At 44.7% G+C, this 144,179-nt stretch overlaps 2 protein-coding genes across 2 annotated transcripts; one reads left to right on the forward strand and one right to left on the reverse strand.

The window, feature by feature from the left end:
* The first annotated feature begins 35,472 nt into the window (after positions 1 to 35,472).
* On the forward strand, positions 35,473 to 105,726 carry LOC141155018 (gap junction delta-2 protein-like). Its single transcript, XM_073641615.1, has 2 exons — positions 35,473 to 36,735; positions 97,347 to 105,726. The coding sequence occupies exons 1-2, from the start codon at positions 36,665 to 36,667 to the stop codon at positions 98,176 to 98,178; spliced, it is 903 nt and encodes a 300-aa protein (XP_073497716.1). The 5' UTR covers positions 35,473 to 36,664; the 3' UTR covers positions 98,179 to 105,726.
* A 4,128-nt stretch (positions 105,727 to 109,854) lies between these two features.
* On the reverse strand, positions 109,855 to 125,850 carry NOP53 (NOP53 ribosome biogenesis factor). The gene is made up of 13 exons (XM_073641616.1): positions 125,596 to 125,850; positions 123,239 to 123,303; positions 122,049 to 122,145; positions 121,193 to 121,389; positions 121,049 to 121,119; positions 120,069 to 120,164; positions 119,602 to 119,706; positions 118,911 to 119,075; positions 115,096 to 115,271; positions 114,691 to 114,757; positions 114,464 to 114,540; positions 113,549 to 113,605; positions 109,855 to 110,311 (listed from the first exon to the last, which is right to left on the reverse strand). The coding sequence occupies exons 1-13, from the start codon at positions 125,802 to 125,804 to the stop codon at positions 110,305 to 110,307; spliced, it is 1,389 nt and encodes a 462-aa protein (XP_073497717.1). The 5' UTR covers positions 125,805 to 125,850; the 3' UTR covers positions 109,855 to 110,304.
* Positions 125,851 to 144,179: the final 18,329 nt, after the last annotated feature.

The following is a 144,179-nucleotide window of genomic DNA, read 5'->3' on the forward strand; positions in this document are numbered from 1 at the left end:
TTTACTGTCATATTTCTCTCTTCTCAGCTTCTAACTAAGATTGGAAAATCCTGAAAAGAAAGATCACCCAATAAAACGAAGAATCAGAGCCAGACCTTGACATATGGGGGTCCTAGGCTGTGTGATGTCCAGTCCGAAGGCAGCTTAGATGATTTATATCTTGTGCATGTTATGTTCCATTTTCGTTTAAAATAAGAAAATTGGACTTAAATGTATCGATGTGGTCTTACTACTTGTTCTTCCATCTTTTTTATATTAAGCATCAGCATACTCTGTAACGATGTACATAGTGTAGGGCAGGAACTGGTAAAGTCGTGTAGTATGACATCAGGTGGGGCAGGCACAAGCAGTGTGGCCTTGGCTGTGTAAAGTGCGCGAGAGCGGAAGTCATGACCGAGCTGCTGTCCGGTTACGTTCTGGCACTTTACAGACAATGGGTGTCCCAGTCCCAGTGTGCTGTGTGGGGTCCATCACACTTACTTGTAGGCCACAGGCCTTCGCTGCCTCCAGGCTTCCATCCTCAGGAGCCGCCGCACACAACTCTGGGGACACCCAGTACTTTATAGCAGGCAAATGTTTACTAGTCAGTTCAAGTTCATCAGGTGGTGACATGTGGGACAATAACAGTAATTTTGACCAGGGGTGCCAAAATTTTTACATGTCACTGTATGCAACAGGTCATTATGTGGTGCAGTAAATTGACCATCTGATTTTGTTTTTTAGAAGCCGCCATCGTGTTCAGAATAACTGAGACCAGAAAGGCTGAGAGAAAACTTTCTAAACACATCTTACAAAAAGTGCTGCTGGCACTCGTAAATTGAATTCACAGGAAAACCCGAGATCCAGCTCTCGGCTGCCTGACCTCCTTTGTTTTGCCTTGACCGCTTCTTCCTTCCCTACCCATGCTATACTGTATGTCAGTGAATATGTATATATGTTACATATATATATATATATCACATGTTTTGTAAGTTACAGTGGGTACAGGAAGTATTCAGACCCCTTTAAATTTTTCACTCTTTGTTTCATTGCAGCCATTTGGTAAACTCTAAAAAGTTCATTTTTTTTCTCATTAATGTACACTCTGCACCGTATCTTGACTGAAAAAAACAGAAATGTAGAAATTTTTTGCAAATTTATTAAAAAGAAAAACTGAAATATCTCATGGTCATAAGTATTCAGACCCTTTGCTCAGACACTCATATTTAAGTCACAAGCTGTCCATTTCCTTGTGATCCTCCTTGAGATGGTTCTACTCCTTTATTGGAGTCCAGATGTGTTTAATTAAACTGATAGGACTTGATTTGGAAAGGCACACACCTGTCTATATAAGACCTCACAGCTCACAGTGCATGTCAGACGAAATGAGAATCATGAGCTCAAAGGAACTGCCCAAGGAGCTCAGAGACAGAATTGTGGAAAGGCACAGATCTGGCCAAGGTTCCAAAAGAATTTCTGCATTACTCAAGGTTCCTAAGAGCACAGTGACCTCCATAATCCTTAAATGGAAGAAGTTTGGTGCCACCAGAAGTCTTCCTAGACCTGGCCATCCAGCCAAACTGAGCAATCATGGGATAAGAGCCTTGGTGAGAGAGGTAAAGAAGAACCCCAAGATCACTGTGACTGAAGCCCTCCACCAGTTGGGCCTTTATGGCAGAGTGGCCCGACGGAAGCCTCTCCCTCAGTGCAAGCCTTAATAGAGTTTGCTCAAAAACACATGAAGGACTCCCAGACTATGAGAAATAAGATTCTCTGGTCTGATGAGACGAAGATAGAACTTTTTGGTGATAATTCTATGCAGTATGTGTGGAGAAAACCAGGCACTGCTCATCACCTGTCCAATACAATCCCAACTGAGAAACATGGTGGTGGCAGCATCATGCTATGGGGGTGTTTTTAAGCTGCAGGGACAGGCTGACTGGTTGCAATTGAAGGAAACATGAATGCGGCCAAGTACAGAGATATCCTGGATGAAAACCTCTTCCAGAGTGCTCAGGACCTCAGACTTGGCTGAAGGTTCACCTTCCAACAAGACAATGACCATAAGCACACAGCTAAAATAACAAAGGAGTGGCTTCAGAACAACTCTGTGACCATTCTTGACTGGCCCAGCCAGAGCCCTGACCTAAACCCAATTGAGCATCTCTGGAGAGACCTAAAAATGGCTGTCCACCAACGTTCACCATCCAACCTGACGGAACTGGAGAGGATCTGCAAGGAAGAATGGTAGAGGATCCCCAAATCCAGGTGTGAAAAACTTGTTGCATCATTCCCAAGAAGACTCATGGCTGTACTAGCTCAAAAGGGTGCTTCTACTCAATACTGAGCAAAGGGTCTGAATACTTAAGACCATGGGATATTTCAGTTTTTCTATTTTAATAAATTTGCAAAAATGACTACATTTCTGTTTTTTTTTCAGTCAAGATGGGGTGCCGAATGTACTTTAACGAGAAAAAAAATGAACTTTTTAGAATTTACCAAATGGCTGCAATCAGTAGCGTAGCTACCGGGAGGGGGGCAAAGGGGGCCCCCACCAGGAGTTATGCCAGTGTAACTGTATCCGGCGTGTGCAGCACACCGATAGAGTTACAGTCCAGGCAGAGCAGGGAGACTCTGTCCCTGCACTGCCCGGCGGCCGCTATGGGGCCCTTGAGCAGGAGTGGGGCCCCCGGTGCCAGCATCAGGCCCCCCCGCCCGTCACCGTCACAAGTTTACTGATGAGAGAGAGAGCACGACACACCTGATGAAGGCTCTATGAGCAGAAACGCGTTGTGATCCTTTTTAAAGACCCCCTTCTCCCTTCCCTTTTTTGTACATCCATGTCCCTCATGTGTATTCACGGTTTTATGATTTTTTAATAAACCTACAAATATTAATCCCTTGTGGAATATCCTCCATGTGATTGCACCACATTTGGAAGATTCAACAATTTTTTGGTTACTCTTTCTTCCACAGGAGCGCCTCCGGAATCCATTTGTCTCAATTTGAAGATGGACTTGTAGCCTTGAGATTGTTGATATTTTTCAACAATTTTGGTTCTCAAGTCCTCAGACAGTTCTCTTCTCTTTTTGTTCCCCATGCTTAGTGTGGCACACACAGACACACAATGCAGAAATTACGCCTTATCCCCCTTTAATCTGGTTTTATGTGTGATTTTCATATTGTCCACACCTGTTACTTGCCACAGATGAGTTTGAATGAGCATCACATGCTTGAAACAAAGTTGTTAACCACAATTTTGGAAGAGTGCAACCGATTTTGTCCTGCCCATATATATATATATATATATATATATATATATATATATATATATATATATATATGTGTGTGTACTGTTCAAAAAATAAAGGGAACACTCAAATAACACATCTGAATGAATGAAATATTCCCATTGAATACTTTGTTCTGTACAAAGTTGAATGTGCTGACAACAAAATCACACAAAAATCATCAATGGAAATCAGATTTATTAACCAATGGAGCCTGGATTTGGAGTCACCCCCAAAATTAAAGAGGAAAAACACACTACAGGCTGATCCAACTTTGATGTAATGTTCTTAAACAAGTCAAAATGAGTCTCAGTATTGTGTGTGGCCTCCACGTGCCTGTATGACCTCCCTACAATGCCTGGGCATGCTCCTGATGAGGTTGCGGATGGTCTCCTGTGGGATCTCCTCCCAGACCTGGACTAAAGCATCCGCCAACTCCTGGACAGTCTGTGGTGCAACATGACGTTGGTGGATGGAGCGAGACATGATGTCCCAAATGTGCTCAATCGGATTCAGGTCTGGGGAACGGGCGGGCCAGTCCATAGCTTCAATGCCTTCATCTTGCAGGAACTGCTGACACACTCCAGCCACATGAGGTCTGGCATTGTCCTGCATTAGGAGGAACCCAGGGCCAACCGCACCAGCATTCACTACCGTTCAAAAGTTTGGGTCATTTAGAAATTTCATTATTTTTGAAAGAAAAGCATATTTTTTTCAATGAAGCTAGCATTAAATGAATCAGAAATACACTTTATACTGTACATTGTTAATGTGGTAAATGACTATTCTAGCTGCAAACGTCTTGTTTTTATTGCAATATCTACATAGTTGTATAGAGGCCTATTTCCAACAACCACCACTCCAGTGTTTTAATGGTCATTGTGTTTGCTAACTGTGTAACAAGGCTAATGGATGTTTAGAAAACCCTTGCACAAGTATGTTAGCCCAGCTGAAAAAGGTTTGGCTGATTTGAGAAGCTATAAAATTGACCTTCCTTTGAGCTAGTTGAGAATCTGGAGCATTACATTTGTTTGTTCTATGAAACTCTCAAAATGGCCAGAAAAAGAGAACTTTCATGTGAAACTCGACAGTCTATTCTTGTTCTTAAAAATGAAGGCTATTCCATGTGAGAAATTGCCAAGAAACTGAAGATTTCCTACAACGGTGTGTACTACTCCCTTGAGAGGAGAGCACAAACAGGCTCTAACCAGAGTAGAAAGAGAAGTGGGAGGCCCCGCTGCACAACTGAGCAACAAGACTAGTACATTAGAGTCTCTAGTTTGAGAAATCGACGCCTCACAGCTTCTCAACTGGCAGCTTCATTAAATAGTACACGCAAAATGCCAGTGTCAACGTCTACAGTGAGAGGCGACTCCGGGATGCTGGCCTTCAGGGCAAAGTGGCAAAAAAAAGCCATATCTGAGACTGGCTAACTGAAAAGATGCTGGAAGAGTGCCTGACGCCATCTGTCAAGCATGGTGGAGGTAATGTGATGGTCTGGGGTTGCTTTGGTGCTGGTAAAGTAGGAGATTTGTACAAGGTAAATGGGATTTTGAATAAGGAAGGCTATCACTCCATTTTGCAACGCCATGCCATACACTGTGGACAGCGCTTGTTTGGAGCCAATTTCATCCTATAACAGGACAATGACCCAAAGCACACCTCCAATTTATGCAAGAACTATTTAGGGAAGAAGCAGGCAGATGGTATTCTATCTCCAGTGCAGTCACCAGATGTCAACCCCATTGAGCTGTTGTGGGAGCAGCTTGACCGTATGGTACGCCAAAATTGCCCATCAAGCCAATCCAACTTGTGGAGGGGCTTCAGGAAGCATGGGGGGAAATTTCTCAAGATTACCTCAGCAAATTAACAGCTAGAATGCCAAAGGTCTGCAATGCTGGAATTGCTGCAAAGGAGCATTCTTTGACGAAAGCAAAGTTTGAAGGAGAAAATTATTCTTTCTAATAAAAATCATTATTTCTAACCTTGTCAATGTCTGGACTATAATTTTCTAATCATTTGCAACTCATTTGATAAATAAAAGTATCAGTTTTCATGGAAAACACAAAATTGTCTGGGTGACCCAAACTTTTGAACGGTAGTGTATGGTCTCACAAGGGGTCTGAGGATCTCATCTCGGTACCTAATGGCAGTCAGGCTACCTCTGGCGAGCACATGGAGGGTTGTGCGGCCCTCCAAAGAAATGCCACCCCACACCATTACTGACCCACTGCCAAACCGGTCATGCTGAAGGATGTTGCAGGCAGCAGATCGCTCTCCACGGCGTCTCCAGACTCTGTCACATCTGTCACATGTGCTCAGTGTGAACCTGCTTTCATCTGTGAAGAGCATAGGGCAACAGTGGCGACTTTGCCAATCCTGATGTTCTGTGGCAAATGCCAAGCGTCCTGCACGGTGTTGGGCTGTGAGCACAACCCCCATCTGTGGACGTCGGGCCCTCATACCACCCTCATGGAGTCGATTTCTAACCGTTTGTGCAGACACATGCACATTTTTGGCCTGCTGGAGGTCATTTTGCAGGGCTCTGGCAGTGCTCCTCCTGTTCCTCCTTGCACAAAGGCGGAGGTTGCGGTCCTGCTGCTGGGTTGTTGCCCTCTACGGCCCCTCCACGTCTCCTGGTGTACTGGCCTGTCTCCTGGTAGCGCCTCCAGCCTCTGGACAGTACGCTGACAGACACAGCAAACCTTCTTGCCACAGCTCGCATTGATGCGCCATCCTGGATGAGCTGCATTACCTGAGCAACTTCTGTGGGTTGTAGAGTCTATCTCATGCTACCATGAGTGTGAAAGCACAACCAACATTCAAAAGTGACCAAAACATCAGCCAGAAAGCATTGGTACTGAGATGTGGTCTGTGGTCCCCACCTGCAGAACCACTCCTTATTGAGTGTGTCTTGATAATTGCCAATAATTTCCATCTATTGTCTATTCCATTTGCACAACAGCATGTGAAATTGATTGTCAATCAGTGTTGCTTCCTAATTGGACAGTTTGATTTCACAGAAGTTTGATTTACTTGGCGTTATATTCTGTTGTTTAAGTGTTCCCTTCTTTTTTTGAGCAGTGTATATATATATATATATATATATATATATATATATATATATATGTACACAAACACACTCACACTATATTGCAGAGTGAATACTTCATGGGCTCTCCTCCTCACAGATGGAGCACGCCTTAGTGATGATGTCATACATTCCCATACTGATATTTGTGACACCGGGTCAGTATATACTGTATACTCGAGTATATATACTTAATTTACTAATGTTGTGTTAAGCTCCTTAGCAACTGAGCTGGAGCACGACCATTCACAATGGGTGGATAGAACAGAGATGAGAGAGAACTGAGACTGCACAAACAGGTTATGGCTTCGACCACGTATAACAGCGAGGCGCCAAACATTGTCATGGAAACACCGAAAGCACTAGAGGAGATGGGGATATAGAGCATAACTAGGCTGCACCCGGTATGGGTGCGGGAGAGGGGATGGAATGGGTAAGAAATGGGCACAGAAAGTGACGTTAAGCCATTCAACAGCTCCCAAGTGTACTCAGCCCCGCTGAAACAATCAGAAAATGTATTGATTTCATTTTGTTTTGGAGTAATCAAATAGATTTCTGATAATCGGGTCACAATACAATGCCAAAATCTGATTTGGGTTGGAAACATACTGTAACTTCCAGTGACATCTATGGATCCAACTATGTTGTGGCAGGGACCCAGGAGTTTTAACATGTACTTCTAGGTTGGATTCTATTCTATTTTCATGAAAAAAAAAATGTATATAAATAAATATATTTTTTAAGACTTGTTTTATATATCTAATTTTTTTTCTATTATGCTATAGCATACTATGTAGCAAAGAACATAGTTTAGGGCAGGAACTGGTAAAGTAATGTGGCATGACAGTAATAATGAAGTCAAACGCCTTCACGGAGGCTTTCCCATGTGTGTATACATATTTTTCTTTTTTTTTTACATGTTAGTCATTGTGGTTTGGGGTTTACAGATGTTTTTGGCTTTTGAAAAAGTTGCAAAAGTTTTCACAATGGTACTCCAGTCACCACCTGAGTGATTTCAAGTATGATTTCGCCAGAAAATTTGGAATATCTTAGCAGAACGTGATTTTCTTTTTTTTTTTTCGCTTAAAAGTCGCAAAACAAGTTAAAAACAACATTAAAGAGTATTTTTTTTATTATTAGTTTACATAATTTTTATGAATGTTTGTGCACCATTTTGAAAGATTTTTCCCCAAAAACATCAACGAATACCATTGTGTTTGTCTTCGCACTGCTCCGCTATTTCATATATAGAGTATATATATAATATATATATATATATTATATATATAAAATATAGCTGCTTTTTTCCATCTCCACCTTCAGAGATACATAATTTTTTTTTCCCACAGCTTTATAAGGGATTATTTTTTTTCTGGGTCGAGTAGTATAGCCCACTAACTTCGGGCCTAATTCATTATTGAATTTTCTCCTTTTTTTGTACTGTTTTCTACCTGTTTTTTTCTCTTAATTTGAGCCTTTTTAAAGGCTACGTTATATGTGTTTGCCTGTTTTTTTGTTTGATAATGTTTTTTATTGTGACGAGGTTTGGGGTCTGCAGATGTTTTCAGCCGATTCATCAATTGCGACTTTTTAAAAAGGTGGCAACATTTTTGCACACCCCCACCCCCCACCCCGGGGTAATTTTATGTACGCCAATTTTTGTTTTTTAATGTTAGTCGAAAGCATTATATGGATAAACGCTAACCACAATGACCGATTCATCAATTGCAACTTTTTTTTTTTTTTTAAGTTGCAAACTTTTGCTCAACTTTTTCGCAGAATGTGCAACTTTTTGGCTAAAAAGTCACAAAACAGGTTAAAGACAAAAAGAGAAGTATTTTTTTTTATTTTGCACAAAATTTGTGAAGCACCTGTACCATTTTAAAGGATTAGTGTCAACCAAAAGTGTCAACCAGTACCACAAGACAAAAAATAAAAAAACTGAAACTGAAAAAAAAAATGTAGATGATGAAACAGGCCCTTAATATTTATGTTTTCGGACCCATGACCACAAGCTAACGACGTGCATCAGTGCAACAACCCCCTTAAATGTATGAAACTGAATGCATCTGCTGCTAAAGGGAAAAAATGATATGTGAGTTATGAAATTGCTATTTAAGCCAATTAACCATCGTGTGTAGGAAGCTACACCTTAAAATAGTGTTGCAATGTTTGATCACTAGATGGCGCTGAGCGTCAGAGCGTTTTTTTCGGCTGCAGTCTGATCTGCTTCTTTTGTGAATCAGTAGAATTATGAGAATATAATGTCATGGTGGATTGAGGGCCCTGTTGCAGTTTTTTTGGGGGGAGCTGAGGGGCAGAAATCTTCCCTAAGTTGTTTGCCTCAATTTATACATAACATGTCCTAGAGGCCTCATTTATTATAACTGTGAAAAAAAAATTGTTGCCCATAGCAACCAATCCCAGTACAGTGTTTGGCTTTCATTTTACCAGAATGAAATGAAAGCCGCTCTGTGATTGGTTGTTATGGTGAACAAGGACAGATTGTCTTTCAGAAAGTTTTGATAAATCTATTATGAGGGGCGCAATGTGGCTGCTACATATACACAGAGACACTAGGGGAAGATTTAGAAAACTGTCCAAACTAAAAATGGTCTTGGTTCCCCATAGCGACCAATCACAGCACAGCTTTCATTTCCTGTAGTGATTTTGTAAAATGGAAGCTGCACTGTGATTGGTTGCCATGAGCATTGATTGCTTTTTAAGAACAATCTTCCTAAAATTGCACCTTTGTTATGGAAATAGTGAAGTGACCGCGGGCAAGGCCGCACATTGGTATCTATGATCTGGCCCAGCAAGATCCCCACACACAGACTCTATCTTGATAACCGTATCTTTACTTGTTATACATTTTTAACACAGCAGAGAAAAACAATAAATGACAACCGTAAATATGCACAGTAATAACGTGTACTGATAAGCTGACCCTCACTGTCCCTACTCACACGTTACCAGTCCTTTACTCCAGAAGGATGTGTCCCCCGTCGCAGGCCTGTCTGTTTTTGCAGGAGGGCGTCCCAGCCGGAAAAAAAAACAGGAACAGCAGAATTCGCGGAAAGAAAGGAAGGGATACTTCGGCCTCTCGCCAGAGGTCCCGCTTACAGTCTCTCTGATCCGGATAGCAGCTTTGGTGGATCCCTTATGTAGTCCACACTCCAGTAGCAGGGAGTGTAACAGCTGAATCCTTCAGCAGTGCAGGAGCTGGGGAAGGCTCCGAGGATATGGTGTCAGATAGAAGAAATCACGTTGAGAGTCTCTCCTGCGCCACGCACGAGGGCCTGCACACCGTCCTGGCTCTTTTCACAGACCACAGCAGACTCTTTGCGCGCTTTTTCCTGCTTCCCACTTTGGTCACGTGACTCTCTAGGGCGGGACACAGGAGGCTCAGTCTTTTTCTCTGTCATCACACCCTGCGCAGGTGCAACCTCTGGCCACAAGGTGGCAACATCATCCTGTGTAATCACTTCTGTAACAGGCTCTATATCAATTATCACAGAAGAGCCAGAGCCGGCCAGCTCACTACACGCCCCCCCACTCAAAGGTTGGCAGTCCCTGCCAACGACCGGCTCCAGGGCGGCAATGGCTGTGGATGTGACAGGGGGCGGCTGGGAAGAGGGCCACACATATTGGTCTCTGTAGGACTGTCCTGGAGGTACCCCTGCAGTGCTCCTCGTTGTCCGTCTAACGGGTTGGATCCCCTCTCTCCTATCAGTCACCCCACTCTCTTTCCCAGTCGACATGTCAGTAGAGGAGGTAATCGGTTCAAGTGCGTCAGTCGGACGAACAGGGGTAGGCATGCATTCAGTCTCTACATCCCCGGGGTCAGTGTCTCCGACAGTATTAGTGATATCCATCTCTCTAGGTATCACAGTAGGGGAGTCAGGCTGGGAACGGCAGGGGCGCAACATATTACGGTGTAAAGTTCGGATGCTGCCGCTGTCTTTGCCCTGCACTCGATAGACGGGGCCATCGGGGTACGGCTGTCCAATTACTCGATAGACTTCGGTCTCCCACTTGGGCCGGAGTTTCCCTTGCGGCTTCTTTATTCGGACTAGGACCAGTTGACCTACATTCAGTGGGTCTTCTTGTACCGGAAGTGGGTCAGCGTGCACTTGATCCTGAATTTGTCAGCCTACTAGCCGGTAGACAGTCTCCATTCTCTGGCGGTGTGTTTGTAGCCAGGAAGGATAGGTACCACAGGTATCTTCTTCGGAGCTAGACAGTTGCAACTCATGGATGTCTTTGCCTGGACGGCCAAAGAGAAGGGTGTATGGGGTGTATCCGGTGACGGAATGGACCTGATTATTATAGGCCCACAGCAGTTCCGGGAGAAATTGAGGCCAGTCGGGCTTTTTGTCTTCAATCAAAGTCCGGATCAGTTGTAAGAGGGTCCGGTTAAAGCGTTCACGCGCGCCATTCCCTTGTGGATGGTAAGGGGTGGTCCTGGACTTCTTGATTCCATACATCCGTTGGAGTTCTTCAATGACTCGCCCTTCGAAACAAGCCCCCTGATCAGAGTGTAGTCACTCCGGACACCCATAGACCCGAACAAATTGCTGACAGATAGCCTGTGCAGCTGATTCAGCAGTCTGATCCTTGGTAGCAACAGCGACAGCGAATTTCGTGAAGTGGTCCACCATCACCAGACAGTACTGGTAGCCACTATTCGCCGTTCCGATCAACAGATAGTCCACCATCAACAGCTCGAGGGGCCTCGACGTCTTAATAGTCTGGACGGGGGCACGCTGCTCCGCGGACTTGTGGAATTCACAGGTATGGCATGCTTGACAGACGTTTTCAACCAACTTACGGAGCCCCGGGCAAAAAATGAACTGCTGGGTCCACCGGAGGGTCTTGTCTATGCCGAAGTGGCCGTTCCTCCTGTGAGCTTCGCCCACCATCTCATGGGCCAACTGCACCGGGACGACAATCTGCAAACACTCCTCCAGCATATGGGATAAAAGGGCCCTGTGACACAGGACTCCATCTTTCACGATCAGCCGATCCCACTGGGCAAGCAGAGCCAAGGCTCCGGTCGATAGTCGGGCTCTCACTTCGAAGGGCGGTTTCTCTTGTTTACTCACATACTGTTTCAGTAAGACGTGCTCGGGATCTCGACCTTGAAGCTTGGCCCATTCTTGCTGGGACAGGGGAGATCCCACTACGGCTTCAATCCCTCCTACCGCATACTGGCGGCTATCTTCTATTTGCTTTGCGAGCCGGGCAAAGTCAGGCATCTCATCTTCCTCCAACTCTTTATCCCGGTCCCCCACTGGCGGGGATGATGTCACTCTAGACAGGCTGTCAGCATTCTGATTCTCGTTCCCCGCTCTGTATTTAATTTTGTACTGGAATCTAGAGAGCCTGGCCATCCAGCGCTGTTCCATTGCCCCTAGTTTGGCATTCTCTAGGTGGGCAAGAGGATTGTTGTCCGTCATGACCAGCACCTCGGCTCCTGTCAGATAGCCGGCAAATTTCTCCGTCATAGCCCAGGTCAGAGCCAAGAGTTCCAAGCGGAAGGAGCTGTAGTTGATGGGATTATTTTCGGTGTCACGGAGAGACCTACTGGCATAGGCTATCACGCGTTCTTTATTATCTTGAACTTGAGAGAGGACCGCCCCTAGACCTTGAAGGCTGGCGTCGGTGTGCAACTGAAACGGTAATGTGTAGTCTGCATATGCCAGAACAGGGGGTGATGTTAGAGCAGCCTTAAGTGCCTGAAAGGATTTTTCTCGGTCAGGCCCCCAACTGATGCGTCGTCCTCTGGGGCTGTTCGCGGTCCCTCGGAGAACCTCATGCAGTGGTTCAGCAAGCCGAGCAAAGTCCTTGACAAACCGACGGTAGTAGCCTGCTAGCCCCAGAAAAGCCCGGACTTCTCTGACGGTAGTTGGCTGCGGCCACTCTTGAACGGCTGCTATCTTTTCCGGAGAGGGCTGGACGCCTTCGGCCGAGATCCGCCGAGATCCGGTGACCCAAGTAGTCGATTTCCTGCTGGAACAGACGGCACTTGCTGGGCTTCAACTTCAAGCCGTGTCGCCTCAAGCGCTGGAACACTTGGCCAAGCTTGTGAAGATGATCTTCAAAGGTGGCGGAGTATACCACGATGTCGTCAAGGTATATCAGCGTAAACTCAAAGTTGAAGTCCCCCAGACAGCGTTCCATTAGTCTCTGAAAGGTCCCCGGTGCGTTATTCAAGCCGAACGGCATCTGGTCGAACTCATACAGGCCCATGGGAAGGATGAAGGCGGTCTTTTCCCTGTCCTTCTCACTCATTGGAACCTGCCAATATCCACTGGCCAGGTCTAGGGACGAAAAATATTTGGCCTTCTTCAGGGCGGTCAGTGACTCTTCGATCCGAGGAAGTTGATATGAGTCCCGGATAGTGCAAGCGTTCAGCCTACGGTAGTCCACGCAAAACCTTAGGGAACCATCTTTCTTTTTGACTATCACCACGGGTGCAGCCCACGGGCTCTGGCTTTCACGTACCACTCCGGCGTGTAGCATAGATTCTAACAGGCTTTTCACCTCCTGGTATTGCTGAGGTGGTATCTGCCGGTACCTCTCGCGGATAGGGGGGGTATCGCCCGTGGGTATTTCGTGCTGGATACTGGTGGTACACCCAAAGTCTGTGTCATGCTTTGCAAAGGAGTCTTGGTGCTCCTGCAGGAGTTCCTCCACTTGAGACACTTCTTGTTTGGTGTATTGGGACGTGTCTAGCTGTACTTTTTCCCTTAGTTTTATCCCAATGTCTTCATCTTCTACTTGAGCGTTTATGGCTGAGACGGTTACCGTCCAGTCGCCTTCTGTAGACGGGGTGAATTCTAGGGGTCCAATGGGATTCACTTCCGTGGGTAGAGCATATACCCGGGCAAGTTGAGTGCCGGCTTCAAGGGCTAGGCCTACAGCTGCGGTGTTGTTTAGCCTGACAGGGACTCTCCCGTTCTTCATGACGGCTAGAGTGCGAGCAACTAGTGGATTTAGCTTTCCCCCACTTGGGGTCCTCGGCTCGATCAACACTTCAACCCCCTCAAGTTGTCGGTGGGTGTTAAGGGGTAAGGAAATGACTGTCTCTTTTTCAGCGGGCAAAGTAATCCGGGTACGGCGTGGCACCGTAATGGCGGCTAGGGGTAGTTGCTCCTCTGCCATCTGTTGAAGTCGAACGGTCCGGATTACGCGCTGGAACGCCAGACGAGTCGGCTTATGTTTGGTGACTTTCTGCCAGTATTTGGGTCCTTTTCTTGTCAACAGCATAAGATCTAGGTCTTTCAAGATGTTCATTCCAACTATCACTGGGGTTTCGGAGCCGAAACCTTCCTTGACGATGACGATCCCTCGTTTCCCTAAGTCCTGTCCGCAGGCCTTTGTGTCCATCCAAGCAACTCCGGTCACTGGAATGGGTAGATTATTAGCCGCAATAATCTTAATGGCGGTGTCTGGGTCACGAGCAGTTCTTGGTTTGAGGTAATTTTCGTAAAACTGTTCAGAGATCGTGGTCACTTGTGACCCGGTGTCCATCAGTCCCTGTACGGCAATTCCTTCCAGGACAACTTCAAGTGTCGGGCTATTCGCGGCAAGAGCACTCCGCCATCGGCTCTGTTTTTCCACACCCCTCTCCTTGGCCTCCCCTGCTGCGCGAGCCTCAGCTGCAGGGGTGTCTAGTTTAACGGCGGCCATTGTGGTGAGGCCCGGCGTGGTAGCTCCGCTTGTGGATATGGCTGGGGTTCCATTCGCTGGTCTGATCGAAATTCCCTTCGCTGGGGTGACTGAGGGTTTGTTCGTTGGTGCGACGGAGGTTGTTGCGGAGGGAAGTGTTGAGGACAACGATTTGCCCTATGGCGAGGATCACCGCATGACCAACACTGTCCCACGGGACGACTAGGCTGTCTTCGCTGGTCTCCCTGTCGGTCTAACGTTAACTGTAATATCTGTCTCTGTAAGTCTGCTACCATCTGTTTCAGGTCTTCCGTGTCACTGTTCGGATTTTTAATGTCAGATATGGAGCTGCACGCAGCACCTTGAATCCCCACATCCATGACGGGTCCCCTTGAACGTTCTATGGCTTCCTGTTTGACTTCAGCAAAAGTAAGAGCCGGCATCATCCGGATCAAGTCCTGTAACGTGCGGTTAAGATACTGGTCTCTCAATCCTATTACAAATTGGTCTCTCAGTACCAGGTCACGAGAAGCCATACCAGCTAGTTGCTCCCCTTTTCCACAGGTTTGTTCAAGGAGTACCTGAAGGGCGTTCGCATATTGGGGAATATCCTCCCATTCAAGCTGCGTCCGTCTAAAGAACATGAGTCGCAGTGTTCCCTGGTATGTGGTCGGCCCATAGGTGTTCACCAGCACCCGCACCAAATCATCTACTGTACGCTAGCCCCTGACCGTCTCCAGTCTGACTGTCGTCCATGCCTCCCCCTCTAGCTTCAGTACCGCCATTTCTGCCAAGGTCTTAGGGTCAATATTATACATTTCCCCCAGTATCCGGACTTGTTCCGCCCACTCTGGTACAGGGTAGTTTCGTCCGCCAAATTTCCTGACCTGATTCACAATAGACACCGGCGGGGGTTTCTGACTGTACACGTGGCCTGGGTGGGAATCTTGTTGGTCACAGATCCTGCCGACTACGCCAGATGAAGTGACCGCGGGCAAGGCCGCGCATTGGTATCTATGATCTGGCCCAGCAAGATCCCCACACACAGACTCTATCTTGATAACCGTATCTTTACTCGTATACATTTTTAACACAGCAAAGAAAAACAATAAATGACAACCGTAAATATGCACAGTAATAACGTGTACTGATAGTACTGATAAGCTGACCCTCACTGTCCCTACTCACACGTTACCAGTCCTTTACTCCAGAAAGATGTGTCCCCCGTCGCAGGCCTGTCTGTCTTTGCAGGAGGGCGTCCCAGCTGGAAAAAAAACAGGAACAGCAGAATTTGCGGAAAGAAAGGAAGGGATACTTTGGCCTCTCGCCAGAGGTCCCGCTTACAGTCTCTCTGATCCGGATAGAAGCTCTGGTGGGTCCCCTTATGTAGTCCACACTCCAGTAGCAGGGAGTGTAACAGCTGAATCCTTCAGCTGTGCAGGAGCTGGGGAAGGCTCCGAGGATATGGTGTCAGATAGAAGAAATCACGTTGAGAGTCTCTCCTGCGCCACACACGAGGGCCTGCACACCGTCCTGGCTCTTTTCACAGACCACAGCAGACTCTTCGCGCGCTTTTTCCTGCTTCCCACTTTGGTCACGTGACTCTCTAGGGCGGGACACAGGAGGCTCAGTCTTTTTCTCTGTCATCACACCCTGCGCAGGTGCAACCTCTGGCCACAAGGTGGCAACATCATCCTGTGCAATCACTTCTGTAACAGGCTCTATATCAATTATCACAGAACAGCCAGAGCCGGCCAGCTCACTACAATAGTGTGGTTGGACCTGATGTGTAGCTGTGGTTGGGCTACTCAGCCCTGTATACAGTGCATGTATGAGGTGGGCTCAGGAGCTGGCTGTGATTGGAGCTGGCTCTGGTGACACACCGTAAGTGCCGTTGACAAATGTGACAGCGGCATTTAAGATGATGTAAATGGTGTTGTCATGGCCGCCACGACCCTGTGTCTGCCATGTTTGTATAACTATGAAGCCCAGCCTGAGTGATTCTGTGACTAGGCTTCATAACAATAATTTTACAGTAGGTACAATATTGCAGGTCCAAGTTTCCTGAGAGGACTTCTAAAAAAAAATATATAAAAACAAATAAAAAATGTCACATATTTGGTTTTCGCATGTAAGTAATTATTACCACAAAGAATTTTTTTACCAGGATGTATTATAATAACCCAGTAAAACATGAAGTACCAAAATAATTTTAAAATAAATATTTTATTTTAGACACGTTAAAATCCAGAATTAAACCATAAAAAGAGAAAGGTACCAAACATGAGGAGGCAGGAGAAACAATATTAAAATCTTTAGGAAAGCTTGAGTAGTCTTATAATGATTTAATTATGCTGTGGATGAAGCACTCATCATAAAGAAAGAGGTATAGTAGTGTTATATGTAACAGCATGGAGTGTCAAAAAGGAATCAATTTATGCCACACATTGGACCGAATCAACAGGGCAGCAGTGCTATAGCATACTGGTGTTCTCGTGCACAAAGGTGCATAGATCAGCACTATTTATTAATTGCATGACCAGCACCTGCGGCCGAAGTGATCGATCCAGTGCATATAAATATATAGAGATCTCCTGCAGTCACCAACACCTAATACTAAATGAGTACATTCAATACATAGGCATATCTAAACAGTAAAGTGTAAAGTACTTATTCCATACCAATGTAGATACTCCTGCTTCCTGCCCCGACGCGCACGTTTCGCATTAGCTTCTTCGGGAGGCATGTAAGTAATTGTCAGAACAAATATATTTATCCCATACAATGAACACAAAGATGAATATTAAAATATCCAAAAATGCCAGAATCAATGTTTTTTTTGGTCACTTCACCTTCCCCAAAAATTGGAGTGAAAGATGTAAGAAAGTCGTATGTGTTACAACTCTCCTGTTAGTTTTTTTTTAGTTTGCTGGTCACATGACCATTTTGCCTATTTAATCCGGCTCCGCCCTCCTGGCTTTGCTGGACTTCATTTGTATTTACTACTGTTGAGCTAGCTTGTTGCTCTATTGCCGTTCTCTGTTAGTTTTGCTAGGTCTTCGGACCTCTATGCTTTTTGTTGTGTGTTTGTCTTTGACTGCTACTATTTCTGCTAGGAGGTGTCCAACTTGTCCCAGTCCCTAGATCTTGTAGGGATCCCTCCCCCACATCTATAGGTCTGCGTTCAGACTAGCCGAGGACTTTAGCGGGTCTGATCGCAGGATGAGGTTCCCCGTTACATCGTAGGGATCTAGTTTAGTTCTATTGTAGGGACAGATCTCCTGCCTTTCCTTAGTCTCTGTAGCAGATCATAACAGTAAGTCCAGCCATAAAAAAAAAATAAATAAAAAGGAAAGGATTTTCTCTGGGGAAAGACCTCCAGTTTTCCATCATGATCTCGGTGCAAGATTTGGCTCAACGCTTGCAGGGACTCTCTCTGGAGGTGACCAAGCTCCAACAACACGTGAGTAGCTGTTCTGGAGCGCATTTTGTGGAACCAAAGGTACGTCTGCCTGATTTATTTTTTGGCGAACAACAAGATTTTTTTTCTTTTAAAAATGCTTGTCTATTATATTTTCGTTTGAGACCCGGATCCTCTGGTGATGAATCACAGCGCATAGGGTTCATAATGTCACTTTTGCGCAAAGATCCTCAGGGATGGGCCTTCTCTCTCCAACCTAGTGATCCGTGCTTCAGTTCAGTGGATAGTTTTTTTTCTGCTTTGGGTTTGTTGTACGATGATCCTGATCATGTCTCATTTGCTGAGTCTGAATTAAGACGTTTGAGGCAGGGATCAGGTAATGTGGAAAAATATTGTTCTCACTTCCGTCGGTGGTCTGCCCAGGTAGGGTGGAACGATTCAGCTTTGAAAAGCTTGTTTCTGGCAGGGCTAGGTGAAAGGGTTAAGGATTTACTGATTGCTTATCCCACACCTGGAAACTTGCAGGAGGCAATGCAATTAGCTATACGGGTGGACAGGAGACTGCGTGCAAGGGTTAATGAGAGCAAATCCTCTGCTATGTCAGCTTCGAGTCCTGAGAGGTTCTGTGCTGACAATGGAGAGCCGATGGAAATTGGGGCGATGACACCCCGCTCTCAGGAAAAAGACCGCCGACTTTCTGAAGGCTTGTGTTTCTATTGCGGAAGCTCTGGTCATTTTATTAAGAACTGTGTGCTTCGTAAGAAGAAAGAAAAAAAATGGTCAGTCATGCTCGTATTGCCTGTTTAAATTCTAAGGGGTATTCCTATCTGCCACTACTGCTGCTCAGGATGAATTAATTGAATTTCGGGTATTTGTGGATTGTGGATCTACTCTGAATGTGATTGATGGGGGATTATTGGAAAAACTTAGATTAGAACCTAAAACTTTGTCATCCCCTATTGCTGTGGTTTCTGTCGATGGCTCTCCCTTGAAGAGTGTTACTCACAAGGTTTATGAATTTCCCCTCACTATTAATGGTATTCACCAAGAAAAGTTGGATTTGGTGGTATTGGATAATTTGCCTTCTCCAGTAATATTGGGGTTACCCTGTTTAAAATTGCACAATCCTGTACTGGATTGGTCTACCAATGAAATTAAGTCCTGGAGCCCTAAGTGTTATGACAAGTGTTGTAACGGACGTATTGCTGCTGTGGATAGAGGGGAATTGCCTGTACCTATTCAGGATTTTTGGAGAGTTTTTTCTGAGGAGGAGTCGCAGGTTTTGCCTCCCCATAGAGACTATGATTGTACCATTGAATTTGTCCCTGGAGCGACTCTTCCTAAGAGTCATTTATTTAATATTACTATTCCTGAGAGAAAGGCTTTGGAGGAGTACATACAGACAAGCTTGGCCGCTGGTCACATTAGGCCTTCCAAGTCTCCTGTGGCTGTTGGTTTTTTTTTTGTGAAAAAAAAAGATGGCGGTTTACGTCCTTGTCTGGACTTTCGTGAGATTAATAAAATTACTGTACGCAATCCTTACCCACTGCCATTGATTCCCGATTTATTTAACCAGTTAGTGGGGGCCAAGTGGTTCTCTAAAATTGATCTCCGGGGGGCATACAATTTATTGCGCATGAAGGAGGGTGATGAATGGAAGACTGCTTTTAACACTCCTGTGGGTCATTTTGAGAATCTGGTTATGCCTTTTCGTCTTACCAATGCTCCAGCATTTTTTTCAGAATCTTATTAATGACATCCTTAGACCTTTAATCGGCAAAGATGTGGTTGTGTATTTGGATGACATTTTGATTTATTCGCCGGATCTGGAGTCTCATTGGCGGAGCGTACGTGAGGTATTACAGTTATTAATGGACAATTCGCTTTTTGCTAAGCTGGAGAAATGTGAGTTCGCTGTACAGAGAATTAGTTTTTTGGGCTACATTATCTCCAGTGAAGGTTTTGAGATGGACCCGGTTAAGGTTCAGGCGGTTCAGGAATGACCTAGGCCTATTGGTTTGAAATCGATACAGAGGTTTTTGGGTTTCACCAATTATTACAGAAAATTCATAAAAAAAATTTCTATTATTGTCAAACCGCTGACCGATCTCACCAGGAAAGGTGCTAATGCGGTTCAGTGGACTTCTGAGGCCATTGAAGCTTTTGTGTTTCTAAAGGAGAGGTTCACCTCTGCTCCCATCCTTATGCAGCCTGATATGACTAAGCCGTTTTTGGTTGAGGTTGATGCTTCTTCGGTGGGGGTTGGTGCGGTGTTGTCTCAGGAAAACAAGGATGGAGTATATCCCTGTGCCTTTTTTTCAAAAAAATTTTCCGAGACTGAACTTAATTATCATATTGGTAATCGGGAATTGCTGGCGATTAAACTCGCATTGGACCGAGTCAACAGGGCAGCAGTGCTATAGCATACTGGTGTTCTCGTGCACAAAGGTGCATAGATCAGCACTATTTATTAATTGCATGACCAGCACCTGCGGCCGAAGTGATCGATCCAGTGCATATAAATATATAGAAATCTCCTGCTGTCACCAACACCTAATACTAAATGAGTACATTCAATACATAGGCATATCTAAACAGTAAAGTGTAAAGTACTTATTCCATACCAATGTAGATACTCCTGCTTCCTGCCCCGACGCGCACGTTTCGCATTAGCTTCTTCGGGAGGCATGTAAGTAATTGTCAGAACAAATATATTTATCCCATACAATGAACACAAAGATGAATATTAAAATATCCAAAAATGCCAGAATCAATGTTTTTTTTGGTCACTTCACCTTCCCCAAAAATTGGAGTGAAAGATGTAAGAAAGTCGTATGTGTTACAACTCTCCTGTTAGTTTTTTTTTAGTTTGCTGGTCACATGACCATTTTGCCTATTTAATCCGGCTCCGCCCTTCTGGCTTTGCTGGACTTCATTTGTATTTACTACTGTTGAGCTAGCTTGTTGCTCTATTGCCGTTCTCTGTTAGTTTTGCTAGGTCTTCGGACCTCTATGCTTTTTGTTGTGTGTTTGTCTTTGACTGCTACTATTTCTGCTAGGAGGTGTCCAACTTGTCCCAGTCCCTAGATCTTGTAGGGATTCCTCCCTCACATCTATAGGTCTTCGTACAGACTAGCCGAGGACTTTAGCGGGTCTGATCGCAGGATCAGGTTCCCCGTTACATCGTAGGGATCTAGTTTAGTTCTATTGTAGGGACAGATCTCCTGCCTTTCCTTAGTCTCTGTAGCAGATCATAACAGTATGGACCCCAAAATGGTAGCAATAAAAACTACCGCAAAATCAACTTGGAAAATAAAAAAACTTATAGCTCTTGGAAGGTGATTGAGATGGAAAAAAACAAAAAAAACTAAGAGGGCCCCATACTGAGATGGTGTCGGTGAAGGGCCCACATAAACCTGAATCTAGACCATTGTGCAATCATTTCCAGTAGTTGCTCAGTGTTTGGGATCCATCTTTTAAGGGGACATAAAACTCATCACTGGTCGGCGGCACATCCCTAATGTAAACAGGGTTGTGCTCCCAAAATGACATATGTGTATGTTATTACAGGGTTGCCTGTGCGGGGGTACCAATGGTTCAAAATGGCACCCGGGGGCTCGCAGAAGGCCCCCGTCACTGCCATCTTGAGACTTCTGCGAGGTTCATATACAGACTGAGCTTAATAGGAAACCTTAATTTTCACTTTATATTGAAATCACACACCCAGCTCCTTTTACCTCTAATTAACCCCTTCACGGCATGGCCATTTTTTGTTTTAGTTTTTTCCTCCCCATAACTTTTTTATTTTTCCGTCCACATAATCGTATGAGGGCTTGTTTTTTTGCGGGACGAGTTGTCCTTTTGAATGACACCATTCATTTTACCATGAAGTGTACTGGAATACAGGGAAAAAAAATCCAAGTGCGTTGAAATTGCAAAACAAAAGTGCAATTCCATAATTGTTTTTTGGGGTTTTTATTTTCCATGTTCACTATACTGTAAAATTGACCTGGTAATATGATCCCTCAGGTCAGTACGAGTACGCACATACCAGACATGTATAGTTTAGTTTTTATATAAGTGATGCAAAAAAAATCAGAAATTTGTATGAAAAAACTTTTTGCGTTTGTCGCCATTTTCCGAGACCTGTAGCGTTTTCATTTTTTGGGATCTGGGGTCGGGTGAGGGCTTATTTTTTGCGTCCTGAGCTGACGTTTTTATTGATACCATTTTGGGGTAGATACGATATTTTTTATTGTCTCTTATTGCATTTTATTTATGCCTAAAAACCGTAATTGTGGAGTTTCAATGTTTTGTCTCGTTACGCCGTTTACCGATCTGATTCATTTACTTTATATTTTGATAGATCAGACATTTCTGAACGCAGCGATACCAAATATGCGTATTTTTTTTTAATTGTTTTATTTTCAATGGGGTCAAAAGAGGAGTGATTTGAACTTTTGTATTTTTTTAACATTTTTAAAAACTTTTTTTTTTCACTTTTTACGTTATGTTATAGTCCCCTTAGAAGACTTGAAGCTGCGATCGTCTGATCGCCTGTACTATACATAGCAGGGCTTCAGCACTGGCTTCACGTTGTCCGGTGCATTTTTTATCAGAGAATGAATGCCGTAAAATAAAATCCCCACCCCAAAAAAAGTAGAATTGCATTTTTTTTCTACCATTTTAGAGCATTTGGATTTTTTCCCCATTTTCCCAGTACATTGTATTGTAAAATAAATGGTGTAATTCCAAATTACAATTTCGTCTTGCAAAAATCCAGCTTTCATATGTCACACGATTGTATTATTGACTGGTGTTACACAGATGAGTTTCATGCATTGTAGATCACAGATATGTCATTTTCCCAGCACAACCCCCGATCATCTTAACCCCCTCCCCCACCCCGCGTTGCCAATGAGCTCTTCCACGATGATATCAATGGCATATCTGTCAGAGATTCCCCTCAGGACCCCTGTACCTGTGATCAGAAGGGAGATCACAGGGAATAATATCATCCCACATCCCACCCACCCGCTGACTGCCACCGTTAACTCATACTTGGCTGGGATAGGTACAAGCGGGAGCGAGGATGTACAAGGCTAAGGAGATCCTAAATCTTGTGTGATGTATGGAGCGAGCACGTTTATTATAATAAGTGATATCATGTACAGGAGGAATTATAGCCTATACTGGAATAAAGGAGAGACGCATTATTAGATTAGGAGCCAGTGAGAAAAGAAGATCTATGGCTGGGTGATACAAGAGCTTTATATGAGATGCATGCAGCAGGAATTTATCTCTTACCTTGTGTTAGCTTGGAAATTTCACCAACAACTATAATAACCCAGTAACACAGTTATAGTACCCTTATACCACACCCACAGCACCCCTATAATATTGTTACAGTACCCCTATACCACAGCCACAGCTCCCCTATAATATTGTTACAGTACCCCTATACCACAGCCACAGCACCCCTACAATATAGTTACAGTACCCCTATACCACAGCCAGAGTACCCCTATAATATAGTTACAGTACCCCTGTACCACAGCCACAGCACCCATACAATATAGTCACAGTACCCCTATAATATAATCACAGTACCCCTATACCACAGCACCCCTATAATATAGTCACAGTACCCCTATATCACAGCCTGAGTGCCCCTAAAATGTAGTGACAGTACCGCTATACCACAGCACCCCTATAATATAGTCACAGTACCCTATAACACAGCCACAGTACCCTAATAATGCAGCCACAGTACCCATATAATATAGTCACAGTACCTCTATACCACAGTACCTCTATAATATAGTTATAGTACCCCTATAGCACAGCCACAACACCCCTATAATATAGTCACAGTGCCCTCTATACCACAGCACCCCTATAATATAGTCACAGTGCCCTCTATACCACAGCACCCCTATAATATAGTAACAGTACCCCTATAACACAGCCACAGTACCCTAATAATGCAGCCACAGTAACCCTATAATATAGTCACAGTATCCCTATACCACAGCACCTCTATAATATAGTCATAGTACCCCTATAGCACAGCCACAGCACCCCTATACCACAACACCCCTATAAAATAGTAACAGTACCCCTATAACACAGCTACTGTACCCTAATAGTGCAGCCACAGTACCCCTATAACACAGCCACAGTACCATAATACTGCAGCCACAGTACCCCTATAATATAGTCACAGTACCTCCAAAACACAGCACCCCTATAATATAGTCACAGTTCCCCTATACCACAGCACTCCTATAATATAGTAACAGTACCCCTGTAACACAGCCACAGTACCCTAATAATGCAGCCATAGTACCCCTATAAAACAGCCACAGTACCATAATAATGCAGCCACAGGACCCCTATAATATAGTCACAGTACCTCCAAAACACAGCATCCCTATAATATAGTAACAGTACCCCTATAACACAGCCACAGTACCATAATAATGCAGCCACAGTACCCCTATAATATAGTCACAGTACCCCTAAAACACAGTACTCCTATAATATAGTAACAGTACCCCATAACACAGCCACAGTACCCCTATAATATAGTCACAGTACCCCTAAAACACAGTACTCCTATAATATAGTAACAGTACCCCATAACACAGCCACAGTACCATAATAATGCAGCCACAGTACCCCTATAATATAGTCACAGTACCCCTAAAACACAGTACTCCTATAATATAGTAACAGTACCCCATAACACAGCCACAGTACCATAATAATGCAGCCACAACACCCCTATAATATAGTCAAAGTACCCAAATAATGCATCCACAGTACTCTAATAATGCAGCCACAGTACTCTAATAATGCAGCCACAGTACTCTAATAATGCAGCCACAGTACCCATATAATATAGTCACAGTACCTCTATACCACAGTACCTCTGTAATATAGTTATAGTACCCCTATAGCACAGCCACAACACCCCTATAATATAGTCACAGTGCCCTCTATACCACAGCACCCCTATAATATAGTCACAGTGCCCTCTATACCACAGCACCCCTATAATATAGTAACAGTACCCCTATAACACAGCCACAGTACCCTAATAATGCAGCCACAGTAACCCTATAATATAGTCACAGTATCCCTATACCACAGCACCTCTATAATATAGTCATAGTACCCCTATAGCACAGCCACAGCACCCCTATACCACAACACCCCTATAAAATAGTAACAGTACCCCTATAACACAGCTACTGTACCCTAATAGTGCAGCCACAGTACCCCTATAACACAGCCACAGTACCATAATACTGCAGCCACAGTACCCCTATAATATAGTCACAGTACCTCCAAAACACAGCACCCCTATAATATAGTCACAGTTCCCCTATACCACAGCACTCCTATAATATAGTAACAGTACCCCTGTAACACAGCCACAGTACCCTAATAATGCAGCCATAGTACCCCTATAAAACAGCCACAGTACCATAATAATGCAGCCACAGGACCCCTATAATATAGTCACAGTACCTCCAAAACACAGCATCCCTATAATATAGTAACAGTACCCCTATAACACAGCCACAGTACCATAATAATGCAGCCACAGTACCCCTATAATATAGTCACAGTACCCCTAAAACACAGTACTCCTATAATATAGTAACAGTACCCCATAACACAGCCACAGTACCCCTATAATATAGTCACAGTACCCCTAAAACACAGTACTCCTATAATATAGTAACAGTACCCCATAACACAGCCACAGTACCATAATAATGCAGCCACAGTACCCCTATAATATAGTCACAGTACCCCTAAAACACAGTACTCCTATAATATAGTAACAGTACCCCATAACACAGCCACAGTACCATAATAATGCAGCCACAACACCCCTATAATATAGTCAAAGTACCCAAATAATGCATCCACAGTACTCTAATAATGCAGCCACAGTACTCTAATAATGCAGCCACAGTACTCTAATAATGCAGCCACAGTACTCATATAATATAGTCACGGTACCCCTATATTACAACCACAGTACCCTTATAATATAATCACAGTACTCTTATAACACAGTCAGCCACAGTAACCTCATAACACAGCCATGGTATCCCCAAAAAACATAGACAGCTACAGTACCCCAATATCATAGCCACAATATTCAATAACACTACCAGCCACAGCACCCCCATAACATTTCCAACCACTATACCTTTATAACAGACATAGTACCCCGACAACATTGTCAGTCACTGTATCCCAATTACACAGCCAGCCTCTCTGTCCCTTTAACAGGGACAACTACAGTGCCTTTGTAGTACAGTCAGACTAAGTACGCTCATAACACTGACCTCCATAGTGTTTCCATAATAGGGGCAGGTCCTCCAAAACAGCCAGCCTCAGTACCCTCATAACATTGCAAACTACAGTGTTCCCATAACATATACACTACATGTAATTCTATAATGCAGCGAGAACCAGTACTCCCACATCACTGCCCATTACATAATTCTATAACAGTGTAAATTCTGAAAGTTAAATAAGCATTTGGCACAATTCAAAAACAGGTTAAAAAATCACTAAAAACTAGACAAAAATAAAGAATAAATGCAATAATTAATCGGGCTCTCAGCGTTCAGATCCACCACCTCGGTATCAAAGTTGCTCACGTATTAATATGAAAAGTTTGGCCACTGTGCATAATATTCTGGTATACACTTGGAGGGCAGGTTTCAGTTTGTGAATGGTGACAATCAGTGCAAATTCTGATAAGATGGATTTCAACCAAAAACAGACTTCACTGCTAAAATCCGCCTTTATTAATCTCTCCGGATGCAGCCAAATCAGCTTTGGCTTCGCGACAAGAGAGGAAGAATTGCTAGTTTGCTACTAAAATTAGAAAACGTCTTTTAAACAATCTCCTCTCCTCGACCAATCATCGCCATAATTTATATCCCAGGAAAAGTTTAGCTGGAGAAATAGTTACTTTTAGTACCTAGGGAAAGACATCTGTTGACCTTGGGATGGCAGCGTTGTAAATCATTCCCTAAAAATAGGGAGAAATGTCGCAGGATTTAATCTTTGTAATACATGATAGATTCTACTTGTATCTTTACGTTCTTATTATTCTTGCTTTGTGACTTAATGCAAGCGAAGACAAAAAAAGTACCACAGATGCCACCAATACCCGATGAACCCCCAATAGTGTCCATTGGCTCAGGTCATGACATTTATCTTTTTGATGATAAAAACAGTGCAATTTTTTGCATAAAAAACGCTGACATGAATGTATTTTTGCTGGACTGCAATTGTTAAAGAGGTTGTCCACTACTTTTACATTCATGCTCTATCCTGATTGGCTGAGGCCCAACACCCAGAACCCCCACCGATCAGCTGTTATTGATGGCCGCCGGCCAGAAGTATTTACTTGCGGAGCTGCTCTGTCTACTTGTAGTGGCCACCGCAGGGTACTGAACCTGTGGAATCCATCTTGTTTCCTGTTTGGGCCTACTTAAAGCCGCATGGATCTCTCACTCATTGTTTGAGTATTGTGTCTAGCTGTTTAGTCTAGTTTCAGTCTCCAGTTCCTGGACTGTCTTACCCAGACTGTTCTCACCTATCTACGGATTGTTTCCTACAATTCCTTTGCAAACTGCAAGAACTTCTACTACCACTTGCTGTTCCTGCTTGTGCTCCCTCGGCCACTGGATTCCAGCAATGCTACGCTAGTATCGTAATAGTACTACACATCCGCCTCCTATTGAATTGAATAGGAGGTGGATGTGCTGTACCAATCCCTGTCCACTACAAGTAGACGGCCAAGCTCCGCAAGTAAGTACTTCCACAACGATAACAGCTGATCAGCGGGGGTGCCTGAACCCGGCCGATCAGACATTGATGCCTTATCCTAAGGATAGGGCATCAATGTAAAAGTAGTGGACAAACTCTTTAATTTACAGTGTGGTGAAATGAAAATGTCCCAATTTCTACAAGTCTTACCTATTTAAATGATTTGGAGAATAACACCAATCAACTTCCAGAACACATAGTATGTAATAATCATATATGCAGTAGTCAGTGGCGTACATAAAAATGATGGCCTCCGCGTTATGATGCTCCATTAGGCATACAGTATGTGGCAAAGCAAAAGGTCTCCCCTGCACACCCTGACTCGGGAAGGTGCACAGATGTGTTACACCAAATCCAAAAACAGATCAAACCATGTAGACTGAGATCCATCTCTCCTTGGGCCCCATGGTGTGGCTCTATGGTTCCTATGCCCTTGTTAAAAGTAAAAAGTAATGATGCATTAAAGGGCGTCCTTCTTTTTGGGGAGCGAGGTGCACGTGAAAGACAGTCCGGACCAGCAGCTTAGACTCAATGCTGGCCCAAACAATGAGTTCTCTAATGTTGCAATAAGAGACAGCCTTGACGTTTCAGCTCGGTGGAAACTGACCGGGTCCAATGATTCGGCCAGAACCTCCTCTGCAAAACTTATGGCGGCCAGAACTCTGTTCACTTTCCATATTTCATTCTGGTCATGTTCCCTACAAATATTACTTTGTGTATTGTACAGTGTGTATCATCTGGTGTCAAACAACCTGATAAATCTGGAGACATTCATAAAAGATTCATAAAATGGAGCGTGGGCGATATTCTCAAGACACACATTTACTAATTAATATAAATTTGCCAATTAATATGTAAACCTTGAATAACCACAGAATAAAAAGCAGAACATCAGTTCATGTAAAACAGTTGGAAAACCATATATTTTATAAATATTTAGCAATTTTTGACCAGAATTGGAAAATAACAAGCTTAGAAGAAAAGAGATGTAGTTTAGATCATCTTTAATAGAGGATTATTCCCAAAATAGTAAGATTTTCAGGATGACTTACTGATCACTAGGAGTCTGACCACTGGGATCCTCAGTGATCCCGAGGATGGGGCTCTGAAACCAGGTTCTTCAGAGTTGAGTTGCACATGCTCTACCTTCCCTGTACTCGGCTTTCTCCAGCAGTCCCCAACTCCAGTCCTCAAGGCCCACCAACAGGCCATGTTTTCAGGATTTCCTTAGTATTGCACAGGTGATGGAATTATTGCCTGTGCAGATGATGCAATACTAAGGAAATCCTGAAAACATGGCCTGTTGGTGGGCCTTGAGGACTGGAGTTGGGGAACACTGCCATAGTCAATGAATGGTGCAGAGGTCGACCATGCGTAGCCAATACTTCTTTCCAAAGGGGCATCTCAGAGCTTTGTTCTCAGGATTGGTGGAGGTCCCAGCAGTTCCCCATTACAATCCTGGTCATATAATATGAAAATATTAAAGAGGTTGTCCACTACTTTAGCATTGATGACCTATCCTTAGGATAGGTCATCAATGTTTGATCAGAAGGGGTCTGACACCCAGCACCGCCACCGATCAGCTGTTAACGGTGCTGGCAGTGGCAGCGGCCGCTGGCCAAAATTACTCACTTGCCGAGCTGTTCCGTCTACTTGTAGAGGCCAGGGCTTGATACTGCACGTATGCCTCCTATTCAAATCAATAGGAGGCAGATCTGCAGTATCCTGCGGTGGCAACTACAAGTAGATGTAGCAGCACGGAAAGTGAGTTTTTCCACCCGCTGCCGCCGACAACGATAACAGCTGATCGGAGGGGGTGCCGGGCGTATCCTGAGGATAGGTCATCAATGCTAAAGTAGTAAACACTCTCTTATATATTTTTCTTAAAATTACTGCTTTCTTTATTTACTTAGTAGAAGATTTATAAACCCTACATAAGCATATAAAGGAAAAGGGACCCCATGGTAAAATAATAAAAGGAATAAAATGGGACCTATGTCTGTGGCTTAAAAAAACAAAACAAAACTCCTTTCCATGGTTGACAGGCTCATCCCCTACACCAGGGATGCCAAACTCAAATACACAGGGGGCCAAAATAAAAACTTTGACAAAGTGGCGGGCCAACCTTGATATTTATTAAAAAAATGTATATAATTGAGAACGTTTTTCCTTATCGTCAAATATAATGATGAACCTTTTCATATAGAGACAGACTTTAGAAGAATCATAGAATGGTAGAGTTGGAAGGGACCTCCTGGGTCATCTGGTCCAACCCCCTGCTCAAAGCAGGATTCACTAAATCATAGAATCATAGAATGGTAGAGTTGGTAGAGTTGGTAGAATGGTTAGAGTTGGTAGAGTTGGTAGAATGGGAGAGTTTTCCCACAAACAAAGTATATTTTAACTAATAGATCTTAGAATATAGTATACCATATAATAGACCCCGCATAGTCCCCCATACATTATAATGACCCCACATAGTCCTCTATACAGTATAATGGCCCCATATAGTCCTCCATACAGTATAATGGCCTCACACAGTCCTCCATACAGAATAATGGGCTTCACATAGTCCTCCATACAGAATAATGGCCCCACATAGTCCTCCATACATAATGGCCTTACATAGTCCTCCATACAGAATAAAGGCCCCACATAGTCCTCCACACAGAATAATGGCCCCACATAGTCCTCCATACAGAATAATGGCCTTACATAGTCTCCCATACAGTATAATGGGCCTCACATAGCCCTCCATACAGTATAATTGCCATCACATAGTCCTCCATACAGTATAATGGCCTCACATAGTCCTCTATACAGTATAATGGCCATCACATAGTCCTCCATACAGTATAATGGCCTTACATAGTCCTCCATACAGTATAATGGTCTCACATAGTCCTCCATACAGTATAATGGCCTCACATTGTCCTCCATACAGAATAACTGGCCCACATAGTCCTCCATATAGCATAATGGGCCCCACATAGTCCTCCATACAGAATAATGGGCTCCACATAGTCCTCCATACAGAATAATGGGCCCCACATAGACCTCCATACAGTATAATGGGCCTCACATAGTCCTCCATACAGTATAATGGCCTCACATAGCCCTCCATACAGTATAATGGCTGTCACATAGTCCTCCATACAGTATAATGGCCTCACATAGTCCTCCATACAGTATAATGGTCTCACATAGTCCTCCATACAGTATAATGGCCGTCACATAGTCCTCCATACAGTATAATGCCCTCACATTGTCCTCCATACAGAATAACTGGCCCACATGGTGCTCCATACAGTATAATGGGCCCCTCATAGTCCTTCATACAGAATAATGGCCTCACATAGTCCTCCATACAGAATAATGGGCCTCACATAGTCCTCCATACAGAATAATGGCCCCACATAGTCCTCCATACAGAATAATGGCCGTACATAGTCCTCCATACAGAATAATGGCCCCACATAGTCCTCCATACAGTATAATGGGCCTCACATAGTCCTCCATACAGTATAATGGCATCACATAGCCCTCCATACAGTATAATAGCCGTCAGATAGTCCTCCATACAGTATAATGGCCTCACATAGTCCTCCACACAGTATAATGGTCTCACATAGTCCTCCATACAGTATAATGGCCGTCACATAGTCCTCCATACAGTATAATGGCCTCACATAGTCCTCTATACAGTATAATGGCCATCACATAGTCCTCCATACAGTATAATGGCCTTACATAGTCCTCCATACAGTATAATGGTCTCACATAGTCCTCCATACAGTATAATGGCCGTCACATTGTCCTCCATACAGTATAATGGCCTCACATAGTCCTCCATACAGTATAATGGTCTCACATAGTCCTCCATACAGTATAATGGCCGTCACATAGTCCTCCATACAGTATAATGGCCTCACATTGTCCTCCATACAGAATAACTATCCCACATAGTCCTCCATACAGAATAATGGGCCCCACATAGTCCTCCATACAGAATAATGGGCCTCACATAGTCCTTCATACAGAATAATGGGCCCAACATAGACCTCCATACAGTATAACGGGCCTCACATAGTCCTCCATACAGTATAATGGCCCCACCACATAGTCATCCATGCAGTATAATGGCCCCACATAGTCCTCCATACAGTATAATGGCCGTCACATAGTCCTCCGTACAGAATAATGGGCCCCACATAGTCCTCCATACGGTATAATGGCCCCACATAGTCCTCCATACAGTATAATGGGCCCCACATAGTCATCCATGCAGTATAATGGCCCCACATAGTCCTCCATACAGTATAATGGCCGTCACATAGTCCTCCATACAGAATAATGGGCCCTACATAGTCCTCCATACAATATAATGGGCCCCACATAGTCCTCCATACAGTATAATAGCCTCACATAGTCCTCCATACAGTATAATGGCCTCACATAGTCCTCCATACAGTATTATGGCCTCACATAGTCCTCCATACAGTATAATGGCCTTACATAGTCCTCCATACAGTATAATGGTCTCACATAGTCCTCCATACAGTATAATGGCCCCACATAGTCCTCCATACAGTATAATGGCCCCACATAGTCCTCCATACAGTATAATGGCCTCACATTGTTATGTGTGCCCTACACACTTGTATGCTAATATTTTAGGGTCCTGGATAGGGGTATCTGTGCACCAGATCTAACCACCTATTAAAGCAGAAACCCCATAGCAGCTGCATGCTCTAAGATTTAGGTATTTATACCTCTAATGATGTTATATTCCAACCTTATTCTTCATAGATGAATCACGTTCCAGCCATTGGAACAGACGGGACGGGCCGTACAACATCGGCCAGCTTAGCTCATACACTATAAATCCCATCCACACTGTATATGACCGTGCCTGGGAAGCTAAAATCATATTCTTATCAATAATTAACATGCGATTGTTGCTAATTAAAACACAAAATAGGCTTCCATCCATCGTTGTGTAACTGGTAAGCTTTCTGTATTCCCGTAGTTTATCTACATAATGAATTACGGACTTAATTAACTAATCGGTTCACCTTCTGAGTCCATCAGTCTGAGCATGTAGTCTAAGTGCTGTGTGAACTAACCATCCATGTCAGGGGTGTAGTAAGGGTGGGGGGCTATCATGGGAACCAACCACTTTGCGATGGCCACTCCTCTTCTGCCGTTTTAGTGAATTGATTTATTTTGTGTTGTATAACTGATGCTAGATCTAACATTCCTCTGTTATTCCTCCTGGAAAGGTATGAGTACATTGGCAGATGGATGTTAATAGTTAAGGGGTGTCCCTCCACAGTATGACAGTCCAATCAGTATCAGGCTGTGCAGGAATACGCCTCTTTAACAAGAGGAATAGTAACATCCTGTTGCCAATGGATCCATACCTTTACAAGAGGAATATCAGAGAAACTGCACAATGCAAAGTTGAGGGAAGTATCAGTAAAACTTGCATTTTATTCATTGAAATCCTTGGTGTTTGTATGTATGAGTCCAGTGAGTGGTCCTACTAGTGATTGACAGTGAGTGTCTGACAGAATTCCCTGTATCACTGTGCATGCAGACACTCACTGTCAATCACTAGTAGGACCACCCACTGGACTCATACATACAAACACCAGGGATTTTAGAGTCCATTGGGTGGTCCTATTAATGATTGACAGTGAGAGTCTGCATGCACAGTGATTCAGGGAATCCTGTCAATCACTAGTAGGACCACCCACTGGACTCTGAAACCCCTGGTGTTTGTATGTATGAGTCCAATGGGTGGTTTTACTAGTGATTGACAGGCTTCCTTGTATCACTGTGCATGCAGACACTCACTGTCAATCATTAGTAGGACCACCCAATGGACTCTAAAATCCCTGGTGTTTGTATGTATGAGTCCAGTGGGTGGTCCTACTAGTGATTGACAGTGAGTGTCTGCATGCACAGTGATACAGGGAATTCTGTCAGACACTCACTGTCAATCACTAGTAGGACCACTCACTGGACTCATACATACAAACACCAAGGATTTCAATTAATAAAATGCAAGTTTTACTGATACTTCCCTCAACTTTGCATTGTGCAGTTTCTCTGATATTCCTCTTGTAGGACCACCCAATGGACTCTAAAATCCCTGGTGTTTGTATGCATGAGTCCAGTGGGCGGTCCTAGTGAGTGTCTGCATGCACAGTTATATAAGGAAGCCTGTCAATCACTAGTAGGACCACCCACTGGACTCGTGCATGCAAACACCAGGGATTTCAGAGTCCAATGGGGGGTCCTACTAGTAACTGCATGCACAGTGATATAGCGAATTCTGTCAGTTACTAGTAGGACCGCCCACTGGACTCTGAAATCCCTGGTGTTTGCATGCACGAGTCCAGTGGGTGGTCCTACTAGTGATTGACAGGCTTCCTTATATAACTGTGCATGCAGACACTCACTAGGACCGCCCACTGGACTCATGCATACAAACACCAGGGATTTTAGAGTCCATTGGGTGGTCCTACAAGAGGAATATCAGAGAAACTGCACAATGCAAAGTTGAGGGAAGTATCAGTAAAACTTGCATTTTATTAATTGAAATCCTTGGTGTTTGTATGTATGAGTCCAGTGAGTGGTCCTACTAGTGATTGACAGTGAGTGTCTGACAGAATTCCCTGTATCACTGTGCATGCAGACACTCACTGTCAATCACTAGTAGGACCACCCACTGGACTCATACATACAAACACCAGGGATTTTAGAGTCCATTGGGTGGTCCTACTAATGATTGACAGTGAGTGTCTGCATGCACAGTGATACAAGGAAGCCTGTCAATCACTAGTAAAACCACCCATTGGACTCATACATACAAACACCAGGGGTTTCAGAGTCCAGTGGGTGGTCCTACTAGTGATTGACAGGCTTCCCTGAATCACTGTGCATGCAGACACTCACTGTCAATCACTAGTAGGACCACCCACTGGACTCTGAAATCCCTGGTGTTTGTATGTATGAGTCCAGTGGGCAGTCCTAGTGAGTGTCTGCATGCACAGTGATACAAAGAAGCCTGTAAAACAGTAGTAGGACCACCCACTGGACTTATACATACAAACACAAGGAATTACAGAGTCCAGTGGGCGGTCCTACTAGTGATTGACAGGCTTCCCTGAATCACTGTGCATGCAGACACTCACTGTCAATCACTAGTAGGACCACCCACTGGACTCTGAAATCCCTGGTGTTTGTATGTATGAGTCCAGTGGGCGGTCCTAGTGAGTGTCTGCATGCACAGTGATACAAAGAAGCCTGTAAAACAGTAGTAGGACCACCCACTGGACTTATACATACAAACACAATGAATTAAAGTCCAGTGGGCGGTCCTACTAGTGATTGACAGGCTTCCCTGAATCACTGTGCATGCAGACACTCACTGTCAATCACTAGTAGGACCACCCACTGGACTCTGAAATCCCTGGTGTTTGTATGTATGAGTCCAGTGGGCGGTCCTAGTGAGTGTCTGCATGCACAGTGATACAAGGAAGCCTGTAAAACAGCAGTAGGACCACCCACTTGACTTATACATACAAACACAATGAATTAAAGTCCAGTGGGCGGTCCTACTAGTGATTGACAGTGAGTGTCTGCATCATGGTGCATGCAGACACTCACTGTCAATCACTATTATGACCGCCCACTGGACTTGTATTTTGTTAATTGAAATCCATGATTTGCATGCAGATACGTTATACTGAATCTTTTCCAACAAACCTATATATCATTCTTCTCAGCTCCTCCTTCTCTATACCGTGCTGTACACAGATCAGGCGACACATACAACATGACAGGTTCCCTTTAATACAAGTACTTAGCAAAACAAAAGACATGTCAGGATAGGTGACAAGGACTAAGGAAATTTTTTGCCTTACGTGAAGCAAGTCCTGCACCCCATTTTCCTTCCAGTGACCTCTGGATTTACCTTCATTATTTGCTGCATACTAATAGAATCAGAACAATAGATCTAAACCCATCAGGACAATTCAGCAACGACTTACGGGAAAGGAAAGGGTGCGGATGGCATAGAGTGACTGATAAAATGGAGAAATGAGAGGGTGATGGAAATGCAGGAGAAAGGGTGAGGGGCAGCTACTAAAGCAAGCAAGGAAGGGAACAAAAGGCTGGTTTAATGCAAACTGTAAGACAAAGGAAGGTGCAAGGACCATGGGTGTGAAAGAGACGATCAACCAGAGGGGAGGCTGGCATACGAGACGTCCGGCCAGCCTCACCATATCAGAGACAGCCACAAATCAATCACTCGCCTACATTCCTACACACAAGCCATACCAAAGACTGGGGAAAGATGCAGGATGAAATCAGCTTATAATATGGCAGAAAATCTCCTCCCATCCAATAGAGAAAGAGTCATTTATCCGGATTAAGCGAGACAGCGGCATGTGGGAGAGAGACTGTGAGAGAGAGACAAGACGGGGGCTATAGAGAGAGAGAGTGTGCATGCAGGGGAAAGTGACAGTGAGAGATCACAGGGTGGAAGATTGGGGAGGGGAGGGATCTACGACAAGGAGTGAGGGGGAGACAAAGAGAGAAGAGGCGAAGGGAGGGCAGAGAAAGGTAGAAGACAGAGGGATGCAATGACACAAGGAGAGGAGGGGAAACAGCAGGTAGGATGGTGGGCAGGAGGCGAGAAGGTGAGAGAAGAAGATGAGATGGCAGAGAGGGAGAGATAACCTGGAACTGATGCTGATCGCTGGCCAAAAAAAGAAGAAGAAGCATCTCTTCTGGAGCAACAGCGATTTCAGCACTGGACAGCGACCTGGCTCAGGAAGGTGGAAGGGGGGGATATGTAAGCGGCAGAAGATGCGAATGTAGAGGGGGGTCTCACACAAGAAGAGACGCTACTTCTTTAACTCATTAAACAGGTGCCTGTTAAGCGTTGGCTGCTTACCCAACAGACCATCATTTATTACCATTGGAGAGTTATCGATCCTAGCCGGCGGGGGCATCGATGTAGAAAGAGGCGTGCATTTTCCATGTAGGCGGAATCACCAGCCATCTCCTAGAATAGGTGACCAGTATCAAGGATATGCTACTACCTGCTACGTAAAAGATTTGGGGTAAACTGAGGACAGGACTTTAGCTAGCAAAGGAGGAATGGGGAGCGGTGCCTCTCCTCATCTCCCAACTGAGGATGCTTCCCAAGAGTGATCAGTCAAATTAGAAGGTCCGAAATCCTTGGTGGGAAAAGGTGGTCGGAAAGGGGGGTCAGCTCGTTCCTCCCCGGTGTCCGAGCTGAGCACGGTGGGGCAAGAGGCGGACGTGATGGGCGAGTGGACCATACTGGAGCGCCTGCTGGAGGCTGCAGTACAGCAGCACTCCACCATGATAGGGAGGTAAGCTGATGGACTGCAATGGAGGGGTGGGATGGGGTCCAAAGGCTTGGAAACATGGGAGTATTAAATTCAATGCCGTACATTATATCTTCACCTTCACACCATTGATATTCCATAATTCAGGGCCTATCCTAATTACACCAGGCTAACGAGTGGGTGTGGTGAGGGGTTTGCATGAGAAGAACTTGATATCTTATGCATATTTTGGACATGAAACGGTTATAATGATCTATGTGATCGAGAGGTCTGGGCTGCTACTAAGAGCCCCACACGTTGTATCGCTGACCATACATTTACACAGTGCCTGGCAGCATAAAATAGGCTTAAAAAATGTGAACGCTTTCCATTTAACCCCTAGAAGCTTGGAGCAGAAATCTGAATGTACTAGGTGTGTCTGCCATGATTCTCACTATTTACTATATGTATTGCATGTTGCTAGGTCGCGGTCGGATTGCTAGTGTAACCATGCAAACCTGTCACGGCGTGATGGATGTATGAATGCTCCACCGTATTTCCGTGTACACACATTAATTACTAACTCATAAAGATCACTCGTTCCCCGCAGTCTTTTCTCTTTCCCCCTCCTAAAATGTCACACTCGATTTTCCATTTTCTGTTTCCATTTCGTAGCCTTTCATGGTTTGATTTTCTAAATTTGGAATATTTTATTCTATTTTATATTCTAAATCAGAGGCAGATACATTACTCTTTGGGGTGGGTTTTGGTGCAGAGTTCTCACTTAGTCATTTCATGTCTGGTACGTATGCGGACCTCATTATTTTGGACCTTTGCGTCCATACTGTATGTATGTCTGGTATAATGCTCCTTAGTTGTGTGCTCCATTTTGCTGGATATATAAGGGTCTTGTGAATATACCATACATTCCTATTTTCTCAGCTCTAGGCCTAAGGGTTCTTAAAAATGGCAGCCATTTGGCTGGATTATGATGTAGGCCCTTATGTGCAATCTGACAATGACCGACCATACAAGCATGGAACATTCGGCTACCGATCAGACGTACAAACACCGGCTAAGGCTTTAAATAGAGTAATTGTGATCTATGTGTTTGTTTTGGATATTATACACGCACGTTCAGCTCAGTCTTGTGTGGCTTCCAGTGTAATGTTTCCTACATCCAGGTATGGTGCCCTCAATAGCTGTCGACTGTATGGACGAGGATTTCTCCTAACCTCTCTGTACACATGCAAGGGCAGATCCCCCACACATTAACGGGAAAAGGGCAGTGCCTGGCCAGATATCGCTGGTGGTGGCCTATCTCCCCTGGGAATAAAAGGGTCAGGTGTTGAAATTCAACATGTCCGAACCTTCAAAAACATAGTAAGCATCATGAATAAATCTAAAAGTGGGAAACAGCACACAATAGAGTGATACCCTATGGAAGGAGAGTAGGAGAGTGCTGGTTATGCTCTCCTGATGGGGTTGTGACCGGCACAACTCCTATGTAGGCCTGAAGAAAATCAGCTGTCGCTGCCCCATGGTTGGTGGATAAATCCACCAGGAAATATTGGATCCAGTTGGATGAACATGTAGGTTGGCTGTGCTGCTGGAATAAATCTATTCTTCAGAAATGATGATGAGAATAAGGTTGTTTATTCACAAGGCGTTTCAACGACGTACTGGCGTCTTTATCAAGTGAAAAAAACACATGGGTACATTGGTAGCGCAGCCCACCTACGTGTTCATCCAACTGGATCCAATAGTAAGCATCATGTCACGTTTTTGGTGTTTAACATGCCAGAAGTTTGGAAATCTAATGAGTGCATTTGCTGTGAACTTTTTTTTTCTCTTTTACTTTTGATCTCCCATTCCTCTTATAATATATAATAATAATAATTTTTATTTATATAGCGCCAACATATTCCGCAGCACTTTACAATTAAGTAGGGACATGTACAGACAATATATAACATTTCAACAGTTACAGGAGGAGTGAGGTTCCGGCTGCTCGCAAGCTTACAATCTATATGGAAATGGGGGGACATAATAGGTAGAACATGGTCATCAGCCAGTATCTGTCTTAGAGCAGTTACCGTGTGGTATTTGGAGCATGGAGGAAGTGGAGACAGATGAATACACAGGGGCAGATTAAGATTAACATTTAGGAGGGAACAGGGCAGAGTTAGGTCGGTGAGTTGAGGTGATAGGCTTGTCTAAACAGATGTGTTTTTAAAGCACTTTTGAAGACATGGGGGCTAGATATCAGTCGAATTGTTTGTGGTAGTGCATTCCAGAAAACTGGCACGGCACGAGAGAAGTCTTGGAGACGGAGGTGTGAGGTTCGGATTAAGGAGGATGTTAGTTTTAGATCAGTTGCAGAACGTCGGGCACGGGAGGGGTGATAGACAGATATAAGGGGTGAGATATAGGGCGGTGCAGAACTGTGGAGAGCTTTGTGGGTGAGAGAATGGCAAAGGGTAGAGGCGTCGGTGAAGCAGCCTGATAGACATACGACCCTGGCTGCTGCATTCAGGACGGATTGGAGAGGAGAGAGTTTGTTTAGAGCGAGACCAATCAGAAGAGAGTTGCAGTAGTCCAGGCGAGAGTGAAAAAGAGCGACAGTAAGAGTTTTATCAGTATCAAAGGTAAGAAAAGGTTGGATTCTAGAGATGTTTTTAAGGTGCAGGTGACATGAGCAAGTGAGTGATTGAATATGGGAAATAAAGGAAAGTTGTGTGTCAAATATGACTCCAAGACAGCGAGCTTGCTGCTTGGGAGTTATGGTGGCACCACCCAAGGAAATTGAAAAGTCAGGTATAGGTAGGTTAGTAGAGGGAGGAAAAATAAGGAGTTCAGTTTTGGAGAGATTCAGTTTCAGATAGAGGGAGGACATGATGTTAGAGACAGCGGACAGACAATGACTGGTATTTTGTATTAGAGTGGGGGTGATGTCAGGTGAAGAGGTGTATAGTTGGGTGTCATCAGCATAGAGATGATACTGGAAACCAAATCTGCTGATGGTTTGTCCAATAGGGGCAGCATTCAAGGAGAAGAGGAGGGGGCCTAGGACTGATCCTTGTTGAACCCCGATAGTAAGAGGAAGATTAGAGGAAGAAGAGTTGGCAAAAGATACCGTGAAGGAGCGGTCAGAGAGATAGGAGGAGAACCTGGAGAGAACAGTGTCCTTGAGGCTGATAGAGCGGAGCATAGTGAGGATTTGCTGGTGATCCACAGTGTCAAAAGCAGCAGAGAGATCCAGGAGAAACATTAATTAATGCCCATTAATTGATGGGAGACCTCCATATTCAATAGATGGTTTCTAGTATCACTGAAATCTGTGGGTTGACCTTAATCTGAAGACCCGAATACATATTAAGGCTCATTCGGACAATTGTAGACATCAGTCCGATTGGACCGCTAATGCACGGACTGGCTGTGGGTCTCCCAACCCGAGTGTGACAGCCTCATAGACATACATTAAGCTGTCGCGCTTGGCTTGGGAGACCCACAGCCAGTCTGTGCATTGTGGTCTGATCCCTGACCAATTTGCATGGACATCTGAATGAGCAGTGAAACTAATGTCAGCCAAACCCTCTAATATTGAAAGGTTTGGCAGACAGTAGAATGTGTACAGGAGCCTCCTGACTGTCCCCAGACAGATGATGCTAGGGCCAACCAACAGATGACGTCAGGGCCAACTGACAGATGATGTCAGGGCCAACCGACAGATGATGTCAGGGCCAACCGACAGATGATGTCTGGGCCAACCGACAGATGATGTCAGGGGCCAACCGACAGATGATGTCAGGGGCCAACCGACAGATGATGTCAGGGGCCAACCGACAGATGATGTCAGGGGCCAACCGACAGATGATGTCAGGGGACAGAAGGATCTGGCATGTTTTATTTTGGACTACCGATCCTTTTTTTTTCTTGGTGAGGTAAATAGCCACCAGAGTCTTTGGTAGCATCTTTCCTGTGTATAGAGGAGTCGGAAGAGATAGCTGCTGATCAAACCATCCATCGTTGGCTGACAGCCATCTACTGTGCATGGGACCCCTTACTAGAGTAACAAGGGATCCGCAGATGGACCCTTTTAATGGTGGTTAGTTTTTAAACCCCTAGGTACTCACACCACTTTTCCTAGATTTAATTAAATTATGTTAGATTATAATCTAGAGATTATAAATCAAATAAAAGTCCAGGAGCACTAATCCTTAACCTATTAATGACCAATTATGAAAATACACGTCATGGAAGCTAGTTCTGTCACTTTTGTCATGTAGAATTCATGGGTGCAGTTAGTGCACTCGTAGGATTACTGTAGTATTATACAGTTCTGCTCCAACTCCAAGGTTCAGATATATATCACATATCCTGGCAGTTTAACGCCTTAGTAAATTGCAACAGCGACAATTAAGTTTTTCGACAGAGAGAGAGGTTTCCAATTGCGCCTGCATCACGATTGCGGGATGCCAATGGCTCGCCATTGCAACTGGTGTTCTAACAGTGGTCCTTGGGCTTTTGCCTAATTGAGTGTTTTTCCCAGCGGAGCACTTGGCTGTTTCGGCTATATGCTAGTCTACGACTTCATTCAGACTCCTCCTCACTGTCGCTAGCATTACATTTCCCCTCGAGTGACTGCTGCTTCCCTTGACAAAATAAGCTGTGTGCCAGAAGCAGGACCCGAGGCAATCATCTAATTGCCCCAGCATTTGCAATATAAAAGCCAATTTCTCATGAAGCTTTCTGTCATTCATTATGGGGTATAGAAAACAAATGTTGCAGTCTTAGGCAGCTTTTTTGCAGATAACCCCAATGATAACAAGAATTGAAGCTGATTACACCCAGTCCCAAAACGTCAGGAACAGTAGTGGACTACCTTCAGCCACCACTAGGGGAGTTTACTGCAAACAGACAAGCTCAATAGTAGCTGTATAACTCTATTTGCGGTTAGCTCCCCCTTGTGGTGGCTGCGTATAACCAAAAGTTTACCATTTATGCAGTCAGAAAAACAGAGTTTCCCTAATTGTAAAATTTACAAAACTAAGCGCATTATTTTGGACCTAAATTTAGATTTTGGCTTTGAAATAAGTTGAGTTTTTGTGCAACAATTTAAGGTTTAAAGCTGCTGTATTCTGTTCCCTAAATGCAGGCCAACCTGGTTTCATCCTAATCCTTGATCACTCTGTTTTTCGTTCAATCATCTAGATGCAAAGGTTATCCCGAGCCTAAATATTCAAAAGGTTGGCAGAAAACTATGAAGAGTAGCTGGATAAAGATTAGTAAACATCTTGAATTCCCAAAAAAGTGGTAAAAATCCTAATTATTTCATAGGTAGGACCATTTAGGACCTCGTGGTGGTTTGATATTCGATTGATGGAAATGCAGAATACAGAACGCACTTTGTATCTTCACTTTTAATTCACACAACTGCCGAATTTAAGTAAAGATGCCATTGAAAACAAGATTATGGAATTCCCAAAATGCCATTTATGCTTTACATCTACGGGAACCATAAGTGACCTTTAGTGTCTACCTTCAACCAGCTCAATCAAAGGCACAAGCTTTACATAAATAATCCACGGGGCGAGTCTGTTCTGTGGATTCACTTTAAGCTTGCATATCGTGCTTCTCGCTCTTCTGGTTCGCCTTTATGTTTCAGCTTGAGAAGCTGAAAGCTTCTGCCTACAATTAGAGCTTGATATTACACCTCCATAATATTTTATTCTTGATTTCTTCTTTATAGTTTAGCAACTCCCAGCAATGCCAGTCCATTGCGAATCAGATAATGACCCACCCCCATACACACAGAAGACACAGGCTGGGGAAAACAGAACGTTTTACTGCTTAGAGGCAATGGGCTTGGTGGTTACAATAAGTCACAGTCCTTGGCAGTTCCGGAATATATGTAGCAGCTTGTAATTGCAAATTGTGATGATACTTGTCAGTAACGGTCTTGTCCTTCTCTTCTGAGATGGTGATTTACTGTTCAACTCCAGTCTCTGGGGTTAACTAATCTTGGCAGCTTGTGTCCTGCCCAGCACTCACTATACTTGGCTTCTCCAGAGGTTTACGCACTGTTCTTCATAGCCTCTTGTACCTCCATTCTTTGCTGGGAACCCCAGTTTCATCTTTACTTGCCTCACTCTATCAACTAAACCTCCATATGAAAAAAAATAAATTTGGTGGACTTGGATAAGATTTCGTTCAAAACTTATCCTCATGGTTGGTACAGTAATTCACTATAGATTCCTGTAAAAATCTGCAGATTTTCTGTCCTGTGTGGAGATATTATTAATCTGTAAAGCCACCCAAACACTTTAGCAGGTATCTCACCCAACTGTCCCATAGGCAGGAGCGCTTGTTCTGCCGTTGTCTATGAGAGCCGCTGCCGGACATCTCTGGTGGCGGCTTATCTCCCAGAGATCAAAAGGATCGACAGTCTGAATTCGGACATGCCAGATCCTGGTCTCTCCCATCGTATCAGTTGGAGGCCCCCATATACAATACACTGTCAGCTGAACCCGTTGATATCAGCGAGTTCAGATGACATCAGTCTAATGTGTACGGGGGCTTAAGTCTAAAGCAATTCACCTCTTTCTTTCATAGGATACTTCCAATAACTGCAAAGTTTTATTTGATATGCTAAAATATTGTAAAGTAAGAAAGGGAAACCAGGCATTGATTGTAAAGAATGAGTCATGGAGTGTGACTCAGAGGTTAACACCAGTGAAATGCTTGTATCTATGGAATCATCAGGAAAATATCCAATAAACCCTGTACTAAAGTCTTGGAGATGTGTCATGATGCAAACTGCGGGGTAGTAAGACAACTCTCAACCCCTAAACTGGAACTAATGTTACTGTGCTGACATCACCAAGTATGACTTACCAACCAATCAAGCTGGCAATGGAACTGCTGGATCACGGCGGAGGTCCGGTGCTAGGTGTCACCACCATCAAACTAAGATTATAAGGTACACACCAAACCTTCTGTTAAAGAGGACTTTTCTCTTGAATCTGAGCACCTCCTCCACTTACCGCCGCTCCACTGATTCTGGAACAGTTATTCTTTTTCTTCTGTGCTTTTCCGTTCCAAAGTTATGTCCCCCGGTAATAATTGTGCAAATTTTCCCTTCATCCAACTGAGCGTATACCATAGGACTCCTCTGTGGGCGATGGCTTTTTCACCTCTGATTCCGGCCAATCAAAACACGGCCTCGCCCACAGAGGAGTTCTGTGGAATACGGTCAGTTGATTGAAGGAAAAATGTACATCTTTATTACCGTGGGGCATAGCATTGGAATGGAGGGGCATACAATAAAAAAATATGTTATCGGAGGAAGTAAAGGTCCTCTCTAAAAACACTTAACACTAAATATATAAAAAAAACAAACACACATAGACACCAATTTAAAAAGGAGGAAATGGCTGTGGCCAGCTTGTTACTCACGTGCCTCGGTCCGTTTGATTATCCGGTGCTCAATGTTGGGCTTTGAAAGTAACCTGGTGTGATCCCTAGAGTCTCACCTGTGTTTTGGTATTGCTCTAAGACTATTAGTAACTCTCTTAGTTTCTGTGCTCAGTTCCAGTCCACATTCATCAGGACTTCTCCTGCTTGTCTGTGGTTTCGAGTCCCTGAGTTACTTGCCTGCGGTTTCCAGTAACCTTGCTACCTACCTGCCTGCGGTTTCCAGTATCGCTACCGTCTTGTCTGTGGTATCCAGTAACCTTGCTACCTACCTGCCTGCGGTTTCCAGTATCGCTACCTTCTTGTCTGTGGTTTCCAGTAACCTTGCTACGTACCTGCCTGCGGTTTCCAGTATCGCTATCTTCTTGTCTGTGGTTTCCAGTAACCTTGCTGCTTGTCTGTTTTTTGACAGGTTGATTTCCAGAATCAACCTGCCTGTGGTTTCCAAGACGTTTTCCTGGCTGTCTTCAGCTTCCAAGGTATTCAGACTTTCTAGGGTCTCCTGAGACCTGTCTGCTACCTGTCCCCAGCCTTCTAGAACCTCTTTACATGTCCGCCTGCGGTTTTGAAGACATCTTTCTGGCTATGTGTGGCTTCCATGGTAATAGACTTTCTTGTTATTCTGGAGTTCTGCCTGCTACCTGTCTGAGTCTCCATGACGTCTCCTGTTTGCCAATGTACTTCAGGAGCTCTGCTATCTCCCCGAGGTCTTCAGTAACTTTTCTATCTGTCTGTGGTTCCCATCACTTTAGTGAACTTCTGGTTTGCATTGTACGTGTGTCACGGGTGTGTCAGGTGTGACAGACACTTGTTCTGGATCCAAATGTAGAAGGTCATTGCACTTGGCTCTGCAGGCACCTTCTTGATCTTCTCATCTCTGTAGTGTAGTGATATCCTTCTCCTTCTAGGACCTAGCAGTGACCTCCACCTTCTGCTGCTAATTGACACACCCTTGCTGGATGTTTAAATACCTTCAGTCTCTCCAGAGAGTCGCCAATGATAGCTCTATTTTCTTCAGTCCAGGCTTGAAGTACTAGTAGTCGGCTAGTGTCTTCTTGGAGTTCCCTTGGAGGATAGTTGGCGTGATCTCTCTGGTGTCTTCTCAAGCTAAATGTTTCCCTTGTCTGTTTACCTATTTGTCTTTAGTTGCAGTGGAGGCTAACTAGTGCTCACCCGTCCCCTCCCTATCTAGGGCCTATCGCTAGGGGCAGTCAGGGATTAGGTTTCCTGATCGGCGATAGGTGTGGAACCTATTTAGGGACATTAGGGGAGACAAGGTGTTGTCAGATCTGCCTAAGGGTTTCCACTCCCCCTTTCCCTAGTGTTTGGGCTTCCTCCCCCTCTTCCCATTGTTGTACACTTAGTCTTTCCCTCTCCTTGGATGATAACGTGTCCGTGTTTCACAAGCTACATTTGGCTGCTGTGCCATGGCAATGTGCCCACTTGGACCTTGGGCTTAGAGGATCCACAATGCAAATGACTTACCCTCCTAACAAAGAGATTGCGACCAAAAAAAATTAAACACACAATAGTATAAGGAATGGAGTGAGGGAAGGCAGAGATCCAGTCTTCAGGACAAATAGACTGACAAAACCACATCTACAGTACACTTTCTTATATAGCAACAATGGGTCACATGAGATTTGTTAAACCCAATGACTCACTGTTACAGAGGCAGGTAGGCAGGTTCACCCGTGCAACAACAGCCTCATAGGTCTAAACAATAATCCAACCATTACCCGTTCATACCCAACCTTAGTTTCCCATGCAACAGGCACAAGGACCCAATCACCTATCGTCACTATCCTATCCCACTCTACTCACCAACCAATCTGAAAATTTTCCTGCCAAAATTGTTCAGAGAAGATAGCAGGGATTTACTTGGGGTGTCCAATAACCTCACATGTATCCCTCCATATTATCTGGGAATCCTCCATGAAATAAATGAGGAACCTATAGGCCTCCTTATTTGCTAGGCCCATTTGGCTTACTACTCAGCCCATCTAAATCATCTGATTAACACAATAAAAAGGGTGGGTGGGGGGAACCATTAATTTAGAATCCTCTAAACTTCTGAAATTTTAACAGAGACTGGTTCCTTTCCTCAGAGTGGAGGGCGGCTACAAAGAGAATCCAACCTCTCGGAGTATTATACGACTGTCCTATGATTTCAGTAGGCACCATGTAATGCTTTGTCTCTCCTGTGGAGGCGCTGCAAGGAAACTGAACACTTACTTCCGAGTTCTCTTGCCAATTACAACTGATCATTGGGGATCCCAGCATTTTTTGGATTTTTTTTTTAAATAAAACAATTTTATAAGGGTTACCAAAAGCATAATTACCACCGTTGGTCAGAACTGCTGCCCGGTACCATCACAGCCTGAATTGTATATTCAAATTTTAATATAACTAATATATAGGTAGAATTCAATGCATGATCCATTAGAGTGGGGTACAACGCGGATCCCAATTATGTGATTACAACCTGAGCCCTCTAGTATTACATTATCCAACCTGTGATAGACAGCTTCATTATACCGACAGCTGTACGCTCCACAAAACATAAGCAGTTTCTCCTCACTTTCCGCCCATCAGTCACCGATACATCACATGGAATTAGCACGATCACTGACTATTGAATTAGGTTGATGGAAGAAGTCTACGGAAAATAATGGTATTGATGGCTAGTCTGTTCCACCTCTGCCCCGTATCCTCGTCATGGGCGAAAGAAGAACACAAATATATCTATGAAAGTACGACATTAAGGCATGTGCACACGTTAAGTATTTACAGCAGGCATTTCTGCATCAAAAATGTGTCTCGTGGCAGGAAAAACACTGCATTTTTAATGCTCTTTTTTCATTAAAATAGGTTTAAAATGCTGCAAAAACGCTGAAAGAATCAACAGGAAAAATAATCAGCATGTGCATGAGATTTCAGAAATTCATTCATTTTGCTGGGGCAGATAAATGCAACTTTTTTTGCAGAAAAAATAAGAAAAATTGCGAGGTGTGAATATACCCTTATGATCCAGGTATCTCACTATATATCTCTTTCTGTATCTAGAATCCAAAAATAGACAGTACTACAGAAAACTTCTCCAAAAATAGCGGACCTTATTTGGCCATATATGGCGACATTTGGCTCAAAAAAATAATGAATGTCTCTCGAGCCATCTATCCCATATCTGTCCATCTAGAAAAACAAAAACAAAAAAATGCAGCCGAAAAAGTGCAGGTATAGCTGAAAGCCCACAGGTTGTAACCCAACGACCTATGGTACATTAAAAAAAAAAAAAAAAAAAAAAGCGGCAACACTCAATAGTAAATTCCCTGTAAAAAAAAAAATGGTATATTTATTGGCTGGTGTGAACAAGTGGCAACATTTTGGCTTAAGAGCAAGTGATCCTTGGCATAGAATATGCTATTGAGTGCTGTCTGCTTTTTGTTATTTTACTATCTGTCCCATATCTGTCTATCCATACCTATCTATCCCATTATTAGCCCACGTGGCAATGTTTTGGCTCACTATAACGGAGCCTTCCTCAAGCCGTGTACAAGTTGTACCTATTGCATACAAATGGATGCATCATTAAAAGATGATTATTATACTGGACAATTGTTATGCAATTAAAGAGGTTGTCCACTACTATAGAGACTGCCCCCGTCAATTTAAAATGTGGAAATAAGATTTTTTGCAAGTACCTTGTGTTGAGATTCTTGCCTGTGAGTGGCGCTATTGCTGACCGCTCACCAGGCATCACGTGACCCGGCTGCAGCCGGATACGACATCCACTGATGTCACTTCAAGTTCCGGCTGCAGCCAAGCGTGACCCAGTGACGCGCACCCCCTGATTGATGGGCTGTGGGTGGGGTTTCACCGCACACAGTAAACTTAAAATAACAAAAGGGAGTCTTTCAATAGGTAACAGTAAAGTTCTTTTCCCAAATGTGGTGCACCCTGTCGTGGGTATCACTACGTAAGTTCTCATTCTCTCTATATGGCCCTAGCGAGGGTCACCGGTTTTCCCGCTAGGTCGCAAATCTCTTCTGGATGTAATCAACCAAGTCCCGTTGATCCTCCTACGCACCAACCGGCCCCCTCCCAACCTGAAGGCCTAATGCCAACTATTCCCAGTACCGTAGGTGCAAGGTGCAAGTTGGAAGTGATGGCACTGTTCACTCGCGTGGATCCTCTGCAATCGCAGGCGTGGCTCTCCTGTCACGGTCTTCTCATGGCTCTTGTTGGCTTGACCGTCGGCGGTAGTTTTTTAAGCTTGGGGCAGAGAGGACTAGGCCTCGACTCTTGACAGTTGACACCGTGTCTTGGAGGCCCAATCAGCACAGAGCACAGATTCTGGCTCTGACCAGCGAAGGTGGAATTTGGAGTTCTCCAGCAAGGAATCTGGACCTTTTCTGGCAGTGGCCGACACCCGGGTAACACTGGACTCAGCGGCACCTCTGGAGCACGTCTGCTCCACTCTCCTGCTTGGCTCCAAATCTGCCTTCAGTTTGGGGCACAGGGCTTTTATATCCAGGAAGTTCTTCCTGGGAGTCACCAGATCAGGTCCAGCACCCGAAAGTACTCCCCCTGCAAACCTTCTAGCGCAATTTGGTTGCGCTTGATTTTGTCTGGCCAGCAGATGGCAGTCTTTCCTCACTAATGGCACATCCTGTAAGAGTTCTTCTAGAATTTCACTGCTTCTTATTACATGTGTCCTATCTTATCCTCTCCTTAGAAGATGGAGAAGGTGTGGGATGTGGTCAATGAGTTTACACAGCACTTGTTTCTCTTAGATTTTTGCCTATGATGGAGTGTTTGGAGAAAAATTCCCACAACATTTTGGAGGTGTTTCTGAGAATTTTTCTCCATTCATCCATAAGAGCATTTGTGAGGTCAGACGCTGATGTTTGAGGAGTTGGCCGGGCTCACATTCTCCATTCTAGGTCGGATGGAGCTGAGGTCAGGCTTGTGTGCAGCCAGTCATGTTCTTCCACCAAACTTCACCAACTATGTCTTTATGGACCTTAGCACCCTATAGTATTATCCCTCCTCCACCAAATTTTACAATTTGCAAAATGCAATTATAAAACTCCATCCGATGCTTGGCATTGTGCCTGCATGCAGGTGAACGGTCACGGACTTGATACCATGAAGCTCCCGATGGGCGCACAGTTTTTATGCTGATCTTAATATCAGATTAGGTCTGGATTCTGCAGTTATGGAGTCAGCAGAGAGTTACTGACTTTTCTGTCCTCTGCTCCTCAGCACTTGGACCCCCGTTCTCTAAAACATTACATGATCTTTACTTCATGGCTGAGTTGTTGCGGTTCCTTCCACTTCTCAACAAAACCCCTGGACTGGGGTTACAGAGTCAGCTGCTGACCGGAGGAGCAAGCTGGTGGCAAGAAGGGTCATCATAATACGAGGCCAATACCAAGCAGTAAAGTTAGGTACAAAATCAGAAAGAAAGTGGGTGGTCAAAATACAAGCCAAGATCAGAATATGGGATAAACAAAGTAACACAACAGTAGCAATGGATCAGAGTGACCAGGTGTAGCTAATCTAAATAACTGGCAGCCAAAGACTGTCTGCTGGGGTTTATATATTATAAGGAGTCCCGCCCAAGGCTCCCAGCAGAAAGCTAATTACATTTCCAGCCCACTGCCAAAAAACATAGGCAGACAGTAAGGAGACAACTAGTCTAAGCAATCTTACAGCTAAATATCCACACACTGTCCTCATCCAGCAGTAGTCACATTAGTCTGGCGTCACCTAGTGACCAGGGCAGAGGTCACAGCAGAATGTTCAGAAATGGATGTGACAAAATGGGGCAGAAAGAAAAACACCCGTCCCAATACTTTTGCTTATATAATGTATGACGTACCTTGACTAACAGATTAAAGAGGTTGTCCACTACTTTAGCATTGATGATCTATCCTTGGGATAGGTCATCAATGTCTGATCGGTCGGGGTCCAACACCAGGAACCTCCACCGATCAGCAGTTCTCGGTGTCAGTGGCGGTTGGCACCGGCCAGAGATGAAAACTTGAGGAGCTGGCCGTGTTCTGATAGTGGCCGGGACTGGGTATTACCTATCTGCCTCCTATTGATTTGAAGATCAGAAGATGGAGCAGCTTCGGATTTCTGGCCGGTGGCCGCCAACACTAATAACAGCTGATCGGCGGGGGTGCCGGGTGTCGGACCCCGATCGATCAGACATTGATGATCTATACTAAGGATAGATCATCAATGCTAAAGTAGCAGAAACCTCTTTAAGTAGTAATTAAGTCAAACATTCTTCAATCACTGGATGTTGGAATGAGCATAAGAAAGCAATTTTAGGACTTCCGGTTCTGGCACGCGCATGGACGGTTGCTGGTGAGAGCAGCTCCACACCTCCACCACTCTATTTGGGTTTTCCCAGGCTCATATCAAAGAGAAAGTAGGGTGAAACCTGGACGTGATCTTCTCCCAGGCGTTCACCACATTTTCTGGAAATACCAGAACAGGAACAGGACCCCAGCAAGAAAATCCTCGCTCGCAAAGAAAGATGGCAACAGCAAAATGGCGCCGGACACACCGTGACCAAAAAAGTCCTTTTCACAATCTGCCCCATTTTCACAGAACTCTGAGGAGGGAGGAGATGAACATCTTACAACATCTTACAGGGCTTAACATCCCCTACAAAACCCTAGAAGCTGAGGCTGCTAAAGTACTGGCCCTGGACATCAAACAGTCCTTAGAACACATAGTCTTGACCACTCTTTCAGCAGATGTAAGCAGCCATGCTGACAGAACAGACTCTGCAGAAAACAGAACCAGTTCAACTGAAGATGAGCTGTTAAAAATACAATCTGAGCTAAGTAAAGCTATTAAAGTAAGCCAACAATTAATGGACCAGGTGGATGACCTAGAAAACAGGTCCCGGAGAAATAATTTAAGAATTATTGGCTTGCCAGAGTTATTCACCTCCAATTAATTTATGGGAATATGCATGGAGAAATCACCTACAACTCTGGGTATTACTGTGACACCTCGCCCTCCCTGGGATCTTGGGGTACTTGGAGCTGGGTCAGTGTAGGGGTCAAGGGAGGGATGCAGTCGTGGCCTAGACATGGTCCGTGCCCAGGGCAGTCACATAAAAGATGTAATGGGCAATTCAAGGATGAGTGGTATTTTCGACTACGCCACCTGCGGTTCCTAGTGATGGACACCAGCGCTGCTACAGTCCACTGAGGCTGGTGTTAGGGCAGCTAGGATGGAACGTCTCCCCACAGGCGGAGCAGGCCTCAGGGCAGTGTGAGGAGGAATGGTGGGTGCAGTGCCGCGCAGGAAATAACAGGCTGAGGCGGTGTGTGAAGTCATCTGGGTCTTTACTCACTTGGGATAAACTTTCAGCCGCAAAGCTTCTTTCTGCTATACACGGCGTACTGCGGCCACCAGGAAGGGGGTCCAGCACTTCCCATGTAGATCAGGAGCACCTGTCGTGTGTTCCTCTCCTTGGTAAGTTCTCCCACTAAGTCTCCTCCTGACTGTGTGTGGTACGAACGTGGTGTAAGGCCGGGTCCCACTGGATAAACGCAGTTTAAGAGATACAGGTGGCGTATGCCGCTCCGTCCGTATCCCCCTGGGATCCACTAAGCCTCCGGGCTTTTCTGACTGAGACGTGAAGTAACAATTCAGATGTCGGGGGCCGGTTACCCCTTTTGCAGCAGGAATCACTCTGACTAGGCCAGAGTAAAGAATACAGGTGGCGACTCTGCTCCGTCCGTATCCTCCTGGGATCCTTTTGCCTGTGGAGCCTATCTCCTCTGCTCCCCTCCAGGGCCTTCTTAGGACAGGACCTTGACCGGGTAGAGACAGTGGTTAACTCTGATCCACTCCTCGCCTCAAGGCCAGAGTACGAGGACCGCGAACCTTCAGTCAGCTACAGCCTCTTGCTGGACCCTGACAGAAGACCCTCAATCAAAGACCTTGAACCTAAGATGGCCGTCAGAGGGGCCCATCTTAAATATGAATCAATAAGTGCTTCCTAAAAGTGTGTCCTCCACCCTCAGCCACTACATGGTTCCCCCTATCTTTGGTTCCCCCCATCTCCTCTATCCCGGGCCGGGGCAGCACCCTGGTGCATTTAGACCCCCTACAGGACAGGAGTGGTGTAGTGTTGAGTGGTGAAGTGGGGTCCTTAGAGATGCTCCATCCTTACTTGGAAGAGGAGATACCACACGTCGAACTGAGGTGCAGTACCCCTGTGGCGACTGAACCCTCAGGGGCGCCACATTACCAACAAACTAAAGGTGGAAAGAGCACACCGCCCTCCAACCAGGTGTACTTAATCTTAAAGGTGGAATCTTAATCTTAAGGGTAGAAAGAGCACACGGTCCTCCGCGCCCACCATTGCAAGGATCATCTCCTACCAGACCAAGACCTGTAATCGTAAAATATCTGTATTATGTAGACAAATCAAATATTCTCCAAAACTACAGGATAAAAGATCACTTGTTTTAATCCGGGTCACAGGGTCATAATATTCAACGAATACTCCATGGAGGTTCCAAAAAAATGAAGAGCATTCAGTGAACTATGCACTGAACTAGTGAACTTCTGTTCCCTGCCGTTCTCAAAATATTCTCTCCGGGAGGTGGTACAGAATCCTTTACAGCTCTAGACCAAGCATTAGAATTTATGGGAAATGTTCTCTTCAAGGGAAAAGGCGACATCAGCAACAAAATCCCAACTGCTAATGACTGATTAATACCAATTCCAGCAGACAATAAAGAGGAATTACTAGTGACTGTTTGACACCACTTCCAATGGATAGTGAAGAAGTACTGGACATTCCATACACCACTTGAATTGAGCGAGGCTGCGCCCCGTCTAGAGACTTCTCTGTACAACGGTTGTGGCCGTCTAGTGGGCGCTCAAGTATATTGAGCAAGGCAGCACCCACTAGATGGACTCTGGCCGGGATTATGTATATGACGCACCCCCCTGGGGCCGTGGGGTACTCGGTAGCCAGGCCGGTCGGTTCTATTTGGGGTGGTCACGGTGGCAGTGACTCGGTCTGTGTGGCCCAGGGCGGTCAATAAATAAAGAAAAAAGAGGGAATAAAGTTTTGGGGATAAGGTTTCGTGACGCCACCCGTGGTATGCGGCTATAGGTGGCCGCCGCTGCTGTTCAGATCCACTGGAGCTGTTGGTGACACAGCAGAGATGGTTTAGCTCTCCACGGGTAGAGATAGGCCCCAGGGCAGTTAAATAGGAGATTTTTGGATGTTGGTGTTGTGCAAGGCCGGTGACGCAGCAATTAATTCTAGGACACAGCGGGTTGCAGTCTTCAAGTGTTTACTCACAGTTCTTACGATGTTCCAGGTTACAACTGCCAGCAGGTTATAACAGCCCACTGAGTCCTGTGTCCTCCGGGGAAGTGATCCAGCCAACTCTCAGATAACTTGGGTGCACTTGAAGGGGTACTCCTTTTTGTGTACCTTTCCGGGTCTTCTCTCTGCGCTGGCTCTCGCCCTCCTGCCCTGCGCCTCACACACAGTTTTCCTAGCCAGTGGCCGTGGGCCTTGTCGGGTGAGGTCCTTGGTCCTATATGGCCACCTTTTCAGTGAATGTATGTGGTTTTTGGCTACAGTACTTGAAGATACCGCAACCTCCGGTTTGCTAGCTGAGTCTTGCAGTCCTCCACTAGTCTGGGGCAGGTCCCTATTGCAACCTGATCTCTTCACTGTCGGAGTGAACTCGAGCGCACTGGTGGACTCCGCACATCCCGTGCCCCTAAGATCCTTTCTCTCTCTGGAGCCTTTCTCACTGCTCCGGTCCTCTCTCCTCACTCTCCTACTGGGCCCCTCTGACTGGGCCCTCCCTCCGTCTGGACCCTACTCCTCAACGATCCTCACTTACTGGCCGCTTCTAGATCTTTCTACCTGTCTTTTATATTCTCTGTCATGTGACCCCCGTCACTAACTGTCACTCTATGTGGTCCCGTCTACCTTCAGTCCTTCCTTTAGTGCTCCCCTAAATTACTTCCTCCACCCACCTCCTCTACTTAGTTCCCTCCTCCAGATAGGGACCGAGTCTGTGCTCTCCCTTAGGAGCAATCTTGCCCTTCCCTGAAGGAGTGGTGTAGTGTTGGATGTGAGTGGTTGGGTCCCGGGTAGTGCTCCCTCCTTACCCGAGAGTGAGGTACCACACCTCTGGCTGAGATGCAGTACCTCTGCGGCAACTGGACCCGCAGGGGCGCCACATTCCCCCCCGTTAAACACAGCACGTCCGCGGGCTGGAACAGAGTAGAAAACTAGGATTTAAGACATGCAAATTTTTTTAGAATGGTTAAGCAGATAGAAACGGTAAATAAATAACTTTTTCTTCCCTTTATGGACGCACTTTTTCTTAAACGTTATATATAACTACCGAGTGTATAAAACAATATAAGATCACTTTAAATAACACTTTGTCAAACAAGTTCAGAAGGCTCCAGTGAGATCCCTATCAGGGTGTCCATCTCACTGTTTCAAGTGCAATATTGGGGATCTATTCTAAAACCCCCAACATAGGCCCTGGGCGTGGATGCAGGGCATAGCTGATCCACTCGTTGAACCACGTGTACGGCCACGCCAAACAGGTTTTTGTTCAATGGCCTATAAAACCAACAAGAAGCACCTTAAGAAGTGGCAACTTTATATAATAAAAGTTCGGGCTGTTCAACGTCCACAACCACAGCGTCCTTTCTTACTTAACCAGGTACTACACAGTTATTAACTTACAACTTTCTATAATAACACCCAACCGGGTAATTATTTTACATTAGTTCACTCTGTGACTCATCAGCTTTATGGATCCTGCCGCTTCCGGGGTGGAATTTGTGACTGCTTCCACGACAAAAGCTAAGGGTGAGCTCTTTCTCCCTGTCCCCGGAGTTCATCTGTTCGTCTATCATTAGACGGCAGATTCGGGTACTTAGCTGCAGCCGGAGCAGAAGCTGCTTGTGGACGGCCAGGATCTTCGACACCAGAAGTCAGGGGCATGTCCTCTGCGCTCACCTTCCGCACACCAAGCGCGTACCACCCCCTCTCTCCTTGATGCCGGGTGTAAGTGACTCGGTCACCGGGACATAGGTCGTGGTCTGGATTACCTTGCTGGAGGTGCAACTCTACATCCCTCCTGGTCACGAATACGTCCTGGGCTCTATTGGGCTCCCGAATGAAACCACAGCCCTTGTCCAGATTGAACTTAACAACCATGCCCAGCACTCTCTGACCCCGGTCGGCGGGTTTGGCTTTGCGAGCCTGGGCCTTGGTTCTCATGTTCCGCTCCTCCATGGCCTGCCATCGGGTCTGCTGCTCCTTTTCCTCCGCCTTCCACTTCTGGATTTGTTGCCGGCAGAACTCCTCTCTTTTTAGAGTTTCCTTCCAGGTTTCTCTTACTTGGGCCTCCCCAGGGAATCCCATCAGGTCCCCTCCTGGGTTCTCCCATCTGCACTCTACATTGCCTGTGCAGACGGCCCAGGGCATTGGCACAGGTATTAACCCTAGAACGCATACCTGGGGCCTCGCAGGCCCGCCCTGTTAATTGTTTTCTATTTTCTGCAAGATTACTTTAGTGAGAATTTTGAAACTCTAGGCATTCCTCAGGTATATAGTTGTTTGTCATTTTTGTTTGAGTTTCATCCATGTTATTTGCACACGGGCCTAAAAGGCCCCAGGTATGTGAAAGTGTAGATTTTTATGGTCATGCGTTCTAGGGTTAAAGGAACCGCCAGCGTACCCTCTTCTTGCGCAGACCAGTCCCACTCCAAATTGCATTTCACCCAGCCGGGTGTAGGCACTGTTGGGGGATCAAGGGGCCCAATTAATGTATCATCAGCCACCGGGGCAGGGGTGTTACCTGCTGCAGCTGCCTCTTCGGTGCCGTTCATCTCCTTCTCGTTTCCTTCCGGGGCTGGAGTTGAAAAAGCAGGCCGTAACTCCGTCCACTGCCAGGAGATCTTCTCCAGCAGCGCGTCCTTCCACCTTTCGACTGCGTCCATCTGGGCCTGCCTCATCTGCTGACCCAGTTCCTGTATTTCAGACTGCAGAAACTTTGGGACTCCTTGGGGCATCTGCTTCAAAGTTCCCTCTGGGTAGCTGGGGTAGCTGAGGAAGTCTTCCATGTCCACTCCTCGCACCGGAGCCTTTCTAGCTTCTTTCGCCATCACGCGTACCAGGTTTATGGTGACTTCTCCGCAGCCGCCAGTGTATCTGTCCTTCTCCCAGGACTACTTCTTCCCTCCCCCCTTTCGTGGGCGGATCTTTTTCATCTCGCTGTCGGCCACACCAGGAGGCCGGTCCCTTTGACTGATAGACAAGTCTATTGATATGGCCGTCATTGCAACGGGCGGGCATGGCTCTTCGCGCCATCTTCTAGCCCGCCCCACGATGGGAGGTTGCTTATCTTCCTTAGATATACACATGGCGCCTGTTCTTTCTGGGCAGGCGCCACTACTCAGTCTCAAACACAGTCTTGGGGCGCACGAGACCCGGTGTAACGGGTCGATACATCTTGTTTGTGACGCCAAGTTGACACGCCACTTGGGGCCATGGGGTACTCGGTAGCCGGACTGGTCGGTTCTATTTGGGGTGGTCACGGTGGCAGTGACCCGGTCCGTGGCCCAGCGCTTTCAATAAATGAAGAAAAAAGAGGGAATAAAGTTTTGGGGATAAGGTTTGTGACGCCACCCGTGGTATGCGGCTATAGGTGGCCGCCGCTGCTGTTCAGATCCACTGGAGCTGTTGGTGTGTTGGTGACACAGCAGAGATGGTTTAGCTCTCCACGGGTAGAGATAGGCCCCAGGGCAGTTAAATAGGAGATTTTTGGATGTTGGTGTTGTGCAAGGCAGGTAACCCAGCAATTAATTCAAGGACACAGTGGGGTGCAGTCTTCAAGTGTTTACTCACAGTTCTTATGATGCTCCAGGTTACAACTGCCAGCAGGTTATAACAGCCCACCGAGTCCTGTGTCCTCCGGGGAAGTGATCCAGCCAACTCTCAGATAACTTGGGTGCACTTGAACGGGACCCCCTTTTTGTGTACCTTTCCGGGTCATCTCTCTGCTCTGGCTCTCGTCCTCCTGCCCTGCGCCTCACACACAGTGTCTCGAGTCAGTGGCCGCGGGCCTTGTCGGGCGACGTCCTTGGTCCTATATGGCCACCTTTTTCCGCAAATGTATGTGGTTTTTTGCTACGGTACTTGAAGATACTGCAACCTCCGGTTTGCTAGCTGAGTCTTGCAGTCCTCCACTAATCTGGGGCCGGTCCCCTACTGCGACCTGATCTCTTCACGGTCGGCGTGAACTTGGGCGCACGGGTGGACTCCGCACTTCCCGTGCCCCTAAGATCCTTTCTCTCTCTGGAGCCCTTCTCACTACTCCGGTCACTCTCCTACTGGGCCCCTCTGACTGGGCCCTCACTCCGTCTGGACCCTACTCCTCAATGGTCCTCACTTACTGACCGCTTCTAGATCTTTCTACCTGTCTTTTATATTCTCTGTCATGTGACCCATGTCACTAACTGTCACTCTATGTGGTCCCTTCTACCTTCAGTCCTTCCTTTAGTGCTCCCCTAAACTACTTCCTCCACCCACCTCCTCTACTTAGTTCCATCTTCCAGACAGGGACCGGGTTTGTGCTCTCCCTTAGGAGCAATGTTGCCCTTCCCTGAAGGAGTGGTGTAGTGTTGGATGTGAGTGTGTGGGTCCTGGGTAGTGCTCCCTCCTTACCCGAGAGTGGGGTACCACACCTCTGGCTGAGATGCAGTACCTCTGTGGCAACTGGACCTGCAGGGGCGCCACATATACGTACCTGCCGGTCCCAGCTCAAAAGCGGCGAATCCCCGCAGAGCACAGTGCATTCGCTAGGGGGATTTAGAAGTCTGCAGTCACACAGAGTCACCCCGAAGTTTATGGGTCTTCAGTGAAAAATAGGAAGGCAGGTGTAATCCTTTTGTTACACAAACCTGCAAATTGTAAGGTTTTAGCATATGAAACAGATTATTCAAGAAGAATGTTAAAGGTTTTATTAGATAGCCCAATTGGTCGAATAGAAGATGGAAGACAAAGAAAAAATAGTCTTCATGGGATGAGATGTAAACACAGTACTTAAAGTGTCGGAAGATAGATCAGAGTCAAAAAACACTAGAAAAGTCGCATGATAGGGTTTTGGTCCTTTTATGGACAATACTAACCTTATAGATGCATGGCGTAATGCGTTCCCAGTGGAATGTGAGTACAGTATACACATTTCTTGGTCGAGGATAGATCATTTCTTAATATCTCATGAACTGCTGAATAGAATTGATGGCATCAGTACAAAAAGACCACTCGCTAGTTTTGTCATACCTGACTGATATTTTCCCAAAAGGCACAGATATTTTATTGAGTTTTCCTACATATTTAGCACAAGATAAAAATTTTCACAGGGTACTAAAAACATGGTGGTTAGAATTCAATATTGACAATAAAGAACACGGAGAGGAATCCCATCTATTATAGGACACCACGAAAGCAAACCTTAGGGGAGGAATAATAGGTTTTGTGAAAGCCTTAAAAACAAAACACTACAGGCTTATAAAGAAGAGAGCAAAGAAACCAGAACCTTATATACAAACTATTTTAATTATCCCACGAGTTCTAACCACAAAAATTGGGTGAAATCAAAGGCGGAATTTTATCTATGGCTAGATAGGTTAGAAAGAACCATAGAATCCTAGAATGTTAGAGTTGGAAGGGACCTCCAGGGTCCAACCCCCTGATCGTTGCAGGATTCACTAAACCATCTCAGACAGATGTCTGTCCAGCCTCTGTTTGAACACTTCCATTGAAGGAGAACTCACCTCTTCTCGTGACTGCCTGTTCCAGACTGAAAGGCCAATCAGCTGAATTTTTTAAATTTGGAAATAAAGCAGGGATTCTTCTAGCACGTATGGCTAATGGAAGGAGACCCACGACATTTATTAGTAACCTCAGAGACAATAAAGGAAAAATACATATGATCCTAAAAAAAGAAATATGTAAAGTAAATTGCCTCTTCAGAAAGGAAGAGGACTAGAACTCTATAGCGACACCTGTTCGAAGCAGCAACAGGTGTCGTTGTAGAGTTCTAGTCCTCTTCCTCTCTGAAGAGGCAATTTGCATATTTCATTTCCCAGATGAGCATTGCATGGCGAATAAGCCTCCTTACATTGGCATGCCAGGGCCGGTATGTCACTCTCCATAAGGAGAAACGTTACCCCTTAGACCTCAAAAAAATAAATGACATTCTTCGAAGTTATTACGCAACACTCTACAAACAAGATATAGCGGATAAGAGAAGATGAATTCGCTTTGCTAATATACTAACTCTACCTTCTATAACTGACTTGGACAGGGATTCGTTAAACACACTAATTAAATAAGAAGTAGTGTGGACATTAAAACATTAAAAATAATAAGGCCTCAATGGGCTCACAGGGGAATTTTATAAGCTGTTAAAGGAGGACATCATACCAACTTTGGTGAAATTTTTAACCTTACTCTACAAAACAAAATCTGGAAATCTGGAAATATGGCTTATATTAAAGTCCTACACAAACAAGGAAAGGATACAACAGATCCAAGTTCTTACAGGCCTATTTCTATTTGATCAACCGAGACATTAACATATTATCAGACCTCTTGGCAACGATACTATCATTAATTATTGGCCCAAACAAAGTAGGATTTATTAACAATAGAGCAGCAGTTTTTAATATTAGAACCATTCTGGCAGTTCAGGATGGGATAAGATGATGGTATAAGAATAGGACTAGTTGAAGGAAACCCATCGTTACTGACCTTAAAGGTCCAAAGGGCCTTTGATAATGTCAATTGGAATTGGCTGGAATCAGTTTTAGATAAATTTGGGATTACTGGTATCTTTAGAAACTACGTAACAGCTTTAAAGTCTAATTCACAAGCTGGGATATTTACCCCAGGGTTCGAATCTTAACAGATTCACTTCAGCTTCAAAAAGTCACAAGACAGGGGAGCCCCCTATCACCTTTTGTGTTCGACCTGGCCATCAAGTCTATAGGTCAGGAGTCTCAAACTCGGCTGGGCATATGGGCCGCACATAGAAAAAAATTTAATTTGACGGGCCACATTCTTTGCGGGTTGAGATTCTTAGTGATACCAATTTTTTCCTATGCACCTTTTGATCATTTTTTTTTACATTTTTGGCATGTTTTTATTTAATTTTTTTTAAATAGCATTAATCGCATGGGTTATGGTACAGTTTTATAGCTTGGGTCGTTACGGATGCAGCGATGACAAATGTGCACTTTTTTGTTTACTTTAGTTTGTATATATAACAGCATTTTTAGTGGCAAAATATTTTTTCATACCTTATTTTGGATTCTTCTTTTTGTCCCCAATTGGCCCAATACAGTAATATTGTCTTACAAATAGCACCATATAGTAATTCTGGCCCACATATTGTAGTTGTGTTTCCATCCTGGTCCCCATCTTGCAGAGGTGTATCTAGGTTTGGCCCCCCTCCGCTCCTTCCCCAGCACATATGCGATTTGCACACTAGGGCCACGGCCCCACCATCAGTATTTGGTCAGTATTCAGTCAGTATTTTTTCTCAGGAGTCACTTGACCGTAAGTATGAAAATCTCATATGAGTGAAGTGGCCATGTCATGACTGCTGGAACCAGCAAGCAGAGCTGAATCCTGACAGTGAGGATATTACTTGCTGTCAGGATTGGCTACAGGGCTTCATTTTATAATTAATGGGCTTGTCCAGGTTTGAGATGAAAGTCTGCAGTCACTGTATATGACTGCAGGCTTCTGAATTCTCACAGCGCATGAACTGTACATTTTTAGGATTCTCCCTTGCCATGGCAACAGTGGACGGTCATGTCACCACAAGTATGCGATTTGTATACTTCTGCCCACATTCCGACTAGACATGTCCGGCCTCCCTCAATTCATTTTCATTGAATGAGGCCATGCATGTCTAGTCGGTATGTGACTGTATGTATGCAAATCACTGGCACCAGAGAATCCTGACAGCGTGCAGTGAGCACTGTGAGAATTCAGAAGTCTCATCATAAACGTGGACAACACCTTTAATGCTCCTAGCATAAATAAAAATAAAAAAATGTCAGCATCATAAAAAATATTTACATCCAGGTACCTTATAGGTGACGCTGTCTATGGAGTCGTTCTCTTTCTTTTCTTTATCTTGCCCAGACGCCATGATGACTTTTCTCATCCACAGCTCGTCTCTGCAGACTTCCATCTTCTCCGGTCTTCTGCAGCACATCCCCACACGATGCCCTGAAAAGCTAGCAGAGTCATTATAATGCTCCTGAATAAAAATGTCTGCCCTACACTGAGCCCCTGAATATACAATTACCCCTCAATATTCCCTGCACAAAATATGACCCCCACACTGTCCCTCCTACGGTACATGCTCTCCAAACTGCCCTCTCCTTTCCATACTTGGCCCCCTCTTCACACTGTCCTCACACTGTTTCCCCCCTATAGGGCTCAGTCTCTATACTGTGCCCCCTCATCATACTCCCCCTCATCACATTCCTCCTCCTTAGCATACTGTTCCCTCCTGGCTGTGACCTCACACTGTCCCCCCATGCTATCGCCCACCCACTACTCAGACTCTATTCTGTGCCCACTCACACTTTTCTTCCCCCATACTGTCTCCTCACACTATTCCCCTCAATAGTCTCCTTACACATTTCCCTCTACCTCCTAATGTCTCCTCCTCATACATCCCCCCAACTCCCCATACTGTATCCACACACATCACATCACCCCCGCTCCCTATACTGTGTCCGCACACATTTTCCCCCTTGCTACCAATAATATGTCTGCACCCACAGATTAAATCTGCCCTCCACACTGAATAAATATGCCCCCTGCACAATTAATAGCCCCCTGCACAATTAATAAATATGACCCCCTGCACAATTAATAGCCCCCTGCACAATTAATAGCTCCCCTGCACAATTAATAAATATGCCCCCCTGCACAATTAATAGCCCCCTGCACAATAGCTCCCCTGCACAATTAATAGTGCCCCTGCACAATTAATAGCCCCCTGCACAATTAATAGCTCCCCTGCACAATTAATAGCCCCCTGCACAATTAATAGCCCCCTGCACAATTAATAGCTCCCCTGCACAATTAATAAATATGCCCCCCTGCACAATTAATAGCCCCCTGCACAATTAATAGCCCCCTGCACAATTAATAGCTCCCCTGCACAATTAATAGTGCCCCTGCACAATTAATAGCGCCCCTGCACAATTAATAAATTCCCCCCTGCACAATAAATATGCCCCTGCACAATTAATAAATATGCCCTCTGCACAATTAATAGCCCCCCTGCACAATTAATAAATATTCCCTCTGCACAATTAATAGCCCCCCTGCACAATTAATAAATAACCCCCTGCACAATTAATAAATAGCCCCCCTGCACAATAGCCCCCTGTACAATTAATAAATATACCACCTGTACAATAAATACCCCCCGCACAATAAATACCCCCTACACAATAAGACGCAAGTACAATGCTGGAAGCCGGCACGCTGCAGCTTCTCTGAGCGGGCTGTCAGCTTGACGCCCGCTCAGAGAACGGCTGAATCTCGGTCCCGGGGCGGCAGAATGCTGCCGCCAGGGGAGACACATTGGACCGTCGCATTAGGTGGCCCGACTGCGCCCCCATGCCGACTTCGCCCGGGGCACATGCCCCAGCTGCCCCCCCCTGGATACACCCCTGCCATCTTGTAGTTATGTCTCCATTCTGGTCCCCATATTGCAGTAATATCCTAAACCTGGTCACCATATTGCAGCAAAGTCCCCATCCTGGTCCTCATATTGCAGTATCGTCCCCCATCCTGGTCACCATATTGTAGTAATGCCCTCATTCTGGTCACCATATTGTAGTAATGCCCTCATTCTGGTCACCATATTGTAGTAATGCCCTCATTCTTGTCACTATATTGTAGTACTGCCCTCATTCTGGTCACCATATTGTAGTAATGCCCTCATTCTGTTCATCATATTGTAGTAATGCCCTCATTCTGTTCATCATATTGTAGTAATGCCCTCATTCTGGTCATGATATTGTAGTAATGGCCTCATTCTGGTCCCCAAGTTGCAGTAAAGTCACCCATCCTGGTCCCCATGTTGCAGTAATGTCACCCATCCTGGTGCCCATATTGCAGTAATGTCACCCATCCTGGTCCCCATGTTGCAGTAATGTCACCCATCCTGGTGCCCATATTGCAGTAATGTCACCCATCCTAGTCCCTATGTTGCAGTAATGTCACCCATCCTGGTCCCCATGTTGCAGTAATGTCACCCATCCTGGTCCCCATGTTGCAGTAATGTCACCCATCCTGGTGCCCATATTGCAGTAATGTCACCCATCCTGGTGCCCATATTGCAGTAATGTCACCCATCCTAGTCCCTATGTTGCAGTAATGTCACCCATCCTGGTCCCCATGTTGCAGTAATGTCACCCATCCTGGTCCCCATGTTGCAGTAATGTCACCCATCCTGGTGCCCATATTGCAGTAATGTCACCCATCCTGGTGCCCATATTGCAGTAATGTCACCCATCCTAGTCCCTATGTTGCAGTAATGTCACCCATCCTGGTCCCCATGTTGCAGTAATGTCACCCATCCTGGTCCCCATGTTGCAGTAATGTCACCCATCCTGGTGCCCATGTTGCAGTAATGTCACCCATCCTGGTGCCCATATTGCAGTAATGTCACCCATCCTAGTCCCTATGTTGCAGTAATGTCATCCATCCTGGTGCCCATATTGCAGTAATGTCACCCATCCTAGTCCCTATGTTGCAGTAATGTCATCCATCCTTGTTCCCATCTTGTAGTATTGACCCCTTTATGCCGCTCTTCACAAAGACATAAAAAAATCCTTCTCACCCGTCCTCCGCTCCATCGGTGAACAGCGTCCTCTTCTACTCCACCGCCGGAGCAGCGCACGGCAGTGATGTCATACATTGCCCGCGCTGGGACGTTGACGTCAGCTGCCGGCCTCTGATTGCCCGATGGATGCTCTTGGTATTGCGGCGCAGAGACCAGCTCTTTGTGCCACGATACCTTTCAAATGAATGTGTGTCTGAGGACGCAGATTCAATTGGAGAGAAGCGCTGGTGGCCGCCTTGACCGGGCTACATCATTACGGGAGCTCACGTTCCTGCGTGCCTCATGAAGCAGCCTCGGGGGCCGCATGCGAGCCGCGTGTTTGTGCTTTACCTCAACATTTAATAACCTCAAACTGCTTTTCTGATAGTAAGGTTGGAAACATAGAAATAAAAATAATGTGTTTTGCTGATGACATGTTGTTGTTCTTGTCCGATCCAGAACAACATTTACAACAAGTCTTAGATACGCTGTCTTATTTTGGATCTGTCTCAGGTTGTAAAATTAATATAAGTGTCAATTATTATTTTTAAGACAGTCACCGAGAAAAACTAATATACGTATGAAAGTGAATATTGCATGACAATACCTGACATAACTAGGAATTAAGATACGAAAGGATTCCACGTCCCTTTACAGTTATCCCAAGATAATCGACAAAATAATTAAGGAATTAGATAAATGGCGTAATTTAACATTATCCTTGTTTGGAAGAGCATAAAAATGATCAGTATTTCTAGGATATTATACCCCCTACAAACAATTAATCATACAGATGTTAAAAAATTCACAAATTGCTAAATTTTTATGGCAAAGTAAAATGCCAAGAATATCTTACAAGATGATTCTTCAGACAGATCGGATGAAGGGATTCAGATGCGTTTTATTGGAACATATAATTTAGCCGCCCTGACTAGACATATAAGGGACTGGATAAATGGGTTGAGTTATTTTTCCATTACTTCATCAGAGTACGACCTCGCTGCACCCTATAATTTAAGAGCACCATTACATATGACAATCCCAGCAATGTGAAACTAGTGTATTAAAAGACACCATAGGTACATGGAGGACCATTAAAAGACTATACAAAGTCCCATACAATGTACACAAGTATATCCCGTTATGGGAAGATCCTAACTTTTTACAAGGGTCCCAGAATAAATAGTTTGAGCAGTGGAAAGAGAAGGGAATTCAGAGACTGGAGGATTTACCAAATACAGAGGAAGGGAGAATACTAAGCTGGCAGGGATGCCCGCAAATACAAAAAGTATGGGACGATTCTATCTCATACATTCACAGAATCATTTCAGAATCATTTCAGAATACATTTTCAGCAAAATAAATGTACCCAAAACTCCACAATTTTGCCTTTTTCAATATATTGTTTTAGATAAAGAAGAAAATACATAGGGTTAAGTTTGTACCCAACATAATTCATACAGTACTTTTGGTGGTTAAAAAATGCATCCTTAGACAATGTCTAAAAAAACAGATTACGCAACTTTCAGAAATAATAAATTCCCTAAAGATGCTGATGTTATATGATAAGATTGAAACAGAAAAAACGTAAGGAATAAACAACAAAAAGTTTTCTTTAACTAATGGAGGACGTTTAATGAACATAATTATACACAAATGGAAATCTCACAGGTAATAGAAGTTAATAAGAAGAATTGGTTTAGACAAATTATTTATGATCTGCATATGCACTGCTCAAAAAAATAAAGGGAACACTTAAACAACAGAATATAACTCCAAGTAAATCAAACTTCTGTGAAATCAAACTGTCCACTTAGGAAGCTACACTGATTGACAATCAATTTCACATGCGGTTGTGCAAATGGAATAGACAATAGATGGAAATTATTGGCAATTATCAATACACACTCAATAAAGGAGTGGTTCTGCAGGTGGGGACCACAGATCACATCTCAGTACCAATGCTTTCTGGCTGATGTTTTGGTTACTTTTGAATGTTGGTTGTGCTTTCACACTCGTGGTAGCATGAGACGGACTCTACAACCCACAGAAGTTGCTCAGGTAGTACAGCTCATCCAGTATGGCACATCAATGCAAGCTGTGGCAAGAAGGTTTGCTGTGTCTGTCAGCGTAGTGTCCAGAGGCTGGAGGCGCTACCAGGAGACAGGCCAGTACACCAGGAGATGTGGAGGGGGCCGTAGGAGGGCAACAACCCAGCAGCAGGACCGCTACCTCTGCCTTTGTGCAAGGAGGAACAGGAAGAGCACTGCCAGAGCCCTGCAAAATTACCTCCAGCAGGCCACAAATGTGCATGTGTCTGCACAAACGGTTAGAAACCAACTCCATGAGGGTGGTATGAGGGCCCGACGTCCACAGATGGGGGTTGTGCTCACAGCCCAACACCGTGCAGGACACTTGGCATTTGCTACAGAACACCAGGATTGGCAATGTCGCCACTGGTGCCCGGTGCTTCTTCACAGATGAAAGCCGGTTCACACTGAGCACATGTGACAGACGTGACAGAGTCTGGAGACGCCGTGGACAGCGATCTGCTGCCTGCAACATCCTTCAGCATGATGGGTTTGGCAGTGGGTCAGTAATGGAGTAATGGTGTGGGGTGGCATTTCTTTGGAGGGCCGCTCAGCCCTCCATGTGCTCGCCAGAGGTAGCCTGACTGCCATTAGGTACCGAGATGAGATCCTCAGACCCCTTGTGAGACCATATGCTGGTGCGGTTGGCCCTGGGTTCCTCCTAATGCAGGACAATGCCAGACCTCATGTGGCTGGAGTGTGTCAGTAGTTTCTGCAAGATGAAGGCATTGAAGCTATGGACTGGCCCGCCCGTTCCCCAGACCTGAATTCGATTGAGCACATTTGGGACATCATGTCTCGCTCCATCCACCAACGTCACGTTGCACCACAGACTGTCCAGGAGTTGGCGGATGCTTTAGTCCAGGTCTGGGAGGAGATCCCACAGGAGACCATCCGCAAACTCATTAGGAGCATGCCCAGGTGTTGTAGGGAGGTCATACAGGCACGTGGAGGCCACACACAATACTGAGCCTCATTTTGACTTGTTTTAAGGACATTACATCAAAGTTGGATCAGCCTGTAGTGTGTTTTTCCACTTTAATTTTGGGGGTGACTCCAAATCCAGGCCTCCATTGGTTAATAAATTTGATTTCCATTGATTATTTTTGTGTGATTTTGTTGTCAGCACATTCAACTTTGTACAGAATAAAGTATTCAATGAGAATATTTCATTCATTCAGATCTAGGATGTGTTATTTGAGTGTTCCCTTTATTTTTTGAGCAGTGTGTGTGTATGTACAGTACAGACCAAAAGTTTGGACACACCTTCTCATTTAAAGAATTTTCTGTATTTTCTTGACTATGAAAATTGTACATTCACACTGAAGGCATCAAAACTATGAATTAACCCATGTGGAATTATATACTTAACAAAAAAGTGTGAAACAACTGAAAATATGTCTTATATTCTAGGTTCTTCAAAGTAGCCACCTTTTGCTTTGATGACTGCTTTGCACACTCTTGGCATTCTCTTGATGAGCTTTAAGAGGTAGTCACCGGAAATGGTCTTCCAACAATCTTGAAGGAGTTCCCAGAGATGCTTAGCACTTGTTTGCCCTTTTGCCTTCACTCTGCGGTCCAGCTCACCCCAAACCGTCTCGATTGGGTTCAGGTCTGGTGACTGTGGAGGCCAGGTCATCTGGCGTAGCACCCCATCACTCTCCGTCTTGGTCAAATAGCCCTTACACAGCCTGGAGGTGTGTTTGGGGTCATTGTCCTGTTGAAAAATAAATGATGGTCCAACTAAACGCAAACCAGATGGAATAGCATGCCGCTGCAAGATGCTGTGGTAGCCATGCTGGTTCAGTATGCCTTCAATTTTTAATAAATCCCCAACAGTGTCACCAGCAAAGCACCCCCACACCATCACACCTCCTCCTCCATGCTTCACGGGGGGAACCAGGCATGTAGAGTCCATCCGTTCACCTTTTCTGCGTCACACAAAGACACGGTGGTTGGAACCAAAGATCTCAAATTTGGACTCCTCAGACCAAAGCACAGATTTCCACTGGTCTAATGTCCATTCCTTGTGTTCTTTAGCCCAAACAAGTCTCTTCTGCTTGTTGCCTGTCCTTAGCAGTGGTTTCCTAGCAGCTATTTTACCATGAAGGCCTGCTGCACAAAGTCTCCTCTTAACAGTTGTTGTAGAGATGTGTCTGCTGCTAGAACTCTGTGTGGCATTGACCTGGTCTCTAACCTGAGCTGCTGTTAACCTGTGATTTCTGAAGCTGGTGACTCGGATAAACTTATCCTCAGAAGCAGAGGTGACTCTTGGTCTTCCTTTCCTGGGGCGGTCCTCATGTGAGCCAGTTTCTTTGTAGCGCTTAATGGTTTTTGCAACTGCACTTGGGGACACTTTCAAAGTTTTCCCAATTTTTCGGACTGACTGACCTTCATTTCTTAAAGTAATGATGGCCACTCGTTTTTCTTTACTTAGCTGCTTTTTTCTTGCCATAATACAAATTCTAACAGTCTATTCAGTAGGACTATCAGCTGTGTATCCACCAAACTTCTGCACAACACAACTGATGGTCCCAGCCCCATTTATAAGGCAAGAAATCCCACTTATTAAACCTGACAGGGCACACCTGTGAAGTGAAAACCATTTCCAGTGACTACCTCTTGAAGCTCATCAAGAGAATGCCAAGAGTGTGCAAAGCAGTCATCAAAGCAAAAGGTGGCTACTGTGAAGAACCTAGAATATAAGACATATTTTCAGTTGCTTCACACTTTTTTGTTAACTATATAATTCCACATGTGTTAATTCATAGTTTTGATGCCTTCAGTGTGAATGTACAATTTTTATAGTCATGAAAATACAGAAAAATATTTAAATGAGAAGGTGTGTCCAAACTTTTGGTCTATACTGTATATATATATATATATATATATATATATATATATATATATATATAGACTTATGTTTGTAAATATTGTTGTAAAAATGAAAAAAAAAGGATGAGATGAAGGAATATTACACAAAATCATTACCAATGTGATGCACACTGCATAAACTTGGAAAATGAACATGTATTGATTAATGGCATGAGATGTAACTGCTTTGTCTCATCAAATAAACTTTGCTTTAAAAAAAAGAAAGCAAGGTTATTTCTGTCTGTGGGTTTGACAAAAGCATGGTTGTTAACTTATGCTTGTCAAGACTAAACTGATATATCAATAAACTTTATGTTTCTAGTAGAACTCACCAGAGTAACTTGACATCAGGTTTCAACTAGTTCAGAAAAGCATGAAAATCATGCAATTCTGCCAGAATGACCCTCCAAAGGGAAGACATCATCTATGTACCTCCATCACATCAAGACCCTGGTGAAGCAGTGGAATACATAGACAAAGTCCTCCTCCATGGCAGCCATCACTATTAGCACATGCGGGCACCATATTGGTGCCCATGGCGGTCCCACACTGCTGAATTTAAAATAAATTATTTATTTTTCAAAGCCAATTCCAACAAATCCACAAAGAAGGTTATACTCTCAGTGGAATATTCAATATTAATTAACCTTTTTTATTAGTGATGATATACACCTCCTGCAGTCCATGGGGGTATACAAATCTATCTGGATTCATAATAACTTATAAATCTCATATCTATATATCTCATATCTGTCTACGCTTGCTGTGGGTTACCTTCTAATAAAACTGTGCTCTCATCAGATTATTTTTTTCCGCTAATGCCACCATAAAGTGAATAACGATGGCATTATCATACCCCTGACATTATGCATGACCTACATAATCCATCAAAGCCTAGCAGCTAGTTATGGTAAAATATGCAGTGCTATCTGTGAAGTCTGTTTAGCGTACACAGTCAGAAACCAGGTAATTTTTGACATTAGCTGATTCATATGGATAATACACATCACTTCATTCTGAATATTAAAATAACTTTTGTAGAAACCATGCAGAGGCCATTTCATGCCTTTTCTAACATCTATGATATAAAGGGGTGAGGTTATAAGGGGGCAGGAGTAATCTACTAGAGCCTAATGGGTCCTTTACATAAACAGATGAAGTGCCTGTGATGAACGATGATGAACATGATAACATTTGCAATGCTTGTCTTTTGATGTTATAATACTAATGTGGGTTTTTTTTTGTGGGCAAGCGATCATCTATCTTTCCTGTGTGAATTTACAACCATTTTTATGTCAGCATCAAAGATGCAATTAACGAAAAACAAGTTAATTATTGCATGTCGTTCGATCGCTGGACATGTTTACACTTGACAATAAATGGGAACAATCGTCCAGGGAATTATCACTCGGTGTAGAAGAATCTTAAAGGGCCCAAAGGCCGCTCTGCCATATCAGAAGACACCAGGCATGTGGGCGGTGGGCAGTCAGTCTTGCATTGGGGTCCAGGAGCCTCAAGTTACACCACCGGTAACGTGCATCCAACTTGTCTTGATGTTCTTAAATATGAAGTAATTTTCCCACTTTGCACATTTAAGACATATCCACAATCTGTTTCCACATGTAATGTGGCATGGGCGAGGTGCACCCCGGCATGTTACATGAAATTGGGGGTTCTGGCTGGGTGGGTGGACTTGTGCTGTGAGGGCACTAGGCCCAGCAAGGCCACATGTAACCAATGTTGCTGGTTGGCCAGGATCAGATGTTTTACAGTTCAATGAGGGAGACCACCATTCAAAAATAACCTTTTTACTGAATGGGAACTTGGTAGGCAATATATACATGAGATAGCGGGAACGCAATCTTATGAACCTTTCATTTACAACTCGAAGCATTTTCCACATATAGATTCCTTCCGTCTTTTCTCTATTATTCTCTATCGTCACCCCTTCTCCTTACTTTCTCTACTTATCCTGCTTCCACTGTTTCTCACTACTTCACCACAACCCAGCTCAACCTTACAGTCCTGCTTAGCAAGAGTCATGTACTTGGCCCTCAGTTCCACGTTTTCTTTCTCCTCAGGGTGCGGGTATGGCTGGTACTTGTCTTCTCTAGTGCTGACGCTCTGGACATTTTACTCATCTCAAGTACTCAGTCCTGCCAAGCCTGTTACCTTCAAGAGTTATAAACTCTGGACTTTTCTGCTAGACATCCTCTCCCAGGACCCGTCTCTGGTAGATCACTCTGTTTCTTAGTCACTTCTGCTCCGGATCTCGCTATCTCTTCCTTTCGTCTCCTCTCACCTCAGGGACACCCCAGAACGCGGCACTGCTTACCTTCTACCTTAGGTCCTTTCTCTATGCACTCCAGGCCCTATCTGCCTCACGACCAGGAAATTGTCACTTTCTCTTCAACTTATCCACTCCCACTCTGGGCCAGTCCCAAACATTAACTCTCACTATCCCTATTGACAAACTACACACATTATCAATATTACTGACACCTTTAACACACATCAAAATTTACATTATACCTCACAGTTCACATTACACCACATAACATAATATATGTTTCTTCAAGGGGGAACATGTGCAACATGTCTATCTCCTTACACATACAGATCCTGGCCAACTTTCATTTAGCCTGAGCCTCTATCAAGCTGCTACCTGTTTCAGGAGTCCCTTTTTCTCCTAGTAGCCTCTTCCTATTTGTGATCACTTTAGACTCCCACTTGTCACATATTTATAGCTTATACTGTCCGCACAATGTTTTGTAGGAAACCTGTCCTTGCTGCTTAAAAGGGTTTAATAGTTTCTGAATATTCCTCTTCCCCAGCAGCAGTTTTTCTAAGGAACTAGCTATATACTATTTATACATAAAAATGAATAGTAAGTCAGTATACAGTGTGCTCCCCCTAGTGGTGGCTGCCGGCAGATTTTTACTAATCTAACGTTCTCTATGTATTAGAGAAATGGAGCTCAAACTACTATAACGATATATTAAGAAATGAATGAATGCGACATTGTGTTAAAAATTGACATTCATTGTGCAGTAAAATAATATATAAAAGAAGGTCACCCTGTCAATGTGCATTTTCTATTGATTCGGTCCGGCGCACCCCATCCATGTGTAAACCTACTATAGCATTATGTAAAGCATTGTGTGCTGCTTCTGTACACATCCTCGGTTTTCATTTCTGCATTTTGTGAGCTCAAATCTAGCTTCACTGGTGATTAATCATTGCACATGCCAATACCAGGCCGTCCAATTAGTGCAATCCATTAAGGGAACTTAATTAAGAAAAAAAATGATTACACGGTAGAGGTAAATGCCGCATAACAATGCCGAGAACGAGGGAAAAGTCACATTGATGATTCTGCTCTAAAGGCTTCACCTGTCTCACAAATCTATAGAAAATCCCGGCATATTTCCATGGACACATCAGTTAGATTATTGTCTCCGGATGACTAATCACAGTGCACTACGGGGGACGCGGTGGGATGCATCAGAGGCCACGGTGAATAATCCCACTGCTACATCCTACAAACTAGGTGACACTGCACAGCATGCCGGATGATGGACTACTGCACCCACTAAACGCCCATGTGCTCCTGGAGGCCACAGAGGTGGAACGTGAAGCCTCCTGGGTCTCATCTTAAAGTCTGTAACCAGGGGCGTATCTACAGTAGGTGCATCTAGGCCCTGGAGCCTAAGGGGCCCAATAAGTCCCTTTGGCCAATAGGAAAGGACCAATGCTATTAAAGACTTGTAATAAATGGGGGCCACTTGGAGCTTTTGCATTGGGGTCCATGAGCTTCAAGTTACGCAACTTTCTATAACAGCACCCTCTTCTGACTATGGGCCATATATGTGTCAGAGGGGTCCGGGTGCAACTGATGCTAAGCCATGCCCAAAACATCCACTTTTGTTGGTCTGGTTCAAAGTTGTGAGGGTTAGAATGAGTTCTACTCCAAAGAGAAATCCCTTAAATTGGTTATACACAAGGGGCAAAGATATAGGAGATGTAGGGGTCACAATCGCACCTGTTTCCGGCTGCCAGAATGGGTCCAGAAAAATATCAGAATTACGAATAGTAGTTGGTACATTAGGGTCCCTGCTATTGGAGCCCAGGTGCCTCTGGACAGGCTCCTTTTCCTGTAGGGTCCAGGATTCCTGCCCCTAATATTACTATTGGCAAAAAATCACGTTAAAACAACATTACAATTGTCTCCAAGTCCGTCAGGGCCAACCATTTTGGACAGTTTATGTAATAAAGTTTTGAACATCCTTGAATTTTAGGATTGTTTCCAAAACAGTTGGAACAGTCCTAGCAAATTTGGAAGGGTTGGCCTCTTAGATCCAATAGTGAAGTCCAGTAGTGTAGTATTATAGACCCAGACATAGTGCCAACCTTGGAAGAAATATCCTACCTACAGCATTTGGTACAATAATCAGGCAATTTGGCACTCCACTACGACCACTGGGACAGTCTTCCACTGTGCATAGTTTTTAAGGTTTAAGGTAGACTTAAGTCCATCAAGTTCAACCTATAGCCTAACATGTTGATCGAAAGCATACACGCCAAACTCTGGCCCGTGGGCCAAATATGGCCCACTCGTTGGTTTTATTTGGCCCACGACACCAGAACCACCACCCCTATGTGGAGCCATTATTCTGCATGGAGGATTATGTGAGGTTCATTATTCTGTATGGAGGACTGTGTGGGACCCATTATACTGTATGAAGGACTATGTGGGGCCCATTATTCTGTATGGAGGACTATGTATACTGTATGGAGGACTATGTGAGGCCGATTATACGGTATGGAGGACTATGTGAGGCCCATTATACTGTATGGAGGACTATGTCGGGTTCATTATTCTATATGGAGGACTATGTGGGGCCATTATTCTGTAAGGAGGACTATGTGGGGCCCATTATACTGTATGGAGGACTATGTGGGGCCCATCATTCTGTATGGAGGACTGTGTGAGGCCTATTATACTGTATACTGGTTGGCCCTCGACTTTGTCCAAGTTTTTAATTTTGGCCCTCTGTGTGTTTGAGTTTGACATCCCTGATCCAGAGGAATGCAAAAACGCCATGGGGCATAGTTTCATAGTTTTTAAGGTTGAAGGTAGACTTCAGTTTAGATAAGAAGTCATCCATTAGGCATTTTCACCATGGATGTTGAATTTTTAGCAGACCTCATTAAGAGTTTTTTTGATTTGGTTAATAAGGATTCTGATCTGGGTACTCCTCTGTTGAGCATGTCTATAGGGTTTATTTCTTGGCATTAAAGGTAACCTGTAGAGATTCGATGGGCCAGTCATGAGAAATCTAGTGCAGAAGCCATATGTAAATCAGGCTGAAAGTGCGCTGGAGGCAGTTAAACTTCTTCCAATGCATTGACACACCCCCAATGCACTTCCAACCTGATTAGCATTGGCTTCTACACTAGATTTCTCATGACTGGCACATCGGATCTCTACAAAAAAGATATAATATTTCTGGGGAGGATAATCGCCTACACAGACGAACCACTGCATTCAGATGTAATAATAGACTGATAGGTTCTTTTTAAAGAAATGGAATATTTTGAGATAAATGTAATTTTTGGTAGTTCCTGTCTGATGGCTACATAACATAGAGTTTGAGAAACTTTTATTTAGTGAAAGCAGTGTTGGCAGACTTCGTTTCTTCCCTAGTACCTGGGGTCCCTGGTATGAAGGAGGTGGTAGCACTTGCTAACAATAGCTTTCAGCTCATTAACACCTTGAAGGCGCCACATCCAGCTACTGCTAGATGTCTCACCAAGTGCTGGCACCTTTGTCAAGATGCTGAGGATGACCCAATGACAGCTTATACCATCCCTGTGATTAACCCTTTATTAGGATATGCAAGTTGTATGTAGAATCTCTGTCTATTGAAAATGAAGAATAAAAACTATTTGATCCTGAATATACAGTTCCATTGTCCGGACCTAATGAGCCCGGCTTATTCCTTACCATCTCAAACAATGGTTGGCCACCATAAATTCCTGGTTACCAGTCGAATTGCATTGTTTATCCCAGGAAGACCTACAAGTACTAAATCATGGAACTCCTGAAGAATTCTTACATGAAACTGAGTGTACATGGGGGAACAATTTTTTTGTGGGAATATTGTCAGGGGCTAACGCTTGAGATCTACTGATCTCCTCAACAATATCTATGGAAGCGGAGGACACAACAATACCCTCAGCTAAAATGGGGACCTGTTTAGAGTCCTCAGATTGAGATTGACAGAAGATTTGGGAGAGAGAATCTTCTTTATCAGGTCTCAATGTTACCACAATATCAAGCCAAGGCCAGAATAAAGCCTATCTGTCTTGTCTATGATTAAGTCTTAACAGATTTTAGAAAAGTAAGATGTTTGTGGTCAGTGCTAACCGATAAACTAGACTTTATGCTTGACGCCTTCGAGGAAGTGGCACCATTCCTCAAATGCCTACATGATTGGTAATGGTGAATTGTTGGCAATGTCATAATTCCACTCTGTAGATGAAAATTTTTGTGAAAAGAAGGCGCACAGACGAAGATGAGTGAGACAGGATACCTTGCGATAACACCTCTCCAACTCCAACCTCAGAGGCTTTGACCTCTACCATAAAGGGATGTTCTAAATCATCCTGCACCAATATGGGGTCTGATGAGAAGAGTTCTTTCAACTCCTTTACCTCCGAGGGTGGTTTGCACGTTAATGACCAGGCCAATTTTTACAATTCTGACCACTGTCCCTTTATGAGGTAATTACTCTGGAACGCTTCAACGGATCCCCCTGATTCTGAGATTATCTTTTTGTGACATATTGCACTTCATGGTAGTGGTAAAATTTCTTTGATATTACTTGCCTACTTTATATCAGCACAATTTTGTAACAAAATTGTTTTTGTTAGAAAGTTATAAGGGTTAAAAGTTGACCAGCGATTTCTCATTTTTCCAACAAAATTTACAAAACCATTTTTTAGGGACACACATTTGAAGTCACTTTAAGGGGCCTTTATGACAGAAAATACCCAAAAGTGACACCATTCTAAAAACTGCACCCCTCAAGGTGCTCAAAATCACATTCAAGAAGTTTATTAACCCTTCAGGTGCTTCACAGGAATTTTTGGAATGTGGAAGAAAAAAATTAACATTTAACTTTTTTCACAAAAATGTTACTTTAGACCCAAATTTTTATATTTTTGCAAGGGTGACAGGAAAAAATTGACCCCAAAATTTGTTGTGCAATTTCTCCTGAGCACGCCAATACCCCATATGTGTGGGCAAACCACTGTTTGGGTGTACGGCAGGGCTCGGGAGGGAAGGAGCGCCATTTGACTTTTTGAATGTAAAATTTGTTTGAATAATTAGCGGACACCATGTTTCATTTGGAGAGCCCCTGATGTGCCTAAACAGTGGAAACTCCCCACAAGTGACACCATTTTGGAAACTAGATCCCTCAGGGGTCTAGATGTGTGGTGAGCACCTTGAACCCCCAGGTGCTTCACAGAAGTTTATAACATGGCGCAGTGAAAATAAAAAAATCAAAGTGTTTCCACAAAAATGATGTTTTAGCCCCAAATTTTTTATTTTCTCAAGGGTAAGAGGATAAAATGGACCCCAAAAACTTTTGTGCAATTTCTCCTGAGTGCGCAGATACCCCATATATGGGGAAAATAAACTGTTTGGGCGCACGGCAGGGATCAGAAGGGAAGGAGCACTGTGTGACTTTTTGAATGCAAAATTGGCTGTAATTGAGAGCGGACGCCATTTCGCATTTGGAGAGCCTCTGATGCTCCTAAATAGTGGAAACCCCCCACACCTGACACCATTTTGGAAACTACACCCCTCAGGGAACTTATTTAGATGTGTGGTGAGCACCTTGGACCCCCAGGTGCTTCACAGAAGTTTAGAACATTGAGCCGTAAAAATACAATTTTCACATTTTTCCAATAAAATGTTTTTCAGCCTCCAATTTTGCATTTTGATAAGGATAACAGGAGAAATTGCACCCGATACAAACTCAAGTAGCGAGCACTTGTGCTCAACACTATTCACCATATTGTTATAATTTTTTTCTTTACTTTTGAAAAAAAAACAACACAATCCTAACCCCAACCCTAATACAACCCCAACCCTAATACAACCCCAACCCTAGCACTAGCACAACCCCAACCCTGACCCTAGCCCAACCCCAACACTAGCCCAACCATAACCCTAGCCTAAACCTAGCCCAACCCTAACCCTAGCACAACCCTAACCCTAGCCCAACCCTAGCCAAGCCCTAGATCTAACCCAACCCTAGCCCAACCCTAACCCTAGCCCAACCCTAACCCTACTCTAACCCTCTCCCAACCGTAGCCCTAACCCAACCCTAGCCCAACCGTATCCCTAGCCCAACCCTAACCCTAACCCAACCCTAACCCTAACCCAACCCTAACCCTAGCCTAACTCTAACCCTAGCCTAACCCTAACCCTAACCCAACCCTAGCCCTAGCACAACCCTAACCCTAGCACAACCCTAGAGTTTATTTTTTTACGTCGTTCCTCGTGCAGTAGTGATTAGATGACTTTATTTTTTGGGTCAGTGCGATTACAGCGATACCAGATTCATATCGTTCTTTTATGATTGACAGCTGTCACACACTAAAAGACGCTTTTTTTGGAAAGACTAGTTTTTGCATAGCCATGTTTTGAGAGCTATAATTTTCCATATTTCGGCATGTGTCAGCATGAGTCCTGTGATGGCTTGTTTTTTGTGGGACAAGTTGACATTTTTATTGGTACCATTTTCGGGCACGTGACATTTTTTGATCGCTTTCTGTTCCGATTTTTGGGAGGCAGAATAAACAAAAAACAACAATTCCGGAATTGTTTTTTTTTGGGGTTTTTTTCATGCTGTTCCGCGTGTGGTAAAATTGATAAGGCAGCTTTATCCTTCGGGTCAGTACGTTTACAGAGGTACCACATTTAGAGCCAGGAAGTGTTGCATATATTGTGTACCTGGCTAAAAGAACTCCTGCTTGCTTCCAGGCATGGCATTACCTCTTTTGAGGGAAGCAATGCCACTGTGGCAACCAGACCCTTGGGGTGCCACAATAACATCCGGGAGCCGCCGCAGACAGCGCGGGACACCAGCAGAGGAGGTAAGTATCGGCGCTTACCTGCCCTTGCCCCCGCTATGCTGCGATCGACTTCGATTGCATCATTTTGGGGGTTAATGTGCCGGGAGCGGTGCAGGACCACTCCTGGCACATAGCACCGGGTGTCAGCTGTGACAATCAGCTGACATTTGGCAGCGATCGCCCCGCACCGCTTGTGTGCGGGCGCGATCGTATCGCTCGTTATAGTACATAGTTGGCCCTATAGGCCCAGCGCGCAGCTACGTACTATTACTGACAAGGTCATAAAGGGGTTAACTCCCGAAGTCACGGATTGTCTCAAGCTTCCAGTTGATCACATCAGCCCCTTTCTTGGTTAAACCAGTTAATGGCTGGCAATTTTGGAAAAAAATGTAATACATTTTTACGATAGTAATTAGCAAACCTAAGAAAGCTCTGCTAAGCTTTCAGAGACTTGGGTTACACCCAATCTTTAATGGCTTGGACCTTAGAGGGGTCCATAAAGAAACCTTTGGCAGACAAAATATTCTCCAGGAAAAATTACTTCTGGAACTAGAAACACATTTTTTCAAGTTTAACAAATAAGGAATTGTCCGAGTCATTGGAATACAGTACATGTAGATGTGAGACTCGCAATCACGTTAATAATCCCAGATGTCATCCAGATAGATAATCACATATTGGCAACCTAAATCTCTGAATATGTCATTGGCAAAATTTTGAAAAAACAGCCGGGATGTTACTTAGAGGAAAAGGCATCATAAGATACTCATAGTGATCCTCAGGGGTGTAAATGTTTTCTTCCACACATCTCCCTCTTATACTTATCAGGTTATATGCTCCCCTGAGATCAAGTTTGGTGACCAATCTTTACAGTGATTATACATGGTCAGAGATCACCATCTCTTGTACCAATAAAAAAGAAACCTGTGTCTACTGGTGACTTGAACAATCAGATGAACCCTCTTTTCATTTTTGACTAGAAAGATTATATATTTTACCCTTTGGCGGAGACGGAAATTTTGTACCAGATCAATGGGGGCAATCGTAATCCCCTGTGTGGGGGTAACTTTTCAGATTTAGACACAGAAAATAAATCGGCAACATTTATGAATATTTCAAATAAACCAAGATAAACCACTAGGTATTACTTTAGACAGATTCACAAATAAAGACATACATTTTGTCTGACACTCAGGGCTCCAGCGTACAATATCCCCCTGGTGCCAGTCAATAACCGTGTTAAGTTTATGTAACACAGGTACTTTAGATGCAGTGACACAGAAACACAGAGCAGCCAGTACAGGGTTAATAAACAGGGGGGATTTATTGTAACAGGGTCAATCTCCACTCAGGGAGTAACAGGGGAAATATGGGGAAATATGGGGACAACAAGGGGAGTAGCAGGTAACAGACTATAAACGACAAATCACAGTTTGGCTAGATGTAGCAGAGTCTACACGGTTGTAATCGGCAGTTTTACACTTAGCTGACTCTTGTTCCCCACAAGGCAGATGCTGGCTGATGCCGGTGTTGTTTTCTTCTGGCTTCCCCACCTAAACAATGCTCCGTCTTCTGGCGGCAGCGGGCGGTCTCCGGTTTGACCCGCTGAGTCCCTAGTCCATAACACTGCACCTCACTTACTCGGCTCCACGTCTTCTGGCGGCAGCGGGCAGTCTCCTGTTTGACCCGCTGAGCCCCTAGTCAATAACACTGCACCTTACTTGCTCAGCACCACGGACCCTGCATCTCTTCTCCTTCTAGTCGGCTTTACTCCCACTGTCAACTGCCTGCTTTCCCGCGCAAAACTCCTTTTTCACCCTCTTCCTAGACACGCTTCAAGGTCCCCGGTCACCTGACCTCTCAGCTCTGTCTCTGGACACGCCCCCAGCTTCCCGGTCACCTGACTCCTGTGCTCGCAGTCTGTCTTCCCCCTGCAACCAGAGGCACGGTTCCGGCAATTCCGGATCCCTTGCTCTGAAAGTACTTACACCCCGGTCGTCCCCCTTACACTCCCGCTCTCCTTTAACTCGTCATTCCACGGGCGAGAGTTCCTACACCAAACGTTCACATTCTTGGACTTCCTAGATGATATGTTGCCATATAAACTGATCTTGTTCGTAACGGTGAGGAGGCACTCCTGCTGCTGTCCATTCTGAATGGCGTAACTCAGTTTGACCGATGGGGGGTGCAGGGACACTTGGATTCCCAATCTCCGCCTGCCCGGTGGCTTCAACCGATGGTGTTCCCTCGCCGCCTGCACTGGGGACTGCAGGTAATCGAGTGCTGGGGCTCAGAGGTAGAATCAACAATTCTTCTTCATTCACATCATGGCTTGGGGCAACTGTGACAGGACCCTCTCTAGAAGCAGGTGATCCTTCTTCATCTTTGTCATCTTTAGACAGACAGGGCCGCAGCATACTACGGTGAACCACTCTGGTAGGGGCTCCTTCAGCCCCCTCGGGTTGAACTTCATACACAGGTCCTTCAGCGCCAACATTGCGCTTCACTCGGTGCGGGGTCTGTTCCCACTGCCTACTCAATTTGCCTCGGGGCCGCCTGTCTCGAACCAACACCCGGTCCCCGGGCCTCAGAGCTGTCCCTCGAAGAGGGAATGTCTCATGATGTTTGAGCTCCCAAAACTTTTGTTGTACCAACTGTCGGAGGGTCTGTAGTCGATGCCAGTGTTCCCGGACCCAGGAAGACATCCCGTCCGTGAGTAGTCCTCCTCGGGGTCCAGCTCTAACTCGGTAATCTCTCGCCCCTTTCGCCCGAACAGTAAGGTATAAGGAGTGAGCCCCGTCATACTATTCACTCGGTTGTTGTAGACCCACACCAGCTCGGCCACAAACTCAGGCCATCGTACCTTCCAATCGTCCTCCAACGTGAGGAGCATTTGGATCAGTGTCCGATTAAAGCGTTCACAGGCCCCATTTCCTTGAGGGTGGTAAGGAGTAGTCCGTGATTCTCAATCCTGTACAACCGGTGCAGCTCTTCCATCACCCGGCCCTGGAAGCAGATGCCTCGATCGGAATGGATCCTCTTTGGGCAGCCGTACACCCGAATTAAGTCTCGGCAGATGGCCTGCGCTGCAGATTCGGCGGTCTGGTCTCTGGTCGGGGTCACCACCGCAAACTTTGTGAAGTGGTCTGTCATCACTAGGCAATGTTCATACCCAAGATGCACCGGTCCAACAGTCAAATAGTCGATCATCAGCACCTCCAAGGGGGCAGAAGTCACAATGGTTTGTATGGAGACCCGCTGCTCCGGGGACTTAACCAGCTCACAGCTCTGACATCTTTGACAAGTGTTTTCTATTGTTGCTCGCAGTCGGGGGTGATACACCAGTCTCTGCAACCACTGAAATGTCTTCTCTGGTCCGAAGTGAGCCCCTCGTTCATGAGCCTCCTTAGCCACTACTCCGACCAACTTCTCTGGGATCACCACTTGCCAAGTGATCCCGAACTCTTGCAGTAGCTGTACCCGTCGGTACAGCAGCCCGTCTCGCAAACAAAGTCTCTCCCATTGTCCCAGCATTTCAGGGCCCCCGGAGACAGGGTACTCCTCTCCTTTTGACTGGGGACCTGTCTCAAAGCCACCCATTGACGTAATTGGGCGACTTCTTTGTCAGTCTGTTGAAGTCAGACCCAGTCATCTCTTGGCTGCCCTATCACTGGTTCTTCTGACGTCTCTCCGATCTGTCCCTGCGCCGTGACCAGCGGTCCCACGAAACTTCGGAAGCTAGGGACCTCATTCGCCTCCAAATCTTCATCGCGCCGTTCATATGTCACTCCGGAGAGGGCGTCGGCATGAGTATTCTCTGCCTTAGACCGGTAGGCGATCTTATACCGGTACCTGGCCATGCGGGCCACCCATTGCTGCTCCAGGGCCCCCAATTTCGCATTCTCCAGGTGAGCCAGCGGGTTGTTATCTGTTCTCACCAGTACTTCGGACCCAGACAAATACTCTGCGAACTTTATGGTCATTGCCCAAACCAGAGCCAGCAACTCTAATTTAAAAGAGCTTTAATTATCTGGGTTCCTCTCAGAGTCGCAAAGAGAACGACTGGCGTACGCAATCACGCGCTCTTTCTCCTCCTGTACTTGGGATAACACGGCTCCCAGACAATGTAGGCTCCCATCAGTATGGAGTATGAATGATTGGGAGAAATCCGCATAAGCAAGTATTGGGGCCTCGGTCAGGGCCATTTTTAGGGCATGGAAGGCCTCTTCCTGGCTCCTTCCCCACTGAATCGCCCGATTCTTGGAGCCTGCCGGCACTCCCTTAAGTAGCTCCAGCAATGGGTTGGCTATGCGGGTGAAGTTGTTCACGAATCTTTGGTAGTACCCGGCAAGTCACAGGAAGGCCCGAACGTCCTTCACTGTCTTCGGGGTAAGCCACTCCTGTACGGCGGCCACCTTTTCCCGAGTGGGCCTGACTCCTTCACCGGACACAGTATGACCGAGATATTCGATCTATTTGCGGAACAGGTGGCACTTCTGGGGCTTCACCTTTAGGCCATGACTCTGTAGGCAACTCAGTACTTGCTCCAGCCGCTGGAGGTGCTCCTCCAAGGTGGCGGCATAGACAATTATGTCGTCAAGATAAATCAGTGTCGCCTCGAAGTTCAAATCGCCTAGGCACCTCTCCATCAGATTCTGGAATGTCCCGGGGGCGTTAGTCAGGCCGAAGGGCATCCGATTGAACTCGAACAGTCCCATGGGTAACATGAACGCCGTCTTCACACAGTCATGTTCGGCCATGGGCACTTGCCAATACCCGCTGGCCAGATCCAAGGAGGAGAAGTATCTTGCCTTCCCTAAGGCCGACAGGGACTCTTTGATTCGGGGTAGTGGGTAAGAGTCTCGTACTGTACAGGCATTCAGTCGTCTATAGTCCACACAGAACCACAGGGTCCCATCTTTCTTCCTGACCAGGACAAACGGGGCTGCCCACGGACTCTGACTCTCCCGTATCACACCATTCTGTAACATATGGGCTAGCATTTCCTTAACCTCTTTATACATCTGGGGAGGTATCTGCCGGTATCTCTCCCGCACTGGGGCAGCACTCCACGTGGGAATCTCGTGGATAATGGCTTCGGTGCAACCAAAATCATCCTCATGGCGAGCAAAGACTTCCTGGTACTGCTCCAGTACCTACTCAACCTGCTGCACCTGTTGAGGTGAAAGTCCCGTCAATTCAGCCCGCATTTGTTCTAGGATTCTTCGTCCCCCCTTCGCACTAGCACTGTGGGATTCTGGTGGCACGGTGACCGCCAGAGTCCAGGGGTCTCCTCGTATAGTGGACAGCTGTACCACATCAGGTCGCACCAACTTCTCTGTCATTCCTAGAATCTGGGCTATTTCCGCCCTGGGAGGGAGTGCGAGATCACCTTCGTGAGTACAGTTTGTCCTGGCGGTAAGGTGAGCGCCGTAGCTGCTGGTACTATTATTTTCCCCAGGGTCTTCCCTTCACTCGGCTTCTCCTGAGCTTGGGCGGCTCGGATTAATTGTTGAAAAACCCTCCTTTGGGGGGTTCATGGGTCTCACCGGTCTAGAGGAATCTCCTTCGGCTCACTAATCAGGATTTGCCCGATCTCTTTCAGCACATTCATTCCGAGGGTCACCGGGGGTCCACTTCCGGTTTCCCCTGCGACCAAGACGACCCCTTTTTTTTCCACATCTTTTCCATGCACTCGGATCTTCATCCATACCACCCCTGGGTAATTGTTTAGCTGCCGTGAGTCTAATTACTGGTCCCCATTCGGGTCGCGCTATCTCTGGAAATCGCTGTTGAAAGTAGGCTTCTGCCATCGTAGTCACCTGGGATCCTGTGTCAATCAGGCAGTGAACAGCCCGACCGCTTATTTCGGCCCAAACAGTCTCGCTGGTGGAAACCAGGTCCTTGGGACTTCCTCTTTTTCTTTCCCCTTCCTCAGGCTCTGGGCTGTGTCCCTCAAACATGGAGCCCATTAGTTTAACGTCTGCCGCGACAGGGGCCTCCCTCGGCTTGCACTGCCCCTGGCGTAATGTCCTGCACCTCGCACTTCCAGCAGGTCATGTCTCTGTCTGTGTAGGGCTGCCTCACTTCTCTACGGAACTCTTCTGCAGGGCGGGGCCTGAATTAAATTTTTTCCCTAACTGGGGCAATCGATCCGGGTATCTCTGGTGTCGGTGCAGGGGTCTTCTTGAAACTGGACCATTCATCCCGCATCTCCCGTATCTCCTTCCGCATCTCTCGAGCCCATTCCGGTTCAGCTGCAGGTGGGGTGGGTACCTCATTACTCTGGACCATCCCTGCCAGGGCCAGTAGGGCTATTTCGGCTTGTATAGCTGGGGTCATTCGATGCATACGTGACATACTCCTAACTCTCTAAACCCAGTCCCATCATATTATCCCCGGTGAACTTTGGGAGATTTGCTGAGCATGGCCCCCAGCGGCAAGCTAGATCTAGGGGCTCCCAGGATGGACTGATCTGCAGTGTCTGTGTCTAACGACTGCATCCTGCCGACTACGCCAAATGTAACACAGGTACTTTAGATGCAGTGACACAGAAACACAGAGCAGCCAGTACAGGGTTAATAAACAGGGGGGATTTATTGTAACAAGGTCAATCTCCATGCAGAGAGTAACAGGGGAAATATGGGGACAACAAGGGGAGTAGCAGGTAACAGACTATAAATGACAATTCACAGTTACATTTACGTAACCAAGACCATAGACAGGTTTTCAAGAACAAAAAAGTGACAGATTAAAGAAGCCCTCCTCCTCCCATCAAAAATTGTATCCTCTTAATATATTGCAATCATCATACTATATAGCACTGTGTACTTACAATTGCTCATTTTGCCTTTCTACTCAGTTCATTCTTTAATTCAATATATTAAGAGGATAAAAACTTTGATTGGAGTGTTTCTTTAAACATTTAAAGCATTAACAAGCAGGGATACCTAGATCAAGACCTTTTGCCACTTTGGCATCAAAATTTGTTGCAAAACCGCAATCAATAGAGGCCTCAAGCCGCACAGATTTTTCAAGTTAATTTCCTAATTTTTTTCACCACTTAAAATAATTTAAAAAATATATACAGGTTTGGTATCATCGTAATTGTACTGACTTGTAGAATCAGGTTAAGTTATTTTATCGCAATGTGAACACTGAAAAAACAAAAGCCTAAAACACAATTGTGGAATTATGTTTTTTTTTTTGCAATTTCACCTTTCTCAGATTTTTTTCTCCCGCTTTTCAGTACATTGATTGGTAAAATGAATTATATCTATCAAAACTACAACTTGTTCAGCAATAAACGAGCCCTCATTTGGGTAATGTCGATGGAAAAATGTAACAATTGTGGCCCTTTAATGAAAGAATGAAAAAAAAAAAATACAGAATACTGCCCAGTTGGAATGGGGTTAAGATCTTTATCTTTAAGATGAATTTGGTGCATCTTATTCCAGCTGACTCGTCATCAACACTTGCGTCCAAAAAGCCAGTATTCTTAAATCGCAGTTTATTTGCTAAAAAAAAAAAAAAACCTAAGGGAGTCTAAGAGGCATAGTTTCTCCTTGTGGAGGGTGACAATTTGATACAAGGAGACTTATAGGCCATGCAATGCTTCTATTTAAATACCCTCTTCGGAGTCAAATAGAACAGGAACTCTAGTGCCACTTATTGGAGGTAGCAATCCTAAAAATCAATGTAAACCCTTTAACGGGCCTTGCCACATGACTTAGAATAACAAGCCAAACCAGACACTCTATTTGCAGATATGTGTTTCAGGGTGTTTGCCCCTCATCAGTGCAAAGCATGAAAGCTGGTTTGGCTGGGTGAGAGGACTCTGACAGTGGGTTCAAGGCGTAAAGTTTCTGCTTGTGGAGAGTGTAAAGTCAGCATAAAGAGACACTTTATCCCTTTGACACCCCTGTCAGAGGCCTCGCAACCCGCCAACCTTGCTCTCTTGCTTTGCACCCATGAGAGGCAAACATCCCTAAACACATTTCTGCAAATGGAGTTTCTGGTTTGGCTTATTCTAAGGCATGTGATAAGGCACATGAAAGGGTCAACATTGACTTTTAGAATTGCTACCCCCAATAGGTGACACAAGAGTTCCTGTATTCTTTCTCTTTGAAGAGGCTATTTGCATGGTAAAAAAAATCAAGTACCCACATTTACAATAAACCAAAACATAGGTGCACCCTTAGATCACACAGGCTTACTCACACCTGTAAACTAACTGTATACAGGCTTGTTCCTTTATACATACTGTACATGCACAGAAAAACACAAAGAAAAGTGCACTTGTCATATCCCTAGGAACCAACCTTAAATGCTACAGGGGTATCCAGTTTATTGTCAGGACCAAAAGTGATAAGGTCTAAGTGGCCAGACCCCAACTCTCATATTTTTATACTTACCTAATTATCTTCAGCCAAAAAAGAAGTCATTAGTGACACCAGTCCTTTAATATCCGATCCCGGGTATTAATAGATATCCGCACAGAATTCTGCATAACTCCAGTTATTACATTTAAGAGTGAAATATGTTCAATCCATTATAATCTACAGTATGTGTTCAGCTCTAATCTGTTTCTACCAATTATGTAATCCATCAGATAAGCCCGGCCTTGTTTATTAGGTCAAGGGCCAACCTGTATTATGGCTGCAAATGACCCAATTGCTGCAGGTTGGGGGGAGACAATTATCAAAATTTAATTCTTGTGTGGGAAGGAAAAGTGATCAAATTCACCTGTAAGATGCTTTGTGTTTGGACCTAAAGGAAGGAGAAGGATCCAGTAACGAGTCTGACTCCTCCAGCTAGGATTACACCTTCATAGCTGAATGCGTATATATTATGTGCGGATTCGGTGACACTTGGGTGCATGGGAATCGCTGGCTCTTCGTCTTAAGAAGTGCTTGTTTTTGCTGTGCTTGGCAAACTGTTGTTGGAAATCTGATGCCTCTTCCTTCCCTTACTCTGCTTCACAGCAATGCGGCAACTTGAATTTCCTGGTCCTAGAAAAAAAACACCATGAAGGTCTCCCATCTATCATGAGTATCCGGCTCCATTAAGATCTGCTGGGAATGGAGAGGTGACCATGCGTGGTCGGCTCTCTCTATCCATGTGTATAGAATTCCTTAAAATGCACACTTGCGTAGTGATTTTCAGAACAAGGGACTCGAAAGGTGTCCGTCCGTCCATGCATGCCCAACTGCCTAGTCCTCATGCCACACCATGACGCCATGCCTGCTAGTGTTAAGTAGAGCATTCCTCACTCTGAGTGATTTACACCCTTATCCCTTTATGAATCTCTGTATTCTCAAAGAAAACACATTGGGAAATGTGACCTTTGCCTTTGAAAAATGGATCAAGTTTGGGTCAATGGGACGATTCGTTCTAAGATTTTAATGTAATTTTATTATTATTTCACACCCTCGGTCTCGAGCCATGGCGACTTGATAAAAGATCGACCACCATGGTCTTCTCCATCATTATCTTGATTGTATTAAGCCATTGGGTTGCTGATCTTCCTCTTTGCCTTCTTCCTTCTATTCCTCCAACCACAATGTCCTTCTCCAGTGATTGCTCTATTCGTATGATGTATCCAAAGTAGACAAGTCCTAGCTTCTAGTGACATGTCTGGCTTGATTTGTTCCAAAATTGATTTGTTTGTTCTTCTTTCCATCCATGGTATTGATAACATCCTTCTCTAGCTAGAGACTTTTTATAGTTGACCAACATTGAGGCATGTATTGTGCTGACCATATTCCTGGTTTCTTTTCCTGAGATTTTTTCTGTACATGCAATTAATATTTTTTTGGGCTTTTTTATTGCACCTTTCTATTCTAGCCTTTAGGGTGATAATGGTTCCAGACCACATTGAGTGAGGGCTCCACATTGTTTAGTTTTAAGCTCTCCCCATACACCTTAGAAGGCTGTTGGCCGATTGTTCATCTAACAGCTATCTCGCCAGACTCTCCCATAGAGAAAACGCTAGTGTGGTTTCTATGAGAGAGACACTGCCAGACATCTCTGGAGGCAGCTAATCTCAAGAAGAACAAACGGATCTGCAGTCCGAAATCAGATAATGCAGAACCTTAACTCCCCCGACATCATCTGCCCGGCACTCCAATACGCATTGGACGGTTGGCTGAACCCATCGATGTTGGCAATTTCAGCTGTCATTAGTCTAATGTGTATGGTGGGCTTTGGGTTGCCAACCTCTGCGGCAAGGTTATCTTAACTTACAACTTATAAAGTGTTTATTTTAGGACTTTGATATAGATGTTGGTCCCAGTGGTGGGACCAACGTCTACCATCATTAATGATACATTCTAAGATATACGAGATGGGGCAACTGCTTTATGTGATTTGTGCAAAATACAGTTCCTGGCTCCATTCAGATGGAGCTTTGCAGAGCCCTGTTCTTTGGATAATGGGGGTCCCAGTGGTCAGACCCTCAGTGATTAAAAAGTTGGGTAAATTTTGCCACTTTTAGAACAAAATACTGATCTAAAGTTATGCATCCAAAGGGTGGCGTAGAGTAAAGTGTCTAGCATGGAGCATGCAACAAGGTATGAACTTATTAGACATTATATAAGATTGATTTCCTGACCTCCCTGAGTCAATTCCAAAACTTAGTAAGGTTGTTATTTTCAGCAGATCTTGTAGAGAAGAAACTCTAGTAGACATCTGCGGTTCACTGCATCTTCGTGCAAGTTTCCGCAAGCATGTAGAAGAAGAGAGGAACATTTCACTAGGGCATTGTGCACTCAGTAGCATTGTGTGCGTGAGTGCATGTCTAGAGCCCTGTGGTGCAGTCTGGCACATGTGCGACCTGCCTTTCCATCTGTTCCTAGCTGCACGCAGGCCATTGCTCTCTGCATGACAGAACTGCAGATCATGGCCTCATATCCCTGCTATTTTATTATATATGAGACACATCAAAGCCCCATCTGTTGTGTAGTGTCTGAACCAGAGGCGTAGCCAGGGGTTCAGCTCAGAGGGGGCGAAACATCTAAGTGGGCCCCTAACCGATAACCCTGATTACAACACGGTGGCGCCCCCTAATAGTGGGTATAGGGGAACCTCAGCAGATGACTATGCTGTTAATGAAAATAAATCTCTATACAAAGACTAGCACTGATATTACTGCCATATGGTGACCATCAGTGGTACATATCAGTCCTGAAGACCATACAAGTGATTACAGTACAGTTATATATAGTGACTTAAAGGTGACGTTCTTTCTGATGGAGTCGTTTCCTTTTCCTGTCTTTTCCATCTGGCCGAGACCGACATGACGACTTCTCCAGCCAGGACTCGTCTGCAGAGATTACTACAAAGACACATCTGACTCCTTACATTTCAGCCCCATCCCCATCTATTCCCAACCTGCACAAACTCCTCATCCTGCTGATACCCCAATAGTGAGCCGCTGCTGCCTTATGTGACCCTATTACAGCACCCACTGTATGGTACAAAAACAGCGCTCCTCTTACTGCCCCACACTGTAATGCCCACCACTGTGCCCCTTACAGAGTAATAATGCCTCCTTTGTGCCATCTAGATGGAAAAAATTTCCCCCTAGAAAATATTAATGCCCTGTGCAAGTGCCCTAGAAAACAGTGTCCACATTTTGCTGGTCGCAATACTTTAAGTGTCCCTATAACAATAATGCTTCTTAAGTGCCAAATTAACATTTAATAATATCCACTGAGTCCCCCAATGTACAGCTCCCGTATACAGAGTATAATAGGCCCACAGCTCCTCTGTACATAGTATGATGTCCCCACAGCTCTCATATACACAGTATGGTGGGCCCACAGATCCCCTAAACACGTATGATGGCCCACATCTCCCCTATACCCAGTATGATGAGCCCACAGCTCCCCTATACCAAGTATGATGGTCCCACAGCTCCCCTATACACAGAATGATGGGCCCACAGCTCCCCTATACAGAGTATGATGGGCCCACAGCTCCCCTATACCCAGTATGATGGGCCCAAAACTCCCCTATACACAGAATGGTGGGCCCAAAACTCCCCTATACACAGTATGATGGGCCCACAGCTCCCTTATATACAGTACGATGGGCCCACAGCTCCATTATACACAGTATGATGGACTCACAGCTCCCCTATACACAGTATGATGTTCCCACAGCTCTCCTATACACAGTATCGTGGACCCACAGCTCCCCTATACACAGTATGGTGGGCCCACAGCTCCCCTATACACAGTATGATGGGCCCACAGCTCCCCTATACACAGTATGATGGGCCTACAGCCCAAGTATATACAGTAATATTTTTCCACTGCTCCCCAGAAACACAGTATATTTACCTCCACGGTAGTCTCCACACTTTATAATGGCCTCCACAGTAGCCCTCAAACTGAATAATGGCCCCCCATTAGCTTCCATGCTGTATAATGGCACCCCACAGTAGGCCCCAAACTGTATAATGGCCCCCCACATTAGCTTCCATGTTGTATAATGCCCCCCACATTAGCTTCCACTTTGTATAATGGCCCCCCACATTAGCTTCCATGTTGTATAATGCCCCCCACATTAGCTTCCACTTTGTATAATGGCCCCCCACATTAGCTTCCACGTTGTATAATTGTCCACCTATAACCTGGCCTCATTCAACTTTGCTAAAATCGCTCAATTTTCCCATTCCAACGTGGATTTACACTGAAACTGATCCAAAGAATATGGATCACTTGATTTCACGTTGCACTCCAAAATAACTTGTCGAATCTCCATAGAGGGAAGCTATTAATTCTGAAAGTGCAGGTGTCTCTAAATATGGTGGCCATTTTAGTAGACACTTAACTCCTGTCGGTTTCTCTGTTGCTCTGACAGGAAGTGACATTTCAGCAGCCACTCCAATGTAGCTCTCTTCCTGACAATCTCTGCAACCATAATGTGTTACTTTTTTTCCGACTGTGCCAGAAATCGAGGACTGAATGCTACTGCTACTACTCTATTCGCCATTTACATGACCTACTATCTACTATGTGCATGGACCACAAGGGGGAGATCCTGGAATACAGATTCATGCAGCCTCCACTGAGTGCCTGCTGTATAACTCCATGTGTTGCTAGCTCCCCCTAGTGGTGTCTACATGCTGCAAGAATTATATCATTTATTAACTTGATCACGTTTATTTATACATATTATTAACCAGTAGAGGATACTGGATCTAAAAATAAACAGAATTTTAGATATTAAGAAAATCAGCCTATGCTATCCTTTAGTTGTATAATCTGAGTACTGTGTTCTGCAAAGTAGTATTTGTTGTGCACATTTCTTGGAATCTGGGAAAAATAGTGAGCAGGGGCGAATACTGACACCAGGGGGCGCCTGTGCAAGAAGAGTGTTTGGCAATTGTTAATCTGACCGTCCCTCTGATGTGCAGAGCCCCATCCTGATTAGCATTAGTCAATAAGGCTAATCCACTTGTGTCATCCACTGGTGTTTCTGAACAGAATCCACCTCATTATATGATCTGTCACAGATTTTGTACGTGCAAAACAGATTTAAAATCCACATGAAAAAAACAATCAGAAATTTTACGTTGGAATTGTGAATTTCCCATTGAAATCATTGGGAGATGATGATTTTGTCTTAGAATATGCAACAAAATCCACAAAATAAATGCAGTGTAAACATAAGCTTAAAGAGATATATTATGTACACATGTATAATATCGCTATACACTGTACAATCATAATGCTGATATATGCTGTACTCACATATAACACTGCTATGTACTATACGCACATATTGCTATATACTGGACACACTTATAATATCACTGTACACATAAAATACCGCTATATACTTTATTCACAGACAGTACAGTATAGTACAGTGTAGAGTGGTATTATACATGTGTACAACATATAGTGATATATGTGTATAGTATATAGCAGTATTATATGTGAGTATAGTACATATATGTGTATATACATTATGTGAGTATAGTACATAAATAATAATATATAGAGGTATTATGCCTGTACAGTGTATAGCGATATTATACATGTGTACAACATATAGTAATATGTGTGTATAGTATATAGAAGTATTATATGTGAGTATAGTACATAGTGGAATTGTGTGTACAGTGTATAGCGATATTATACATGTGTACAACATATAGTGATATGTGTGTATAGTATATAGCAGTATGATATGTGAGTATAATGCATAGTGGTATTATGTGTGAATAGCGATATTATACATGTGTAAGGCATATAGTGATATGTGTGTATAGTGTATAGTAGTATTATATGTGAGTATAGTACATAGTGGTATTATGTGTGTACAGTGTATAGTTATTCATGTGTACAGCAGTCACTTTAATCTTTTGGATGCAGCTGAACCGGATGTCTACCGCTGGCCATGGAGGGAAACAGGAAGCGTTTTTCATTCAAATGTCCATGTCGGTTTATTACTTCATAAACTGTTCATAAGTATACAGAAAAACAAACAGCCTTTGTTGCAGGCAAAACAAAGTAAAAAGTCCTTTAGGCAAAATCTCTAGTTAGCCAGTCCTGTGGGCACACAGGCTGGATAGCGTCCAGTACCCTGGCTCAGTCTGGAGACAACAGCACACTGGAGGCCTTCTCCCTCCAAACACATAACATGTGCCAAACAACAGCCTCCATTTTAACTTGTTAACCAGACCCAGAGATGAGGTTTTTTTCTGTAGCCAGACCCGCCCATGTCTCCAGCTACCCGTAAAAGCTGGCCCAGAGCACCAAACAATCCTCTTCGTGCTTACATGCACTAGAGCAACATTCCAGGATTACATGACAGATGACAACCATCTCTTTGATACATACCTCCCATCTACTATGTGTCCGTGAGCTATCTTACACCATCAACCAGAATACCCTCTTAAATTTGGGTTGAATGTTCCTATATAGAGAAATGAATTACTCTGCCTGTAAGACATAGGGCTTTATATAGTGATTTCTATTGTCTGACTTTAGTTCTGTAAGTTATCATGGCGCCATTTTTTGCATCAGTCATATTAAAAGGTACGTGATGTGACAACAGAGTTATCAAGGGCGAGATAGCCGAAAACATTGTCAGCTTGCCTTATGGCTATGGGAGCGTCACAAGCTGTCGACAAGTGTTACCATGTTGCAGGGAACGTCATCCTCTGGCAGCGTGCGCTCCGAGCACTCTCTGCCTTGGATTAGTCTAGCGGCCGATCAAGGGTTAATAAAGCAATCCCCTGCTGTTACCACTATAGAAAGGGAAAGGAAGAGGTAATGATATAAGCTCATTTGTTTTAAGACATAGACGTCTGGATAAATCGCGTTCTTTTTCAATATGCCAGTGCAGTTTTATTTTAGGGATTATTTAAAGGTTTAATCAAATTAACAATTATAATGAAGGAGCGACTCTGCGACACATACAGCTCCGCACAAGGAGGTACGAGGGCACATGATAATGATGCATTCGCTCTAAGTGGGGTCACATTATGCGACTTCTTTATTCAGATGTTCAGTTGTCTTATTCCTACACGAGACATATGCCAATCTTACCTTGTAGTTAAAGGGAATGCGCCATTAGAAAATGTCCTATTTTTAAAATCATGCTTTTTAAGTGAATTTTTTTTTTCACGGTTTTTTAACTTTATATATCACTATATTAAAAAAAAAAAAAAAACTCTTACAATTTTCACACTGACTATTAGGGTCCGCTCACATGGCTGTATATTCACTCTTGCGAGACACTCGGAACAAACTGTGTCAGAGCTTGATCCAAGTGTCATCTGAGTGTGATCCGATTCTCTCGCATACTAGAATCGCAGCACAGTGTGGATAAGATACAGAACTTAATTTCTCCATCTTCTTCATTGTCTCTGTGCCCATAAATTGGACTGCACAAAAGAGATTTGTCTTACCTTACTTATCCTGATGAAGAAGTTGGGCAAAACTTCGAAACGCGTTGATTTCAATTTGTAACAGACAAGAATTTAATAAAGAGATTTAAAATCCTTTACTGGAACCATTGGTATGGTGTCTCGACGTGGACTAGCCGGCAGCGCAGTGGAAACCGTTTTGTACTCCTCATCACATATATACAGTAGATAGTACAGGATCCACCATTCACAGTAGGTGATATCACAGCTCACCTCCTCCTCCTCCTGTACAATGACTAATATCACCACTATATACAGTTGATAACACTGGATCCACCATTCACTATAGGTGATATCCCGTTCTTTTTAGAAAGAAGGAGCTTTTTTCTGGCATCACTTCCAAGCAAGCTATACTTGTTCTGTCTTTTTCTAATTGTACTGTCATGAACTTGAACATTGAACATGATAACTGAGGCCTTTATAGTCTGAGCTGTAGCTCTTGGGTTTTTTGCAATTTCCTTAAGCATTGCATGTTCTGACCTTGGTGTGAATTTGCTGGGACGTCCACCCCTGGGAAGACAGTCAACTCTCTTAAATGTTTTTCACGTGTGTATAATCTCTCTCACTGCAGAATGATAGACTCTAGATTGTTTGGAAATGGCTTTATAACCCTTCTCAAATTAAGGGGCATCAGCAATTGCTTCTCTAAGATCTCTGTCGATGTCTTTCTTCATTGACATTGTGTTAGCGCGCTCCTGAATGCTCCAGACCAGCAAACTGCCAAAACTTCTGCTTTTATAGAGGTGGTCACACTTTGCTGATGAATAATTAATCAAGGGCATTTGATTAGCTGCAAATGGCTCATACGTAACCTCTTAATTCAGGAAGTAATCAGGGTGTACTTAATTTTGTTTTTTTTCCTACAGCCAAGCTTTTAGGATCTGGAATATTTTTTGGCAGGAGGAAAATATCAGTGGCATATAGTACCTATATATTACCACCATACAGTGCCTAATACCAAGATCCCAATGCTGCCATATAGTGTCATTTTGAACCATATTTTTGTTCTTAATATTATTATTTTTCTCCATAAAGGTTTTTTTTTTGCGTTTGACGGGGACTTATGTGTGACATTTAGTGGAATTTGGTTATCTGAAAAATCCATTTGTGTAATTATTACATATAGATTTTTAGGCATTTTCATCTATTACGCCACATTTGTCTCATGGGTGTCGATGGATTTTCACTTTTTTTACAAGATGAAGAATTATGTATTTCTAGCTGTTGTACCAGGAGAGACGCAAAAAACACAACCCCCATTCTCTTGTGTAGTTTTTAAAGGATAATGGAAGAATGACACACTTAAAGGGAATGTGTCGTCAGAAAATGGCCTATTGTTTAAATCAGGTTTTACTTTTGCATGTTTTTTTCTAAAGTATTTTTGGCAATTTTTCATTTTTTCTCATATCACGATCTTTATTTAAAAAAAAAAAGTGAAAATATTAATCTTGCAATTTTCAGACTAACCACTGGGACTATTTAAGAATTGTATTTCCTGTCCTTTCAGGAAGTGTTTTCAGCAGAGGAAAGATTATAATGACAGGTAACACAGCTGATAACACAGAATTCACCAATCAAAATAGCTGGTGTCATCTCCTCCCTTCACAATGACCTTTTCACACGCTCATTAGATGCTTCAATAGAAAAGATAAGGGTGGAGTTTAGTCATTGTGGCTAATGTACATGTGCATTTCCTGAACAGGAAAGTTAGTGTTAAAATTGCAAGATTTCTATAATTTATTTTTAATACAGATTTTAATATGAGAGAAAAAACATTGTCGAAAATGTAAAAAAAATAAAGACATTTCACACATAAAAATGATTTAAAAAAATAGATAATTTTCTGATGCTTCCTTTAACTGTTACAGAAGATACTGTAAGTCTATACGACCATCTACGATCATATCCACTAGATCACCCACACTTCTATTTTCCTTTAACTCTTGCACTGCTGACACTCGATGACTCCAGGTAAAGTGATCGCAGTACATGGCGACATGTCATTCTGCAGACATGCACCTGCTGGAATCAATTTGTGTCAACTCCCTCAGGCTTCTCATAGTTGTCTCCCGGATGTCGGCAGCAACAATGGGTATCTGAACAGGTGATGGTCTATTTTTTTTTTGCATTGGCCAGGGATCCTTAGTTATGACACCGTCCACCATGTATACTGTGTTTTGCTGGAACGGGAAGGTCAGGAAATTGCCCAGAAGAACATTTGTGTGTTTCTGTGAATGAGACTGTGTGCAACTCTGTCTTTGCTACCCCAAAACACCATGTTGGACATACCTACCTCCAAGAACCAACCAACTGGCAGGATGGAGACAATGGGTTTCATTAATTTCTTAAGCCGCTATGCACATTAGATGACTGTTGACCAGACGAAGGTTTGGCTGAAACATACGGCTGACAGCCATCTTGGCCTTCTCTCCCGTACACAGGTGCAATCGTTCAGCCAAGTGCTCCTGTGTTCCCTATAAGAAAGTCACCGCCAAACATGTTTGGCAGAGGCTTATCTCTGAGAGAACAAATGGATCGGCTGTCCGAAATCGGACACCCCAGGTCCTTAACTCCCTCAACAAACATTTGTCCGGGGCCCCCCATCCACATCAAAAAGGCTGTCGAACCTATAGGTATCAGGGGTGTTCGGCCGACATTACACTGCTCTGGAAGAACGAGTGCTGAACTCTGATTGATATGGACAACAAAGATGGTTCTGATGAATGTGGCCTTAATGTCGTCATCCCGTACAAACCACACGATGGAGATGGGGGCCTACTTTTCCACCCCTTATAACATCTATTGATTACTGTTGATCACATGTTGCTTTTTTTATATGTAAAGTTTATACATATTTTTGCTCGTTGGGTATCTTAGTGTGTGTTGCAAACTCAAAAACCTAAGTCTACGGCAGAGTGGTAACCTAGGCTTTGTTTCACCTGGGGAAAAGATTCAGTTTACTGCCCCAAACCATGTATCTAATTATCCTAGCCAAGGCAAATCACTAGTTGGCACCCTATTTGCTCTCACCAATCATGGCACATGCCCCTTCCCCAGCTACACTCCTGACCACTACTTGACAAGACAGGTTCGTTGTAGACTTTGGTTATGCCATCTCATATGTGTAGAGTATTCATTATGTTTTTCTCTTCCCGGTAGGATCCTGCTGACTGTAGTGGTCATTTTCCGCATATTAATTGTGGCAATCGTTGGGGAGACAGTCTATGAAGACGAGCAGACGATGTTCATGTGCAACACCCTTCAGCCCGGCTGTAACCAAGCCTGCTATGACCGAGCTTTCCCAATTTCCCACATCCGGTATTGGGTCTTCCAGATAATACTTGTGTGTACACCAAGTCTCTGCTTCATTACGTACTCTGTCCATCAGTCCGCAAAGCAGAGAGATCGCAGATACTCCTTTCTCTACCCTCTGCTTGAGAAGGAACTGCCACGAGAAAACAGGAGAATGAAGAATATCAATGGGATCCTAATGCAAAACCCAGACCTGTCCTCCAAGGATGAACCAGACTGCTTGGAAGTAAAAGAGATCCCGAACACACCCAAGAAAGCAGCAAAAAGCCCCAAGGTGAAACGTCAAGAGGGCATATCCCGCTTCTACATCATTCAGGTCTTTTTTAGGAATGCTTTAGAGATTGGATTCCTTGCAGGACAATACTTCCTTTATGGCTTCAGTGTGCCACCCATCTTTGAGTGCGACCGCTACCCTTGCGTAAAGGAGGTAGAGTGCTATGTGTCTCGGCCAACCGAGAAGACAGTCTTCCTGGTCTTCATGTTTGCTGTCAGTGGCATCTGTGTCCTTCTTAACTTAGCCGAGCTAAACCATCTCGGGTGGCGAAAGATCAAGACGGCCATGAGGGGAGTACAGGCTCGCCGGAAGTCAGTGTGTGAGGTGCGTAAAAAGGAGCCATCCACTTTGGCTCAAGTGCCAACGTTGGGGAGGACACAGTCCAGTGAGTCAGCTTATGTTTGACCCCACGTGTGGTCATGCCAACGGTTTCTAAATCTCCTCCATGCTTTAGAGAATGTATGGGAACGCAAACATGGCAGAGAATGGCGTCAGTCTTCCAACCAACAGTGGAGACCCTGAAAACTATATTAGCGGCCTGTCGACGATTATGGCTGCTGGCTTTTATGGGAAGCAAAGCTTGGATTTAGCGTGGGAGGATGGGGTGGGAGAGGAATATATGGACAATTGCTTTTTTTTTACTACAACTTTGGGCCTGTAAATTGAAGAGTTTTGGTCAGTATTATATTCTGCAACTTATCTTGTTTTTATAATGCCAGCCACTGACGGACCGATGATGATGGAGAGTGGTATACATGTATCCTCCAGGGTGTGTTATTAATATAGAAAATCTGCACTAACTTATAAGAAGCCATAACGACAAGCAGGGAGGACAAATAAATGATATACATAAGGGGTTCTTTAAGAGAGGACTTTATAAATACAAACCTCTCACGACTGTTATATACCTCTCACCTCCCACTCACTGCAAACTCCCTCCGATAAAATCCTCATTCACATCTCACCTGCTCCCGAAACAGAATTGCCAATTACAAAACCTGCTAAGGAGCCAGGAATCTCTAGTTCTTTCTTCTCTTTATCTAACACGTATCATTAATTAAGACATGGAAGGGCACAAGAACAGCCAGCAGGCATGGTAAGATGACACGGCAGGCAAAAAGGGACAGGAAAACAGAGCAAAGAAAAAAAACTTAACAGGTATTATGGTAGAAGAGTAAAATGAGAAGGTAGAAACAGCCAAGATCCAATATTATGGTAGAAGAGTCAAACGAGAAGGTAGAACCAGCCAAGGTCCAATAAAGGATAGCCCAGAAGATATTAGGAGGAAACACCAAAGCCAAGGAGACATCCTGAAGGAACCTTGTATAAAGTAGACGTTGAGGGTAAATGACGCTACTCCCAAAAGGCATGTAAGGAAACACTAAAATATCTACCATGACAGTTTCATTTATTAAGGAGCATATGGTTGTCACAAACTCAGGGGTTGACCAAGTGACCAGATGTGATCGAGGGGAAGGAAGATACTTGGGACAGATGTAAGTAGGTGCCCCTTTATCTTGGCCAATTTCTCATTCCCCATCGTTGCCTGTGTAAAAATGCCCAGCAATCGCCAACGAATGCTGGTTTGCTGGCTGATCGCATTTATTACGCAACCCTAAAAGTTAGCCATGTCTGCAGCATATCCCCTCGTGTAAATATAGGGACAACAATTATGCAAAAATTATCGTATTTCTGATAATAAATTCACGATTTTCACATGAAAAGCAAGCGCCAATATCAGCCTATCGATCAGACCAAGTTTGGGCAGTTTATCTGCTCAAAGGACCCTTAGTACTTCTGGATCAACCATCATGGACCATTTATGGTCTTACTGTACTTTATGTGCCATTGGGTAACTGATAGCACCAGACCTGGATACGTCTACAACCTCTGCACCCGCTATAATTATGCCTCAATATCAAGTGGCATCCCTTTATAGGTTGATGCTTATATAAAAGCAGGGTTCATGCTGATGTTGGCATTCGCGGATGTGATTAGGTCTATATGTAGCTCGGAGATACCTGCCATTACATGCACTGTTCTTGCCCATGAAATGGGTGAGAATAGCACATGCTGCAATTTTTTCCAAAAAAGCAAAAATTGCTCATGTGCAATATCATACAGATTATGACACATGTGCAATATCATACAGAGTATGACTGTACGCGGTCCGCTGCACTCCCAAACCAAAAACATGGTCATGTGAACCAAGCCTAAGGGTCTTTTTTAATGGATCAACGTCACAGCATGTCAGTGCTCATTTAGCTCCAGTTACATTGAGCAAGTCATTGGCACGGCATGCTGCCGAGCGATCGTTAGTGCGATTGTTCATTGGCATTCAGATTCATTCTTGTCGGCGGCACAATCCCTGATTACGCTCGGCGTCGTGCTTCCGATGGAGGATGATTATGATCTCCACATAAAAGAGGCAATCAATCGTAAAGGAGTAGGAAACATTTTCTCACCCAACACGTAGACCAAGGGCGCTCTATAAAAAAGCTCAAGATCTTATAAAACACAACCCAGTATTTAGACTGAGAATACATCATTCAACCAATAAAGTCTACCGGTCCCGACAACAGGATGAGGATACATAAGCAGGCACAATGAGGGAGGACCGAAACACCAAGCTGTTGAGATGCAAAGCTTCGGGGCAGATTTCATATAAGTACGAGTAGCATGACTATTGACGATAAAAAACGACTCAACCTGATTTTTTTAAAAAATTTTGCATGTTAAAGATAAATATTAAGATTTGCTATGTGCAAGATGAGATGATGCCTCCAAGGACATGAATGTCTTGCTTGAGTAAATGAGGATTGCATTTAGTGGTTGTAAATTTGGCATGTTGTGGTGCTATCTTCATGCTCATTCGATATCTATATTAATTGCCATCTATATAGAAATGATCTGCATTTTTAAATCAATAACAAATCGTCACAGTAAATGGAACAGGTTGTGGGCACCAGGACTTTCATCCATAGGTAGGGATTTCCAGCCAACGCTATACCTGGGTGACTGTAGTAGTCTGGTTTTAGAAAACTAATTTTTATATTCCCTATTGAGTAATTTTGACTTAATAGTAAAAAGCCCATCACTCACAACCTGCATCTATTAGAGGGGATACAAAGAGTGGCTATCTTACTGGAGGATCCGCCATGTCCATGCATTACATGGCCAGCCGTTGATTTTAATAGGCATCATGTAATACTTCATTTGTCCTACGGTTGTGCTGCAGGGAATATGAACACTTGCTGCCAGTCTTCCTGATGATTGCTCCTGATCCCTAGTAATCTCAGCTGTAACCCTTCTATCAAAATTCACCCCTATAAAGTTGCCACCTTCTCTAAATCTACTAATTTTTGAGGACGGCATTAAAAAACTTTAAGGGACTATTAAATCAGTCGATCCATATATAAAGATACCACTACTTGTAAGAAGGTATCCAGTCCATGGGCAAGGGGGAATAAAAGTAGGTATCAATTGTATTGATTCATCAGTTATATGGGTTTTCCTAGCTATGACTAAAATATGCCATCACTTTATTATCAGTGGGGGTCCGACCTCTGGGACCCCCATAGATCCCAAAAATTAAATGGATGAAGCACTGACGTACTATTCCTAATTTTTCCCTGCTGCAGTGACACTATCCATTGGCATAGCGCTGAGCCTGTTTCATTTTTTGGATTGGTGGGGTTCCCAAATGTTGGACCTCTGTCGATCATAAAGTGACAACATATGCTAGAGATAGATGGGCAAACCATTTGGATTTCCAATAGCCAGCTACTATTGGAAAGAGCCTAAATATACATAGATATAAGGTTCATGTTTGGGGTATAAACCAATACCCCTTACTCAAATAAATGATATCAATATACCCCCAAAGCTACAATTGCGCAATGTTCTGTTTTTTTCCAGTATAGTACGGATCCCCCCATCTACCTCCTGTGACATATAACACAGGTTGGGAACCAAGGGCTTAGACAATATTCAGGAAGACTTCAAGAAAAAATACCATCCCACTTAGGAGCCCCCCATTTTTCCTAGGGTACCTTCCATTATAGTGTTATAAAAAATTAAAAGAAAACTTTTCTGTGACTCAATTTGATCCTTCTAAAATCACCAAAGGACCAAACCACATGGTCTAGAGACTGAAGTAGCTTAAAACTAAGTAAAAAAAGTGCTTAATCCCATAGAGGATGTCAATGGAATCAATAAAAAAGTTGACCAAAAATAAGCCGGGACATAAGGTGACCCAGTGGCCACCGTCTAGTAGCAATTGTGATAATATGCCTTCTGCGCCAATGCGAGCCAATGGCTTGTCAACGAGGCTCTGCCGATTTGATATGTCGGACCCTTTCTACTTTCTTTCAATGCACTTTTTGTATAGTCTCCAAATAATATGTAGCCCACGAAACGTGGTGACCTCCTGATCTATAACGTGTAACTCTGGTGCTAATACTCACTTTTGGGCAGGTGTAGAAGAGGGGGTAGAGTACAAAACATCATAAGAGCACTCATCACTGTAATGTGGTCAGGTACTGATGGGGATCAATCCAGGGATGGTTACATTCCATTAAAGGAGCATTTTGCGCAAAATAAATCTATCACCTATCTGATATGTGCTACAGAGCATCAGAATTGATGCTGCACTGCGGCAAGTAGGAGTTTGATTGGAGTGATGATCGAACGCATGTCACCATTCCATTCAAGAGTGGAACCCCCAGATAAGTCTATTGATGGAATACCCCTTTAAGGAGCACTTTAACTGACTAAGGAGCTTTAGGACCTCACTGAACATGCTCCAAACAATGCTCCAAAAGTGGGTTTGGCCTCGGACCAGCCGCTAAGGCTGTGTGCCCACGTAGCGTTTTTCAAGCGTATATGCTGCGGAATTTCCGCAGCGTAAACGCTTGAAAAACGCATGTATATCCGCACCCCATGGTCCCCAATGGCATTCCGCAATGTCAATGCCCATGCTGCAGATTTTTCCGCAGCGTATATGCTGCGGTCAAAAATCCGCAGCATGTTCATTAATTTTGCGGAAGCGCAGCGGAATCAATGTGCGGATGGTACCCAAGTCTGGATGAGAGGAGACTCTCATCCAGACCTGGGTACCAAAGAACCTGTAAAAAAAAGAATAAAATAAAGTTTATACTTATCTTCTGATGTTTTCCCTCCGTCGCGCTGTTGTCTGAAGGACCTGCCACGTCATTGAGTCATGTGACCCACCACATGACTCAATGACGTCACCGCAGGTCCTGCACACAACAGCGTGAGCCGCTCAAGACTCCGGACGGGGCAGAGAATGCATCAGAAGGTGAGTATAAAGTTTATTTTTTTATTTTTTACCATTCTGAACAAGTTGTCAAGCACTTTTCCAAGTGATGCTTGGAGAAGTGCTTGATAACCCGCATGCGGAAATGCATGCAAAGACGCCTCACAAACGCTTCTACCTGGCGGGAAAACCGCATGTAATATCCGCATGCGATTTTCCCGCCAGGGAGAAACGTAAAAAATATGCTTCAGGTCCGCAACGTGGGCACATAGCCTAAAGCTCAGCTCAAGGATATATAGTTTTTTTTTATGATTTGAATCCAAATTTGTATGTAAAAAACTATTAAACTGCTTACTCTGCCCATACACAGTGACTGATGGGTTCTCCTGTATTAGTTTGTAGGACTCACAGGCTTTCTCTATGAGTGGGCGGGGTAAACGGGACTCACAGGCTTTCTCTATGAGTGGGTGGGGTTAGCGGGACTCACAGGCTTTCTCTATGAGTGGGTGGGGTTAGTGAGACTCACAGGATTTTCTCTATGAGTGGGTGGGAAAGTAGGACTCACAGGCTTCTTCAATGAGAGGGCAGGGTTAGCAGCCCTTACAGGCTTTCTTTATGGGTGGATGGCGCAAACAGGACTCACAGGCTTTCTCCATAAGAAGGCAGATGAAGCAGGACTCACAGGCTTTCAGGAGTGGATGGAGGAAACAGGATTTACAGGATTTTCTCTATGAGTTGGTGGGAAAGCAGGACTTATAGGCTTTTTCCATGAGAGGGCAGAGAAGCAGGACTCACAGGCATTCTCAATGAGTGTGTGGAGAAAGCAAGACTCACAGGCTTTCTTTATGAGAAAGCAGGGGAAGTACAATTTGCAGGCTTTCCCTATGAGTGGGTAGGGGAAGCAGGACTCACAGGCTTCTCTATGAGTGGGTAGGGGAAGCAGGACTCACAGGCTTCTCTATGAGTGAGTAGGGGAAGCAGGACTCGCAGGCTTCTCTATGAGTGGGTAGGGGAAGCAGGACTCGCAGGCTTCTCTATGAGTGGGTAGGGGAAGCAGGACTCGCAGGCTTCTCTATGAGTGGGTAGGGGAAGCAGGACTCACAGGCTTCTCTATGAGTGGGTAGGGGAAGCAGGACTCACAGGCTTCTCTATGAGTGGGTAGGAGAAGCAGGACTCACAGGCTTCTCTATGAGTGGGTATGGGAAGCAGGACTCACAGGCTTTCTCTATGGGTGGGCGGGGAAGCAGGACTCACAGGCTTCTCTATTAGTGAGTGAGGGAAGTAGGACTCACAGGCTTTCTCTATGGGTGGGCGGAGAAGCAGGACTCACAGGCTTCTCTATCAGTGAGGGAAGCAGGACTCAAATGCTTTCTCTATGATTTCTGACAGCATTTTACATTGAAATACTGAACCAAATAATAGAAAACTATATATTTAAAAACTCAGCATCTCCTCCTCTATCGTTTGCCGCCTTAGGTAGGAAACCTGAGGCTGTGTCCACACGGTGCGTTTACTATGCAGCCCAAAAAATAGAAACATTTTTAATAGCCAAGCAGAGAATTGCATAACTACATGCCCATAGAGATGACTGAATCGATTCACAGGACCCTGATCCTGGACAGAAACCCCGCAAACCTCCTCCTACCTACCGGTATTCACGACTCTTCTTCTGATTAGTCATGTGTGCATCACGCTGCAACAATGATGACACACTGTCCCTACAAATCAGAGGAGGCACCGGGAGGTAGGAGGTGGTCCACAGGGCTCCCGGGATACTGACTCCACAGCTAGAACAGGGTCCTACAAATTGATTCGCTCATCTCTACATGGCCATTAACATTAAAGGCAATTTTAGCAAAAGTCATTTGCATTCTATACTGATCTGTACGATTTTTTCCCACAAGGTGTGAACGCAGCCTTAATCAAGGTCGCGTATAAAATAACTAGTAGCATAGCTTCACTTAGACTTAGAATTCAGCCTAGATTTGGACAATTCATTTAAGTATGTGCCCCTCAACACGTCATAAATCGCGCAATTTTTCTAAAGTCATATGTTGGTATGTAAGCATGTGTTTAATACCTGTATACGGCCTGTTATTTTTTTTCTATAAAAAAAAAAAGTGGAGTATTGTACTAGAATGTTATATTACTGGTTTGATGATTAATTTTTTGCAGATCAGCAATTGGGGGAAAAAAAAAAAATCCAAAGGGTTTTTTATTCTTTAAATTGATGTTTATTTCCCTTTGAAGGAATCACTGCCTCCATTTAGCAAATTCTATCTCAAGAGAGACAAGTCAATGGACGTCTTTTCCTAACTGACCTGCAGGTAACTCTCCGCGAAGAGTCAACGTTCCACGCTACGCCCACCGTCACCTGCAGGCGGCGCCGTCCGTATTACATGGTGCTGTCACCCGGCATCAGACTCAGGATACAGTCAAAATGGAAGAAACTCAATGGTGCTTGTATCAACCAAATGTACAGAAATATCCAAGCGTTCCGGACATTGACTTTCTACCATCACATTTCTGGCACAGGGTCATGGGGTGGGCTGAACCGATGATGCAATGCAGATTATTGCTGTAATACAGGTGCAATATTCCGAGAAGAACAAGTCTCAGGAATTCTATGGAGAATCTATGAATTACTATAATAAATGCTGATATGTGTCTTCTTACTGTTATATGGGGGCACCGTAGGGTGGTCTCATTTCCTGTCGGTTCATTTTCATGCTTTCCGAGGCCAAGTTTATCATTTTGATCCCTCCTAAACAGGTCACATAAAATTTAAAGGGGGTCTTCCTATGTCACAGTAATGATATATATCGCTAGCATATGCCATCACCTAACCATTCGAAGACCTGAGAATGATGGGTGCTGCAGGGGCAGAGGACGTGGAAGGATACAACATGTCAGGGACGTGTCAAAGACCCGGCGCGCTGGCAGCCGACAAGCTACCGGGGGATTGGTCTGGTGGTGGAAAATAAAATTATAAATTATACAGTTCCCATAACTGTGATCCTCCATCCATAGCAAGACTACAACTCCCAGCATGCCCTAAGAATCTTCATTTAAAGGATAAAAACATGTTTAGGGATATTTTTTTTTTTAATTAAAGGGGTATTCCCATCTCCAAGATCTTATCCCAATATGTAGTAGGTGTAATAATATTAATAATATTACCAAATACCTCCAATTAGAAATGTAGTATAGTTATTCTGATTCACTATGTCACTTACCCCATGTACAGGGCATTGCAACTACTCATATAGTGACAGTTAATTAGTTGTTAGTGGTTGTAACCATGGATGCCTAAGCTACTGCAATGCCCTGCACATGGGGTAAGTGACATAGTGAATCAGAAGAACTATACTACATTTCTAATTGGAGGTATTTGCTAATATTATTATACCTTGTAAATATGGGGATAGAATTTTAGAGATGGCAATACTCTGTTAAGTGCATGTATTTTGGGCTAAAAAAAATTTTTTGGAACTTGGCTTCATTAAAAATTCAGCACCATTTGCTTTTTACAGGCTCTGTGTTTCCCTGTATTGTTACTGGCCAGGTTCAGACAGGTGAACTTCATGGTTCCGACCTGAACTTACAGCTTCAGTAAATTCTGGTCAGGAGACCAGAGTTCAGTATACGGCCAATCAGAACCCAGAATTATTATATTCTCAGCTGTTTAAAAACTACATCAAAGTTCAGCTCAACTCAGATGTGGTCTGTGATCATAAATCCACATAAAAAAAAAGAAGTGCATACTCTCCCATCAGAAGGAGCTCACTGACTGATCCTCAGTTAACTCATTCAGCACTATTAAGTAGTGCAACAACAAAGCTAAAGGAGGCAAATGGTGCAACATTTTTAATGAAACCCAATTCCAAACATTTTTAACTCTAAATTAAAGCTTCCCAACTAGGGCTGCAATGCGAGGCTGCGCTCATCTCCCTGCAGCAGTCCTATGACCACGGCTGTGTTAATATTAATGGCAAACCTCCAGTCGTTCCCATTGCATATATTATTCCTGTGCTTGATATAACGTGACACGTCGTATGGGTGCAAGCAAACACTATTTGCAGGCAGGGAACGCAGGGAACCCAAATGCTCCAATAGAAGAGCAAATATTAAAAATCCAATAAATGAACGCAAATGATTGCTGCATAATACAGGAGTGGGGGGGTCATGCCCTTGGATTTATGGTGGGTCATGGAGAGAGGAGGCTTCTCGTCCGTCCCGGCTTCTTAGTAGTTAACATTTCATCAGCAGAGCAGAACAAGGTAGCCTCGGAGACCAGCTCGCTCGCTCCTCTACACGCGAGCCCCCATCTTTCCCTCCGTTGCTAGATCCGCAGGGCGGCCTCACAGCTAAATTTAGAATGGATAAAGGACAGGCGTGGAGGGGGGGATGCAAAAAAAAAAAAAAATACAAAATCAGTGTTTCTATTTTGGTGGCATCAGCAGGAAAGAAGGAAGCGAAAACAAATGTAAGACATCGAAAATGCATTAATCCCTTGAATAATACATGGAGCAAAGCCAAGAAGCCTCACATCAGCAGGCGGACGCGCAGCGAATGAGCAGCCGGGGATTAGAGGGAAAAAGGACATTTCTGCATTAAGCACAGACCGTGAACTTCTGCAGACTCCATTGGGATCTCCGGATACCTGCCACACTGCGTAATTTAATCAAAGCATTTCCTTTCCCAACAAACCCAGTAATGTGCCATATGGCGCAGTCAGCGGCTCGTATAACACCCAGCGCTTCCTGCAACACCGGACCACGCCGCATATTGCACCAGCCAACTACTCACTCTGGCGCCAAACTATTTTGGAAAAAAAAAAAAAGCTTGGCCACACAATATCCCATCAAGGGTATTAAGCGCATGTAACAGTCCAACACTCACATCTTAAAAGAATTGCTTTATTGATCCAGTAGTATAAAAAAGGCACAAAAATTATTGAACACAAATTAAAAAGGCAGAAAATAAATATCCGCTGCGCTCCCAGGCAACATGTTTCAGAACTACATGGTCCATGATCAAGGCTTAACATGTAGGTCTGAAACATGTTGACTTGGAGAGCAGCAGATTTTTATTTTCTGCCTTTTTAATTTTTGTGCCCTTTATACTTCTGGATCAATAAAGCAATTCCTTTAGGAAGATGTGAGTGCCGGCTATCGTTTGGACTGGAGTATTTTGCCGGGCATCCGGACAGGTGAACGGTTTGCTCATTTTTCAAATTAAAGTGCCTGTAGTTTATCTAGTCTCCCCCTGAACATGCGAGTCTCCGGGTGCAGCTGAAAAATATACGGATAGGAAACTTAAGATTGTGAGCAATGACAACGCTGTGGAATATGTAGCGGATAATATTTACAAGACTAGAGGTGGTTTTCTGCAGCCATCATTCCACTTTTCCAGTTCTAAGTTTCCTTGTAGAGATGAGTGAATCACTGCCGGCCACATCGGTAGGGCACCCAGCACACCGCCGCCTATCCGCCAGGATGCCCGGTTTAATTTTTTTTTTTATTTGGATAAGCCAGGCAGCACAATAGCATTGTTGATGCATACACGACATCGGGCCAGGCTGGGTAATAAGAGGAGCTGGGGTGGCCAGCAGGTAGGTGGCAGGTCATAGGGTCCCACGGAGTCTGCAATGGAATCCTTACGTGGCCGCTCAACCAGGCTCCTGAGATCCGTCTTCTCTAGTTTCTAAGCCGTTAAATGAACCCTAAAAACTTAAAATGCAAGCAACCACATCTGGGTGGGTACACACCGAGCCCTGTATGGCTGGAATACTTTTGTTGAGAGTCTGCAAACAATGGGGACACACTAGCAAAACCGGGTGACATGTGCAAAATAGAACTCATGGCTGTAAACCTGTTAAATCCCCCTGTAGGTTGGGAGGGGGGGGGGAGGGGTGTTGTTACAGGTGCACCAGTAGCAGCGTGGCACATGATTGCAGGGCGCTGATGGGTTGTCATGACAGCCGAGGGTCTATTGAAGACCCCTGTGCCTGTCATCACCATCCTGGCACACCATAAAAACCAGCCTGTAACTGGCATTCATAGATTGGGTTTTTCTCTATATATATAGAACTGCTGATGCACTGCTGTGTTTAGCAGGCGATCAGACGATTACAGCTTCAAGTCCCCTAAGGGGACTATTAAATACAGTGTAAAAAAAAAAAAAAAAAAAAAAAAAAAAAAGGAAGGTTCAAAAGTTCAAATCACCCCTTTCGCACAATGAAAAAAAAAAAATATATTGGTAACACTGTGTTCATTTAAGTCCGATCAAAACATAAAGTTAATCTGATTGGTAAACATTAATTATATATATTTATAAAAAAAAAAATACTTTTTTGGTCACTGCAACATTGCAATAAGAGGTGATCAAAACATTGTATCTACCACAAAATGGCATCAGTAAAGAAGTCTGCTCAGGGCACAAAAAATAAGCACTCACACAGCCCCATATCCAAAAAAATGAAAAAAAGTTACGGATCTGGGAAAATGGCGATAAGTTTCTTTTTAATAATTTTTCACCCACAAAAAATTTTTTTTTCAAAAAGTTGTGAAATTGCACTTTTTTGCAATTTCAACACCCATGGAATTTTTTACCCGTACACTTCATGGTAAAGTGTCATTCAAAAGTACAACTCATCCCGCAAAAAGCAAGCCAATATACAGCTATATTGACGAGAAAAAAAGAAGTGGAGAAGAAAATGGCCTGGGAAGTGAAGGAGTTAAAAACCTTATGACAGCGTGCATTATCAGCAAGTTTTGTCTCATGCTACGTATGGAGACACATTACAAACTCCAAAATAGATATTTATTTGCACAGGAAATACATATTAAAGTCCCTACAAAAGGCAACGACACTTGATGTGGAAGGAGAGGCCGCTCGGCGTCAGCCACGCGCTTCATGATCTTGCAGGTCTGAGTCAGCACCGTGCAGCGACACCCACGTCAATCTTGCTGCATGGAATAGTCGGCGTGTGGGAACCCCATAGTTCGGCTGCATTATAGCGTCTGGTAATGGAAGGTGACGTACAGATCTTACTCCAGCTAACCAGCAGACAGAGGTGAAGTAATTCAATCTGGATAAACACGGTAGTGATGGCGGTGACCTGATGAATCCCGTTAATCCAATAGGCATAATGAGCCGGATGAAGCGACAGGAGACAGAAGACGCCGTCAGGCTCCGTTCAGATGAAAGCCCCGAGGACGCAGCCCGGGGGTGAGAGGCTCCGGTCCACATCAGGCCCTGATCGACAAGAACAAAAGAATTAAAAAATTGCATGAAACCACTAGATGTAACACGAGGAGACGACGCAGCTCTGAGCCCACACTCCCCAGCACGGCCTGGGTAGAAGGGGCTTCTCCATCATACATTTAAAATGCATCTTCAAGATCCCACAAAGGGTTAACCCAGCCAGCGACATTGGGTTTTATAAGCTGCTAAAAGTCTGCTCAGATGTGACGGAGATGGCTGCAAATCCGCAGTAAAATCTCCGCTCTACAAGCCGATTTCACGTTTTATTTTTTTTGCAACTAGTGAAATCCTTGACTTTGTTTTATCCCGTCTTATGAAAAGATATAAATTTGGAAGAACTTCAGATCTGGACGGTTTCCAACCAGGGCATCATTTGGGGGATGTAAAAGTACAGACACACAAGAAGGCAACCGAAGGCGGCACAGCTGGGCAGTTTTGTAGATTTAATAAAAAAAAAGTTAAAAAAAAAATCTAGTTAAAAAAAATGGACTAAATGGGTATTTGACCCCATCATGATCACCACACATCTGTCCCTTGTGTCTGTACCCCGAGAGCTTCACCATTAAAAGGGGTCATCCAAAACTATCAGTTCTTTAACCCACAGTAAAAAAAAAAAAAAAAAAAAAAAAAAAAAAAAAAAAAAAAAAAAAAAAAAGTTAACAGGCAGGTAGATGCTATGTACCTGTTCCGCCCAGCGCAGAGCAATCACTGACTACTCCTGACGTCAAGTCGACAGAGCAGCTTCTCTTCCGCTCTATCCTGATGATTGACTGCCAGCTCCCCACAGTCGGGCAGCAGGGAGCCGACTGGCAATTAACATAACGTCAGAAGTCGCGCCCCATCGACAGAGCAGCCCAGAAGAAGCAGCAGCAGCTCTGCTGATGTAGAGCTGAATCGCCGGCTGGAGCAGTCGATGACCACTGAGCTGGCGCTGGATAGCGACTACCTGCCTGTTTCTTTTTACACTACAAGCCCAAAAATAAAATTTAGCCCTGGATAACGCCTTTAAATAAGTTCTATGGTATGTGGCAATGGTAAGGATATACAGTCAAGGCCGAAAGTGTTGGCACCCTTGAAATTGTTCCAGAAAATGAAGTATTTCTCCCAGATAATTGTTGCACTTAAAACATGTGTATTTCCTCTGTGCGTATTGGAACACAAAACAAAAACAAAAAAATAATCTTTAATTTTTATAGAGCGCTAACATATTCCACAGCGCTTTACATACATTTTCATGGCTGTCCCCATTGGTGCTCACAATCTACATTCCATATCAGTATGTCTTTGGAGTGTGGGAGGAAACCGGTGATAAAGGAGGAAACCCACACAAACACAGGGAGAACATACAAACTCCTTGCAGATGTTGTCCTTTGTGGGATTTGAACCCAGGACCCCAGCGCTTCAAGGCTGCAGTGCTAACCACTGAGCCACCATACAGTGCTAACCACTGAGCCAACATGCTGAAGGCAAATTGGCAATTTCACACAAGCCCAAAAATGGGCCGGACAGAATTATTGGCAACCTCAAACTTAATATTTGCTTGCACGCTCTTTGGAATAAGTAACTGCAATCAATCGCTTCCTATAACCATCAAGCTTCTTACACCTCTCAACTGGAGTCTTGGACGACTCTTTTGCAATCTGCTCCAGGCGTCTTCTCCCAACAGCAATTATAAGATCTCTCCATAGGTGATCAATGGGATTTACATCCAGCCTCCTTGCTGCCACTTCAGAACTTTCCATTGCTTTGTTTCCATCTAATTCAGGGGGCTTCTTGAAGTATGTTTGGGGTCATTATCCTCTTGGAAGATTCATGACCTAGGACGCAAACCCAGCTGTCTGACACTGGGCACTACCATTGCCACCAAAAATCCTTTGGTAATCTTCAGATTTCATGATGCCTTGCACTTAGCCATAGGCCACTTGTCTCTGAGCAGTGGATACTGCAGACACCTTTCCAGTGCTGCCTGCTGCAGTGTAATCAACTCCCACATGATAGACTGATGTTTCTGTCAGTAAGACCTTCGTCTTGAATTTCTATGAATAATAAAATATTTCAGTCTATGTGAAGAAGCAAGTGCCAAGTCTTTCTGACACACAGTCGCCAGAGGCAGCAAAACAACCCCAAACCATCATTGAACTTCCACCATATTAGACTGCAGGTATGGTGTTCTTTTTTGTTTGTAGGCCTCATTCCATTTTCAGTAAACAGTAGAATTATGAGCTTTACCAAAAAAGCTCCATCTTTGTCTCATCTGTCCACAAGACGCTTTCCCAGAAGGACTTTGGCTTACTCATGTACTTTTTGGCAAACTGCAGTCTGGATTTTTAATGTCTGTCAGCAGTGGGGTCCTCCTGTGTCTCCTGCCATTGCATTTAATTTCATTCAAATGTCAGATGTTTGCGCTGATGCACCCCAAGTCTGCAGGACAGCTTGAATTTCTTTGGTACTTGATTGGGGCTACTTAGCCACCATCCGGACTATACAGTGTTGCAACAATTCATCAATTTTTCTCTGCCATCCACATCCAGGGAGATTAGCTACAGTGCCATGGGTTGTAAAGTTCTTGATTATGTTGCGCAACATGAACAAAGGAACATCAAGATCTCTGGAGATGAACTTGTAACCTTGAGATTTATGATATTTTTCAACATTTTTGGTTCTCGAGTCCTCAGACAGTTCTCTTCTATTTCTGTTCTCCATGTTTAGTGTGGCACACACAGACACACAATGCAGAGATTGCATCAGCTTCTCCCTTTTTATCTGGTTTCAGGTGTGATTTTCATATTGCCCACACCTGTTACTTGCCACAAGCGAGTTTGAACAAGCATCACATGCTTGAAACAAAATTGTTTACCCACAATTTTGGAGAGATGCCAAAAATTCAGTGCGGCCCAGTTGTGTGAAATGTCAAAATTGCCTTTATTTTCTGTTTTTTTTGTGTTGTTCCAATACACACAAAGGAAATAAACATGTGTAACTGCAATAATTTTCTGGGAAAAATACTTAATTTTTTGGAAAAATTTCAAGGGTATAAACATTTTCAGCCATGACTAACATTTAGCTCAGTGGTAGGAGTTGAGTAAAACCATATGCCCTGTGGACACATTTGTAGTACAGGATCGGTAAACCGGAGGCCATCTCCTACCCACCAGTGCCTCTTTTGAGGATGAATAAACTAAAGCGGATGCATGAATGTGCCCTTACTCAAAGCCCTCGGGAACTTACGAGATTTCTCTGAATGCACGTTTCTCCACATATTTCACCTTCAGTTTTCTCTTGAACCTACAAAGAAATAAAACATCATGACATTGTTTTTTCGCTTCCTCCTCTTCAAACCGAACAAACAACCGGCTTGATATTTTCAAAGGAAAATCACAAATTTAATACGGCACGTCTGACGAGACATCTGCAATAAGGAATTTACAAAAGACGACGCTTAGTGAGCAGAAGATCAGAAAAACCCATCTCGCAATGGGAGAAGACCTCGTCCTTCCACAAATGTCCTAGATTACAGCCCGACCATATTTTCTTTACTTCTAAGAGCCAGAACTTTTATAATGAATTTAGTTAGAGGACTTGTTTTATATACATCGATGCTGCAGTATGGAAGTAGAAAGTCAAAAGGACATTTTACTATAAAGCCCAGCAAAGACTAAGGTATTAGCAATGCTGGGCCACCAGCTGCCATGACAGTCCACGATTGTGGCAGGCACCGGCGATGGCTGCAGTCAATGATTGACCACGGCATTTAAAATGGTGTATCAGCGGCATTCAGAGCAAAACGCGGTCGCTGCAGTTACAGGAATATGCCAACTTTATAACAGCCAGCATTTTCTGGATCCTGAGCCCACGTCATACACCGGCCCCCGATGTGTACTGCAAATGCACATCGGGAAGGGGTTAAAGGGCTTTTCTCATCTTCAGATCTCACGTTGCAGATCTGGAAGTTTGCATCATGACTAGAAGAAATGTTCCAGTATGTGGATGTGGGGTATTGGAAACCTCATCCCCGTGCACCGCATGTTTATGGCAGATTTGCAGTGCTGAATCCGCCATGTCCGGACTTACCTTGCAGGGAAGCAATTACAAGCCTAATAATGATTACACCCCTGCTATGCCCAGCCGCCCCCCACCACTTACTTTGCACGCTCCCTTGGTTCGATGAGGTTTCTCTTCTGGAAACTCTTAAACCTGTCTTTGGTGACGCTCCCCTCCGGCTGTAAGCAGACAACAATCTCCTGTTATTCTAGTGGTTTTGCTAAGCAAGTGCTGACAAAAGATAATCTGCTTCCGAACACCCCGCTCCTGAGATCTCCAAGGTTTAAAGCTTACAGAAATGTGATTTTAATGGCAGAGCCTCGGCTTACCTTTAGTCTCCTCAGTGAATCCGTCAGCTCCTCGCTCAGCAGGATATCTATGTCGGGCTCCTGATACCTGGAAATAATAGGACTTGTATCACAGCTTATCCTACATATAAGGATCTGCCCCTCGTAGGACACGCTCAGTCCTCTGCCCTCAGATCCCGGAGTAGGGTAACGCACCCCAGCTCCAGGGTACCCAGTGTTGGCATCACATTTCCAGCAAAGCCGAAAATTCTCGCAGCGCAAGGATGGTCTCATCACAGGGCAGAGTCCTGACAGTATTAAAGGGGCTGCTTAGGATTAGAAGAGCATTGCCGCTTTCTTCCAGAACCACACCCATGCAAAGGTCATGTCTGGTGCTGCCCTGGTTCAACAGTGTGAGATAGATCTATCTAGTTATTCCCCGCTTACTTCAGACGGCCGAGCCTCTTGGGCTGTAAGGCCTTTGCTTTCTGCTTCTCCCCACACAGCTTCTTGCGATTCGCCAGCTCCTCTTGTCTGGACTTTAGAGACGTCTGGATAGATTTCAGCTGGAACAAACTCTGCCGCCGCAGTCGCTCGGTCTTCTCGGCATCCTGACGGGCTTTCTGTAAAATCAGAGACATTTTGAGATTTCTTTCAGAACAGAAAAATGAGAAGGAGGGTCCCAGGTAAGTAAAGGACAGCATGCAAGGATGCCAGAAGATGGGGGGCTTCTTCCAGACGTGAGATTTTAAAGCAGGTTCCTCATTAGCATTGCAATTTATTTTAGTTTTTTAAAGGGGTATTCAAAAAAATTCAGGTCATAAATGGCACACTGGGGCGAGAGACAGAGATATACAGTACAGACCAAAAGTTTGGACACACCTCATTTAAAGATTTTTCTGTATTTTCATGACTGAAAATTGTACATTCACACTGAAGGCATCAAAACTATGAATAACACATGTGGAATTATATACTTAACAAAAAAGTGTGAAACAACTGAAAATATGTCTTCTATTCTAGGTTCTTCAAAGTAGCCACCTTTTGCTTTGATGACTGCTTTGCACACTCTTGGCATTCTCTTGATGAGCTTCAAGAGGTAGTCACCGGAAATGGTCTTCCAACAATCTTGGAGTTCCCAGAGATGCCTAGCACTGGTTGGCCCTTTTGCCTTCACTCTGCGGTCCAGCTCACCCCAAACCATCTTGATTGGGTTCAGGTCTGGTGACTGTGGAGGCCAGGTCATCTGGCGTAGCACCCCATCACTCTCCTTCTTGGTCAAATAGCCCTTACACAGCCTGGAGGTGTTTGGGGTCATTGTCCTGTTGAAAAATAAATGATGGTCCAACTAAACGCAAACCGGATGGAATAGCATGCCGCTGCAAGATGCTGTGGTAGCCATGCTAGTTCAGTATGACTTCAATTTTGAATAAATCCCCAACAGTGTCACCAGCAAAGCACCCCCACACCATCACACCTCCTCCTCCATGCTTCACGGTGGGAACCAGGCATGTAGAGTCCATACGTTCACCTTTTCTGCGTCGCACAAAGACACGGTGGTTGTAACCAAAGATCTCAAATTTGGACTCAGACCAAAGTACAGATTTCCACTGGTCTAATGTCCATTCTTTGTGTTCTTTAGCCCAAACAAGTCTCTTCTGCTTGTTGCCTGTCCTTAGCAGTGGTTTCCTAGCAGCTATTTTACCATGAAGGCCTGCTGCACAAAGTCTCCTCTTAACAGTTGTTGTAGAGATGTGTCTGCTGCTAGAACTCTGTGTGGCATTGACCTGGTCTCTAATCTGAGCTGCTGTTAACCTGCGATTTCTGAGGCTGGTGACTCGGATAAACTTATCCTCAGAAGCAGAGGTGACTCTTGGTCTTCCTTTCCTGGGGCGGTCCTCATGTGAGCCAGTTTCTTTGTAGCGATTGATGGTTTTTGCAACTGCACTTGGGGACACTTTCAAAGTTTGCCCAATTTTTCGGACTGACTGACCTTCATTTCTTAAAGTAATGATGGCCACTCGTTTTTCTTTACTTAGAATTTGTATTATGGCAAGAAAAAAGCAGCTAACAGTCTATTCAGTAGGACTATCAGCTGTGTATCCACCAGACTTCTGCACAACACAACTGATGGTCCCAAACCCATTTATAAGGCAAGAAATCCCACTTATTAAACCTGACAGGGCACACCTGTGAAGTGAAAACCATTTCCGGTGACTACCTCTTGAAGCTCATCAAGAGAATGCCAAGAGTGTGCAAAGCAGTCATCAAAGCAAAAGGTGGCTACTTTGAAGAACCTAGAATATAAGACATATTTTCAGTTGTTTCACACTTTTTTGTTAAGTATATAATTCCACATGTGTTATTCATAGTTTTGATGCCTTCAGTGTGAATGTACAATTTTCAGTCATGAAGATACAGAAAAATCTTTAAATGAGAAGGTGTGTCCAAACTTTTGGTCTGTACTGTAATATATATATAAATAATTTTTTTTTTTTAATCTTTCTGTAAAAGAAGGCTGGAAGGAGCAATAGCCCCGAATGGGAGACAACAATTGCTTCCTACCCTCAGACCCTGGGGATGGAAACGGACCAGAACCCCAGGGCACCCAAAGTTTGCATCACATTCCCAGCATGTAACGCAGAGAATGATCACAGCGCAAGGATGGATCTCATCACGGGGTAGGAAGACAATGTAAGAGCACATGGGGGCTTCCATACACAAAGCAGTTTGTGCCCTGCAAACCAGACCAGTACGATGAATAATAAAAATATAATAATTAATTATTATTATTAGCAAAAAAAAAGAGGGGAAAAAAAGCTTAAGTGCCCAAATTAAAATTAGCTGCATCAAAGTTTTTTTTTTTTTTTATTGAATTGGCATTAACTAAAAAGATCAAACCAGTCATTAATTCCCCGCAGCTGCTCGTAGCGACGGCAGCAGCGACGTCCTGATTACAGCCGATCACCGAGCTCAGCGGCTTTGTGCCGTTTACATTGACGTGATGACATTCCACACTTGTGCAAATATATATATTTGAAATTGAGAAAAAAAAAGTGCAATTCCACAAGTTTTTTTTTTTTTTTTTTTTAAATTTATCATGTTCACTATATGGTAGAACTGACCGGCCATTATGATTCTCCAGGTCAGTATGAGTACACCGATACCAAACATGAATAGCTTTTTTTTTTTTTTTGTTTCATTTTCTTTATTTAATAGTCCCCTTAGGGAACCTGAAGCAGTGATCATACCATCGCTTTTGCTGTACATAGGGCTTCAGCACTACCACGTATAGTAGAAAAAAAAAAAAATCACGATTATGAACGCCAGCCACAGGCCAGCATTCACAGGAAGATTGTAATGACAAACATGGGGGTTATCAGCAGACCCCCGGCTGTCATGATAACCTATCTGCTCCCTACGATCATGTCACGGGCAAGCCAATGGGTGTGTGGTATGACATGCCCCCCTGCCGGCGCATGTTAAATGCCGCTATCAGATTGGCAGTGGGATTTAACATCACCCGTGGCTGTTAAAGGCACATGATGGCTGATTAAATCAGTCATCAACTGCAGGGAAAGATGCGGGCTCGGCGTGCGAGGCAGGGACACGACTAGACGTACAAATCCGTCTAAGGTCGCAAAGAGGTTAATGCATTATGGGATTTTCCTTTCCCCTGGCAACATATTCTGAAATGCGTCGATGATCTACATGTGATCAGATTATTAAACGCCCCATGAAAAGTCAGCAACAGACAAGAAGCTTAAAAAAAAAAAATGAATAAATAAACCTGTCAATATGAAGCTACAAGTCTCAAAGATCCATAACTGACGAGCTCCTTACCTGCCCGTCACTCCTCCCGAGACTAAAGCAGATTAAATATTAATTTAAGAAAATCCACAGGGAAAAAAAAAAAAAAATACAAAATAAGCGGCAAGCACCTTGACGGGAGGGGTGGGGGGCAGAACTAAGCCGGTATTGGCCGTATGCCCAGGTGGCAATGAATTATCAGGCAGGGATTTGCAGACTCTGAGAAGGGCATCACTGCTTAACTCTGGAGGGTGGAGGTCACAGGACCCCAAGGGAGGACATGGCAAATTTACAAGCAGAGCGATGATAAAAAAAAAAAAAAAAAAAAAAAAAAAAGGAGTGACCTGCCTGAAGAAGACACTGTGTGCACCTACCCCCAAGGCAAAATACTTAGAAATCTCCTTAAAACCACATTGCAATCAGAAAGGCACTGAACCGACGTGGAGTCTCACCAGGATTTTGGCTTCCTTCTCCTTCTTTCTCTGCCGTTCTGTCTTGCGCTCTCTCGGATGCAGGGATGTTGCCTTCAGCTCCTCCAGTTCCCCGTCATCCTCTGGAGGATTGTCGTCATCCGACTCCTCCACTAGACCCTCGCACAGCTCCCGTAACCGGCTTTCCTGACAGAGAAAACAAAGGATTGGAAGCAATGGACAGAAGTTGCCTGGGATCTTCCTGCACCCAAAAAATGTACATGGGACATAATCAAAAATGCTTTATGGGTGTTTGGATACACACATTTACATCAGTAACCCCTGGATTCAAGCCTTTCTGCACCCCATTTATGGCCCTGGTGTCCGAGAGCCCTCATCCAATGCTGTAAGTTATGACAAGGGCTCACAAGCCGAGCGTGCAACACCCAAGGCGAGCGTGCAACACCCAAGGCGAGCGTGCAACACCCAAGGCGAGCGTGCAACACCCGCACTGGGTGCCTTTACCCTGCTGCGACAGCAGGGTCTGGGCTACCTCCGATCCCAGACATTGAACCCCTGATATGTAGCAGCTTTTGACGGATTCATTTAAGAGTTTTTACAAGTGCAATTGCAGGATCACAAGAACAAAAAACACACACCCCAAAGCCACAATTGCTGCACCTTTAAAGGGTTAGGAAGAATTGTTTAGCAGGATACTGAGGGGGATACAGACCTCGGTGGGAGCTTTATCCTTGGTGGGGAATTTCACCTGCCTCGACAGCTTCCTCTGCTCCTTCAGCTTTTTCACCTCGACCTCGTGAGCCTTCAGCATCAGATCCTGGGGGGTAAGACATGTGAGCTGTAAGGACTTATCCTTTATACAGACAGTTTGGTAGCTGAGCAGAAAGATATGTGCAGGTCTAAACCTCTGGTTTATGCTCACACGGGTCAAATACATCAGTCATGTAATCTCTGTGGCAGAAATCTGGGTTTAGCCTCATTGCCAATCAATAGGCCTAATCTGCTGAGTTTTGGTTGTTGCAGAACCCCTGTTATATACTAGGAGTGTGGTCAGGTGTCAGAATACACGTAACAAGTGTGAACGTGGCCAACGTGACTATAGATCAAGTAAAAAAACACAATATACACAAGCAGCATAAACCAAAGAATAAATAATAAACTTCTTTTACAAGTGCTGACCTGGTGGGATTCGTAGGTCGGGTTATAGGAGGCCCCGGGAGCAGCGATTTCAATGGCTGGAAGCTCAGATGGCTTTTGGTTGAGTCTGTCCGGACGCTGAGGAGGAGAGATGTGGTTAGGTGTAATGGAGAGCAAAAATGTCACGAGTCCTAAAAGGTGCGTCCACACGGGATGTACGGAAATCCATAGAAGCTACATGTGGATCTGCTGCCAATGTCACCTCCTGTATTAATCCGCAGTTGCCATGCTGGGGATTTTACCTCTTTCCACATTAGGACGTGAATAAACATCTTGGGAAGGGGGTGGGCAACAGTGAAGGGGGCTCCGGAGCCAAGCTCCCTCCCTACACGGTAGACACCGGCTTTATATCACAGCGGACATCTGTGTCTCGCTGCGCTTCTGCTGTTAACTCGGACCGTATCATTTAAATGGCGTGAACACCGGTGAGTGCGCGGTCTCGAATACCATATCAGCTGGTGGTCTGCTGAAGACCCCCATAGATGGAGAGATAGATATTAGATATAGATATACCTCCTTTTCTTTAAAAAATAAATAAGTGCTAGAATTTCTCTTTTGCACTGACCTGAACAAGTGTTTTTACCGCACAACATAAAACAAAACCCCCAAAGCAATTGTAGAATTACAAATAATCCCCCCACAGTTTCCATTTTTCACTGCATTGTATGGTTAAAAAAATGGAATACAAAACCTCAGCATGTCCCCCACCCCCCCCCAAAAAAAAAAAAAAAAAAAAAAAAAAAAAAAAAAAACCACAATTTCCTGGTTTTAAAAGGGTTAAAATCCACACCAAACATTCATTTCTGTGCGGTTCGGATAACATGAGGAGCAGTCTTGTGTTTTTCTGCAAAGAGAGGGCTCAGCTTGTTCTGTACAGAATGAGGGGGAGTGAGGGCACCGAGGGTGCAGTCACACGACCATATTTTAGGTTCCAGTGGGGAGGAATAATGGAGGACCCTCACCTTCACACGACTCTTCTTGGTCTGTTCTAAATACCAGGGGTCTTTTCCTTGAGATGCAGAATCCAAAGGATCTATGGTGAAAGGAGGGTTAATAGGACGTACGGCAAAAGGCAAGGCCAGATCATAACCAGAGAATCTGCTTACTCATCTCCCCCCATAGGTCATAGAAGCCTCTGCCCGGGTTATTGTTTGCCTCATCTACATGTGTTGGGCTGGGTCTGTCCAGGTGTGCCAGGAGAAGTCTGTCCGTTCGCGGCAGGACCCCCTTTTCTACCAGCTTCCCCTCTCGCTCCCGTTTCCTTTTCAACTTCCTTCCATTGGGCACCTGGTGAGATAAAACGCTGCGGAGAGACGGCAGATGTCAGTAACATGGCGGCCCCGGGAAATGATAGAAAGCCGCAGGATGGGGGATAAACGTGCGATTGCCGGGGGGCACTGTCAATTATAAGCACGGAGCATCGAACATTGTGTATGGGACCACCAAGCTGTCACCTCTGCATCCAAATAGGGAGCACAGGACGGCCATTAATTAATGGGGGGGGGGGGGGGGGTCACAGTAATCATATATTCATCACCTATCCTGCAGTGATAGGAGAGTTACAGTGGAGGTCGTCCCAACTCATTACCTATTCACCAGATGGGTGACAAGTCCCAGATTTGCTATTTTTTCCTCCCATTTCAAGCAGTGCAAGAGATTTTTAGTTTTTTCTTGCCATGTTCACCTCTGACTTTACTCATAAGAGACTGCAGAGGTCCCATAGTGAGAATCTCCCTACACCCAACCCGAATGACCGGCAGCGCGAGCCTGGATGTTCATGCTTATATCCAGTCATCTGATACTGCCGCCTGGTGGATAAATAGGGACAGTGCACATATCTATATAATCCAGCGACATGCAAGATATTAGAGTAATTATTAAATATAACAAGAATCTCTGCTTTCCGTCAGTGAATGGGAACAGTTTGTAAGTGCAAGTAATAATGGCAGATTGAGCACTTACTCTTTAGGTGGCAGTACTTTGGAGTCTGGCTGTAGATTGAGGTCGATCCTTAGAGGCTTGGTGCGTCTCTTCAGCCTTTTGAGATCAGTTTTAGAGCCTGCAAATATTAAAAATAAAATATGAGCATAGAATTCTCATCACAGACTGATGACGTGTAGGTCCGTAATATTACTGGCAGTGGTATTTCAATTTACTAATGGTGGTGCCAATAAATCGGGATGATCCATCAAGATCAACGATCATTTACCTCGTGCTTAAGCCAAGCAACTACATTTATAGTTGGCTGGAGTCAGGTGAGTCATGGCGATACCTACACAAATGGTGGTGGAGTGTGCTCCCCCCACCCCAAAAAAAAACAAAGGGTTGTGAGGAGCATGGTCTCCAGGTCCAGAGGAGGAAGCACTGTCAGTGTGGCGACTACAGCAATCAAGAAGACATGATAAACCACATTTGCCTTCTCCACATGGAGTCAAGCTGAGTGATAGCCCCACAGCAGCACAACATGGGCTGCAGCTCTATTATGCATTTTAGAACTAAACCTGCAGAATAAACCTGGGACCGCCCAGACATTTATAGTCCTGAATTAATTTAAAAAAAAAAAAAGGGTTAATGCCGTTATTTGGGAGACCGGCATTCTTTATTTTTCTGTCGACTCAGCTGTACCAGGGCTTGTTTTTCAATGTGGTGAATTTTTATTGATTGGCCCTTTTTTTTTTTCCCCCTTTTTCTTCTTTCCCTTAAGGGGGTGAGGACTTGAGGAGACTGAAAAACAACAATCAGGATGACATTTCTTTTTCCATTCCATCCATCTCAAGAACCGTGGAGAGGAGGGTGGACGTGTTATCTTTCATGGGAATTTCGATCACCTCTCTAGATAAACAGGAAGTGACCCGGCCCAGCTCGAGGCAGGTGCGGGTACCACTAGAGGATCCCGCATCTACTACATATATGTGGTATATCCATGGGAATATCCCTACAACGACCTCCTATAAAGCCAATAAGAAGGATGGGCAGAATAGAAGTACAAAGATTGTGCCACGATAGACCCTCTCTTGCCGCAACCCCAATATTAAACCGCTGCAATGATGCCGTCAGAGATTAACAGCAGCACTTACAGCTAGGTACCAAGTCAGTCTCTTGGAAACCTGTTAATATTTACTACTGGCCACAGAAAAAAAACAAACACTCACCTTTCTTCTTTTTGCCGGTGTCCACAAAGAACAAGTTTTCATTGGCTTTTTCTGACAGCAGACCCCTGGGAGAAAGCAGAGACTGGTCAGCGAGCGCCACATCACAATAAAGAGTGACAGAACGTGGATTCGAAAAAAGGCAGAAATGACAAGGACTATTTTATAGAAACACTCCGGTAGCAAGAAGTCATCACCCATCCACAGGCGAGATCAGCGCCATTCATGACTGCGCTCACTGTCCTATAGAGAATGAACAGAATGGCAGTGCAGGGGCCTGGACACGACCCCATGGCAGTGCCCACCATTCGTGTAGTGATATCCACCGGATCGGTGAGAACTTCTTACCCTTTAATCTTGCTGGGTGACGTTAGTAAGAGATCTAGTAATAAGTGTAACTAGACCAGAGAACAATATAGGAATAAAGTTGTGGGTGCTACTTGTGAAGAGTCCAGGGGGCGGTGCCAGAGTATAGAGCATGCTCAAGAACCTGGTGGCGGCTGTGTTATACAGTCAGCACACACCACTAACTACAGTTGAGGCGCCCCTGAGGGTTCGGTCGCCACAGAGGTACTGCATTTCACCCAGAGGTGTGGTATCTCACTCTCAGGTAAGAAAGGAGTACTGCCCAGGACCCTAACACCTGCATCCAGCACTACACTACTCGAGACCAGCTGGAAGGGCAAGATGTGACGCGCTTCCTGCTGAGCCCTGTCCCTGGCTGGAGTGGGGGGGAACCAAAGTAGGGGGAACCATGTAGTGGATGTGGGTGGAGGAAGTAAATCAGGGGAGCATTGAAAGGAGTGATATAAAAAGAGGGTGGAACAATCTAGAAAGGTTCTTCAGTGAGAGGAAGAGTTGGGAGCAGGAGCTCTGCTCAGGAGAGAGGAGCAGGGGAGGCTCCAGGAGCGTGGAAGGGACCCAAGGGGTACGGGAAGTGCTGGAGACCACCCGTACACCCGAATCTGCCAGGCGGTGGAGGGGTCAGGTCCCTAAACTAGCAGAGTTCTTCAAGTCTCAACTAGGAAACCGGAGGCTGTAGTATTTCAGGTACTGCAGCCAAAAGCCACATCTGTCTCACCAAGAAGGTAGCCATAGAGGACCCAGGGGACAGCGAAGACGTCGCCCGACCAGGTCCACGGTCACTGGATTGGGACACTGGGTGTGAGGTGTCGGGAGACGGCCAGAAGGAACACACAGAAGGGGGTTCTGCTATGTAGTCTGGAGGTACCTGAGGGTTGGCTGAACCCCTCCCTGAGTAAGCACAGGACGCCGTGGGAAGTTACCCTGGCCCTGATAACTTGGAGTCTGAAAATCGTGAGTAAAACCCTGAAGACTGCACCCCACTGTGTCAGTTACTGCTGCTGCACCATCACTCCCTGCACCCCGAGTGTTACTTCATAACAACAACATCTACACTGCCCTGGAGCTAAGCTCTACCTGTGGAGAGCTGAACCAACTCTGCTGCATTCACACCTGCTCAACAGCGGGGGCTCCACACAGCCGCATACCACAGGTGCCGTCACGAACTGTATATAAAAACTATAAATCCCCTGTAAATATTTCCCCTTTTGATTGACCGCCCTGGGTCACGGACCAGGTCACCGCCACTGTGACATCTCCCCTAGAAACGACCGGCCCGGCACCGAGTACCCCACGGCCCAGGGGGCACGTCAGTCATCAGAGCCAACTCTGATCACTCCTCAATCATTTAGCTTTTGGTTTTAATCCCATACAGCAGAAATTAATGGCTCCTCACAGCCTGCACGCTCATGACCTGATCGCAGGGTTCTCAGCGTCAGTGTTATAACTGCTGAAGGCAACAATCGTTATTTTTACTACATACTGCGGTCTATAAGAGAGTGTATATAGTACAAGAGATGAAACAATCAGGGAACTTTAAGGAAAAATAAAGAGATAAGTTACAAACTCCCAGTCTATCAAAAGGAGCTAGCTGACAGATTCCCAGTTAACTCACTGTGTGGCCAGTAATAGATTGTGTAACATTATAGAAAGCAAACAGGGGAACATTTTTTTTTTTAAGAAAAACTGAAATACAAAAGTGATTTTTAGACAGAAATAGAAGCATATAAGACAAAAAAAGTGGACAATCCCTTTAAGTCAGAAAATGATAACTACTCTGACTCCGGAGACTATAGACATTGCTGGTCTCTTCTAAAAGGAGCCTTAAATGGGAGCTCCTAAAAAAAAAAAAAAAAAAAAAGTCAGCTGCAGCAATGACTACAGTGTGAAACTACAACTCCCAGCATGCACTGCTACCCTCTCTCTACGACTGGAGGTTGTAGTTCTGACCAGTATTTGCTTTGCTCCCCAACACCCTCCTATCACCCCCTCCTCACCCGACCGTCCTCTCCTGCAGCCGCACGTCGTCCAAGAACTCCTCCACGTCGCGGACATCGCTGTGCTTCTTCCAGCTCTTCTTCTTGTTCCTGTTTACACGCTTCCTCTTCGGTCCGTCTTTCTTCTCCCCACTCTTGGAAAAGGGAGTGAACCCCAAAAAATCCGAGGTCTGCAGCACGCCGACACCTCGCCCCGTGGCGGCCGCCATCTTGGGAGTTAAAAGACTGTGCTGACGAATGGACCGGAAGTGCGTCACCGCGCAGACGATTGAAGCCGATAGGCAGCCATCTTTGTACAGGAGGCGAGTATATTTATAGTTAGCAGAGGGAAGCATCGCATCCCCCTTTTTTCCCCAGAATGGACTGGTCCATGAAGAGATACAGCGCTGTATGGGGTTTTTCATGTGTCTCTATGGAGACCACCACGTGCTATTAACCCTTTAGAGATTCAGCTATTTTTCCCCCTCACTGCAGCCCAAACAACCGGATATTGTTTCATTTTTTTTGTAGCCAAATGTAGATAAGTTGAATATATTTTTTTACTGTCGCCATTTTGGGACACGTATAAGGCCGCCATTCATCATTTGTGGGGTTTTTAGTTATTTTTTTTGTTTTGTGACATTCGTTGATGTTTTTCGGGCTGAATTCTTCAAAATGGTTCATGGTTTTGGCATCAAATCTAAAGTTCTCTTCTTTTTGCGCCTTTCATAAAGCTCAATGTTCTGCAAAAATTGTGCAAAAAATAAAGCTGGAGGGAGGACAAAAAAATGTGCGACTTGCTTTTATTTCAAGCCGCACTAAAGAGGTCTGTACATTTTTTATTTTTTTTTTCTAAACATTAATTTTATTTTTTTTTTCAACTTGAGGCGAAAGTTCATTGCTTGCTTAATTTATTCCAATACTTCTGTATCATGGCGGCAGCTCACACATCTGTGTATCCCGGTCCGAATACGGGGGCAATGATGTAGAGATCGGCCATACTCATGGCACCGGGGGTCACCGTTACAGCTAATCAGGCTCTATGCACATGACTGTCATCATCATCGAGGTGCATCTGTACAGGTGGTCTCATGAACGATATCCCTGGAGGTCTGAGGTGGGTCGGGGCATATTTATAATCCTTTTAAGATGTGTTCAAATGACGTAACGTAAAGCTTGTGGGTCCCAAAGCCAAATCTCCAACTATCACAGGTCTCTAACAGTATTGGTCTTCTCGTACTGTATAAAGGGACCTTTTGGGGCCCCTCTAAGCTCCAGGGCCCAGTTTGAACTGTACCCCCTGCACCCACTATAGTTACACCCCTGGGTTCTACAGTTCCCAATGTTCAGTTTGAGCAAGTTAACACTTTTAGGGACTCCCATTGATCTCAAGAAGGGGGCTCTAAAATGCAAGTGCTGTCCTCTGCAATCTCATAGGTAACGGAGTGGTAGCAATTTTTTTTCTAACGGGACTTTTCATATCTCTGGATCATGGGGGTTCCAGTGGTTGGACTCACAGCGATCAGTAATAGAGAACTGTTCAAAAGTTTTAGGCAGATATGGAACAAAAATGCCGCAAAATAGGAATGCTTCCAAATACAGAAGTGATAATAGTTTATTTTGATCTATTAATAAAATGCAAAGTGAATGAACAGAATAGAAATCTAAATCCCATCAGTATTTGATGACCGCCCTTTATCTTCATCACTTCTTCCAGATACTTGTCACTTGTGCACAGTTTTGAAGGAACTCAGCAGGAGGTTATTCCAAACATCTTGGAGAACTGACCCCAGATCTTCTGTGGATGTCACTTGTGCAAATCCTTCTGTATCATCAGACGGACTGGATGATGTTGAGTTTAGGGATTTTTGGGGGCCGGATATCACTCCCTGTACTCTTTATTCTCAATGACATTGTCTAGATTGGGGTTGTTGGCCGACTACAGATTAAATTTTGAGCCAATCAGACGCCTCCCTGATGGTAATACATGATGGATAAATATCTGCCTGTATTTGCACGACTGCAATCGTCTCTTATTGGTTTCAAATCAGAGTCCAGCAGAGGGCACTGTAAGAAATGCAAAAAGTTCCGACATTCTTGCCAAATGAAAAGCAAAGTTTCTTGTGACCCTGTGTGATATTAAGTAACACGTTTCACCTCCTCGGGTCTTGTGTGCTATGAATATTTCCAGTTTTTTTTTTCTTCTTCTTCTTGTTCCTGATAGGGCATGCCCAAAAGATCTGTGGTCCAAAAAAACAAATTCCTTTGCAGCCCTTGTTACACCCACATCTGCATTTGGTGCCAATGGTGCAGTCCTCACTCTTGACAGTAGAGGGCGCTTGTACCTTATCCAAGGGAAAAAAAAAATGTGCAATTTCCATTTCTGGCTTGTTTTTTCTTATATGGGGAGCACCTGTTCTGCGCTTCTCTCAGATAATGAAAATATGACTTTCCCACTAGTAATTGATATTTCCAATAGTGTATGATAATTATAATACTATGTGATATTGGTTAGGTGGGGGGTCCATCATCATATTAGAATATTCTTAGAGGGTCTTTCTATTTGCAGTATAAAGGGAAATGTTATATCTGTAAATTAGGTCCCATTTATTGAGAGATGGGGCCACTCCCGCCTTAGTTCTTCCCACTTTTCCAAAAGTTGCAGAGCTGGCCAGAAGTACCATAAAAACTCCAGAAGAAGCAAACGTTTCGCACAAAATGTGTGTTAGTCAAGGATTAGAGCTTATTTTTGGATTCATCTATGACACTTTGTTGGTATAAATTATGATGACTTCGTCAGCCATGCCCAGCAAGGCACCCTCCTGCCTTAGTTATTCCCATTTTTCCAAAAGTTGCAGAGCTGACCAGGAGCTGGCCAGGAGCACTATAGAAACACCAGGTGAAGCAAAAGTTTCGCACTGCGATAAGTTAAAAATGTTGCGCCATTTCAATCCATGCAAGGCCACCGCAAGAAATGTGCAACACTCAAAAATTGGAGCATGTTTCTGGATTCATTTATGACACATTTTTTGCATAAATTGTAATGACTTTTACAGTCATACTCAGCAAGGCCCCCTCCCGTCTATGTTCTTCCCCTTTTTTGCCAAAGTTGCAGAGCTGGCCAGGAGCACCATAAAAACACCAGAAGAAGGAAAAGTTTCGCACAGTTATAAGTTAAAAATGTTGCTTCATTTCAATCCGTTCACGGCCACCGCAAGAAATGTGCGTCAGCCAAGGATTAGAGCATATTTCTGGATTAATTGATGACACCTTTTTGGCATAAATTATCATGACTTTTATAGTCATACTCAGCAAGGCCCCATACCGCCTAAGTCCTTTGCCTTTTTTGCCAAAGTTGCAGAGCTGACTAGGAGGACCATAGAAACACCAGAAGAAGGAAAAGTTTCACACAGCTATAAGTAAAGAATCTTGCGCCATTTCAAGCAGAGGTTACCTTTTGCCAGAAAACCGACGAAAGCTGCCTGACCAATCAGGGTCATTAACAGCCTGCTAATCTAGTGGCTATATTCTTATATAAATATATTGGATATACTGTGAATTTATCCAGAATGAGAAAACCCCTTCAACACATATGTTATTGCTAAGGAGAAACAGAGATAAGTGGCTGCCAAACCTCTTGTATTACATCTATTTTCAATTTCTTGTATGTCATTAGTGGATTCTGTTCCAAAAATGTCATACATAAGACCAGAGGGTTAATAAACCAAGGTTAGTGGCATAGAAATGGAGATGGTAACCAGTCTCTCAAAGGGGTTATCCTTAGGATAGGACTTCAGTATCAGATTAGTGGGGGTCAGACTTTGGATACCCCACAGATCAGCTGTGAAGGGAGGCAGAACAGCACAGCTCCACACACTGTGTAGTGGCCATTGCTGGTATAGCAGATTAGCGCCCATTTACTTAAATAGGAGGCGCCACTACATGGGGTTTTGGAGCTGTGGTATTCTGCTCCTTATCCAGCCGCTACCGAAGTTGGTAACTGCTGATTGGTGGAGGCTCCGGGCGTCGATTTCCTTCTGATTTGATATTGACCGGGCGGGTCGCGCAGATCCCACTGTTGTCACCAGTTTGTCAGGGGACGCATCTCTGCTGCCTCAGATCATCAGGACAATTACGCCATTGACTGACGAGTGATGGACGAGGCCGTGGCTGCTTCCACTACTAGCCGGTTATTGAGGCAATCACAGTGAGAGTATATACACCTCCGATTCCAGCTCATCAATTATATATATACTCCGGTACAGTCACTGCCAACTTCACAATAATGAAGGGAACTATTAGATGCCACCACCAATCGTTTATAAAAGGTAGGCAGTGTTTATAAAAAAATATACAAAGATGATGCAAAATGGGAACAAAACAATACGGTATATACAATTATATAAAATAAATAGGACTAAAAAAGAAAAGTACTAAACCTGATGTCGCAGGAATGACTCTTAGCTTTATGGAGGGAAGCGTTCCGATTAAGAAAATGGACACTCTCACAAAGAACTGTGTCTTCCAGAATGAACAATGACAGACACCCAAACTCTCATTTTTATTAGATCAAGGTTATGCTCACATACCCCCCTCTTGGTGAGCTTATATGGGGGCTGGACATGTTAGATCTTTTAGCAGATTATGAGATCTCCAAGTTACAGGATATCTTCGCCCCTGGAGGTCCCAAGCGGTAGATATTGTAGTCATGTTTCCTATTGCGATTTTACCTTTCTATAGATATGAAACATGGCATGGACAGCATCATCCATCAAGTTGGAGGGGTTTAGAGTGGCCTTACGGTGATGTGAGTGAATGCATTATGTTCATCCCTTCGCTACGATGCTCACTGACCACTGGCTCCAAAAAGTCTGCGATCAGTGCTTTGATCAGAGGAAGCTGTAACCTTGGAAATGTACTTCTCTGCTTCTAAATAAATTAATTCCAAGCTTAGTGTCTGACTCTCAAAATAGATATCCTGTTGTAATTACTTGGTCACTGCAGAAGGTCCCTACTTCAATGTAGTCAGCTCTCTCTCACTTCCCCAGTTATAATTAATCCCATATGTTCAATGTGAGGGTGATATGTCTCCGGAGATGTCTTCTTGGATTTTAATTTTTCTATGACAGTCATGAATGCATTAGTCCAGTAAAACAACTTTAACGGGAACCTGTCACGTCCTAGCTGCCCTCTACACTGCCCCCCATAGTGTTGTTAGCTGTTTTCATGAAAATTGGTGCAGCTATAATGATTTTATAACGTTTAATCTACTTAGATCCTACCTTTGTTTTCAGTTATAGGGGCGTGCTTGTCATATTCAGTCAAGGGCAGGAGCAGCATTCACTCACTGCTGGTGCTGCCCATGTATTTGAATCCTGCTCCCGGCAAGCGCTGATATTGTGCGGTGCAGGTGCACTTGTATATGTCCGGCCACCTGCGCAGTGAGGCCATGTGATTATCAGCTTCACTGCGCATGTGCAGGGAACATAGCGCGTCAGTGAAGCTGGTAATCACACAGCCTCACTGCGCATGCACAGGGAATAGAGCGTCATAGCGCATGCACAGTGCAGCTGCGAACTACACAGCTTCACTGCGCATGCGCTATGATGTGCTATGTTCTCTGCGCATGCGCAGTGAAGCTGGTAATCACACGGCCTCACTGCGCTTGCGCTATGACGTGCTATGTTCCCTGCACATGCGCAGTGAAGCTGGTAATCACACGGCCTCACTGTGCATGCGCTATGACGTGCTATGTTCCCTGCACATGCGCAGTGAAGCTGGTAATCACACGGCCTCACTGCGCATGCGCTATGACGTGCTATGTTCCCTGCGCATGCGCAGTGAAGCTGGTAATCACACGGCCTCACTGCGCATGCGCTATGACGTGCTATGTTCCCTGCGCATGCGCAGTGAAGCTGGTAATCACACGGCCTCACTGCGCATGGGCTATGACGTGCTATGTTCCCTGCGCATGCGCAGTGAAGCTGGTAATCACACGGTCTCTCTGCGCATGCGCTATGACGTGCTATGTTCCCTGCGCACGCGCAGTGAAGCTGGTAATCACACGGCCTCACTGCGCATGCGCTATGACGTGCTATGTTCCCTGCGCATGCGCAGTGAAGCTGGTAATCACACGGTCTCACTGCACATGCGCTATGACGTGCTATGTTCCCTGCGCACACGCAGTGAAGCTGGTAATCACACGGCCTCACTGCGCATGCACAGGGAATAGAGCGTCATAGCGCATGCACAGTGCAGCTGCGAACTACACAGCTTCACTGCGCATGCGCTATGATGTGCTATGTTCCCTGCGCATGCGCAGTGAAGCTGGTAATCACACGGCCTCACTGCGATTGCGCTATGACGTGCTATGTTCCCTGCACATGCGCAGTGAAGCTGGTAATCACACGGCCTCACTGCGCTTGCGCTATGACGTGCTATGTTCCCTGCACATGCGCAGTGAAGCTGGTAATCACACGGCCTCACTGCGCATGCGCTATGACGTGCTATGTTCCCTGCGCACGCGCAGTGAAGCTGGTAATCACACGGCCTCACTGCGCATGCACAGGGAATAGAGCGTCATAGCGCATGCACAGTGCAGCTGCGAACTACACAGCTTCACTGCGCATGCGCTATGATGTGCTATGTTCCCTGCGCATGCGCAGTGAAGCTGGTAATCACACGGCCTCACTGCGATTGCGCTATGACGTGCTATGTTCCCTGCACATGCGCAGTGAAGCTGGTAATCACACGGCCTCACTGCGCTTGCGCTATGACGTGCTATGTTCCCTGCACATGCGCAGTGAAGCTGGTAATCACACGGCCTCACTGCGCATGCGCTATGACGTGCTATGTTCCCTGCGCACGCGCAGTGAAGCTGGTAATCACACGGCCTCACTGCGCATGCACAGGGAATAGAGCGTCATAGCGCATGCACAGTGCAGCTGCGAACTACACAGCTTCACTGCGCATGCGCTATGACGTGCTATGTTCCCTGCACATGCGCAGTGAAGCCGGTAATCACACGGCCTCACTGCGCAGGCGGCCGGAAATATACAAGTGCGCCTGTATGCACGTTATAAAATCATTATAGCTGCACCAATTTTCATGAAAAAAGCTTGTTAGTGATGCACATTGCATCACTACCAACGCTATGGGGGCAGTGTAGAGGGCAGCTAGGGCGTGACAGGTTCCCTTTAAACCAACAATAGAGATCAAGATGGATGGGCCAGGCAATGAATTCTGGGATAATCACAAACTGACTGCAGTATCTATTACTTTTCACACAACCCAAAGACTCGGCAAAGCATAAAAAAATTAAAATGCAAAACATTTTTTTTATTACAGTATATACTGCCCAATATTGTAGACCCTTAAAGGGACAGCTGGTTGCAGTTAGACCTGGCATGTAAAGAGTTACTGCACTGAATGTAGAGGCCAAGTGTTGTATGACTGCAGCAGGGAGTGAGTGTGAAGTTCTCCAGATTTGGGCCATATATGAACATTCCTCTCTGCGCAAATAACACCCCCCACCCTGCAATCTGTGCACTTACACAAGGTTTCCTTACCCCCCCTTATTTATGGGGCACACCCAGGCACGCAGGGGTCACCACTAGGTTATACCGAGAGAAAACCTCAGGAATTAAATGCACACAACTCACTAATGCCGTGGAGGACAATGGAGGGAAGCGATGGATAGCAGGATGAAAGATCTCCTAGGAATGTATATGAAGGATTCTGGGGGGGGGGGGGCATTATGAGGTGCTATGTACATGCAGATCTGGAGAAGTCATACCTGCTTGTATAAATCAGGAGCGGAGATGTTTAGGGTCTTTCAGGACACCTATGCATCACTGATTAAAGATTTCATAAGAATAAACGCATACATTTTTAAATAGATCTTTTAGCCCTGACGAGGTTGGTGTACTTACTTTGAAAAATCCCCATCAAAATGGCCTTATAATCCTGATATTAAAACAATAATATTTTATGAGCCCTCATTTTAATATTATGTGGGAAAACTATAAAAAAGAAAAGGAATATATCGCCATTCTGACATGAATTTTCACAGTAAGCACACCAGATTCATCAGGGTTAAGAAATTGATCATGTACGCAGTTTGCATCGTAAAATCTTGTGGGTTGTTTGGTTTGGGAGTTTTATCAAAGTTCTCAGGTGCCCAAGAAAGGGATTTAGGAATCAACCTTTAGGCATAAAGTTTAGTATTGAAAAAAATATGGCATAAATGTCTTAAAGGCTTATTCCTATCTTCACACAAGGGGCAATGTCGGATAGTGCTTGTGAAAACAAGCACTTTTGTAATTTACTGCGTATTGAAATTTGCAGCTGTTCTTGAGATGTTAGCACTTTTGCTTTCTTTCGGTTAAAATGTGTCGCCTAGGAGACCGACCACCGTTGCTGTCTGGCTTGTAAGCTTTTTGTTGAAGTTGGCCAGGATTAGGAGGTAGCAGCACTGCCCCAGCGCTCCTGGCCAACTGCAGACTATCGCTTACAAGCTCAATATAAAAGAGTTTGTAAACACTATGCATTAGCATAGTTGCCAATTAGCACTTGCCTAGCAGCGGTGGTCGGTTTCCAAGGCAACAAACGGTAAACAAAAGAAAAGTGTTAATATCTCAAGAACGACTGAAAATTTTAATAAGCGGTAAAGTGCAAAATTACATTTATTTACAAGCTGTATCCCTTTATGAAGATGAGAAGAACATGCAGGTCCCCCAACTGGAACCTACATGTATCTCCAGTATGGAAGGGACCGATGGTCAACATCTCTTTTTAGTGGCGGGAAAAGAATGCACAGGATACTTGTTCGGGTTCTTCCCAGAACCTGTAATTTTGGGCCGTACTCCCCTGCTTGGTTTTCCGACATGCTCTCCATATTCCTACGACACTGTCTTCTTGTTTTGGAGAAATGGCAGGCCGCTGTCTCATTCCTGCTCACTAATCTGCTGATCCTATGACCTGGCATTCTTGCACTTCTCTGTGGAATCTGGGGCAGCCCTGGCAGGAGCAGGTGGGGATTTGGGTTTTCTTTGCCTGGGACTGTATGAGACTACATTTAAATCCATTCTGACAAGTAAAATTTTTTTTTTCTCAAGGCACATAATACGATCACGATGTAAAATGTCATTATCTACTTATCCGTCTCTATTTTTCTATACACATTTTCAAAACTGTGAAGGTAGGGAGTCCATGCCATGTACGCCCAGAGCCCCCGCAGATCCATACGGGCGGCAGTGCTGCAGAGAGCGCCATTTCATCAGATGCAGTGCCACATGCTTTGTAGTGGCTGTGTCTTGTACTGCAGCTCAGTAAAATCCAGATGAAACTGTTTTTCCAATTTTTTTTCAAATTTTACAATTTTTCCAATTTTCCAAGCAACTCACAAAAAAAATCCATTTGGTCCCAACCTTGCTTGCTGTGGTCGCGTTACCTCCGAGGTTGCAATGTGACCCTATTTACCTGCATTACGCTGTGATTTAGAGCTGGAGGGGCGCAAATTTTTCCAAATGTGATGGATGTTCGCGACTCACTTGCCATAGACTTCAATGCAAGTCAGATGCGACTGCGACTTGGCTGTTTGTTTGTTTTTTACAGTAAAATTGCAACTTTAAAATAGTCACGCCAAGTCACCGAGAAGTTGCACAAATATTTTTGGTCGCACAAATCGTTGCCACATGACACCGTGCAGCCACAGTCTTCTAAAGAGGAGCCCCACCCCGACCACGTCTCTCTGTCTTATACCTTCTTTGTGGCACTTGACAGATAAAATGCTACAATGATAGTATCCAGTTTAGCATAGAATCGAAAGGTGGTTGTGCCATCATGATCACTGGCGTTGGTGCCAATCAATTTGCAGGACCCCGTACCACAGTCACATCGGTAATCTATTGCCGCTGGACCTCTGCATAGCTGACAGCATCCACAGCGATCCAGTCCAGTGCGATATCACATGTGCATCAGGCCGCAACCATGATGTCATGCCAGGACGGCTAATCAAAAGTGGAGCCAGGGATGCTGGAAGCTAGAGTCGTTGGGGTACCCGTCCGGCAGCAACAGATCACTAACGTGGCCGCTCAACTGGGTACTGCAAATTGGTTTGCACCAGCTCTAGTGACCACCACTTATAAAGAAGCCAGACTGGTGTAAGTAGATACTGCCCACGTTCTCCCCTTGAAGAACATACAGATTGCTATATTGTCTAATGTGAATTGTGATATGTGTTAATAGTGTTGGTGTTGTGTTGTGTCCTACAATAGAGAGAGTTAGTTAATAGTTGGGACTAGCCCAGAGTGGGAGGGGCTAAGGTGAAGGGACAGAGACAGTTTCCTATCGGGACGTCAGATAGGGCCCAGTGTGCGTCTGAAGTAGACCTAGGGTCCGGACAGTAAGCAGTGGCACTTGACGTGGGTGTCCCGAAGTGAGGGGAGACCAAGACGGTGGTTAGCATGAACCGGAGTAAAGAGAAAAGGAAAACCGACAGGAGGACAGAGTGATCAAACGGAGATGAGTTCTGGGAGAGGACGCCTAGCAGTACCCAGAGTTTATAACTCAGAGAGGTAACGGGACAGGAGAGCTTCCAAGGCGTCAGTAGTGGAAAAGCTAAGTACCGGCCATATTGACAAACTAGTTCCCTTGAGGGGAAAGAAGACGTGGAACCGCGGGTTGAGAATAGGACTCTAACTAACTGGACTGTAGTACTGAGCTGGGTTGTGGTGAAGGAAAGTTAAATAGTGGAGATAGAAAATTAACGAATAACAATAAAGGAATAGAGACTGTGTGTGAAAATGCCCCGTATTGAACATGAAACGTTCATAAAGTTGTGTACCTGCTGCCTACTGTACATAATCCCCACTAAGTTTTCATAAGTTCATTGAAGTCCTCAACATCTGGTCCTGGCCAACCAAAATCATCAGTTACATGCGGCCAGCAAGAGCGTAGCGCCTCCATAGCACAAATCCACACCCCCAGCCAGGACCCCCACCTTCATGTAACGTGCCTGGATGTAAAAGATGAGTACCTCACCCACGGCTATCGCCACTTGCCCCGTAACACTGGAATTACTTATAATCATTCTAGGAAGTTGCACCATACTTGCCCTGCAATATTACATGGCGGCCACTAAAAAAAATGTAATATAGGGATGGGCCATGTAGTCCAGTTATAGTATCGGTGACTGTCTCCTCTCTAGGGGGCTCCCAATTATTTAAGAGGCCCACCCTATGGGTGCGTAGACCATTACAGGAAATATGGAAAAGGCTTCTTATGAGGCAACACTCAACAAAAAGCCATTTTTTACAAAACTGCAAAAATCTTTGGAGAAATATTCCGACTTTGGTAAACAGAGCTTCTATTGTTTGGGGTCTTCAGATGACATGTTCATGGTAGAAATCGCCTCAGTATGTAACAAGCGTACATTACTAACTGTGCCATCTACTGAACGCTAATCCTCTCCCGTGTCCCGGCACGCCTCTGCGCGAAAACCTTCCTCAAAAATAATAACTGTTACTTGAACATGTTGAGACAGAATAGTGTCTGGATACTGTACGACACGTCTCCATAATGCTTCAGAGTGCAGTTCTATTAGGTTTTCTGCAGAGCCTGATCCTTTATGCCCTGTGGCCCTGAGACACATGGATGAAAACGGCTGATCTTTCTGGATAAAATACCTCCAAATTTTCATCCGTCTTAAAGGGGTATTCCCATCTCTAAGATCCTATCCCAATATGTAGTAGGTGTAATAATAATAATATTAGCTAATACCTCCAACTAGAAATGTATTATAGTTCTTCTGATTAGCTATGTCGCTTACCCCATGTGCAGGGCATTGCAGTAGCTTAAGTATCCATGGTTACAACCACTCATATAGTGACAGTTAGTTGTTAGTGGTCGTAAATATGGATACCTAAGCTACTGCAATGCCCTACATATGGGAAAAGTGAAATAGCTAATCAGCAGAACTATACTACATTTCTAATTGGAGGTATTTGCTAATATTATACCTACTACATATTGGTATAGGCTCTTAATATACGTTTCTCAAGCTTCTCCTATCAAACACACAGCACACAGATGGCACCCAAGTGTTGTCTGCTTTCCGGATCCATAGACTTGCATTGGCGAATTTGATTCAACACTCAGATGAAAATCAGACAAGAACAGCGAGATTTTCAAGCAGAAACCGCTTTATGAAACACCAGCACTTTTATTATCCTACAGTGTTTTGTAAGTGTTTTTTGTTGGCATTTTTTTACGTTTCTTGGTGGTTTTTGATGCCATTTTTTTGAGTTTTTTTTACCGTTTTTGGGCAGTTTTCAGACTTTTCTTTGACATCCGTTAATCAGTGCAGGACATGCCAGCACGATTTGCGTCCGAAACGCTTACAAACGTGCAAAAGGGACTCGAGCTTCTTCTTTTTAGCCGTCACTTTGACTTTTATTGTAAAGTACATAGTAACATAGTAACATAGTTTGTAAAGCCGAATAAAGACTTGCATCCATCAAGTTCGACCTGTTAGTTCTGTAATTGCTAAAGTTGATCCAGAGGAGGGCAAAAACCCCAAATGATTTAGCCAATCTTCACCTGAGGAAAAATTCCCTCCCGACTCTGAAACCAGCAGTCAGAATAAATCCCTGTATCAACCTACTATTTTGTTCTATTTTTAAGTATATGCTGAAATCTGCCTGGTATCTAGAAATGCATCCAGTCCCCGCTTGAACTGGTTTAGTGAATCTGACATTACCGTCTCCTCACTCAGTGAATTCCATATTCTCACTGCTCTTACCGTAAAGAATCCCTTCCTATGCTGGTGCTGAAACCTTTTCTCTTCCAGTCTTAGTGAGTGCCCTCTTGTTACCGTAATATCCCTCCTTTTGAACAAATTCCGGGCAAGATCTTTATACTGTCCCCTAACATATTTGTACACATTTATTATGTCCCCCCTCAACCTTCTCTTTTCCAGGCTGAATAGTTCTAGTTTTGCCAACCTCTCTGGGTATTGCAGTCCCTCCATTCCCTTTATTAATTTTGTTGCCCTCCTTTGTACCTTTTCAAGCTCGTTTATATCCTTTCTATATATTGGGGCCCATAACTGAGCACAGTATTCCAAGTGTGGTCTGACCAGTGCTTTGTACAGTGGAAGAACAATGTTCTCATCCTTTGCAGCTATACCTCTTCTGATACATCCCATTACCCTGTTTGCCCTTACAGCAGCGGCCTGACTTTGGGCACTCCAATTTAGTTTGCTATCAATCAAGATGCCCAAGTCCTTCTCCATCTCTGAATGCCCCAATGATTTCCCATTCAGTGAGTACTGGTGACTTCCATTTTTCCTTCCCATATGTATGACCTTACATTTCTCCTCGTTAAACCTCATTTGCCATTTAATGCTCCACCTACCCAGCTTATCCAAATCCCTCTGTAGGTCTGCACTGTCCTCTTTTGTATTAATTGTTTTACATAACTTTGTGTCATCTGCAAATATTGATATTTTACTATTTATCCCATTGACTATGTCGTTAATAAAGATATTAAATAACATTGGGCCTAGTACAGACCCCTGTGGTACCCCACTAGTGACGCTTACCCAATCTGAGTATATTCCATTTATAACCACCCTCTGCCTTCTATCCTTTAGCCAGTTAGCTACCCACTTGCAGACATTTTCCCCCAGCCCCATCATTCTCATTTTGTATACCAACCTATTATGTGGCACGCTATCGAATGCTTTTGAGAAGTCGAGATACACGACATCCACTGGTTCCCCCTGATCTACTCGAGAGCTAACCTCCTCGTAGAAGTCAATCAGGTTTGTTTGGCAGGAGCGATTCCTCATGAATCCATGTTGGTTCGGGGTTAATAGATTATTAGCATCAAGATGCTCCGTAATTGCCTCTTTAATGAAGCTTTCAAAAATTTTGCCCACAACGGACGTCAGACTCACCGGCCGATAGTTTCCGGCGTCACTTTTCACTCCCTTTTTGAATATTGGCACTACATTCGCCTGTCGCCAATCAAGTGGTACAGACCCAGTCTCAACAGAGTCCTTAAATATAAGATATAACGGTCTGTCTATCTCATTACTTAGTTCCCTTAGTACCCGTGGGTGTATGCCATCAGGTCCTGGTGATTTGTTTATTTTAATCTTACTGAGGCGTTTCTGTACCCCAGCTTGGGTTAGATTAGTCATACTTAGTGGAGGATTAAGCTTGTCACTTCTCATTTCTCCTGTTAGTTCTATTTCCTTTGTGAAAGTTGTCTAAAAAAAATTATTTAATAGATTAGCTTTATCCTCATCTTTCTCTATGATTTTGCCTTCCTCACTTTTTATCGGTCCAATATTATCCGATTTCATCCTTTTACTATTTATATACGTAAAGAACAGTTTGGGATTTGATCTACTTTCCCTAGCAATACGTTTCTCTGTTTCCTCCTTCGCTATTTTTATTTGTTTTTTACAGGTTCTCGTTTTTTCCTTGTAACACATTAGTGCCTCCTTACTGTTTTCCTGTTTTAATCTCTTGAATGCCTCTTTTTTGCTATTTAACGCCCCTTTTACGTTCTTGTTCAACCATATTGGTTTCCTCTTGTTTCTGGCCCTTTTATTCCCATACGGTATATACCTCTCGCACTGAGTATTCAGAATTCTTTTGAAGGTTTCCCATTTACTATTCGTATTCCTTTGATTAAGAACTTTGTCCCAGTCTATAAGTTGAAGGTTTTCTTTCAGCTGATCAAACTTCGCCCTCCTAAAGTTAAATGTTTTTGTTGTTCCCTTATTGATAACCCTACTGAAGGGCATTTTGAAATTGATAATATTATGATCGCTATTACCTAGGTGCCCCCCTATCTGTACCTCAGTTATTCTATCAGGCCTATTAGTCAATATTAAGTCCAACACGGCCTTCCCTCTCGTTGGTTCCTGCACTAGTTGGGAGAGATAATTATCCTTAATATTTGTCAAGAACCTTTTTCCTTTCTGAGATCTACAGGTTTCTGTTTCCCAGTCAATATCCGGGTAGTTGAAATCCCCCATTACAATCACTTCATTATGTTTTGCTACTTTGTCTACTTGTCCTAATAGCAGATTCTCATTCTCCTCTGTTATATTGGGTGGCTTATAGCAGACCCCCAGTAATATTTTATTATTATTTTTTGCCCCCTCTATCTCTACCCACATGGACTCGACCCCCTCTTCTCCCTCTCCTATATCTTCCCTTAGTCTGGGCTTTAGACATGACTTTACATATAAGCAGACTCCTCCGCCTTTCCCCTGTTTCCGGTCCCTTCTAATTAAACTATAATCTAATAAATTTACCGCCCAGTCGTAGCTATCGTCTAGCCAAGTCTCTGTTATACCTACGATGTCATACCTCTCCTCCGATATAAGCGCCCGCAGCTCATCCGCCTTATTGATCAGGCTTCTTGCGTTGGTCAGCATGCAAGATAAAATTTTGGGGTTATTTAGCATCCTATTCTTCTCTAACGATCTAACTGTACTATCCCCACCCCCCTCTCCACCCTCATTATATTCACTTCTCCCCGTCCCCCTTGCTTGCCTCACATCCCACCTATTTCCTTAGTTCCCCCCCGTCTCTAGTTTAAATACTCCTCCAACCAATTAGCCATCTTCTTCCCCAGCACCGCTGCACCCTCCCCATTGAGGTGCAGCCCGTCCCTAGGGTAGAGCCTGTAGCCGACCGCGAAGTCGGCCCAGTTCTCCATGAACCCAAACCCTTCTGCCTTACACCAACTCTTTAGCCACTTATTCACCTCCCTAACTTCCCGTTGGCGCTCCTGTGTGGCTCGCAGGATTGGTAGTATTTCTGAGAAAACTACTTTGGAGGTCCTTGCCCTAAGCTTCCTACCTAGATCCCTGAAATCATTTTTAAGGACCCTCCATCTACCACTCACTTTGTCATTGTGTAGCGCTGGCGTCCCTGCCCTCTGCTAGGCAGGGACGCTGCTCCCCTCACCGCTCTGCTCCGTGCCCGGCGTCCTCTCCCCGCTCTGCTGTCAGCGCGCGCTCCTTCCCGGCGTCTTCCTCCCGCTCTGCTCTCAGCGCGCGCTCCTTCCCGGCCCCTGTGCTTAGGGCGCGCGCGCGCGCTCCCCTCCTCTTAAAGGGGCCGCGTGCGCCGTCCTAAGGAGTCCCCGGCCAATGGCCGGAGGACTTCATCATATATAAGGCACCTCCTCCAAAATGGAGGTGCCCGAGCAATGTTGTTTGCACCTGTGTCTCACCTGTGCTTCAGCCCTCAGGTCCCGTTGCCAGTTACCTGCCAGTTACCTGCCAGTTACCTGCCAGTTTCCTGCCAGTTACCTGTCTGATTCCTGCCTGAATACTTGTTACCTGTCTGCCAGTATGAGGTCCGACGGTCTGCCTTACTACTCCTGTCAGTCTGTCTAAAGGACCAGCCTGCCCGCTCACCTGGGAGCGCACATCAGCTACCTGCCTACTTTCCTGAGGTCCGACGGTCTACCTTACAACTCCGGTCAGTCTGTCTATGGACCAGCTTGCCCGCTCACCTGGGAGCGCTTCTCCGTTACCTGCCTGCTTGCCAGCCCGGAGGCTCCGTTGTCATGTGCTGTGACCATCAGCTACTTCAGAGACTCTTGCCCGCTCACCTGGGAGCGCTTCTCCGTTACCTGCCTGCTTGCCAGCCCGGAGGTTCCGCCGTCACGTGCCGTGACCACCTGTTATTCCAGAGACTCTCGCTTGCTCACCTGGGAGCACACATCTACCATCTGCCTGCTAGCCTACCCGGAGGCTCTGCCATCACAGGTCGTACCTACCCTTTACCCAGAGACTGCCCTGATCATTTGCCGTATCTCCCTGTCCGTTCATCCAGAGACTGCCACCCGCTCCCTTACAAGGGCCGCCCCCTTGTATAGTAGCTCAGAGGTTCCGCCTCCCAGACCCGTTACAGTTTGCTCGGGCCATGGAACCCGGTGGCACCCAAGCTCCCTCGCTCTCGGACCTCTGTCTTGAACTGTCCCGTCAGAGGTCCCAACAAGAGGCCATCCTGGGTCACCTGCGGAATGTTAATACTCGCCTGAACACTCTGTCTGATCCACCAACAACCTCCGCCAGTGCCATATCTTGCAATCCGGCAGCTCCGCTGCCCACTAATACTATGGTATCCTACCCCGGACCCCGGCTTTCTGCACCTCCTCGCTTCGGAGGCGACCCCGTCCAGGCTCGGGGCTTCTTAAATCAGTGCACCCTGCATTTTGAACTTTTGTCCTACCAGTTTAACTCCGACCGGGCCAAGATTGCCTTCATCATGTCCCATCTCACCGGGGAGGCCCTGGCCTGGCTGAATCCTCTATGAGAGAGAGGAGACCCCCTGGTGTCCAACTTGCCTGCTTTTCTCACGGCTTTCCGGAAAGTCTTCGACGAACCCGGACGGAAGACCTCATCTGCATCATCGTTGCTACGCCTCCGTCAGGGGAGTCTCACCGTGGGCCAATATGCCATACGGTTCCGTACCCTTGCCTCGGAGCTGGCCTGGGATAACGACGCTCTGGTTTCCGTCTTCTGGGAGGGTCTGTCCGGCCGTATTAAAGATGAACTTGCCGGTCGGGACATTCCTACCACTCTCGATGACTTAATAACTCTTGCCACCCGGATTGACCTACGGTTCCAGGAGCGTGCCAGAGAGGTCACCCGTGAGAGGAGGTTACCACGTCTAGCTCCTACTTTTCAGAAACCCGTCACTCCTTCTGTCTCTAACCAGGTACACCCTCCTGAGCCTATGCAGGTCGACCAGACCAAGATGGTCAAGACCCGTCAGGACTTACGCCGTGCCGAGGGGACCTGCTTCTACTGTGGCAGTAAGGAGCACCAGATCCGTGCCTGCCCGGAGAGGTCGGGAAACGTCTGTGTCTAGGTTCGCTCAGAGAGGTCCACCTAGACAAGAATAAATCCTCTCCATCCCTGCTGTTGTCAGTTTCAATCGTCTATGGGGAGAACCGTTATTTCGAACTAGCCCAACTGGACTCTGGAGCAGCCGGGAATCTTATTTCACAGTCCCTGGTAGAGAAATACCGCATCCCCACCAAACCTCTGGCTGTACCTTTGTCTGTGGCTGCCGTGGATGGGGGGCTCTTACCACGCCCCATCCAACTCATCACCGAATCCATTACTCTGCAGGTGGGAATGCTACATTCTGAGAGTATCTCCTTTCATGTTCTGCCTGGACTCTCTCACGCCCTCTTGCTAGGTCTGCCTTGGCTCCAGAAACATGCACCCGTGCTTGACTGGCAAACCGGAGAAGTCCTTCGCTGGGGACAAGACTGTCATAAGACCTGCCTGGTTCCCGTCCATCCCGTCCGTCCCTCTCCTACCCCAGCTAATCTACCTGGACTTCCAATTCCTTATTGGTCTTATGCTGATGTCTTTAATAAAAAGGAGGCAGAGACATTACCCCCTCATAGACCATACGACTGTCCCATCGACCTGTTACCCGGTACTACTCCTCCCCGTGGGCGTATATATCCTTTATCCGCTGCTGAGACCCGGTCGATGTCCGAATATATTGAGGAGAATCTGGCCAGGGGATTCATCCGGAAATCTACTTCCCCGGCGG

The sequence above is a fragment of the Phyllobates terribilis genome, unplaced genomic scaffold (genome assembly GCF_046119375.1).
Source record: "Phyllobates terribilis strain yellow unplaced genomic scaffold, ASM4611937v1 Scaffold_7__3_contigs__length_470593459, whole genome shotgun sequence".
NCBI lineage: Eukaryota > Metazoa > Chordata > Amphibia > Anura > Dendrobatidae > Phyllobates > Phyllobates terribilis.

Bases quoted from the DNA above. Each gene is read 5' to 3' on its own strand.
- LOC141155018 (XM_073641615.1), top strand. From the start codon at position 36,665: ATGGGCGAGTGGACCATACTGGAGCGCCTGCTGGAGGCTGCAGTACAG. The intron at 36,736-97,346 runs GTAAGCTGATGG...TCTTCCCGGTAG, and splicing joins CACTCCACCATGATAGGGAG to GATCCTGCTGACTGTAGTGG.
- NOP53 (XM_073641616.1), bottom strand. From the start codon at position 125,804: ATGGCGGCCGCCACGGGGCGAGGTGTCGGCGTGCTGCAGACCTCGGAT. The intron at 122,146-123,238 runs GTGAGTGTTTGT...TAATATTTGCAG, and splicing joins CACCGGCAAAAAGAAGAAAG to GCTCTAAAACTGATCTCAAA. The intron at 121,390-122,048 runs GTAAGTGCTCAA...GTCTCTCCGCAG, and splicing joins AAAGTACTGCCACCTAAAGA to CGTTTTATCTCACCAGGTGC.